The sequence below is a fragment of the Sardina pilchardus genome, chromosome 24, assembly GCF_963854185.1.
Source record: "Sardina pilchardus chromosome 24, fSarPil1.1, whole genome shotgun sequence".
Classification (NCBI taxonomy): Eukaryota; Metazoa; Chordata; class Actinopteri; order Clupeiformes; family Clupeidae; genus Sardina; species Sardina pilchardus.
This window is the reverse complement of record NC_085017.1, coordinates 25,091,158-25,233,724: the sequence shown is the minus strand read 5'-3', so window position 1 is coordinate 25,233,724 and position 142,567 is coordinate 25,091,158. Positions and strand designations below refer to the sequence as shown.

Below are 142,567 nucleotides of genomic sequence, written 5' to 3'. Positions count from 1 at the left end.
CCATCTCTTGTAACTTATGTGTACGCAAATGAGTGTGTGCATGTGTGCGTTTGCTTTTGTGTATATGTTTGCTTTTCTGTGTGTGTGTGTGTGTGTGTGTGTGTGTGTGTGTGTGTGTGTGTGTCTGTGTGTGTGTGTGCGTGCTTGTGAGTGTGTGTCAGGGAATAAGGGGGTGTATGTGTGTGTGTGTGTGTGTGTGTGTGCAAATTCTGGTTGGCCCTGTGTGTGTGTAAATACTGTGTGTGTGTGTGTGTGTGTGTGTGTGTGTGTGTGTGTGTGTGTGTGTGTGTGTGTGTGTGTGTGCGTGCTTGTGAGTGTGTGTCAGGGAATAAGGGGGTGTATGTGTGTGTGTGTGTGTGTGTGTGTGTATACGTATGTGCAAATTCTGGTTGGCCCTGTGTGTGTGTAAATACTGTGTGTGTGTGTGTGTGTGTGTGTGTGTGTGTGTGTGTGTGTGTGTGTGTGTGTGTGTGTGTGTGTGTGTGTGTGTGTGTGTGTGTGTGTGTGTGTGTGTGTGTGTGTGTGTGTGTGTGTGTGTGTGTTCTTTTGTGAGTGAAAAAACTTCCATTTGAGAATGACAAAGGCTATCGTGCTCTTGGCCTTTGTATCCTTCCCCAGATCTGTGTCTTCACACAACCCTGTCTCGCAGGTTTACGAACAATTTTCTTGAGTTGTGGCTGATACTACAACCTGATATCAGGTACACCGATGTGTTTGCTTCCCCTGATGCAAGGGGCAAAAGCAACGTGCATCAGAAATGTCTGGTTTTCCAACAGTTTTTCTAACTATGCAAATTCTTTCTGTCACAAGTTTTGTTAGTGTCTTGCTACAGTAACAAATGTAAATAAATTCATTCAGAATAAACTTTGGAACTTTGAACTTTGGGCTGAAAACATCAGAGCCCCCACTTCCTCCTTTTCTCACACGTCTGGTCTACATGTGATTGAGGAGTGTGTCCTTATCTGGAAATATACAAACAATGTTTTCTTATTGAAGGTGTTTTTCCTTGTTGTGCTTTCATCTTTATAGGACCTCATCAATAAAACAAACAACTCAAACAATTCAAAGGATTATAATAATATGTTCTCTGATCTATGAAATAATGTGGACAACAATTGAAATCTTTTTTCTGTCTTTTGGAGATCTGTTTGTAATCTGTTTTGAGCACTGACTGAATGTTTCCTGTAAGTTCTCTGACTATTAATTGTTCAGCTATTCATTCAAGCAATATAATCAAAATTCAAACATGATCTCTGTGAATTTAACTAAAAAATGAATAGTCAGAGAATTTACTCACCTGCTGCTTAATTGAATTCTGGACAGAAGGTTTTCCAATTACATACAGAGTGATGATTATGTGCCTCAACCATTTTCCATGTTTGTAGAAGATGAGATATAATAAGGCCAAAAGGTTCACACTGTTTGGTAGAAATTGTCATGGTTATTTGGTCTAAATCCAACACAGTTAGTTTTTTTTTTTTTTTTATCAGACACATGATTTGTTCCTTTCTTGATCCAAACCCTTAACTTTTACTTTACTGGTCTTGTTGTGGTTTAGGTGGCTGAATGAAACTGGTCTGTATGGGAATTTGCTTTAGGCCAATATGACCTTGATCAGAGCCGGTCAAAGGCCCAGACTAGATCATAGAAAACGGCATTATAAAGACTTCACCCGGACTAGATGAAGGCCAGTTTAATAATTCACCCGGACTATATAAAGGCCAGTTTACAACTTCACCTGGACTAGATGACTGCCAGTTTAAAACCAAACTTGAACTAGGTCAGAACCAGATGGACTGGGTCGGATCAGGGTCAAAACCAAACCCAACCATTCACTTCCAGTCAGCAGACATGGGTTATTTTTTTTATTATTTATTTGTTTGTCGTCTCTCTGTCTGTCTGTAAGAAAGATTAGCCTACACAAAAACCAGGGACTCATTTGTCATGACACTTGGTGGTAGTGCAGCATGGGTTAAGGAAGAATCCATCAAGATGGAACTCAGGGCCAGTTCAATGGATTTAGTTTCACTTTCACAATAGCATTGTGAGATATATTTAGCCTGCTGAGGACTGTGTTCTTAGCCCTCTGCTGTGTTCCCCATACTGCATGGCTGCACATGAACCCAACATGTGAACATGTCAAGTTTGCTGATGACACAACAGTGGTTTGACTCATTTCTCAACTGTGAACAGGCTTACCTGAATGAGGTGGGTAGACAAACACACTGGTGCCAGGGCAACAACCTCCTCCTTATGTCATTCAGACTAAGGAGACGACCATTTCAGGCATAATCAGCAGAGGGTTTACCATCCACTGAAAATCAATGGCCCTCAGGTGGAGAGAAAGTTTTAAATATCTTAGTTTCCATCAGTCTGACTATCACCATACTAAGCTCAATCTTTTAAGATTAAACATTAGTATACGGGGAGTCTGCGCCTTATTTCTACTGCACAAAAAGCGTGATTGTTTCTACTCTTCCCTATCTTCAGGACATTTACACCAAGAGATGTCAGTCCAGAGCCAAGAAAATAAGATCAGTCATCCCAACTTTAGCCCATTCTCTAGAATAGAATATATACTTTTTTGATCCCGTGAGGGAAATTCGTTTCAGCACACAGTGAGGTGAATCACACACTAACCCAGAGCAGTGAGCTGCCTGCCCAACCACCGGCGCTTGGGAAGCAGTGAGGGGTTAAGTGCCTTGCTCAAGGGCACTTCAGCCGTGGACTGGTCAGGGATCGAACCGGTAACACTCCGGTTACAAGCCCGAAGCCCTAACCAGTACACCACAGCTGCCCATTCTCTATACAGTCTGGGAAACATTACCTCTGCCTGAAAGCCAGTCCTGAGAGACTGAGGGAAAGCTTCTACAATCTCTCCGGATCTTGAATGAGGACTGTACTACTTACACTTTTCTTCTCTCATTTCACCTTTATTTATTTATTTTATATTGCACATTGTCATTTAATAGGACTAAGCATTTCACTGCATGTTATACCTTGTATAAATCTATGTGACAAATATCTTGAATGTAGACACAGATGAATAGACCTCAACTCATAACATACATGCATAATACTTACGTACACTTACTGTACATATAGGATGGACAATGACATGCAACACACCCTTAAAACAAATGTGTTGTCTTTTGGACACCGACGTGTCCAAAACGCAAGCTGTGTTATTTCCTACAGTACAATATTGTCCAAATATATTTTTATATTAAGAGGGTGTAACACAGTCTGCTCCAACACTGCTTTAATACAGACAGATACCATCATTTGCTCCCTGAAAAAAACAAATTCTGGACTTGAACTGCTTACATTTCAATTAAAACAGGATAAAATGGGGTGTGCTAAAACTGTTGACTGGCTGTGAAGGTACATCATTTTCACAGCACCAATATGCTTATAAGCAAAAATATTCATAGAACATGTCTAAGAGAAGGAAATAAAGATTTTGCAACATATCAATTACTGGAATCGCTACAGAACAGGCACTTTCTGGTGTGTAAAGATAGTATGAAAGGTTCCTCATGATGCTAAACTTCCTCATGATGCTAAAAGTCTACAGAGGTCATTTCTTACTCAGGGTCTGATCATCTTAGATGACTGTCAGTTGGTGGACGTGTTAACGGTGCCATTATGGATCATATCTATGTTGTCCCTGTAGTTGACAATGCCTCAGGGGAAGATACATCTGGTTATTATAGTAATATGCCTGGTAAGTAATGTCAAATTTGACCTGACTTGAGAAAAAGATTTTATTTCACAATCTGTATTATGGCTACGGTTACTTAGCAGACATCGGAATCCAAATCACCTACATGATAGTAACAGTAAACAATTACAGTACATTTATCATTTTCAGTATTTAATTTAGATTAAACCAGAAATATTCATAAGAGTATAGAGGAATGTTTACATACACTTACTGACTTAATTGACTAACTGATTGATTGATTGATTGATTGATTGATTGATTGGTTCATTTTATTTCACTAAGTGTCTGTTCCCAGGTTGTCTAAGACCACAGATTGTCGGCGCCCAGCAGCTCAACCCCATGGCAGTGGCGCTGAAGAGAAAGTGTCCACGTCTAGAGTGGTGCAGCTGCTTCCTCTGGCTCTTTGCCTTTCCCTGCTCCTCACCCTGCCTGCACTTATTGCAGTGGCGCACCTCTGTGAGTTTCAGTCATTAAATACAATAAACAAGAAATCAAAACATAGTTTACGAAGCATTATTTTCCCTATCTATTGTTTTACCTTAGTGGTTAGTAAGTGGTGAGTAATGTACTGAACAAAGTATACTCTAAAAAGTGATGTGTTAAAAATTACACATCTGCTAAGTCTGCTTTTTTGTGAATTCTATGTCAATTTCAACACAGTAATTTTGGGGGGGCTACCTGCAAAACGTTAACGTGGACTGTCTTTCACGAAGCCACAAAATTGCTGTGTTTAAATTGACACAAAAATGAATCCTGAATTTTTCGTTTTGCTATTGTATTTGGAATGGAAATGGATCTGTGAATTCCTCTATATCCCCTGAGTGCTTGTAGACCTCAGTGCTTTTACATTCTCCTTTCCATTCAGAGGAGCCTTTTGAAAGATCTTCTTGATCTGTTTTCTAAATATACGAACTGTCGTGGCCATGTCAGATTTCCTCTGCTACTTCTCAGTACCCATCTTTTTTCTTCTCTTGTCTCTTGTGTATCAAATCTCTAGTCGATCTTGTTGCAGCTATACTTGTATCTGTGTGTGATTGTGTGTTCATGTCTCTGTGTGTGTGTGTGTGTGTGTGTGTGTGTGTGTGTGTGTGTGTGTGTTTGTGTGTCTGTGCGGTTGGTTGCCTCTCTGTAAAACACTTGACATGTACCATAAATATTACAAAATGTCTGAATATTAGCAATGAACTTAAACCACTAAATGATTGCTCTGTGGCAGATGCCAATGGACAGGCAAAGCTTAATCTCATAGAAAACCTGCACAGGAATTTGTCTGCAACCTTGAATACCACTGGTGAGTTTGACTGGATCCTATGGGTAGAGTTTCAGACGAATTGAAAATGCAATATCTGTTTTGACCAATTACTTTGTTTGTTCGTTTGTTTTAGATTTAATTGCTGGTGTAGAGGAACTGCTTGTCAAGCATGAAGATTTTGTTAGGCCTACTCAAAACTCTTTTAATGGTACGTTTGACATACCACATATGCATTCAATCAAATGTGTAATCTGATAAATAAATTTACCCATTTAAATAAACATACTCACCCTCTGAAAAACAAGTCTAACAAATGGATGCTGATTATACAACCAATATCACATAGTTTTCTCGCAGAAAAATTAAATATGTAATCCAGCCATTTTAGCTGCTCCATTTTGTGTCTAAGTTTACTCAGAAACTTGTCCATGGGGCTGGGAACGAAACGACCAGCGCTGCTTCAAATTTATCAGCACAGCAAGGACATGGGCAGAGGCAGAGGTTGGTTCACAAGAATCAAACGATGAATACATTTAACTGTCTAGCTTGTTTACAAAGAGTGAAAACAGGTTAAGATTTTGTTGCTTCTATGACACAACATTTCTATGTCTTATTGACTTGTCTTCCTCAGCGCTTCTGTTTACTGCTGGGAGGTCATCTGGCATCTGTGCACAGTGTTGAGGAATATCACTTCATTCAAGGACTAATAGTGACACACACTCATGGTTCACCTGCCACTTGGATTGGAGGTTCAGACGCTCAGCAGGTCAGGCTTATTTTCATCCTTAAGCAGAGACATTACTTGACAATGTGCCAGAATCTCATTAATAATTTTAGATTCATGATAAATTAAATAGGAATCATAAAGCTTTATTCACAGTATACCTCATACTTTTATCTGCACAGGAAGGATTCTGGTTTTGGAGTGATGGGTCTAGATTTGCATTCACCTTTTGGCTCCCACGTGAACCTAATAACAGCGATGGTGTTGAGCACTGTCTTCAGATGAACTGGGGAGGTAAATTACACCAAGCTACAGTATATTGTTTGGTACATCAACACCATATGAGAATGATTGTTTCTAAAATAACTTTGTCATGTGTTTTATCATATTTCATGCCATTTCTGAAGGAGTACTGCGCTGGAACGATGAGCGCTGTTCACGTGTTTTTCCATCTGTTTGTGCAAGAGGTCTTATTTCATCATAATATTTTCATTGCATTTCTCATGGCAGTAGTCTTTGCCATTGATGGATGGACATTAACCAGCAGGATAAAGTGGTTGATTTTGTGGCATTAAATCCCATAAGAGCAGAGGGAATCCATAGCTACACTTACTGACTTTTCTGTGTCAACCCAAAACACATCCATACTGTACTGTACGTTTGTGTTTGTTCAAACAATTGACATCTGTATCTGTATCTGGACTGGGAGTATACTTTGTAACTTGTTTTTTTTAAAAGTGCTATGTAAATAAAGATTGTATAATATACAGATTCTTTCTGTCACCTCTTGTCAGTGTCTTTGAAAAATGAAACTTTTGAACTTTTAGCATTTGGCCTTCTACTCTCAAATGTCTACATGTAGGCTAAGTATTATTGTCTGATTTGTATCAGTTGGTTAAATATTACTTCAGAAATCTGAATAGTAGGCTATACAGTAACAGTATACAGTACAATCAATGTTTCCTTATTGCAGGTTTTTCCTTGTTGTGCTCATCTTTATAGGACCCTATCAATAGATGATAATGCTACATTCTGTGGACATGTGCATAGGGGCTCATGGATCTGCCCCCAGAGTATAGCGCTGTAGCTGCCTGGCTGCATTAGATGCTGGTTGTCACTCGAAGGGGACAATACTTATGTGTTCCAATACTCCAATAATATAGTATAGTATACTACATAAGTATTGGAACACATGCTAAAGTTGACTATGAAGAGAAATATAAAATCATCTTTGGGAAATTGATCTTAATACCTTAAATTTAAAAAAAGAGGAAATATCCAACTTTTAAGGGCATCAATTTTCTTTGTGAATGAATAATGTATCATAAATAAATAAATGTCTTCCTTAAAATACAGGTGTCTGGAACCTCTATGTTAACCCTAAGTGTTAAAATTCCCATAGAAGCAGGCACATTTTATTATTATCATTATTATTATTATTTTTAATGCCAGTGGATGGATCCAGGATGCACCCTGCTGGAGTTCCCTTTGCCTTTGGAAATAAGATAGCCCCACATCTTCTCCAGACCTTCACCAGAGACTGGCATGGTTTTATTTCAGTTAGCCTGGTTTCATTCTCATTGAGCTCAAAGCAAGTGAAACCAGCTAATAGGCTAACTGAAATGAAACCATGCCAGTCTCTAGGTATGGTGAAGGGTATGTGATTTTAATTCCACAGGTCGAAGGGAACTTTAGAGTGCGTATCAGCTTGACCGACTAGCCTACTTTCTTAGAGCGATTAGGGACAGGTGGGGCTCGATAACGCTTGCCCCTTGATCAAAGTGGAGAATGAAAGAAACTTTGAGAACTACAAGTCCAAAGCAGTCAGGCACTAGCGAGCTAGGCACCACTAAAAACAAATAAAGTCTGAACACCATATGCCTAATGTTACCCATACATCAGAAGACTTTGACAAGATTTGGGAAAGATTCTTGAAAGATTGGAGTTGTTAAACGAATGCCCTCCCACCCCATTCAAACTTTATTCAAAAGATCCAATCTTTCATAATCATTCCCAAATCTTGTCAATGTCTTCTGGTGTAAGGATGGCTTTATGCACCGATCTTAATTGTAAATAAAAGAAAATGGGGGAACCTGGCAGATTGAAAGCATCTTTAATATCATAAAAATCGAGCAATCCTTTCTCAATGAAAGTATCTTTTAAATAGTGAACACCCCTGTGTTCCCAATGAGGAGCTGTGATAGGCCTCCCAGACGTGCTGCTTTAATGAATTCTGGACAGAAGGTTTGCCAATTACAGAGAGATGACGATGTGCCTCAACCATTCTCCATGTTTGTAGAAGATGAGAAATAATAACTCCAAAAGGTAATTGACATTTTTTTGGTAGAAATGTTGACAAAAAAACAAAAAAGAGTTCAAGGATCTATAATGCCTGTGATATTGAACTGAAACTTGAAATGAATGTGGGCCAAAAAAGGAATTTGCAAATAATAGCATTCAGTTTACATTTCAAACAGAATTTGAACTCTGTTATGGAACTGGGGGCTATCATAATGTAATTTCAGAATCAGACTGGTTGTAAAACAGTCCTGAAAACAGAAATCTTGTTTTCTTGATTAGTTTACTTATTATACTAACTACAGTTGTAAAATTCTGCAATCAGTTCAGGAGCCGTTTTTAATGTAGACTATTTATGACCCTCCCACCACTGTATAAACACTGTCATACTCAAGCAGGCAACTCACTCCAAACTCTAAAACACCTGAGTCCTTTTCCAGCAGGTCGGCACCATGACGTCTGTGACCTCCATATTACTCCTCTCTGTGTGTGTCATGAGTTCTGCTTCAGGTAAAAACATCTCCACAAAGCATTTGTAAATGAGGGCTAATCATCGTTGTAATAGAATAATAAAGCATTTTCCCATCTCACTCGTTTCATTATACATCATGTTGAACAGGCTATAGGCTCTACCATACACTCGGTTTTAACCTGAATGTTGGTTGTAATTCCAGAGATATAGGCCTACAGTCTGTGAACAGCACTGATGATTCTCCCGCCATTCAAGGTATAAAAGAAACATAGAATATGTGTGTGTGTGTGTGTGTGTGTGTGTGTGTGAGAGAGAGAGAGAGAGAGAGAGAGAGAGAGAGAGAGAGAGAGAGAGAGAGAGAGAGAGAGAGAGAGACAAAGAGAGTGTGATTGGGAACTAAGCGATCAGCGCTGCTTCAGATTTATCAAAACAGCAAGGACATGGGCAGAGGCAGAGGTTTGTTCACTGTAAACAAAGACACATGCCAGCTTGTTAACCATAGTGAAAATAAATAATAAGTCAATAAAAATGTTATTTTTGTTTTTATCTACACAACATGTGTCTTCTTAATGTTTTTTCCATAGCATTTCTGTTTACTGCTGGGAGGTAGTCAGGCATCTGTGCACAGTCTTGAAGAATATCACTTCATTCAAGGGCTGATAATGGCACACACTCATGGTTCACCAGTCACTTGGATTGGGGGTTCTGACTCCCAACAGGTCAGCGTTATTTTTGTTCTCAATCAGTAACACGCACATGAGGATTGACCTTCTCTGTCATACAGAGTTTCACCAGCAGATGGCGATAAAGAGGTGGTCTGACTAGTTTTCTCCCCATCTGTGTGCAGGAAGGGATCTGGTTTTGGAGTGATGGCTCCAGACTTGCATTCAGCTACTGGAGAACAGGTGAACCCAATAACTACAACGGTCGTGAGCACTGTCTTCAGATGAATTATGGAGGTAAAGTACATCGAGTTATTTAAAGTTGCTCATTTCAACCCAGTATTTAAAGGGACACTTCACTCATTAGCATTAAGCTTTGTATCTTTAGAAAACCAATCAAGTTTTTGAATGGCCGTGCATCATTCCCTCAGTTTGCCTTGAGATGGGAGAAATACGGATTTCAATGAAACCCATGAATAGGACTTCCTGCTTTCAATGATGTGAAATTATGATTTTTATATCATTGAAAGCAGGAAGTCCAACATTGAAATCCATATTTCTCCCATCTCAAGGCAAACTGAGGGAATGATGCACGACCATTCAAAAACATGTACAAAGCTTAATGCTAATGGGTGAAGTGTCCCTTTAAGTAGGCCTACTTTTTTTAAAAGTCCCTTTGTCATGGTGTTTCATCATAGCCTATTTCATGCCATTTCTGAAGGTGCTCTGCACTGGAATGATGCGGTCTGTTCAGATGCGTCTCCATCCGTCTGTGGAAGAAGGCTTATGTGATCATAATACCTCCACTGTATTTCCCATAGCTGCTGTTGTCTTTGATGATGGGCATTGTCCAGCAGAAGTGGTTGATTTTGTGCCATTGAAGCCCCTTGTCTTTCCACACATCCATCTCACAAGTGACATACATGCCATGAAACAGCACGTCCTGCTGCAGCATATTGTATCACATTTCCAATGATTGGTTAGCCCATCACTAGGCTACTGCAGTCCTCTCATCTGTAGGACTGGGAGTGTGCTTTGAGAATCTCGCATACCGGTACTATGTCTGAGAACATGAGATTCAGGCTAATCTCCCAGATAGTGATCTTATCAAAATAACAAGCTAAAGGTCTGCTGTGCCCTCAGCAAGGGTCAGGGAGTAAACTGAGGAGAGAATGGCATCAATAAACTGTGGCATGCATGGGATAGGCCATGCAGACATTCCAAACCAACCTAGCTCACAAACCATTCATCCCTATAAACATTACACTGCTGAATTAGGGAACTAGCTAGCTAATGGAATAAAGATTGAACACTGCATCACAAAGCAACATCTTTTTTTTTTTTTTTTACAACAAACAGTTTTTCTGACTGCAAATTCTTTCTGTCACAAGTTTATTTAGTGTCTTGCTATAACAAATGTAGGCTAAATAAATGTATTCAGGATAAACTTTTGAACTTTGAACTTTGGGCTTAAAACATCAGTGCTCCCACTTCCTTATTCTCACATGTCTGCACGTGATTGACGAGTGTGTCATTGCCTGGAAATATACAAACAATGTTTCCTTATTGCAGGTGTTTTTCCTTGTTGTGCTTTCATCTTTATAGGACCTTATCAATAAATGATAACATCAAGGAAACTAAACAAGGTTGCTTTTTTCCCCATCAGGTCACATGACATTTTGCAAATAAACAACATTTCTAAGGATTATAATAATATATTCCCTGATCTATATAATAATGGGGACACCAATTGAAATAGTGTCTCTCTTTTGGAGATCTGTTTGTTCTTGTAGTGGAAGTTCTCTATTCATTTCTCAGCTAAATTCATCCAAATGTTTGAATATTGATTAGTATAGGTGACCCTACTAATCAATGTTCAAACATCTTGATGAATTGCTGAAAAATGAATAGTCAGAGAACTTACTCACCTGCTGCTTTATTGAATTCTGGACAGAAGGTTTGCCAATTACATACATGATTATGTGCCTCAACCATTCTCCTTGTTTGTAGATGAGACATAATAAGGCCAAACGGTCATTCAAAAGTCAAATGTTGACACAAATAATATCTAGAGTTCAAGGATCTACTGTATGCCTGTGACCTTGAACTGAAACTTGAAATAAACATGGATCAAAGAGGATTGGCAAATAATTGCATTCTGTTTACATTTTACACAGCACTTGAACTCTTGGGAATGGGGTTGTATCGTAATATAATTTCAAAATCAGACTGGTTGTAAAACTGGCCTGAACACAGACGTTTCCAGTAGTTTACTTATCGTGCATTATATTATGACTACTGTTGTAAACTTGCACCACTGTATAAATAACACTGCCACACCCCAGCAGGCAACTCACTCCAAACTTTAAGACACCTGAGTCCTTTTCCAGCAGATCGGCACCATGACGTCTTTGACCTCCATCGTACTCCTCTCTGTGTGTGTCTTGAGTTCTGCTTCAGGTAAAATCATCTACACAAATCATTTCAGCATTTGTAAATGAGGGCTAATGGTTGTAATTTCAACCATTTCAATCATCAATCAGTGTTTTTATATTATTATTGTTATTATACTGTATATCATGTTGCATGTAAAAAAAAAGAAAAACAAAGAATGATGCTATATAGACAGTCCCCTCCAAAATTATTGGAACACATAAGGTTGACTATATAAAATCATCTTTTGGAAATTGATCTTGATGCCTTAAATAAAAAAAATGAGGAAATATCCAACCTTTAAGGACACCAATTTTCTTTGTGAATGAATAATGTATCGTAATTAAATACATATTTTCCTTAAGATACAGGGGTCATAAGTATTAGCAGATTTTTATTTGTTTCATTTTCTAAATGCCAGTTATTATCCAGTCTGAGAAGAGCATTGATGATTCTCCTTCTGTTCAGGGTATGTACATTTACATTCACATGTATATACATATACAGTAGGTGTGTGTGTCCACGGCTGTACGACCAACGCCGGGGTGGCATTCCACGCAAGTCTGTTTACAGTCCATCGCGTATGGAACAGCCAGCGCATTCCCAATCAACTAGTGAACAATATACAAAATATATCCACAGTATAACATCAGTACACAGTATTAAAGCACAGTCCAGCATTGTCCATAGCCATTCATGACATATAACATTAGCACACAGTATTACAGTAAAGCACAGTCCAGCATTGTCCATAGCCATTCATGACGTGTGTGTGTGTGTGTGTGTGTGTGTGTGTGTGTGTGTGTGTGTGTGTGTGTGTGTGTGTGTGTTTACACTGTGTTTTTCACCTGAATTTGGGTTGTAATTCCAGAGATTGATGATTCTCCCTCTGTTCAGGGTAATGTACACTTACATTTACATTTACATGTATAGGCAGTAAACAGTATACAGTAGGTATGTGTGACTCTAACTAGGGCAAGGGAACCCCTAATGACTGATGATAACTTTGATTAAGTGTACGATACAATTTGTATTTCAGTTTGAGAGCTGCTGCTCTACCATACTGTCTCATTCCAGTGATGTGTGTTTTAACCTGCTGTGTCTAATTCCAGAACTCATTAGCCAGTCTGAGAACACAACTGATGACTCTCCAGACATTCAGGGTAAAATAAAATAAATAAAATAAAAACGCTTTGATTTTACCTTACTTTTTAGAGCTTGTGTGTGTGTGTGTGTGTGTGTGTGTGTGTGTGTGTGTGTGTGTGTGTGTGTGTGTGTGTGTGTGTGTGTGTGTGTGTGTGTGTGTGTGTGTGTGTGTGTGTGTACTATAACAAATGAACAAATGTGTTGCAAATTCCATTTCCTCTGAAAACCAAGTCTTTAACAAACAGCTGTTGATGATACAACCAATGTCACATAGTTTTCTCACAGAAAATTAAATATGTAATCCAGCCATTTCAGCGGCTCCATTTTGTGTCTAAGTTTACTCAGGAACTTGTCCAGGGGGCTGGGAACTAAACGGCCAGCGCTGCTTCACATTTATCAGCACTACAAGGACATGGGCAGAGGCAGAGGTTGGTTCACTATAAAGACAAAGACAAATGCATTCTTAACTTGATAACCATAGCGAAATAGAGTCAAGTAGATAAAACATGTATTTGATAATGGTTTTTCTCTACACACATTTATGTGTCTTCTTAATGTGTTTTCTTCAGCGCTTCTGTTTACTGCTGGGAGGTAGTCTGGCATCTGTGCACAGTGTTGAAGAATATCACTTCATTCAAGGGCTAATAGTGGCACACACTCATGGTACACCTGCCACTTGGATTGGAGGTTCGGATGCCCAGCAGGTCGGGGTCATTTTTGTTCTCAAACCTATACTGACTCTGAGCAGGCCTATGGTAACTTACAGCCTGTGCCATAAATGCTCTTACAAACTAATCTAGTCACATTTTTTGCCGATCAAAACGAATACGAAAGCCTACCAGCTGTTTTGAATTCGCGGAATCATTTTATGGAAGCAAACTGCACAGGGAGTCTTTATTGTTGAGATCAGACATGAATGATGATTATCATCCATCTTGACCCGTGCTGTCCACTGATTCAGTACTGCCAAAACGGCACTACCAATGTTTTTACTTAGAACAAACCGAAATCAAAATTATGTTTTCAGATCCTGATCTGCAGTTATTTTACGCATTTAACAATGCTGACAATTGCATGAATGGTCATGTGATCCACCCTTCAGGTGACCACCATGACAAGATTTGGAAACTTAAAACATAGGCCTACTGCATGGCTGGAGAATGCATCTAAAACTAAAACAATGTTTTAAAAAGAAAAACAGAATAGGCTATTGTGGATGTTGCCAAACTTGAATTCACAATGACATTAATGGAAATAAACACTGCAATAATAAAGTTTACCCTGGCCTGAACCATGTAAAGACAATCGTAGAATAGTGATGGATGAATGAATGAAGATGAATGATACGGTTTATTCACGGCTCTAGTCTGACTTCTGTATACTTTCATCTGTGCAGGAAGGAATCTGGTTTTGGAGTGATGCATCCAGATTCACATTCACCCTCTGGGCTGTACGTCAACCTGATAATGCTAATCATGCTGAGCACTGTCTTCATATGAATAATGGAGGTAAAGTATACAAACTTATTCAGAGTTATTTTGGATATCAGCACCAGATTAATGAAAATTATTATGTAAAAATCACTTTTGTCATGTGTCTTTTGTCATAATGTGCCCTTTTTGAAGGAAATCTGCTTTGGAACGACTATCGCTGTTCAGCTGCACTTCCATCCGTCTGTGCAAGAAGACCATCATAACATTTCCACGGTGTTTGCCATGGCAGTTGTGGTATCTGTCAGTGATACATGAACATTCCCCAGCAGCATGTATCTCAATATGTTGTACATCTAATCTTGTATCTACACTTTTTGTTGTAGTTCTGCTGTCTTTGTTAAAAAAATTGATTGTCTCTCCATTCATTTCTCCATTCATTTCAGTGCTTGCAATCAATAGTGTCCAATCGGAACATGTAGTTTCCAAGTCACGTTACAGAAAAAAAAACACAGCTATAGGCATGTTCAAAACGTGCATGGTGAGAGTGAGAGGTACAGTAGAGGTGGAGGAGGAAGATGAGAATGAGGAGGAGGAGGAGGGGGGGGGGGGGTCATTTGAGCATCTCTGGGCTGCATGAGGTTGCCATCTCAGGTTCCTACAATACTGCACACACAAACAGGACATTGTATTCTGAATGCGACTGTAAATGTATTGGGAGTTGTATTGGATAGTCCAGAGTGGTCCAGGTTTGCAGTCATTTGGGATAAATGTTGGTTTCCAGTCTAATCTGGTTCTGATTCATAAGACTTGTTGGCCTATAGTAAAATTCTAAAATCTTCTAAGATATCATTTTGTGATAGCTATCATCAGACTGCCCACCCACCACCTATGTCTATATGTCTAAAATCTATGTCTATTTTTATGTATTTTTGTCAACCATATTCATACGTGAATGGCTGTAATGCATTCCTATTGTGTATCTTACACTATATGGCAATACATCTAACCTTAACCTTGACCATATAAACGAGATATGACCGGCACTCAGTCCTGCACATTCTCTCATAATAAATCAGGCTTGTCAATTTGTCTCCATCTCTTGTAACTTATGTGTACGCAAATGAGTGTGTGCATGTGTGCGTTTGCTTTTGTGTATATGTTTGCTTTTCTGTGTGTGTGTGTGTGTGTGTGTGTGTGTGTGTGTCTGTGTGTGTGTGTGCGTGCTTGTGAGTGTGTGTCAGGGAATAAGGGGGTGTATGTGTGTGTGTGTGTGTGTGTGTGTGTGTGCAAATTCTGGTTGGCCCTGTGTGTGTGTAAATACTGTGTGTGTGTGTGTGTGTGTGTGTGTGTGTGTGTGTGTGTGTGTGTGTGTGTGTGTGTGTGTGTGTGTGTGCGTGCTTGTGAGTGTGTGTCAGGGAATAAGGGGGTGTGTGTGTGTGTGTGTGTGTGTGTGTGTGTATACGTATGTGCAAATTCTGGTTGGCCCTGTGTGTGTGTAAATACTGTGTGTGTGTGTGTGTGTGTGTGTGTGTGTGTGTGTGTGTGTGTGTGTGTGTGTGTGTGTGTGTGTGTGTGTGTGTGTGTGTGTGTGTGTTCTTTTGTGAGTGAAAAAACTTCCATTTGAGAATGACAAAGGCTATCGTGCTCTTGGCCTTTGTATCCTTCCCCAGATCTGTGTCTTCACACAACCCTGTCTCGCAGGTTTACGAACAATTTTCTTGAGTTGTGGCTGATACTACAACCTGATATCAGGTACACCGATGTGTTTGCTTCCCCTGATGCAAGGGGCAAAAGCAACGTGCATCAGAAATGTCTGGTTTTCCAACAGTTTTTCTAACTATGCAAATTCTTTCTGTCACAAGTTTTGTTAGTGTCTTGCTACAGTAACAAATGTAAATAAATTCATTCAGAATAAACTTTGGAACTTTGAACTTTGGGCTGAAAACATCAGAGCCCCCACTTCCTCCTTTTCTCACACGTCTGGTCTGCATGTGATTGAGGAGTGTGTCCTTATCTGGAAATATACAAACAATGTTTTCTTATTGAAGGTGTTTTTCCTTGTTGTGCTTTCATCTTTATAGGACCTCATCAATAAAACAAACAACTCAAACAATTCAAAGGATTATAATAATATATTCTCTGATCTATGAAATAATGTGGACAACAATTGAAATCTTTTTTCTGTCTTTTGGAGATCTGTTTGTAATCTGTTTTGAGCACTGACTGAATGATTCCTGTAAGTTCTCTGACTATTAATTGTTCAGCTATTCATTCAAGCAATATAATCAAAATTCAAACATGATCTCTGTGAATTTAACTAAAAAATGAATAGTCAGAGAATTTACTCACCTGCTGCTTAATTGAATTCTGGACAGAAGGTTTTCCAATTACATACAGAGTGATGATTATGTGCCTCAACCATTTTCCATGTTTGTAGAAGATGAGATATAATAAGGCCAAAAGGTTCACACTGTTTGGTAGAAATTGTCATGGTTATTTGGTCTAAATCCAACACAGTTAGTTTTTTTTTTTTTTTTATCAGACACATGATTTGTTCCTCTTCTTGATCCAAACCCTTAACTTTTACTTTACTGGTCTTGTTGTGGTTTAGGTGGCTGAATGAAACTGGTCTGTATGGGAATTTGCTTTAGGCCAATATGACCTTGATCAGAGCCGGTCAAAGGCCCAGACTAGATCATAGAAAACGGCATTATAAAGACTTCACCCGGAATATATAAAGGCCAGTTTACAACTTCACCTGGACTAGATGACTGCCAGTTTAAAACCAAACTTGAACTAGGTCAGAACCAGATTGACTGGGTCTGATCAGGGTCAAAACCAAACCCAACCATTCACTTCCAGTCAGCAAACATGGGTTATTTTTTATTATTATTTATTTGTTTGCTGTCTCTCTGTCTGTCTGTAAGAAAGATTAGCCTACACAAAAACCAGGGACTCATTTGTCATGACACTTGGTGGTAGTGCAGCATGGGTTGAGGAAGAATCCATCAAAAGATGGAACTCAGGGCCAGTTCAATGGATTTAGCTTCACTTTCACAATAGCATTGTGAGATATATTTAGCCTGCTGAGGACTGTGTTCTTCTTAGCCCTCTGCTGTATACCCCATACTGCATGGCTGCACATGAATCCAACATGTGAACATGTGTCAAGTTTGCTGATGACACAACAGTGGTTTGACTCATTTCTGACAACTGTGAACAGGCTTACCTGAATGAGGTGGGTAGACAAACACACTGGTGCCAGGGCTACTCGGTGACCTCAAGAAATCGAGATCTAGAGATCTTGCTGGATTTTCCCTTTAAGGAAACAATGCAGTGCCCTCCTTAAGTATTGGAACACATGCTAAAGTTGACTATGAAGAGGAATATACAATCATCTTTTGAAAATTCCTCTTGCCTTAAATAACAAAAAATAGGAAATAATTTAAGGACATACATTTTCTTTGTGAATGAATAATGTATCGTAAATAAATAAATGTTTTCCTTAAAATACAGGGGTCATAAGTATTGGAACCTCTATGTTAACCCTATGTGTTAAAATTCCCATTGAGGCAGGCATGAAATAGCTGGTATTTGAAAAATACATATTTTTAAAATCTGCCTGCCTCTATGGGAATAAATAGATAAATCCATGAAGAATCCATCTTGAATTCTCTGACTGTACATTTTCAGCTTAGTTCATCCAGATGTTTAGTAGAGTCACTTGAATTTACTGAAATTGTTCCTAATTGGCAAGTAACCTGAATTACAACCATTATTCCATGCAATAGTAAATCTTTTTGACCCATATTCAGTTCAATATGTTCACAGGCAAGACATTCAGTGTTCAAACTGAAATACCTTAGTTTTTTTGTGAATACCCTCATTCTGAACTTGAACCTGCACTGCAGTATATAGATCAGACATACATTAGACCACACATGGTGCCAATCACAATCTTGGCTGAACTCTGGACATTCTCATTGCCCAGACAGAAGTCCAAAGCAGTCAGGCACCACTAAAACCAAATAAAGTCTGAACACCATATGTCTAATGCTATACATCAGAAGACTTTGCAGTTTTGGGAAAAAGTCTTGAAAGATTGGAGTCGTTTAACTAATGCCCTCCCATCCCATTCCAACTTTATTCAGAAGATCCAAGAGTTCAGATGCAAAAGCCTCTAAATCCACTTTTGTCAAAAATGAGATAATGATGGTGGTGAGTGAATGCTCTTCACATATAGTGTAAGTTAATTCAATAAATTAGCTTCAAAACTCACTAAATATCATTCTCTTCCTGGTCTGAAATATTGATTTGTAGGCGAAACCCTATATGAGTCTGATACAAAATGCTCATTTAAAAGAAAAGTGGTCAGATGGATTTAGAGGTTTTTGCATATGAACCCTTCCAATCTTTCATGAATCTTTCCCAAATCTTGTCTATGTCTTCTGGTGTAAGGATGGCTTTAAGCACCAATCTTAATTGTAAATAAAAGAAAATGTGTGAAAGCATAACATCAGAAAAATCAAGCAATCCTTCCTTTTAAATAGCAAACACCCCTCTGTTCCCAATGAGGAGCTGTGATAGGCCTCACCAATCAGATGTGCTGCTTTAATGAATTCTGGACAGAAGGTTTTATTTGCCAATTACAGACAGAGAGATGATGATGCCTCAACCATCCTCCATGTTTGTTTAAGATCAAAAATAATACGGCCAAAAGGTAATTCACATTGTTTGTTAGAAATGTTGACAAAAAGAAAGTCTAAGGATCTATAATGTCTGTGATATTGAACTGAAACTTGAAATTAATATGGATTGAAAAAAAAAAAAGGATTAGCAAATAATTGCGTTCTGTTTACATTTTAAACAGCATTTGAACTCTGTCTTGGAACTGAGGTTGTGTCGTAATGTACTTTCAGAATTAGACTGGTTGTACAAAACAGAAATACTGCTTCCTTGATTAGCTTACTTATTACATTAACTACTGTTGTAAAATTCTGCAACCAACAATCAGTTTAGGAGCAGTTCATGATGTAGACTATTTATGACCCTCCACCACTGTATAAATAACACTCTCATTCTCCTGTAGAGTCACTCCATGCTCAAGACACCTGATTCCTTTTCCAAGCAGATCGGCACCATGACGTCTTTGACCTCCATCGTACTCCTCTCTGTGTGTGTCATGAGTTCTGCTTCAGGTAAAAACATCTCCACAAATCATTTCAGCATTTGTAAATGAGAGTTAATCATCATTGTAATAAACATCTCTACCACTCTTTTTTATTATACAACATGTTGCATAGGCTATGTAAAAAATTCAACTAAAGATCAAGAAGTAAATTCTATGATCACAACACTCTACCATGCACTCTGTTTTAACCTAAGCTTGGGTTTAACCTAAACTAATTCCAGAGATCATTGTAGGCCTACAGTCTGTGAACAGCACTGATGATTCTCCCTCTATTCAAGGTAACATTTTTTTTTTAAAACAGAATATACTGTATATGTGTGTGTTATTAGTCTCTCTAGATATACAGTAATTTCCTGTCTATTAGCCGCATTGTGTATAAGCCGTTTTATGCAAGTTAAAAGAAATAAAACCATGAATACCATATTAATTGCCCTGTGTATTATAGCTGGAGAATCTTTGCAAAAATCAATGTATAAGCTGCGGCTAATATTACGATATACACTACAGTATACCATAATACTTTACTATACTGTATACCATAATACTTTACCATATAGTATCATTTGTATTTCAGTTTGAGAACTGCTGCTCTGTGTGTTTTAACTTGAACTGCGTTTAATTCCAGAGCTCATTATCCAGTCTGAGAACAGGGCCGATGACTCCCCAGACTTTCGGGGTATTTATTTATTATTATCATAATTTTACCTTGCTGTAGGATCCTTGTGTGTGTGTGTGTGTGTGTGTGTGTGTGTGTGTGTGTGTGTGTGTGTGTGTGTGTGTGTGTGTGTGTGTGTGTGTGTGTGTGTGTTTGAATGTAAGAAGTTTTACATTTCAATTGTATCTGAAAAACAAGGCTTTAACAAACGGTTCTTGATGATACAACCAATGCCACATAGTTTTCTTACAGAAGATTGAAAATATAATCCAGTCATTCCAACTGTTCTATCTTTTCAACCAATTTACTCAGGAACTTGTCCAACGGGTTGGGAACTAAACAAAAAACGCTGCTTCAAATTTATCAGCACAGCGAGGACATGGGCAGAGGCAGAGGTTGGCTGACAAACAAAGACAAATGCAAGCTTGTTAATCATAGTGAAAATAATAAGTAAATAAAAAAAAATATATATATTTTTTTTTTTTTCTACACATTTATGTGACTTCTTAATGTGTTTTCCCTAGCGCTTCTGTTTACTGCTGGGAGGTAATCTGGCATCTGTGCACAGTGTTGAGGAATATCACTTCATTCAAGGGCTAATAGTGATGCACACTAATGGTTCACCTGCCACTTGGATCGGGGGTTCAGACGCCCAGCAGGTCAGCGTCATTTTTAATCTCAATCTTATACTGGCTCTGTGTACATGGCACGACAGCCTGTGCCATAAAACATCCTCATAAACTAAGGTTACATCCACATTTTTTACAGATCAAAATGGCATAGCCTAAGCCGAACAGCTGATTTGCGTTAAAGCTATGTTTATTAGAGTGCATGAAAATGCACTCTACTGTTATGCTGTTTATTCTTATTACCGATATTATAGTCTTCAGTCACTTTTTGTGCGTTCAATTCAGCTTCAACCGTTCGACGTAGAAACTTCATTCAAACTGTGCTGCGTAGGTCTTACTTAGGTGACTTCAGCTATGTAATTTTCAACTTTGAAAACTTTATCGTTTAATTTATATGAATTTTTTAAAAAAAAAATTCTCCCATAGACTTAACATTGGATTATGACATCACAATGAAGTCGTTAAGCAATTAGAATCTTAAGCCAGGTGTTCAAAGCCACCTGGCAGCAACTCTCTGTCTCAGGCTTTCTGACTCTCTTAAGACAACATATCCTGTTCAACTGTTTCCTCTGCCCACAACTGTTTCAAAATAAAAGTCCTCATCATTTTTGCATTTTCATGCACTCGTAATTTCCTTGGAATTACATCTCTAGTTATGTGTATTGTTATTAAATAACCTCATGATAGAGAAAACAAACCATTTTGTGGAATGATGCATAATCATGCATAATGAAATTTGCAAAAAACCTTACTGTAGCCCGTGAGTGACATCATGCTCCGTCTGCTACTTGTTTTCTGTGGCTGATCAAAACGAAAAACAATGGTTTCATGCTACAGTATCCTTGTGGGGCTACATTCCCACCAAGTTTTGTGCATGAAATGTGCTCACGCGGAAAAAACTAAACAATGGCTAAATCTACAAATATGGCCGCTGCTTTGAGGCTCCATAATATGATGAATGATAAGGATTTATTCACGACTTTGGTCTGACTTCTGCTTTTATCTGTGCAGGAAGGAATCTGGTTTTGGAGTGATGCATCCAGATTTACATTCACCCTCTGGGCTATAGGTGAACCTAATAACTATAAACGTCCTGAGAACTGCCTTAATATGAATCATGGAGGTAAATACGCCTATAGTTATTAGTAGCCTATAAGTTGTTTTGTATATCAGCACTATATTTATGAGTGTTATTATGTAAAATCACTTTTGTCATAATGTATGCCCTTTTTGAAGGAAATCTGGGTTGGAACGACAATCACTGTTCAGCTGCACTTCCATCAGTCTGTGCAAGAAGACCATCATAACATTTCCACGATGTTTGCCATGGCAGTTGTGGTCACTGATAGCTGGGCATTCCCCTGCAGCACTATATGTATCTCCATATTGTGTACATCTTTTATCTACACTTCACCCACTTATGTTACAGTTCTGCTGTCTTTGATAAGGATTTGATTGTCAAATCATTCATTTTATTTCTTTGCCTGCTTCAGTGCTTGCAATCAATGTGGGCAGCATGCATATCACCTTGTGTGCTTCCATTAGTCTGCAAATAGTTCTCTATGGCCATACAATACTGCATACACAGGTACAGGACATCACATTCTGGATGCTACATGTAATGCAGTTGCACTGGACAGTCCAGAGCAGTTCAGGTTTGTAGTCATCTGGGAAAAAGTTGGTTTCTACCAGTCTAATCTGGTACTGATTCACAGACCACATACTGTACTTTGATTGTTGAATACTTGCCCCTGAGAGCTGTTCCCCATTTTTCAATTTCATTTTTAAACAAAGGATTCCTCCTGCTCCTTACCAGGAGGTGATATAGATTATCAAGGGGGTGTTTTGACTCCCAGTAAATACCATAAGGTTGTACGGTGCCATATAATAAGATTCCAACTGGTTTAGGGGCTCTTTCGCACTGAATTATCAACTACATTTCTGAGTTGCGAGATTGTGTCTTGAACTCCGAACAGAGATTCTTGGCTCTAGTCTAAATGTATGCACAATACTAGAAATAGGGTTCATGTTTGAGGGTTAAGTGAATATAGTAGCTTTCATCATGTAAAAGACATTATAACTTAGTACAGATTGACAGACCATATAGATTGCTTGGTACAGTCCCCAAAACCAAGTGCAATGTTGTGTCTGAACCTAATGGAATAACTGAAGACAAAATAACTTGTAAATAACATGAAATAAATAAAATTAACTAATAAAGATATTTTGGTAATGTGTGCAATAATTCATTCTCTGGTTGTTTTTATCTGAATGCTTAAACGTTACAGTGATTCTTGGAACTAAACTTTACACAGTGCAGAGACAAGCATTTAGTTTTGCTAAAGTGTGAAGCAGCCGTAACACTTTTGTGAAGGAATGCCAAACTGATTGTGAGGGACGCACTAGTAGTTTGAAAAATATATTTCCACCTCAATAAAAATTAATTTGCACCTTGACCCTTTCACGGGCTCCATAATGTACCATGTTGCAGATGCTAAAAAACCCCAACCAAAATCCAAATCAACTAAATTCTATGATCACAACACTCTACAATACTGGTCTGTCTGTTGGGGCAGCCGTGGTGTACTGGTTAGCGCATCGGGCTTGTAACCGGAGGGTTGCCGGTTCGATCCCCGACCAGTCCACCACGGCTGAAGTGTCCTTGAGCAAGGCACCTAACCCCTCACTGCTCCCCGAGCGCCGCTGGTTGGGCAGGCAGCTCACTGCTCTGGGTTGTGTGATTCACCTCACTGTGTGTTCACTGTGTGCTGTGTGTTCACTAATTCGGTTAAATTGGGTTAAATGCAGAGAACTGAATTTCCCTCACGGGATCAAAAAAGTATATATTCTATTCTATTCTTCTTGTTCTACTGCTTTATCCTGAACGTCGGTTGTAATTCCAGAGATTATTGCACAGTCTGTGAACAGCACGGATGATTCTTCCTCCGTTCATGGCAAGATTGATTTATTTATTTCCTTCCCTCAGAACTTATGTCTCAAACTTAATGTGACCTTCTCTACATTTTTTGAATGTATGTCCAACATTCAATGTTTCTGTACTATCACCCGAAATATCTATAACTTTTTGTGAGTATCCATTAGTGCATCCATTTGAACAGTTGCAAATAGGTGAAATGTTTTGTATATAAAGAACTAAAGGTCAAGTCCTATGACCGACCAAATGTACCGAAATATCAGATGTATACCCCTTTAATCATGTACTTCTGAATAATATTTTTAAAAGCAAAATAGTTCTGTATACTTCAACTTAAGTAAAAATCTGACTCAGCAACTTTCACTTGTTGGAATAATTTGTCATATCTACACTTGCACTTTTTGTGGGCGTGAGTGTCTGTGTTGAGTGCAAGGTACTGCACGCATGCATGCTTTCTCAGATGTACTCAAACACTCTCCAGTGTTGTCACTGTGTGTGACATCACTGGAGTTTCCCCAACTGAGGAAGGAGTACCGAAAGCCAGTACTGAGAGACTGAGGGAAAGCTTCTACAATCTATCCACATCTTGAATGAGGACTGTACCACTTACACTTATCTTCTCTCATTTTACCTTTGCTTATTTATATAATGTTGCACATTGTCATTTAATACAAAGGACTACATTTTACTGCATGTTACATAAATCTATGTGACAAATATCTTGAATCTTGAATGTAGACACAGATGAATAGACCTAGACTCATAACATACTGTACATGCATAATACATACGTACACTTACACATAGGATGGACATACAATACACTCTTAAAATAAATTTGTTGTCTCTTTCTGGATACCGACGTGTTAAAAAAACGCATTGTTTTCAACGCAAGCTGTGTTAATTCCTGCAGTACAATATTGTCCAAATATTTGTAAGAGGGTTTAACACATGCTCCAACACTGCTTTAAAACAGACAGATGTACCATTACTTGCTGCTTGATTCTTTATTTTTTTTTTTTTATCATTCTGAAATGTACATTACTTTTCAGTTTGTGGAAACCTAAACATAATTTAAGCCTCTGACAGTTTATCACTTTGTAATATTCCAGGTTATTCACTGGACTTGAACTGCTTACATCAATTAAATCCAATTAAAACCGGATAAAATGGGGTGCACCAAAACTTTTGACTGGCTGTGCAGATGCAAAGTTACAAGTTACAAAGTTAGAAAAATAATTTTCACAGCAGCATTATGCTTGTAGGCAAAACTATTCATAGAACATGTCTAAGAGAAGGAAATAAGGGTCCAGATGGCCTTAGGGGGAGGGCCTTAGCTGGGTGCATTTTCCAACTTAAAGGTGTTTTCACTAGGCTATTTCAGACACTGCTTGACACACACACAGTTCCGCTTTCATGGAAGAAAACTACAATAATCCCAGTGCCGAAAAAGTCTCACCCTGTCTTACTCAACGACTTCAGACCAATTGCTCTCACCAGCATTCTATGCAAATGTATGGAAAGGGTAGTATTGGGTCGTCTAGCAAACTCTCATTTGCTAGACAATCTACAGTTTGCATATAAGGCACAAAGAGGTACTGAGGATGCCACTCTAACTCTCATTCACATGGTTAGCAAGCACATCCAACTCCCAAAGGCCTACGCTAGAATTTTGTTTATTGATTTTAGTTCAGCTTTTAATACGGTCAAGACTGACATCCTTTTAAAACGATTATCAAAACTGGAGACAAATGGGCATCTTGTATTATGGATTAAGGACTTTTTAACTGCTCGTCCTCAAAGGGTCTCTGTACAGGGTACCATGTCTGATGAGGTTGTTTTAAATACTGGTGTGCCTCAAGGCTGTGTTCTATCTCCTGTGTTATTCTCCATGTACATCAATGAAATGCAGATCTGTGATAGTAATTTTAGCCTATTCAAATATGCTGATGATATGGCAATGGTTGGTCTAATGGTCAGGGGGAATGTGGATTTGGAGCAGACCTACCTTAATCACATCCACCGCCTTGTGGCTTGGTGTGAGGAAAGTGCCCTTGTCCTAAACCCCACTAAGACCAAAGAACTTGTTGTCAACACAAGGGGTGGACAACCTACATGTCAACCAGTTACAATTGGGGGCCAACATGTTGAGGTTGTCTGCAGTTTTAAATATCTAGGTACTATATTAGACCATAACCTAAATTTTATTGAACACACTGATCATATTTTTAAGAAGGCATCCCAAAGATTGTTTCTCTTAAGGAAACTCAACAGCTTTGATGTGAGTAAAAAAGTCCTGGGGATGGTTTACACCAGTCTGCTGGAAAGTGTAATATCATACAACATTACATGCTGGTATGGGAACTTGGGGGTTAGGAGCAAGAGTAAGCTCACAAAAATTATAAATATGGCCAGTAAAATCATACTGAACCCCCAGAGACAGTTGGTGGAACTGTATACAACCCACACTAAGAGGAAAGCTCTACAGATAGTCCAGGACCCTCTACATCCACTATATCACACCTTTGAAAGACTCCCTTCAGGAAGAAGGTACAGAGTACCTACATCCAGTAGAAATATTTTTAAGAAATCTTTTATACCTTTATCTATTAACTTATTAAATCAACTCAACTTATGAGTTCTATAAATCATACTCCATGTCCCCACTGACCACTAATTAAGTAATTTATTATTCACTTTACTGTTTTTTATGATAATTTAACCCATTTGCACATGTCCATATCCCCATATCTGCTGTGCAGACTTGTTTGTGCCATATGTTGTACCTGCTGTGTAATCTTGGTTTGTGTTTGTTTTTTGTTGCACTTGCTGCTGAGTCTTTGTCTGTGTTTGCTCTATGTTGTACTTGCTGTGTAGTCTCTGTGTATGTCTGCCTTATGTTGTACCTGATGTGTAGTCTCTGTCTGTGTTTGCTTTATGTTGTACTTGTTGTGTAGTCTTGCCTGTGTGTGCTATACGTGTATGTTGTGGGGCCAAAGATGAATTTCCACAGTAGTGGACAATAAAGACTTCTAATCTAATCTAATCTAAATAACCCAGAAAACATCAAAATTGTGTGGCCATGAATAGTACTGTGTATCTCTACAGAACAGGCACTTGCTGGTGTGTGAAGATAGTGTGAAAAGTTCCTCATGATACTAAACTTCCTCATGATGCTAAAAGTCTACAGAGGTAATAGACATCTGAAATTCGCCTACAAAAAAAAGCCATATTTGCCCAAATAAGGAGATCTGGTATCTTGATATTTTTTCTATTGGGAAAATCACGTCGTCAAATCAGGGGGACGAAGAAATTGGAAATGCAGACGTTTTGCACTACAAAGTTTTGTCCTCTGCCTTCAAGTGGATACTGTGATCTTCGAGAGGTGAAGATGGCACACTTTGATCTTTGCTACCCCAGAGCTAACTTACAATGCAACTTGCCATAGGCAGTTACAGTAGCTTCAATTAACAACCGGAACTCCTTATATGGGCAAAGATGGCAGTTTTGGATCCTATTTAGGCGAACTTCAGAGGTCTATTTCTTACTCAGAGTTTGATCATCTTAGATGACTGTCAGTTGGTGAGTGTGTTAACGGTGCCATTATGAATGATATCTATGGGAATGTCGACGTTACATCTGGTAATAATATGCCTGGTAAGTAATGTCAGATTTGTCAGATTTGAGAGAAATATTTTATTTCACAATCTGTAGCAGACATCCGAATTCAAATCACCTACATGATAGTAACAGTAAACAATTACAGTACATTTATCATTTTCAGTATTTCATTTGGATTTAACCAGAAATATGAGGAGTGTTTACAGAGGAATGTTTACATACACTTACTGACTTAATTAACTGACTGATTGACTGATTGATTGATTGATTGATTGATTGATTGATTGATTGGTTCATTTTATTTCACTAAGTGTCTGGTCCCAGGTTGTCTAAGACCACAGATTGTCGGCGCCCAGCAGCTCAACCCCATGGCAGTGGCGCTGAAGAGAAAGTGTCCACGTCTAGAGTGGTGCAGCTGCTTCCTCTGGCTCTTGGCCTCTCCCTGCTCCTCACCCTGCCTGCCCTTATGGCAGTGGCGCACCTCTGTGAGTTTCAGTCATTAAATACACTAAACAAGAAATCAAAACATATGAATTTACAAAGCACATGAGTTTACAAAGCATTGTTTTTACTTTACCTACTTATCAAGTAGTTAGCGAGTAATGTACTGAACAAATTAACGTTATAGATGGCAAAGTATACTCTAAAAAGTGATGTATTCAAAATTACACTTATCTGCGAGTCTTTTTTTTTTGTCAATTTTTTTTTCAATTTCAACACAGAAATTGTGTGATTGACCGATGAAAGACAGACTTCAGTTAAAAAAAAAAAAAAAATTAAAATTGTGTACCTGCAAAAAATGAAAGTGGACTGTCTTTCACCCACAATGCTGTGTTTAAACTGACACCACAATTAATCCTGAATTTTTCATTTTGCTATTGTATCTGGAATGGAAATGAACATCTGTGAATTCCTCTACATCCCCTGAGAGCTTGTAGAGTGCTTTTAAATTCTCCTTTCCATTCAGAGGAGCCTTTTGAAAGATCTTCTTTTTGATCTGTTTTCTACACGTACTACTGTAGTGATCGTGTCAAACGACAGACAGTTCCTCTGCTATTTTCAAATATCTAGTCAATCTTGTTGCATCTATACTTGTGTCTGTGTGTGATTGTGTGTGCATGTGTGTGTGTGTGTGTGTGTCTATGTGTCTGTGCGGTCGGTTGCCTCTCTGTAAAACACTTGACATGTAGGCCTACCATAAATAGGCTACAAAATGTCTGAATATCAGCAATGAATTTAAACCACTAAATGATTGCTCTGTGGCAGATGCCAATGAACAGGCAAAGCTTAATCTCATAGAAACCCTGCACAAGAATTTATCTGCAACCTTGAATACCACTGGTGAGTTTGGCTGGATCCTATAGAGTTTCAGACGAATTGAAAATGTTGTCCACTTCTGCAATATCTTTTTGACCAATTATTTTGTTTGTTTTTTGTTTTAGATTTAATTGCTGGTGTAGAGGAACTGCTTGTCAAGCATGAAGATTTTCTTACTCAAAACTCTTTTAATGGTACGTTTGAAATAGCAGATATGCATTCAATCAAATGTGTAATCTGATGAATAAATTTACTCATTAAAATAAACATGCTCACCCTCTGAAAAACAAGTCTAACAAATGGTTGCTGATGATACAACCAATATCACATAGTTTTCTCGCAGAAAATTAAATATGTAATCCAGCCATTTCAGCTGCTCCAATTTGTATCTAGTTTACTCAGGAACTTGTCCTGAGGATTGGGAACTAAACGACCAGCGCTGCTTCAAATTTATCAGCACAGCAACGACATGGGCAGAGGCAGAGGTTGGTTCACAAGAATCAAACGATGAATACATTAAACTGTCTAGCTTGTTTACAAAGAGTGAAAACAAGTTTTAAGTTTTTGTTGCTTCTATGACACAACATTTCTATATCTTATTGACTTGTCTTCCTCAGCGCTTCTGTTTACTGCTGGGAGGTCATCTGGCATCTGTGCACAGTGTTGAGGAATATCACTTCATTCAAGGACTAATAGTAACACACACTCATGGTTCACCTGCCACTTGGATTGGAGGTTCGGACGCTCAGCAGGTCAGGGTTATTTTCATCCTTAAGCAGAGACATTACTTGACAATGTGCCAGAATCACATTAATAATTTTAGATTCATGATGAATTAAATAGGAATCATAAAGCTTTATTCACAGTATACCTCATACTTTTATCTGCACAGGAAGGAATCTGGTTTTGGAGTGATGGCTCTAGATTTGCATTCACCTTTTGGCTCCCACGTGAACCTAATAACAGCAATGGTGCTGCTGAGCACTGTCTTCAGATGAACTGGGGAGGTAAATTACACCAAGCTATATAGAGTTGTTTTGTACTTCAACACCATATGAGAATGATTGTTTCTAAGAATAACTTTGTCATGTGTTTTGTCATATTTCATGCCATTTCTGAAGGAGCTCTGCGCTGGAACGACGAGCGCTGTTCACTTGTTCTTCCATCTGTTTGTGCAAGAGGTCTTATTTCATCATAATATTTTCACTGTATTTCTCATGGCAGTTGTAGTCTTTGCCGTTGATGGATGGACATTACCCAGCAAAATAAAGTGGTTGATTTTGTGCCATTAAATCCCATAAGAGCATAGGGAATCCATAGCTACGCCTACTGACTTTTCTGTGTCAACCCAACACACATCCATATACTGTACGTTTGTGCTGACATTTGTAGGCCTGGGAGTGTACTTTGTATCTTGTTTTATGAAAAAGTGCTATGTAAATAAAGATTGCATAATTGGGGGCCACGCAGTGAAGCTGCAAAGGCACCCATTGTGTTTCTTAGTGTTATTATTATTCTGCAATGGGAGTCTATGGCAGCCCATAGAACTTTGGCACACTCATTGGGAACAGTCCAATGATTCATGTCACCAAGTCGGCACCTCAAACGCTCTAGCACCACCAACAGGTCAAAGTTGGACGTGCATTCAAGACCCGTTTGACCCATTGGTCCGATTTTCAAAAACCAGGTATCGTTGGAATCCTTGGATCAGCCTGAGTTCAAACCCCCTATTGTATCATTTTCCGCCATGATGGATTTTCCTTCATTTTGGATTTCATCAAAAACACCTAAAAGCCTACTCCTCTGACCAATTTTGTCCAATCGACACCAAACTTGACACGGAGCATCCACAGAGTATGTATTACCCACGCTTTTTGTCTTCAGAACTATTACCTTTCGCCCATAACAGCCAATCGAAATTTGTGGCGAAGCCGCCAAACAGGAAGTGAGCTCACATCTCAGCAACCTTTGAATCTATCAAAACCAAACCAAAGATCATTAAGGGCGGAGCAAGATACTTCATGAGAAGCCACTTCCTGGAACCCGAATCGCAAGAGGGAGGGGGGGGGGCAAAATCCCCCTTTATGCAGAGCTGTTCCATTGAAGTCTATGGACATGACACGCATGACACACCCCCTTTATGTAGAGGAAGTGATCCCCGTTTTGCACCCATAGACATGAACTACGACGACGTATGTTGCTCCGCCTTAAGGATCTTTGACCAAACTTGTACATGGACTCGAGACCCCATCGGGAGGATGGCCAATACATTTGGTGACCTTTGACCTCTGGAGTGTGAAGCCGCCAAATAGGAAGTGAGCTCATATCTCAGCAACCTTCACTTCATCTATCAAAACCAAACTTGGTATATGGACTCGTGACCCCATCGGGAGGATGGCCAATACATTTGGTGACATTTGACCTCTGGAGTGTGAAGCCGCCAAACAGAAAGTGAGCTTATATCTCAGCAACCTTTGCATCTATCAAAACTCGTGACCCCATTGGGAGGATGGCCAATGAATTTGGTGACCTTTGACCTTTAGGATAGCTCTAATTAGCAAAAATGCAAGTTGCCTTGTAACTTTTGACTTGTTAGACATGAAACTTGCTCTGACGCCTAACGGCTATATGTCCGATTGAAGCATTGAGCTAACAGCATTGAGTTGCCGTGGTTACTCCGGCCTACTGCTTGGCCCCCTCATTGCTGCTTGCAGCTATATTTATATATAGATTCTTTCTGTCACATCTTGTCAGTTTCTTTGAAAAATTAAACTTTCGAACTTTTAACATTTGGCCTACTCTCAAATGTCTACATGTGATTAAGTATCATTGTCTGATTTGTTTCAGTTGGTTAAATATTATTTCAGAAATCTGAAAAGTAAATATACAATCAATGTTTGAAGAGCTCTTTTCCGAAACGTTATGAATCCATTTTTGAAAAGTATGAAAACATGAATAAGTCATGTTATAATTCTGTATTTCAGGCAATATCAATAAAAATGCAGTTGTTTTGTTTTGACTGAGTAAAGATACATTAACTAAACATAACCCAATTGAAATTACTTACAAAAAAATTATTTTAAGAAAATTCATTAATATGGTGGATAGCGTTTTGCAAAAGAACTTTTTGTTTCCTCATTGCAGGTTTTTCCCTGTTGTGCTCATCTTTAGGACCTTATTAATAGATGATAAATTATGTTACATTCTGTGGACATGTGCATAGGGGCTCATGGACTTGCCCCAGAGTGTAACGCTGGTTGTAGCAACTCGAGCTACTGTAGGCAAAACCGATTGTTTTTGTTTTGTTTCGTACCGACGGTGACCTCAAGAAATCGAGATCTAGAGATCTTGCTAGATTTTCCCTTTAAGGAAACAATGCAGTGCCCTCCTTAAGTATTGGAACACATGCTAAAGTTGACTATGAAGAGGAATATACAATCATCTTTTGAAAATTCATCTTAATGCCTTAAATAAAACTATTAGGAAATATCCCACTTTTAAGGACATCAATTTTCTTTTTGAATAAATAATGTATCGTAAATAAATAAATGTTTTCCTTAAAATACAGGGGTCATAAGTATTGGAACCTCTATGTTAACACTATTTGTTAAAATTCCCATTGAGGCAAGCATGAAATAGCTGGTATTTAAAAAATACATATTTTTAAAATCTGCCTGCCTCTATATGGGAATAAATAGATAAATCCATGAAGAATCCATCTTGAATTCTCTGACTGTACATTTTTCAGCTTAGTTCATCCAGATGTTTAGTAGGGTCACCTGAATTTACTGAAATTGTTCCTAATCGGCAAGTAACCTGAATTACAACCATTATTCCAGAATGCAATAGTAAATCTTTTTGACCCATAAATGAAACCAGCTAATAGGCTAACTGAAATAAAACCATACCAGTCTCTAGGTATGGTGAAGGGTATGTGATTTTAATTCCACAGGCCGAAAGGAACTTTAGAGTGCGTATCAGCTTGACCTACTAGCCTACTTTCTTAGAGCGATGAGGGACAGGTGGGGCCTGATAACGCTTGCCCCTTGATCAAAGTGGAGAATGAAAGAAAAAGTTTGAGAACTACTGTACAAGTCCAAAGCAGTCAGGCACTAGCGAGCTAGGCACCACTAAAAACAAATAAAGTCTGAACACCATATGCCTATACCCATACATCAGAAGACTTTGACAAGATTTGGGAAAGATTCTTGAAAGATTGGAGTTGTTAAACGAATGCCCTCCCACCCCATTCAAACTTTATTCAAAAGATCCAATCTTTCACTAATCTTTCCCAAATCTTGTCAATGTCTTCTGGTGTAAGGATGGCTTTATGCACCGATCTTAATTGTAAATAAAAGAAAATGTGGGAACCTGGCAGATTGAAAGCATCTTTAACATCAGGAAAATCAAGCAATCCTTTCTCTATGAAATATTTTACAGTAAATAGCGAACACCCCTCTGTTCCCAATGAGGAGCTGTGATAGGCCTCACCAATCAGATGTGAATTCTGGACAGAAGGTTTGCCAATTACAGACCGAGATGATGATGTGCCTCAACCATCCTCCATGTTTGTTTAAGATAAAAAAAATAATACGGCCAAAAGGTAATTCACATTGTTTGTTTGTTAGAAATGTTGACAAAAATAACTGAAGTCTAGGATCTATAATGTCTGTGATATTGAACTGAAACTTGAAATGAATATGGATTTAAAAAAAAAAAAAAAAGGATTAGCAAATAATTGCGTTCTGTTACATTTTAAACAGCATTTGAACTCTGTCTTGGAACTGGGGTTGTGTCGTAATGTAATTTCAGAATTAGACTGGTTGTACAAAACAGAAGGACTGGTTCCTTGATTAGCTTACTTATTACTGTACATTAACTACTGTTGTAAACTTCTGCAACCAACAATCAGTTTAGGAGCAGTTTATGATGTAGACTATTTATGACCCTCCACCACTGTATAAATAACACTCTCATTCTCCTGTAGAGTCACTCCACACTCTAGACACCTGATTCCTTTTCCAAGCAGATCGGCACCATGACGTCTTTGACCTCCATCGTACTCCTCTCTGTGTGTGTCATGAGTTCTGCTTCAGGTAAAAACATCTCCACAAATCATTTCAGCATTTGTAAAGGAGAGTTAATCGTCATTGTAATACAATAATGACTCTCTATGACTCTCTCTCATAACATCTCTACCACTCTTTTTTTTTTATTATACATCATGTTGCATAGGCTATGTAAAAAAATCAACCAAAGATTAAGAAGTAAAGTCTATGATCACAACACTCTACCATACACTCTGTTTTAACCTAAGCTTGGGTTTAACCTAAACTAATTCCAGAGATCATTGTAGGCCTACAGTCTGTGAACAGCACTGATGATTCTCATGATCAAGGTAAAACATAAAAAAAAAAAAAAAAAAAACCCAGAATATACTGTATATGTGTGTGTTATTAGTCTCTCTATATATAGCCTACAGTAATTTCCTGTCTATTAGCCGCATTGTGTATAAGCCGTTTTATGCAAGTTAAAAGAAACAAAACCATGAATACCATATTAATTGCCCCTGTGTACAGTATTATAGCTGGAGAATCTTTGCAAAATCAATGTATAAGCTGCGGCTAATAGTAATTACGGTATACAGCATACCATAATACTTTACTATACTGTATACCATAATACTTTACCATATAGTATCATTTGTATTTCAGTTTGAGAACTGCTGCTCTGTGTGTTTTAACTTGAACTGCGTTTCATTCCAGAGCTCATTATCCAGTCTGAGAACAGGGCTGAAGACTCCCCAACATTTCGGGGTATTTATTTATCATTATCATTATTTTACCTTGCTGGACAGGTCTCAGTAGGATCCTTGTGTGTGTGTGTGTGTGTGTGTGTGTGTGTGTGTGTGTGTGTGTGTGTGTGTGTGTGTGTGTGTGTGTGTGTTTGAATGTAAGAAGTTTTACATTTCAATTGTATCTGAAAAACAAGGCTTTAACAAACGGCTCTTGATGATACAACCAATGCCACATAGTTTTCTTACAGAAGATTAAAACATATTATAGGTTGCCTAGTAACGGGAATGCTGGCGAGTTTGACGCCGCTCTGGCTGGCTTGTTTACTTTCAGTATTTTTACTATTTCTCATTATTATATTAATAATTTTATTTGATTTCCATACTCAGTTCAGTAGTTAAGTCCAATAGTTGTATATATCTACGCATTTCATAATATCTCCGCCGTAATTAGTTTATTTTTGCGGAGTTGGAGTCTGACATCCTACGCTTGACCGGAAAATGCAACTGAAGTTCCAGTAGACCTACAGTACAGCCCACTTCTTACACACTTCTTCATGCATAAGCAACAGCTGCTGGAGCAAGGATGAGGAAATATTCGATAAGTGAACTTTACCGGCTATGGGGGAATTATGCGCCTTCTGCGGAGCTTCTGTGTCAACGCGACATTCTCCGACGTCCGAAGTATGTCCACCGAGGATCTCGTCGCAACAAAATCTACACGGCTAAGGGAGGCAAATCAATCCCATGTCTCTGGACTGCTGATCGTGGTCGTTTGAAGCCTGATAGACGAGTTGACCATACTGTGCTTGCCCGTCTGCCCAGATCGGATGTGCACAGTCCGTCAAACCGACTGAAAGCTGGGCTATTCAACATACGATCGCTCACCAACAAAGCTTCTCTTGTCAGCGACTTCATTATGGATCATAAACTGGACTTTCTATGTCTCACGGAAACCTGGCAGCAGAGCAATGATTTCTTCCACCTGAACCAAGCAGTCCCGCATGGATTTGTTTACATCTGTAAATCCCGCTCATCCGGGAGGGGAGGTGGTCTCGCACTGCTCTATCGCGAGAATATGAAACTGACACCACTCTCTGTGCCTGATCACACCTCTTTTGAACTGCTGGCTGTTCAGATCAAAGGACCTACACCCACCATCATTGCGGTATTGTACAGACCTCCTAAACTATCAAACACATTTATTCCTGAACTTTCAACTGTTCTTACTGCTTTGAATGCAATGTCTCCTAATGTCATCCTGATGGGGGATTTTAATATACACATGGACAATTGTTCTAATGCATTCACAAAAGATTTTATGGATATGCTTGACTCCTTTGGCATCACACAACATGTTAACTGTCCAACCCACAGCAAAGGACATATTTTAGATCTGGTCTGTTGCTCTGGTATCAAGCCTGGCAATGTCAGTACTGCTGAACTACCCATCTCTGATCACAAAGCTGTACTGTTTGACATCTATCTTCCTGTCATGAAGTCCAAGGTTCAGCGTGTGATGTCATATCGCAACATTAAAAAGGTGGAACCTGAGGAACTCACTTCTCTAATTGCCACTTATCCCTCACCTGCTCTGAATAGTTCATTAGGGGATTTAGTTGACCACTATAATGAATGTTTGTATACAGCACTTGACAAAGTTGCTCCTATGAAGACGCGCACTGTTTCATTTGTGCACTCCGCTCCTTGGTTTACGCCAGAACTTCGGCATATGAAATCCTTGGGCCGACGCTTGGAGCGGCTGTCAAAAAAGACTGGTCTTACTGTGCATAAAGACATGTACTCTGAACACGTACATGAGTATAAAAATGCTCTCTGTGCTGCAAAAAGATCATACTATGCAAAGATAATCAGTCAAGGAAACACCAGGACCCTCTTTTCCACTGTTACTGGTCTTCTTAAGCCACCTGATAACATCACCCATCAAGAACTCTCTGATGAACGCTGCTCAGCCTTCTTGAACTTTTTTAATACCAAAATTGAGGCAATCCATCAGCAATTAGAATGTTCAATTAATCAGCTGAACCATCCATACTCACAGTGCACCCTGGGCTCATCTTACAACAATGAACTCTGTGAATTCAGTCTCCCTACTGAAAGTGCCATCTGTGGCCTCATCAAAAAGTGCAATTCCTCCACCTGTCAGCTGGACCCTCTTCCAACAAGCCTGGTTAAGAGTTGCCTGCCATCTATTGCTCCGATGATTACATCAATTCTGACCACCTCTCTTCTCTCTGGCACTGTACCATCTGCCTTTAAAACAGCTATTGTCAGACCAACGCTGAAAAAACCTGGATTGGATTCTAACAACTTCAACAACTACAGGCCTATATCTAACTTGCCCTTTCTCTCCAAAGTGCTTGAGAAAATAGTGGCGACTCAACTCCAGGATCACCTGAAGGACAATGATCTCTTTGAGCCATTCCAATCTGGATTTCGTCCTATGCACAGTACTGAAACGGCCATGGTTAAGATTACTAATGATCTCCTCTGTGCAGCTGATGATGGACTTATTTCCATTCTGATTCTCCTTGATCTCAGCGCAGCATTTGATACCATCTCTCACCATGTTCTACTGGAACGTTTAGCTAATATCGGAGTGCGTGGCAGTGCTCACCAGTGGTTCACCTCCTATCTCTCTGGTAGGACACAGTGCGTACAAATGATGAGCTGCAAGTCTGAGAGTACTGCTGTGACAAGAGGGGTGCCCCAGGGATCTGTGTTGGGCCCTCTGTTGTTCATTATCTACCTTCTTCCACTTGGCACTATCCTCAGGAAACATGATGTTCAATTTCACTGCTATGCTGATGACACCCAGCTTTACTTTTCAGTGAAACCTACTGCCACCCTTCCGCCAGCTGCACTTACTGCCTGCCTCCATGACATCAACGTGTGGATGACACAAAATTACCTGAAGCTGAATAGCAGTAAGACTGAGTTGCTACTGGTTGGCTCCAAATCAGCTCTTACTAAGATGGAACCTATCACCATCTGTGTAGATGGCAGCACCATCCCTTGTTCCAAACAGGTCAAGAGCCTTGGTGTCATACTGGACAATACCATCTCGTTCAATGCACACATTAACACCATATCAAGAAATGCCTTTTTCCATCTAAGGAACATTGCACGGCTCCGCCCAGCACTCACCCAGCAGAGTGCAGAAGTCCTAGTCAATGCGTATGTGACTTCCCGCCTGGACTACTGCAACTCAATCTTGTCTGGAATTCCAAATAAGCTACTTCACCGGCTCCAACTCATCCAGAACTCTGCAGCGCGGATTATAACATGCTCCAAATCCACCAGCCATATAACACCATCGCTCATGCAGCTGCACTGGCTTCCAGTTGCCTTCAGAATAAATTTCAAGGTCCTGCTCCTGGCATACAAGTCCCTAAACAACAGCGCCCCTACCTACCTCACTGACCTACTGGAAGTGTACACTCCTGCCCGCCCTCTGAGATCCTCCTCAGCAGGCCTGCTACGTGTCCCTGATGTGAACCTCTGCACTCTGGGAGAGAGGGCTTTCAGCTACATTGCCCCCAAGCTATGGAATTCATTGCCAGACTACATCAGACACTCTGACTCAATCACTGTCTTTAAAAGTAGACTGAAAACATTTTTCTTCAAAAAAGCTTATGGACTGGCTAACTGACTTTAACATTTAACATTTTTCTTTTCTTTTTATTTCTATGTGATGATTTTGCAACCCTGTAAAGTGACCTTGGGTGTCTTGAAAGGCGCTTTAAATAAAATGTATTATTATTATTATTATATAATCCAGTCATTCCAACTGTTCTATCTTTTCAACCAATTTACTCAGGAACTTGTCCAACGGGTTGGGAACTAAACAAAAAGCGCTGCTTCAAATTTATCAGCACAGCGAGGACATGGGCAGAGGCAGAGGTTGGCTGACTATAAACAAAGACAAATGCAAGCTTGTTAATCATAGTGAAAATAATAAGTAAAAAAAAATGTTTTTTTTATTTTTGTATTTTTTTCTACACATTTATGTGACTGCTTAATGTGTTTTCCCTAGCGCTTCTGTTTACTGCTGGGAGGTAATCTGGCATCTGTGCACAGTGTTGAGGAATATCACTTCATTCAAGGGCTAATAGTGATGCACACTAATGGTTCACCTGCCACTTGGATCGGGGGCTCAGACGCCCAGCAGGTCAGGCTCAGTTTTAATCTCAATCTTATACTGGCTCTGTGTACATGGCACGACAGCCTGTGCCATAAAATATCCTCATAAACTAAGGTTACATCCACATTTTTTACAGATCAAAATGGCATAGCCTAAGCCGAACAGCTGATTTGCGTTAAAGCTATGTTTATTATGTGTATTGTTATTAAATAACCTCATGATAGAGAAAACAAACCATTTTGTGGAATGATGCATAATCATGCATAATGAAATTTGCAACAAAAAAAAAAACCTTACTGTAGCCCGTGAGTGACATCATGCTCCGTCTGCTACTTGTTTTCTGTGGCTGATCAAAACGAAAAACAATGGTTTCATGCTACAGTATCCTTGTGGGGCTACATTCCCACCAAGTTTTGTGCATGAAATGTGCTCACGCGGAAAAAACTAAACAATGGCTAAATCTACAAATATGACCGCTGCTTTGAGGCTCCATAATATGATGAATGATAAGGATTTATTCACGACTTTGGTCTGACTTCTGCTTTTATCTGTGCAGGAAGGAATCTGGTTTTGGAGTGATGCATCCAGATTTACATTCACCCTCTGGGCTATAGGTGAACCTAATAACTATAATCGTCCTGAGAACTGCCTTAATATGAATCATGGAGGTAAATACGCCTATAGTTATTAGTAGCCTATAAGTTGTTTTGTATATCAGCACTATATTTATGAGTGTTATTATGTAAAATCACTTTTGTCATAATGTATGCCCTTTTTGAAGGAAATCTGGGTTGGAACGACAATCACTGTTCAGCTGCACTTCCATCAGTCTGTGCAAGAAGACCATCATAACATTTCCACGATGTTTGCCATGGCAGTTGTGGTCACTGATAGCTGGGCATTCCCCTGCAGCACTATATGTATCTCCATATTGTGTACATCTTTTATCTGCACTTCACCCACTTATGTTACAGTTCTGCTGTCTTTGATAAGGATTTGATTGTCAAATCATTCATTTTATTTCTTTGCCTGCTTCAGTGCTTGCAATCAATGTTCCAAACATGGAGAAAATGATGATGATGGGGGGGGGGGGGGGGGGGGGGGGTCATTTGAGCATCTCTGGGCAGCATGCATATCACCTTGTGTGCTTCCATTAGTCTGCAAATAGTTCTCTATGGCCATACAATACTGCATACACAGGTACAGGACATCACATTCTGGATGCTACATGTAATGCAGTTGCACTGGACAGTCCAGTTCAGGTTTGTAGTCATCTGGGAAAAAGTTGGTTTCTACCAGTCTAATCTGGTACTGATTCACAGACCACATACTGTACTTTGATTGTTGAATACTTGCCCCTGAGAGCTGTTCCCCATTTTTCAATTTCATTTTTAAACAAAGGATTCCTCCTGCTCCTTACCAGGAGGTGATATAGATTATCAAGGGGGTATTTTGACTCCCAGTAAATACCATAAGGTTGCACGGTGCCATATAATGAGATTCCAACTGGTTTAGGGGCTCTTTCGCACTGAATTATCAACTACATTTCTGAGTTGCGAGATTGTGTCTTGAACTCCGAACAGAGATTCTTGGCTCTAGTCTAAATGTATGCACAATACTAGAAATAGGGTTCATGTTTGAGGGTTAAGTGAATATAGTAGCTTTCATCATGTAAAAGACATTATAACTTAGTACAGATTGACAGACCATATAGATTGCTTGGTACAGTCCCCAAAACCAAGTGCAATGTTGTGTCTGAACCTAATGGAATAACTGAAGACAAAATAACTTGTAAATAACATGAAATAAATGAAATTAACTAATAAAGATATTTCGGTAATGTGTGCAATAATTCATTCTCTGGTTGTTTTTATCTGAATGCTTAAACGTTACAGTGATTCTTGGAACTAAACTTTACACAGTGCAGAGACAAGCATTTAGTTTTGCTAAAGTGTGAAGCAGCCGTAACACTTTTGTGAAGGAATGCCAAACTGATTGTGAGGGACGCACTAGAAGTTTGAAAAATATATTTCCACCTCAATAAAAATTAATTTGCACCTTGACCCTTTCACGGGCTCCATAATGTACCATGTTGCAGATGCTAAAAAACCCCAACCAAAATCCAAATCAACTAAATTCTATGATCACAACACTCTACAATACTGGTCTGTTCTACTGCTTTATCCTGAACGTCGGTTGTAATTCCAGAGATTATTGCACAGTCTGTGAACAGCACGGATGATTCTTCCTCCGTTCATGGCAAGATTTATTTATTTATTTCCTTCCCTCAGAACTTATGTCTCAAACTTAATGTAACCTTCTCTACATTTTTTGAATGTATGTCCAACATTCAATGTTTCTGTACTATCACCCGAAATATCTATAACTTTTTGTGAGTATCCATTAGTGCATCCATTTGAACAGTTGCAAATAGGTGAAATGTTTTGTATATAAAGAACTAAAGGTCAAGTCCTATGACCGACCAAATGTACCGAAATATCAGATGTATACCCCTTTAATCATGTACTTCTGAATAATATTTTTAAAAGCAAAATAGTTCTGTATACTTCAACTTAAGTAAAAATCTGACTCAGCAACTTTCACTTGTTGGAATAATTTGTCATATCTACACTTGCACTTTTTGTGGGCGTGAGTGTCTGTGTTGAGTGCAAGGCACTGCATGCATGCATGCTTTCTCAGATGTACTCAAACACTCTCCAGTGTTGTCACTGTGTGTGACATCACTGGAGTTTCCCCAACTGAGGAAGAAGTACCGAAAGCCAGTACTGAGAGACTGAGGGAAAGCTTCTACAATCTATCCACATCTTGAATGAGGACTGTACCACTTACACTTATCTTCTCTCATTTTACCTTTACTTATTTATATAATGTTGCACATTGTCATTTAATACAAAGGACTACATTTTACTGCATGTTACATAAATCTATGTGACAAATATCTTGAATCTTGAATGTAGACACAGATGAATAGACCTAGACTCATAACATACTGTACATGCATAATACATACGTACACTTACACATAGGACGGACATACAATACACTCTTAAAATCAATTTGTTGTCTCTTTCTGGATACCGACGTGTTAAAAAAACGCATTGTTTTCAACGCAAGCTGTGTTACTTCCAGCAGTACAATACTGTCCAAATATTTGTAAGAGGGTTTAACACAGTCTGCTCCAACACTGCTTTAAAACAGACAGATGTACCATTACTTGCTGCTTGATTCTTTATATTTTTTTTTATCATTCTGAAATGTACATTATTTTTCAGTTTGTGGAAACCTAAACATAATTTAAGCCTCTGACAGTTTATCACTTCCCTTTGTAATATTCCAGGTTATTCACTGGACTTGAACTGCTTACATCAATTAAATCCAATTAAAACCGGATAAAATGGGGTGCACCAAAACTTTTGACTGGCTGTGCAGATGCAAAGTTACAAGTTACAAAGTTAGAAAAATCATTTTCACAGCAGCATTATGCTTGTAGGCAAAACTATTCATAGAACATGTCTAAGAGAAGGAAATAACCCAGAAAACATCAAAATTGTGTGGCCATGAATAGTACTGTGTATATACAGAACAGGCACTTGCTGGTGTGTGAAGATAGTGTGAAAGGTTCCTCATGATACTAAACTTCCTCATGATGCTAAAAGTCTACAGAGGTAATAGACATCTGAAATTCGCCTACAAAAAAAAGCCATATTTGCCCAAATAAGGAGATCTGGTATCTTTTGATATTTTTTCTATTGGGAAAATCACGTTGTCAAATCAGGGGGACGAAGAAATTGGAAATGCAGACGTTTTGCACAACAAAGTTTTGTCCTCTGCCTTCAAGTGGATACTGTGATCTTCGAGAGGTGAAGATGGCACACTTTGATCTTTGCTACCCCAGAGCTAACTTACAATGCAACTTGCCATAGGCAGTTACAGTAGCTTCAATTAACAACCGGAACTCCTTATATGGGCAAAGATGGCAGTTTTGGATCCTATTTAGGCTAACTTCAGAGGTCTATTTCTTACTCAGAGTTTGATCATCTTAGATGACTGTCAGTTGGTGAGTGTGTTAACGGTGCCATTATGAATGATATCTATGGGAATGTCGACGTTACATCTGGTAATAATATGCCTGGTAAGTAATGTCAGATTTGTCAGATTTGAGAGAAATATTTTATTTCACAATCTGTAGCAGACATCCGAATCCAAATCACCTACATGATAGTAACAGCAAACAATTACAGTACATTTATCATTTTCAGTATTTCATTTGGATTTAACCAGAAATATGAGGAGTGTTTACAGAGGAATGTTTACATACACTTACTGACTTAATTAACTGACTGATTGATTGATTGATTGATTGATTGATTGATTGGTTCATTTTATTTCACTAAGTGTCTGGTCCCAGGTTGTCTAAGACCACAGATTGTCGGCGCCCAGCAGCTCAACCCCATGGCAGTGGCGCTGAAGAGAAAGTGTCCACGTCTAGAGTGGCGCAGCTGCTTCCTCTGGCTCTTTGCCTCTCCCTGCTCCTCACCCTGCCTGCCCTTATGGCAGTGGCGCACCTCTGTGAGTTTCAGTCATTAAATACAATAAACAAGAAATCAAAACATATGAATTTACAAAGCACATGAGTTTACAAAGCATTGTTTTTACTTTACCTACTTATCAAGTAGTTAGCGAGTAATGTACTGAACAAATTAACGTTATAGATGGCAAAGTATACTCTAAAAAGTGATGTATTCAAAATTACACTTATCTGCTGAGTCTTTTTTTTTTGTCAATTGGTGCTTTTTCCAGTTAGCCTATTAGCCTGTTTGATTTGGATTGAGCTCAATGAGCATCAAACAGGCTAATAGGCTAACTGGAAAAAGCACCATGCCAATCTCTATGGTGAAGGGTATGTGATGATGTGGGGCTATTTTAATTTCAAAGGCCAAGGGAACTTTATCAGGATGCATAATATCCTGGATCCATAAAATAGCTGGCCTTTAAAAATAAAAACATATAAAAAATCCTCCTGCTCCTATGGGAATTTAACATAGGGTTCAATTACTTATGCAACCTGTATTTAAGGAAGAACATTTATCTATTTACGATACATTCTTCAATCACAAAGAAAATTAGTGTCCTTAGCGGTTTGATTTTTACTCATTTTTTGAATTAAGGCATTACAATCAATTCTCAAAAGATGATTTTATATTCCTCTTTTTAGTCAACTTTAGCATGGGTGTGAATACTTACTATACCCACTGTATACTTGTGTCTGTGTGTGATTGTGTGTGCATGTGTGTGTGTGTGTGTGTCTATGTGTCTGTGCGGTCAGTTGCCTCTCTGTAAAACACTTGACATGTAGGCCTACCATAAATAGGCTACAAAATGTCTGAATATCAGCAATGAATTTAAACCACTAAATGATTGCTAAACCACTAAATGATTGCTCTGTGGCAGATGCCAATGGACAGGCAAAGCTTAATCTCATAGAAACCCTGCACAAGAATTTATCTGCAACCTTGAATACCACTGGTGAGTTTGGCTGGATCCTATAGAGTTTCAGACGAATTGAAAATGTTGTCCACTTCTGCAATATCTTTTTGACCAATTATTTTGTTTGTTTTTTGTTTTAGATTTAATTGCTGGTGTAGAGGAACTGCTTGTCAAGCATGAAGGTTTTATTACTCAAAACTCTTTTAATGGTACGTTTGAAATAGCAGATATGCATTCAATCAAATGTGTAATCTGATTAATAAATTTACTCATTAAAATAAACATACACCCTCTGAAAAACAAGTCTAGCAAATGGTTGCTGATGATACAACCAATATCACATAGTTTTCTCGCAGAAAATTAAATATGTAATCCAGCCATTTCAGCTGCTCCATTTTGTATCTAGTTTACTCAGGAACTTGTCCTGAGGATTGGGAACTAAACGACCAGCGCTGCTTCAAATTTATCAGCACAGCAAGAACATGGGCAGAGGCAGAGGTTGGTTCACAACAATCAAACGATGAATACACTTAACTGTCTAGCTTGTTTACAAAGAGTGAAAACAAGTTAACAATAAATATGCTGAAACTTTATGTTTGCCTTCTTCAAAAGTGTTGTTTTTGTTGCTTCTATGACACAACATGTCTTATTGACTTGTCTTCCTTAGCGCTTCTGTTTAGTGCTGGGAGGTCATCTGGCATCTGTGCACAGTGTTGAGGAATATCACTTCATTCAAGGACTAATAGTGACACACACTCATGGTTCACCTGCCACTTGGATTGGAGGTTCGGACGCTCAGCAGGTCAGGGTCATTTTCACCCTTAAGCAGAGACATTACTTGACAATGCGCCAGAATCACATTAATAATTTTAGATTCATGATAAATTAAATAGGAATCATAAAGCTTTATTCACGGTATACCTCAAACTTTTACCTGCACAGGAAGGATTCTGGTTTTGGAGTGATGGCTCTAGATTTGCATTCACCTTTTGGCTCCCAGGTGAACCTAATAACAGCAATGGTGCTGCTGAGCACTGTCTTCAGATGAACTGGGGAGGTAAATTACACCAAGCTAGTTGTTTTGTACCAACACCATATGGGAATGATTGTTTCTAAGAATAACTTTGTCATGTGTTTTGTCATATTTCATGCCATTTCTGAAGGAGCTCTGCGCTGGAACGACGAGCGCTGTTCACTTGTTCTTCCATCTGTTTGTGCAAGAGGTCTTATTTCAACATAATATTTTCACTTTATTTCTCATGGCAGTTGTAGTCTTTGCCGTTGATGGATGGACATTACCCAGCAGAATAAAGTGGTTGATTTTGTGGCATTAAATCCCATAAGAGCAGATGGAATCCATAGCTGGGCATTTCTCAGAATTTGGGACTATTTCTGTCCACAGGGTGTAATTCTATTAAAAACAAATTAAATCTAATACATTTTAGCATCAATAATTAGTATAAGCAAAACCAAGCATAGACTGTTTTTATGGTTGCTCATACTAATGATTTTAATACATTTTATTGGTGTTTTATGGTACAAAATCTGTGTTTTGGTGTTGTCCCAAACTAGAGTTTTCAGATGCCCTATCATACCTCAAACATTATTTATCACAAATTAATAAAAAAAAAGCATGCATATGAATTCATTGTTACCTGAACTAATAGACTATATGCACAGATTAAGCATATACATGTATGTGCATTCTATACTCTATTTTGCTCTATTTCTACCTGTCCCATGGTATTGCCGTCATTACCATCACACTCTACATAAAGGCACTTTCCTACTGTTTTTTCATCAAAAATGTATTTGGTAGCCATGGTAACCTAATATCATAGTGGAGCACATGGATTTCAAGCTGCAAGACAGATGCCCTAATGTCCAGAAAAGTAACTAAATCCACTCTTTATTCTTCGAGTTGGGCATGTACACTTATTATGTTGGACTGTTCAAGTAGCGCACCACGCTGTGTTGCTTGGCTATGCCAAGAAAGTCACCATTGTCCATGGACTTGACTTGTTTGTTGTGCTTGTCTACGTCTTGATGTCTGTGCCAACAGGATCACTGTACGAGTACGCTGCTCTGTCTGGCACCTATTGCCTATTTTGTGTTTATAATTGTCTGTATTTTTTATTTCATTTTGTGAAGTGACCTTGGGTGTCTTGAAAGGCGCTTTATACATGTATACAATGTATTATTATTATCATTATTATTATCATCTTAGAGAGCTTAACTAGGTTGTAATGTATCTCTGTCAAACACATGGACACACAAACATAAGCACGAACACACGTGCACGCACGCGCACCCACACACACACACCTGTAGTAAAAGACCCACAGGACAAAATAATGTAAATGGACTTTCACAACATTTAATACAGTCCCATTTAGGAAAATATATTCACATTAGCTGTTGGCATTGTTTCTTTCTTTATTTTTTATTTCTTCTTTTTAAAGGAAGCATAGATGTCCAGTATCACATAACTTTGATACAATGAAGAAGTACAAAATCAAACCGGTAACATTTTACACAGCTGCACATACAAAATGACAACACATAAGGTGCTCTATCCAATGAAACCAAATTCAGATTTTTTTTTGTATTCCATGTGCACATTGGCTATAAACATAAAGTGCAAGACATAAATAAGGGGCGTAAGAAAAGAGAAAACAAGAAGAAACCAAACACATCTGTAATAAATAGAGACCAGTGGCAGACATAAAACAACTGTTCTTATATGCACCACTACAAATCCAGCACCAGCCACCACACACTGTTGACCACATTAGTAGCAACACCAAGGACTTCCTCCCAACAGTCTCTGAAGATACCCTCCACTGGAGAATTTAACATTTGAATTTCTCAATATCTTATCACACAAATTAATTAATTTATTAATTCATATTTAATTATTTTTTACTGTTCCAATTAAAAAAAAATGTCCCGACGTTGGATGGAAGCATTGTGGGGGCAAGGAACTGCCTGCTTTCTACAAATCAATTCACCTTGAACTACAGTACAGTGACTGTTGGATCAGAACTGGAGAGATTCAAATTCACAAGATATCCACGGTTTTATGTCCACAACTGGTCAGTATTGAGCTCAAGCTCCACTCTTGAAAATAAACTATCTAAAACAATAAGCCATCCATAAAAATCATGCATGAATTTCGGGCATTACTCATCTGAGCGAAACTCTAAAAAAATATTTTAAAAGGACGTCAAATTTGATGCTGTAGAACAGTTTAAAAATTGGAAAACGTGAAAACCAGAGGTTGAATACACTTCATTGTGACTCTTGATGCATAGAGATGAAAATGATTTATTTTTTCTGAAGTATTATGATCCATGTTCTCTCCATGGCTACAGCATGGAAATACAACCACAACGCCAGTGCCAAGCTTGGAGGAATTAGCATCAGTCACAAAAATTAGCACCACTAACACAGACGAACATAAAAACAGACCTTGAATGCGGTTCAGATTGCCTGGGAATCAGGCTAGAGCACCGCTACCCGGATCACGATCATAATCTTTGATAATGCGACCCGTTTTTTGTTTTGTTTTATTTTTGTTTTTAATATTCATGCAAGCCAGAGGCTTCCACAGTGTAATTTCCGTCACTTTATTACCAGTCAGTCGTTCTCATCCACACACAGCCATCTCAAACACAATCCTTCACAGCCACACATGCTGCCTCTCCCAGTTCATCAACTACATCACCATTTCCGGAAGGAATACATAGCCTTACATTGCAAACAGCCCTACTTTGTATAAATACATTTATCAAAATGCATGTGGAGTCTTTCTCTATAATAATCACCTCTATTTTCCACTAGAATTTCCACCAGAATGATCATTGAGTGCATTAGCTTTTTAATTGATCTTTTGTAAAGCAATATCTGATCAAATTATGAATATTTTCTTATCCATTTAAATATTTGAATCTATTACGTTTTGTGCAAACTTGCATAACATTTTTTCTTTTTCACAGAAATATCAATTAACTTTGACTTTGAACTTTGTTCATTCACTTTAGAGAATGTCAAACATTTCCCTTTCATATTGAGTACAACATACAGTACAACTTAACTGTCATGAACTTTCCCAAAGATCCTTCCCAGATCCATCCTTCCACATCTATCCACATTTTTAAGCCCACAACTTCCCTCGAATCACTTGCTATATCCGTGTTCAACACCTTCCCTCGGATCACTTGCTATCTCCGTATTCAACACCTTCCTGAGGTCTTCAGACTTGCACCACCATTTTTTGGCCATGTGAATACACAACATTAAAGGACACAAAATCAAACAGTCAAATTAGCAAGAAATCAGCTGCTTAGTGCTAACTACAGTGTGCCTCGAGCCTTCGTTGCATGGACACACCTTGAAACTCTGTGGCATTTGGCAACAACTCTGAATTTAACTGTCCCTTTCATGGACTTTTGAGGCCACTTAAGAAGGCCGACAGGTCACCATGGTATAGTGCAGTTTACCAGGTTTCCTATTCTGGTTCTATGACCTTGGGCCTACAAGACAGGAAAAGGAGTATGGCTACTGCAGAACCTAGCAGACTATTGTTTGGCTAAGTTGTCATGATTACCCTGGTCATCAGATTTACAACATCATCAGGATGATCAGACACTTCAGGACACGTCATTTAGATCAGTGTGACTAAAAGACTGTTCTGTACTTATGTACGTATTCTCCTGGTGGGACAATTTACAGTAACCGGCCTAACAGATATTTGCCAGATTACATGGTCAATTTCATATTTCATTCATCCATATTGGACATGCAAAGTTCTTGGGTTAACTTCCAAAGAGGCATCCTTCCATCATGGAGGGCAGTTATCTTCTAAGAAAAATGGTGCCCTCCACAACCTACAAGGTTTTCTTGAACCCTTTAAGATAAATTAACTTTTAAGGGTTCAGCTTTGAACCCACTCATGAAGAGTACTTTGGACATTTTGCGATGAAACTTCCAGCCCTGAATAATTAAAAAGGTCTCTGTTAGTAAATGCCTGGGATGAGATATTAAGATTCTAAAAGATTTTTGTTCAACGCCATTACATTTTCCTCAGGAAGTGTGGTTTTCAAAGTGGGTGGGTGAAAGCTTCAGATGAGCAGCTGAACTGCATATAGTCGCTAACGCCTAGACCCTGATAACTGCAGGTTTATAAGGTAACATGCTCTTCTAGAAAAGGAGTGGCATGAAGAGGCTTAAGCATAGCATCCCACAAGCCAACCATTTTCTCTTTTACTGGTTGCGTATCAGTTTTTCACTTCTTTTTGAACTTGTCTTATTTTATATCTACTTTAGTCTAGGTCACTCAGGTTTTGTGCTTTGAATATTGTTTTCCTCCTAAGTGACAATCTACACACAGCTGAGCTAAAAAAAAAATAAAATAAAAAAAAAAACCTCAAACATTTTTAAGTAATCTCTCATTCGCAACATAATGACCTGACAGGTTGGAATTGCACATATTCGACAGACCCCAGTAAGTGCTGATGTTGGGTTCGGTTCACTGGTGACCAGGCGAGATTCTACCCAATCTGTCCAGAGCGCAACCAAATAGATGACAGAGAGGGACATGGGGATGTGCTAATATCAAAGCACCATATCAGATTATATGAAAGACTTCACTTCCCATAAGGCTTAGTGTACAACAACCAGGGACAGCTTCTGTCTTGATTTTTCAGACAATCTCCTTAACTACTGTAAGAAGATGTGAAGCGCAACCTTAATTATCAAATAACAATATAATCATAACAAAATAAAATTCCTAAAATTAAAAAAGAACTTGTTAAAAACAGATGTTAAGGGGGGGCAGAAGAAGCACTTGGCGCCCTGAGAGGTTCAGACCCGTAAATCCCTCATCCTCCACGTCTTGCCACCTCAGACAAGACACTCAAGCACAGGAACACAACCAGACCTAATATCCTTAGCCACGTGGACAAACATGCTGTCACAATCACGTCAATGCTAACCGCACGCACCCTCACACACTCTTCCACACACACGTTTACACACACACAGACATACAGTAACCTCATCCTTAGGTACTGAGTGCAAGCACTGATGGAGTTGATGAAAGTCTATTGGTTAGTTAAGTCAGTTGTTTTGGCTTCATTGATCCCATTGGCTGCCTTGTTTCTTTTTTTTTCCTTTTTTTTTTTCAAACACTAGAAAGGCACCATTTAGGGACTTCCACCATTTCTAAGTAAGGAAGTACAAAGGCGGTCAATGGAGAGAAGTGATGGGAGATCACAGTATAGCGATGGGGCACTGGAGCACTCCCTCAGGAGCATGTTCCAGTCATTCATGAAAAAAAAAAAAAAAAAAAACTCCAAACGACTAATTAATCATCGGTCTTGGTCCAAGACACGGTCTTAATTAGTGGCATGACAAGCTATCAAATGCAGATGGGTCTAACAGTCACGGGGAGCTGGCGATGTTGAGCTCCTATGATTCAGTGGGAGGCAGTGGGGGACCGGTCTCTGTGGCCTCCACACTGCACCTCCACACCCACTCACCTTTCCCTTGTCGGGACGGGGGGCCTGGGCTAGGGGTCATCACTTTGGGATCTCGCCCCTTGTGACTGATCACTGCTGCCTGCTGGGACAGAAGAAGGCTCGGGGGGTGCAAAGGTTTCGGACTCATCCACGGGGGTGAGGGTGATCTCCACTTCTCGCTCGTCCTCTTGACCAGTCGGAGGAAGAAAAGCCGGGGGGGCTAGGAGAGGGTTTGAAGCGGGCACTCGGTTTTCGGACGCAGGGGCAAGCTGCCCTCCAGGCGCCCTCTGGATCACCATGGATCGGCTCGGAGTATTCGGGGCACTCTGCAGGACCAGGACGGGTCGAGGATCGGCGTCGAGCAGGGGTGCAGAGACAGGCTGGCACTGGACCACGACGCCCGCCCTCTGGTCTTGGGCAGACGCCGCGGCGTCATGGAGGGTGGAGGGAATCGAGCCCAGCACCAGCTGGTGCTGATCCTGGATCACGATCTCCAGCAGCTGAGAGGAGGAAGAAGGCGCGGCGGAGAACGAGGACGAGGAGGCCAGAGCCTTCTGGATCACCCCTCCGGTCGTCTGTGCCAGCGGCAAGCTGGACGGAGCCGGAGGCTGCTGTTGCTGAGCGATGGCATCTTCTGGACGGGGCTTCCTGGGCCGACCCCTCTTGCGCTTGGGAGGCGCGTCCGCGGCGGCGCCCGGCGGTTCGGCCGCGGGACGTTTCGGGCCGGCGCCGCGCGCTCGCTGGACCACCGGCGTGGGCGCGGCCGCGGTGGCCACGGTGACGGCGGTGGCCTTGTCGCGCTCGCTGTAGGCCAGGCTCACGGTGGAGGGGAGGATCATCACGGGGAGCGGAGCTCCCTTCTGCTGGGGCAACGTCGTCACGGTGATGGGCAGGAGATGGGGCGATGCGGACGTGTCCTTGGGCGCCAGCAGCGTCGCGGAGGAGTGCACCGAGAGCGGCGACTTGTTGTCGGGGACCGACCCGCGCGGCAGCAGCTTGGGCAGGTGCTTGATCAGATTCTGCACCTGCTGGTTGCGACCCTCCACCTCTTTGGCCGGCTTCTCGCCGCCGGCAGGCGTCTTTCCGTGCATGGCCTGCTCTCCATCACTTTTGTCTTTCTGCTACAGTAACAGACAAACAGACCTGTCACAATAACTACTTTTTGTTGGATGATACATTTTTTAACATTGTTATTTTCCTTTTATTTTTATGCTACCATGTGCATATGAAATGATAATATAATAGTGTAATAATGTAAGTAGACCATTGTAGTGAATATATATATATATAAATGTATATTTAAATGTTCTGACATTGCCTCACAGCATGCCAGCGTAGCTCTAGACATGCACACAAACATAGCTACCCCCACTATTTGGCAGGAAAAGTAACGTGGAAGTTACCGATATTTAACAAAAAATAGTAAAAGTACAAAGCAAAAGTACGAATGGCAACAGTTTTTTTACTTATCTAATGAAAACATCCCTAATGCTTTGTTATTGCTACACATGTGAATTGTGGTACCATATGGGGATGAATAAAGTTTCAATTCGATTTGATGAAAGTACCATCAGACTTGACGTGTATCAAACCAGATAATTAACAGATGGTGTACTATACCAGTGTGCTGTACACTGTAAAAAATAACAATGCATCTTAATGCAATAACACAAGTATACATTACTTCCCCTCGGTTGACAGTGTGCTTACTACAGAAATAAAAGTAACATACCAAACTTGCATCGATGAGGTCTAAAACTAGTCTGGTTTTCACCATACTAAGCTCAATCTTTTAAGATTGAACATTAGTCTGGGGAGGCTGTGCTTTGTTTCTACTGCACTTCGCATCGCTTAAGTTTCGTTATCGTCACGTCACCGGCCAATAGCGTGCCAGGACTAGAGTATGGCAGTTTCTGATTGGAGCCAAAGGTTCTGGCAGTAAACAGCAGAGATAGATCGGCTGGTTTCTACCCTGAGCTGCCGGGCGAAATTCAAATTCCCCTGAAGTTCAGGCAGGGTTCACCCAGCCTAGTCCAAAACCATACACGAGTAACCTCCGCAACTTTTGGACATAGGACCTCAATTCCAGCCAGTGGAGCCATGTATCAGTGGAGACCGTTTTCAGCACATTTCATCCAGTCCTTCTAGTTGCAGAATTTGCTGGTGCTAGCCTAGCGAAAGTCAGTCTTAAAAAGTCTTAAAAACAGTCTTACCCACTCCACAGTACACCCAAGGCAAATAAATGATAATGTCAGACTATCGATGTAAACGTCTGTGTTGATAGAATAAAGTTAGTTTGTTTAATTTCATGTTTTGTGGGTTCGTAAATGTAAGAAACCGTCTCTTCCTTTTGAGTGAGTGATCCGCACAAGCATTCCAATGCATCTGTACCATTTACTTGAGCAAACGGCAAATAAATACTTGAACTTGAAATGTCAAATGAAACTCAGGCCTATTGCCCAATAATTGGACAAGGTTATTGTGACTGCCCGAAACTCAACAACAGGGAAATGAAACTGCAATATTTCAGTGATGAGCAAGTTTGCCTGTGTGAGTTCACAGAGCAAAAGGCACCAACAACAGAAACCAGTCCTATTGCCTCTATGCCAATGTCATATGCCAAATGACATACAACATTGCCAAAGTCAACCACAACTGTTTACCAGAAACCTAATTTGCATGTAACAATACGACCTTGACGCAAATATGCGGCAACTGCTCGTCAGACATTTCTGTAAGGGAATGAACCACAATGACGTCAACATTTTGGGTGTGTTTGAATTACTGTCCTTGTAGCATCCCTTTCCACATTCCACAGAGGGGAGAAGTTCACCTTGTCTAAATACAATTATATTTCCTTATTAGCTGTTTATACACAGGGCAAAACCCAGAACGATATGAATAAGGTCACTACCAAACTTTGTTCTCAATTGATTCTATAGTACGTTTTTTTGTGTAGAATCCATTTCTACTTGGGACATTTTACATTATGCATAGTTCATGAGATAATTCGCATATTTTCCACAAAAAACCTGCGCTGAATGGCTGAATCGCAGGAGGGTGGGCTGTACTTCTGGATGCTGGAAGGTGTAATCAATTAACTCATTAACTACTTACCAAGAGATTGGCTGTAAATAGTTCCAAAAGTCCCATAACGCGGAAATAGGCTGGAAAAGCGCTGCCATTTTTTCCTATGGAGGTCTATGGGAGTGTCGCCACTCTGTTGTATCTACCGCTCTGGGGTATGACAGTGGTTCTCAAACTTTTTATAATGAGTACCACCTCCGAGAACAATTTACTCTTGAAGTACCACCATTATGAGCAGCATTAAAATACAGTAGCGTAGGCCAATTTAAACATATTTTATATTGTCCATACTGTTTTGTTTTGTTTTTCAAGAAGATAAAAAACTAGTTTAAATTCAAAGATTTTTCAATATAAATATATATTATATATATATATATATATTATATCATTTTAATTATTTGAAGTGATTATTTTATGTTCACAAAATAAAACATCTTGGAGACTCCCAGAGTACCACGACATAGAGTGCGTGTACCACCAGCGGTACCTGCACCACAGTTTGAGGACTACAGGAGTAGGACATGGCCTGGCTGGAGCACATTACCTTGCCATCCCGACCACTGCCTTCTCCCTCCACGGCACCAGCTTTGGGCGGCGCGGGGTTCTTCTTGATCACTTTGTGAGGCTTTGCTGGCCCACCTGCGAGAAAAACAAGAGAGATGCCACAAATCGTCAATGGGTGAAATAAAGAAATAACAACTACGGCGATGACTTGGGAAACCAAGCTGTCTCAATCTCAGGAATCAACATACAGTAGTACATCAACAATTACTAGTAAAACTACACGACTCAGATATTCAGATGCACTGCTCTAGTAGTCACACCACAAACATACACTGTAAAATCAGAGTTCAGTCAACTCAATTAAAGTAAGGTAACTCACTGCCTTGAATGGAATGGTAAACTTACTTAAAGGAATGAGTAAATAACACTTTAATCATATGAGTCAAATATTGAGAATAAAATGAGTACACTGAACTGATTTCATTCACTGTGCCTATACTAACTGAATATCTTCACAATAATTTCTCTAATCTACACGTACCGGCTAGATCAGCAGAAGTGACCAGTTCAGCCTGGCTGCAGCGCGGGTTGACGATGTGCTCTTGCACCAGGAATTTGGCAATCTCCACCACCGTGTCAAAGGAGCGCTTCAGAATCTTCTGTGCCCAGTCACAAATCAGCTGACACGCTGCCTCCGTCACTTCCTGCTTATAGGTCTGGACCAGTTCCGTCAGCTCCGACTGCAAGCCATCGACATGTTAGTTTTCACTCAAGTTGTTCGTGGTTACAGTACACTATGCTCTGACAAGTTGACGGATAACTTTTTGTTTTCTGCCCCAAAATGTCAAATATCACGTGTTTCCAAAGTTAGTGGGCGGAGTATGTGGACTCGTATATCAATCACTATTACACAATGAGGACTGATTTTTTCAGAAACTTTACAATTTTGTCATTCAAGCTTTCTGCACAGTGTAGTAGCGTTTCTGTTGATGACTTTGTACAAAGAGGTACGGTGGCCTCAGCTAAATGCATATGAAAACATTAGTGACTTTTCACTCAAGACTTGAAGAGAAAGAAGAGAAATAAAGAAAGACTTGTGTGCTCTTACTGGGTCATTCTTCAGATCTAGGTTAGGCAACAGGGGCATGTTCAAGATTGTCTTCCTACGAATCCCACTATAGCAGTATGTGGAGCAGCCAGGTTAAAGAACAAATGAGCAAACAGGTGCATTGTGCTACTGTAAGTGCAGTATCATGTAATTACAACCAGGATTTGTGAATTGAAGATATACATGCATAATAATTATACGTAACATGACTATGACCTAAACATATGACAGTAATCAAACTTGGGCAGGTGGTGTTGTATTGGTGTTGAAATTATTGTGAATTCATATTTCCCAAAGAAGGTCTATCTATTTTGGGCAATAACACCATGCCCTTGGATGACGTGTAATAGTCACTGCAAGGAAGGATATTTTGACTGTCCTCTTCCTCCCAGTCTCCGGGCTTTGATGTTGGGGAAAATATCACGGATGATTTTGCCGAAGTTGGCTGCACTCAGTGGCCGCTGCTGCAAGTTATCACAGTACCGCCTGGGAGAAGGAAGAGGATTGTTTTAGATTTATATCTTTACTATTATTACAAAAGCAAATGCTTTCAACTACAATAAAACTACACCCGTTTTCTAAAAGTCAGTCAAGGGCCACCTTCACATATATACATGTAATTGACATGTGACATCTTCCACCACCAATCAAATATTCTAACCCTGGCCCTGACTATCAAAGATTTTCCTTTCAACGCCTGAGAACTTGGGGAAATGCCCTCCTTTAAGCAGAAGTAAGGCAACTTACTTTGCTAACAAAGTGAAAAGCATGCAAAAAAATGTGCAAACTCAAACAACAGAATAGGAACTTATAAAAAGGAACTTATACAGAACATTGGGAACAACAGGTCTGTTTCTGAACAATGGCAAAATAATGCCTTCAAAACAGTTTATACTGTAAACAATACAGTTACACAATTCACAACATGTTTGCGCAATATTATGCAACTGAGCATGCAACTTTTTTTACGGAGCATGCTAGCTCAAGAGCACTTGTCCCTTTGAAAGTCAAGAAATCTCACTTGTCAAGAAATCTCACAACTATCTCCCACTTACTTCCTGTCACCCTACACCCTTCACTGTCCTATACAAATAAAGGCAAACCCCCCCCCCCCCAAAAAAAAATATACTTAAAAAAAAAAGAAAAGGAATCTCACTTGTAGGTCTCATACACGTCCTGCTTGGGCAGACAGGTGTCAGCATGCTCCTCCAGGTGACTCCGTATCCAGTTGCAGGTGAGCAGCTGGTCAGCCATGTTCAGGGAGCTGGCATCACTATGGACAATTACAGATGATAGTTAACCGGAAGAGAACCATGGTGAAGTCACTGATCTATAAAGAGTTATTCTTTATAGATCAGTGGGTGAAGTGGAGTAGATTCAGTTAGCTCTGATGAGAATTTCAAAACGCCGGAATACTAAGATAATAACCTGAGAACGTTTGTATGAAAACACCTTTCCAGTTTGTTCAAAATTAGAAAGAATGCATGCTTGTCTGATTGTATACTGTGTGTGTGTGTGTGTGTGTGTGTGTGTGTGTGCATTATGAGCATCTCTGCTTAACTCTACAGTCACATTAGCAACAAGAAACAGCAGCAAAGCAACCAGCTGCCATTCATTTTCAATTGGAGTGGGCATTTTACAGCGGCAAGTGGTCGTTATGCTGCAAGCTAGGTGTTGAGTGACTGACACTGCAACTGCCAATCCAAGTGAAGGCAGCGTGACGTACATTGCTTGAAACTTACAAAGAAACTATGCAGTTTAGGCCATTTCTTCACTGTTTTCTCGTTTTTCGCTTACAGGTTTCTCTGCAGAGCTTCCCCTAAAGCTTTAGCGTGCATATTTTACAACTCCTCAATCGGTCAGTTTGCCGTTTCATGAGCATGATCGCAAGGCTGCGAGACTTTCTGTTTGTCAGTGCAGCAACCTGTCGGCCCAAAGTTGCAAAGGATGTTTTTTCCGCTCACAGGCGCTAGGTGGAAACAAGACGGCCACCACTCAACCCGAAAAGAGACATTCCGGTGACTCCAAAGCTGTTCAGCTAAGATAAATTAAGCTAAAAACTGCATAGTTCCCCAATAACTGAAAATAAAAATCAAGATAGAGGCTCACAGGCAGCAGTATTTATGTATACTGTGAAGCGGTAGCAACTACCTGCAAACCACAGCCTTGTTCATGAGCTCGTAATGCCCACTCAGCGGTATATTGCTGGATTTGCCGCTGTCTCGTGCAGCTAATGTGATTGTAGGGTTAAGCTGAGAACATGTGTGTGCTGTCTCAGTATGCTTAAATTGTGTGGGTGTGGGTGTGTTTCTGATTGTATTGAAAACCCTTTGTGTATATGGGTGTGTGTGGATGTGTGTGTGTGTGTGTCTGTATGTGCGTGTGCGTGCGTGTGTGTGTGTGTATGTATTTGGCTAACCTTTTTTCCCCTGCACTGGGTCCAGAGGGTAGCTGGAGGTACAGGTAGAGCTTGTCATTGTCAGAGAAGCGCTGAACATCTTGCTGCAGAAAAACAGGATTCAGGTCACAGTTGTGTAAACATTGCTAATAATATGTCAAGGTCAAAGCAAGCAACTCAATTAGTTCCAGAGAGTGGAATAATTCTGCACAGACTACAAAAAAATTATATGAGAGAGAAAACATCGCTTTGCATAATTTACACTGCTTACTTACCAAAATGGTGTCGACTTTGCCCTGAACAGTTTTACTGCAGAGAGGCAAAAAAAAAAAAAAAGCAACAACAACAACAACAACAACAAAAAAACAGAAAAGAGGTTCAGTTTGTGCAGAGAGGGGCATGTATTACATAATATGCATTCAAATGGTATCTTTTGTGTAACCAGCTCAGGAATGCTGTCTTACGAGATGTTGTTCTTGAGTTTCTGCAGGAGCATGCTGGGCTCCGTGTCGCCCTCTCCTGTGTCCAGCCGCCCGGGTTTGGGGGCCTCCCCGCCCCTCACTCGCTCGTCCGCCATGGGTTGCACTCACTGAGCTGGCCTCCCGCATCCAGAACCCTCGAAGAGAACCAGAGTCTAGAGGGACAGGGAGGAAAGGGGAGACAGTCAAAGACGTGTGGGTAGACATTTAAATCTGATGTGAGAATGATATCACATTACTGTACAGAACAAAACGGACATGAAAGATACACAACAACAAGTGCTGTCTGCAGCATCTCAAATGCAGAGTTTTGTCAAAAATCCGATTACAAGATCGTAATAATATAATAAGAAGAGAAAATCATTGCGTTCTAACATTTCACTCCTCCTGACTTTATTTCCACCTTAACTACAGCAAAAGCCACAAAGCTGTGCGTGTGCAGTACACAAATCAACCAAATTCCAGCAATATACTTTTTAAAGTCTTTTTACCACTATATGTGGAGTTAAAAGCCTCTCCCTATCCGCTTCGGTAGGAGCTTGATATTGTTTGCTTGAAATAATAGCTGCCTAGTGGTGTTGCCAAGATGTGTGCCAAGGGGCAACACATCCCTCTAAGTACTTTATTATAAAATACTACTCCATTGTTTTGAAAGGAGGCACTATGGTCAGTGCCACAGCCCAACACATACAGACATAAAATTAATTTAGCCTCAATGGCAAAGTTATCAATAGCATTTTGTTAAATACAATCTTCATTGTGAGATGTCAAAAACAAGCCTGTCTTTGTCACAATTTGTATCATGACATATTGTGCTTGAAAATTACAAGGAGGTCTAGGCTACATTAAAATACAATCCTGTCTATAAATGTAATAACCATACTGTAATTACTAACAAATAACTAACACATTACTACATTACAATTTATCAACAGACTCACAAAAACGTTGATGGACTGTTTATTAATTTCAATTCATAAAATGATGTGTCCATCAGTAAATAGTAAACAGTAACACACACAAATACAAACATAACTTTGACAGTCAGTTCTTGAAGACAGAACAGAAGCTCATTCTGTATCTAAAATAAAAGGATGATGATGATAAATTCATTCATGCAGTGAAATTAATGTTATCATGCTCCTGGAAACATTCTCATGTATGATAACATTTCACTAATTAATTAATGAACATGACAAAAGGGCCGAGATACACAAGGTTACAAATTGTGTTATGCATGTTAGGCTACATAAACGAAGTAACAGCTGTAGCCTACATAATGGTGCCCCGCATAGTGTTAGACTAATAGGATCTTAAACAACGGCAATGGGCTGAATTCAAGAGTATAGAAGCCCGAATCGCCAAATTATTAATTATAATTCGGTTTAAGATGTTATCCTCTTCCATGGGGCACCAAGGTCACCAAGAAAGGAAAGAGGTTCCAAAGCGGTTTGCTCCAAAATAATCAATGAAATAGTGACACTCCCACTACGGCAACCCGCTGTCACAGTCTGTGAATTAACGTTACAAGAGATTGTACCGGAGTAAGCAAGAAACACAAACCACCCTAATGTTTTGAAAACCAACCAACATATTTGTTTGCGACTGTAGTTACTGCCGATATCGATCAATGTCGACCAGAGGCAGTAGACCTCTGGCACAGCTGAGCCGCTGTCAGCCCTCATCTACCAGCTGTCAAAAGCTACCACATCGAAATACAACGGGGGAGAGCGAGCATGTTTTCGGAATGCAACTAGGAAGCTAACGTTAGCTTGCTAGCCACCAGCTTCTTCCTTATATTAACCTAGCTACGACCCTTCCTTGAATTTCGCGGATGTTTCAACGTCCAAATTAGACAGTTCGACAAATATGGCCGTAAAAAAACACCTGTTCTCGTCTTATTAACCTGTTACAAGTCCCATCTTGTTTGCCGCACTGTTTGCTACGGTCATGCGCTTACGAATCACATTCTTCCCGCTTTCTTCGTTTATGGACAAAACGAAGCCTTGACATACTTGCTGGCTAGCTGGTAGATATCTAGCTAGTTGGCTTTAGACATCGATTGTTGACCATCCAAGCCATGCTTTCACAGCGTTTTAACCACCTTTGACTAACCAATGCGAAACATTGACACTGTCACTTAACGTTACCCAGAACACACAAGTATTGTTATTAAATTAGTGAACATAGTAAGCTACATTAGTTATAGCCTGGCTAGCTATGCTGCTAAGGTTGGCAAGCTGTGAACACATTGAAATACATGAGGCATAGAGCAATGAAAACTTATAGAACTATTTTCATAATCAACGTTAAAAATGCGTAAAACATTCTTTCATATTTAAAGCAAAATAATAGAGGTATTTATTTTATAAAAAGAAAAAGAAAGTACCTGAGTCAAAGATACAGCAAAAATCCCCTGTCAGATTATTTTATGATTGGACAACTGTGTTATGTCTGCCTGACTACAAAGCAAACCCCTACGTGATTGGATGTTTTATAGCTTTCTGCACGGATACAGAGCATACCTTTAATTCTATTGGATAAATACCTTTATTTTCTCCAGGAAGATTATTTTGATAGGAGGGGAAATGTTGCTCTGCCCAGTGACAAATGTGATGGTGCAATTGTTTTAGTCCTCCTAGTAACAAGAATCTGATTGGTCCGTTTTTAACAGCTTTCGATTCTGCCATGGAAAGACCAGTTTATCAACTACCTGCAATAGGCCTAAGGCCTATCATAACATAATGCAAGCAGTATCTATTTACTGAATTTCCAAACAACTTTATAAATGCTTTCGATTCATGGAAAGACCTGTATCAACTACCTGTAGGCCTAAGGCCTATCATAACTTATGCAAGCATTATCTATTTACTGAATTTCCAAACAACTTTATATTACAGCCTATACTCACGAGTATATGTGACCCTATTACACACCCAATGCAGACCAATACCTTACATGAATGCTTGTATAAACAAAAACATCACCTCAAATGGACCACAAACATCCAGTACACTAAAGAAAACCAAGCAAGGACTGTACTTCCTATGTAACCACGAAAAAACTGTCAATATCTTACATATAGCATATAATAACAGGTAGCATCCTGACCTGGTATGGGAACTGTAGCCCGTGACTGCAGTGCCCTATAGAGAGTGGTGCATTCTGTCGGACACACCATCAGAGGAAATATCAAAAGAGTATGAACAAGGACCCAAAAAATGACATTACAAAAGGACATTTCACGCCCAGACCATGGACTGTTCAAACCACTATTCTGTTCTTGAATTTCCCCTTGGGGATCAATCAAGTATCTATCTATCTATATCTACAGTGCCGGTTCAGACCTCCATGGGGCCCTAGGCAAAATCCTGCTAAGGGGCCCTCCTTACTACCTGACTCTGAGGGCCAAAATATAACCATTTTTTTAAAATATATATATATATATATATATATATATATATATATATATATAATGTATAGCCTATTATGTGACATAACAGTGCTCCTAATACAATCATCCCAAAACAGAAATTACCAAATATAATGTTTTTCCCCATAAAGGACCTTCACAGCAAATGTAAATATAATGTATAAATAGGCAATAAAACTACGGTTTTGATACTCAGAAATTTGTGGTTTGACACGTGAAGTTATGCAGTTCTTTTTTGTAAGTGTCTAGACCGTTCTTCACCTGTGTGTCTGCAGTAGGCTACGAGCCAAAGACATACTGTAGCTACTGAACTGGCTCCCCTGATTCCCTTCAATATTTTTTCAAACATAGACTATTTTAAACAATTGTAATACTTCATATGTCTAATTTACGATATGTATCTATTGCCCATGCGGCACAGCGAATCAAAGTTAATAGGCCTAAAGGCTACTTTCCATTTTGCATACGTTCAGTTGTAGGGTATCTAAACCAACTAAAGCTCGACTAAAATATTGTAAACCCATTTATTTAAAATGTATAGTATGGGAAGAGTGAAATCACAGAAATCGCATGTGTATGCTGAAAAACTGTTTCATCCCGAGCTGCACGTAATTATGAGCGCATTTAAAGAAGCGGGTTTTTTTCTTCTTCTTTTAATGTAGCCAGTCGCCGCATTCAAAAACGGAACATGGGATTATACATTATCACAACTTTGCCATGACTGGGAAAGGCTGGCAAACAAGCCGCAGGCAGATTCACTTCAGATTCAGGGGATTCACTTCCTTGTGTGGTCGACCTAAGCTAGGTCAGCAACACGCGCTGGAGAGGTGTGGACATCAAACCATGAGACGAACGCAAGTTTACCCGACTGCTGTTCCTGCTTTTCATTCTCGTTAAGTTTCTTCTTTTTTCGGATTCACGTTCATCTTCTTGTAATGTAGCTTATGAAACACTGTCGCTGTGTCTGCATATGCCTACCTGTCTGTCACTAACTTGGCTCAAGGGAAGACAGAGGAGGAGGCCTTCATTTACTTGCGGGGCCCTACGCAACTTGCGTAGTGTGCGTATAGGGATATATATCTAAACCACTGAGGACAGAAGTCTCTGTTCCCATATGGCTTAAACATAGAGAGGACATAGGTATCCTGGACACACATAAAAGTTAAACTCTGCATTACATGGACTTGCCATTATTGCAGTTACACACACTGTACTTTTTACCCCCTTCTCAATCTATTTATTAAATTATTTCTAAAACTTTCTTTCTTCCTTACACATTACAATAGCAAAATTATTCATACCCCTGGCAAATATTGATTTAATGTTGATTTTCTCTTCACCATTATGTTTGTTCTGACTGAAAATAACACTGCCATATGTTTAAAGGTTGTATGTCAATGTTGTAGAAACATTCTAAAAAAATCTAAAACATGTTTAATGCTTGCATAAGGGATTATGTTATGATAGGCCTATGGCCTATTACAGGTAGTTGATAAACTTGTCTTTCCATGGCAGAATCAGAAGCATTTATAAAGTTGTTTGGAAATTCAGTAAATAGATACTGCTTGCATAAGAGATTATGTTATGATAGGCCAATCAGATTCTTGTTACTAGGAAGACTAAATAAAACATGTAAATTAGGGAGACCAGTTTCAGGGGACAGTCCCCGTTTTTGGTTGCCTGTCCCCGGGGGAAAAAACAGAAAAACTAGGTCTATGTCCCCGTTTTTTTTTTTTAAATTTTTTTTTTTAAGATAAAACTTGTTTCAATCAGATTAGTCAAACTGAAAATGTCCCCGTTTTCTTCCACATGTTTGTGATTATGTCCCCTGTTTTGGTCTCGGACATCTGGTCACCTTAATGTAAATAGATAATGCTTGCATAAGGCATTATGTTATGATAGAACTAAGGCCAAATACAGGTAGTTGATAAACTGGTCTTTCCATGGCAGAATCGAAAGCATTTATAAAGTTGTTTGGAAATTCAGTAAATAGATACTGCTTGCATAAGAGATTATGTTATGATAGACCAATCAGATTCTTGTTACTAGGAAGACTAAAACAATTGAACCATCAAACTTGTCACTGGGCAGAACAACATTCTAAAAAATTTGATGCATTTTTATGAAGACTGACATGTCCAAAATTATTCATAAACCGAATAATTAATGGAAATATTTATTTGCATTCACAGCTCTCAAAGTGGTTTTTATAATACCTACCAAGCCTCTTCATGTCTCCACAATGATTCTAGACCGCACCTTTTCAGCAGCAAGTTTTGAGGCAGGAACGACTCTTTGCCATCCCTCTGGCCTTGTGCTCACTTTTTTGGACAGATTGAGATCTGGACTCTGGCTGGGCCACCCTAAAATGTTGATTCTGTTCTCTGTTCACCATTTCTTGCCTCAGCTGGCTGTATGTTTTGAATCATTGTGTGGTTTAATAATGGTCCAATGCTGCCAATTATGGCAGGTCGCTGATCTTTTCCACCAAAAACCTATAGCCCCTTGTTTTAGTGATACCAATTTACTTTGAGATGGTCCCAGGTCCTACTGGCTGAAAAACATCCAAAACATATACAGTTCTCTAGCTATTCCTCACAGTGTCCTTGGTATTGTGTTTTGGTGGTAGAAATGACCCCATCCCAAAATAGCTCACTTAGTCATCATGGATGCATTCTGCCTCAAAACCCAGATTGCTGGGTTGCAAAAGGGTCAGGACACCACTGCACAGGATAGTTGAGCAGTTGAATGTAATTTCACTACATGCAACATAGTATAGTAGTAATATAGTATCTCTAATAAACACAGTATCTCTGTGTAACAAATACTAATCCTTCAATCTTTTGAAATGTGCGTCTATCAGTCTAATAGCAAAGCCATCGATATCGATGGCTTTGTCTAATAGCTCCTCCAATGTCCCACAATGCCGTTCGTCTTCCTTTGCTTAACAAATTATCGAACCAAACGTCATTTCCTCTAGTTTCAAAATGGATCCCAGCGGCTTGAAGCTCAGCTTTTGGGAAAATGGACCAAAACCCGGTCAATTTTATTCTTTTCCCGGGAACAACAGCACCACAACTCCTGGTTGTGGACCGGTTAGGCATACATTGTAAGTCTGAGTTGTATGTATAGTCTTTAAGTGTTCCTATTTCTTTTGTAAAGGCACTTTCGATTTCAGCATCTTCCTGCTGTATCATGGTGGGCTAACCCTGTAGCATGGTTTAGCCACCGATGTCAATATAACAAAAACAATCTGTTTACTTTTCATTGTTGTTCCGAATACTGTACCTGTAGTTGAACACCTGGGCCAAGCAAAGGGGAAAAACTTTAAGAAGTGTTGTTTCTCGCATAACTCTGCTAACCCAGCCGGCTAATCAAGTGACGTTGTTACTAGCTAACGTTATTTCAAGTAGCGCATAGAGCTAGCACTGCATGATGTCTACCTGAGAGAAGAAACTGTCGTTAGAAGAGTGTTATTCTTGTTAATTCATGCATTTCTTCTAATTGCTGTCTAAAAAAACTGGCTGTGTGTGTATTAAAAAGTTCAGTTATATGGTTCAGCGTCAGCTCTGTGCCCGCACGGAAAAGGTCTTAAACCTGTTTTTATATAAATTAATTGTCATTTATTGTTCATGTCACTTTTAATCTGGGTAATCCAAAATACCACATCAGCAAGATTTAATTTATTCTGATAACTAGGAGTTCAGTGTTCAAAGCTATTGTGATATTCTAGTTGATGAGTGTGGGCTAGAACATCAGACGCATCTTGATTACACCAGTGGGATGAAAATAAAATATTGAAAGAAATAAGCAGCCTATCATATGCGGTAATAGTGATCAAAACTCCATATCTATACCGACTTTATCACCAATGTATCTAGGGAATTGGAATTATATATAAATCCATAACTTACTGATGTAAGCTAACATTGAATTTACCAAGAAAGGTGGACCAGTGGAATTTTGGTTGATTTGGATTCTAAAGTTTTTCTTAGCTGTCTAGTTTTCATATTTCTGATCTTATAAATCTTTTATTGGTTGGTCATTTTTCCAACTCAGAATATGAAGGATGGAATGATATTTATCATTATTTTCTTCCTCTCCTAGAAACCCCATGGTGACGGGCACATCAGTGTTGGGTGTGAAGTTTACAGGTGGAGTCATCATTGCTGCAGACATGTTGGGCTCATACGGCTCCTTGGCCCGTTTCCGCAACATTTCCCGTCTCATGAAGGTCAACGACAACACTATCCTTGGTGCCTCTGGCGACTATGCAGATTACCAGTACCTCAAACAGATCATTGAGCAGATGGTGTAAGTGTGTAACTTGTTCAATTTCAAACATCAGGACCAGTTCCTGATTCTGTATGAATAGAGTGGAGTAATTTTAAAGCTCGGGGCTTGTACAGTATACGGTAGCTTTAATATACTTATTAATGGCAGCAGGTTGATGTTGTTGCTGAGGAAAGATGACTGATGTCGAATATTCAAAGGGAGCATCTATGATTAAGTCTCATACTCTGTTTTGTACTCAGAATTGATGAGGAGCTTTTAGGAGATGGCCACAGTTACAGCCCCAAGGCCATACACTCCTGGCTGACCCGTGTCATGTACAACCGCCGGAGTAGAATGAACCCACTCTGGAACACAGTGGTCATCGGGGGATTCTACAATGGTGAAAGGTAGGTGTCTATCAGATTCTGCACACTGCACAGCCTTGGCTGTAACCATGTCAAAGCTGCTCTTGTATCATACGCCTTTGGGTTTAGACTACATGTATCTTTTTCAGAACAAAGCACTAACTATAGTGAGGCTCCTTACTGTGTGTTCACACCGCCGGCGACTTGAGCTTCCAAAGATTCCGGAAGTCATTCATTTTCAATGGAAGCCGGCTTCTCTCAGCTGCCAGCAGCGACCAATCCTTCGGCGTCGCATTTTGGGCGTCTTGAGCGACCAGAGAAAGTTGAAAGTGGTTTAACTTTATGGTAATGAGCTATGATGCGGTTCAGCGACCAAACGACCAGCAACGAACATAGAATGCTACTACGTCAGAGCGGCCAGGAGCGGCCAAAGCATCCAAGCTTCCCACGGCGTCCTGTACAGGGCGTCCTGAGCGATTTTGGAAGCTCAAGTCGCTCTTGGTCTGAACACACAGTTAGTCTTTTGTCAGGGCTAGACAGATTTCTCTATGTGTTTACGAAGATTAATTTAATGGGCTTTTTAACTGTTTTTACTGCTGGAACGTGGAGGGTAGGCAGGAAGTGAGTGGGGGAGATGAGTGGGTGTGAGCGATGACCTGAGGCCAGAATTCAACCTGGGTCCTTGCGGCCACTGGACACATGTGATGTGGAGTTCTGCTACTTGTGCCTCAGGTGCCCTGTGTTTCTGAATTCGAATCCTTAATTGCTTTCTTTCCCTTTCAGCTTCCTTGGCTACGTTGATAAGCTGGGAGTTGCGTATGAGGCACCGACTGTGGCCACAGGCTTTGGTGCCTACCTAGCTCAGGTTGGTAGCCCACAAGTGCTTGTTACAGTTAATCATATAACGGTGATGTCTTAATGCAGTATAGCTTGATGTGTATAGCTGCTGGTGGTGATGTACAGTTCATGTCATATGTGGTCCTTGTTTGTCCGAGGCACTTTCTTCATTTCCCTGCCTCTATGTGTACAGCCTTTGATGAGAGAGGTGGTGGAAAACAAGGTGGAGATCACAAAGGATGAGGCACGGGAGCTGATCGAACGCTGCCTGAAGGTTCTCTACTACCGTGATGCCCGCTCCTACAACCGGGTGAGCACTTACTCTGCTCCTTTCAAACATACTCCACGACGAAATAAATACCCCCAAGATTTTTTGAGTGACAATCCATTTGTCGTTACCAAAATATGCATGAGCTTTATGAAGCCTTTTTTCATTTTTTTTAAAGGTGAAATCCATAATCTCATACAATTTTGGTTAGAGATTGTCACTCCTGCAGTCCTCTAGCTGTTTTTGCAAAAATTGCAGTTGGCCTCTTTTAAGAGCAACTAAAGCTTCATAGATTGTCCTCTAGTTGGCAATTGATGTATTCAGTTTGGCCCCTGTAGTGTGATTAATTTCCCCCCTCCATACCCACATTTAATCTATTCCAAATCCATAAGTTAATTGTTGCTAATGTTCTGTGTTTGGTTTGCAGTATGAGATTGCAATTGTGACACAGGAGGGAGTGGAAATTGTTGGACCCCTGTCATCTGAGACGAACTGGGATATTGCACACATGGTCAGGTGAGTTATAACAGGACAAGTTAAGTATGTCAGTGTGCTTCAGCTATCTGGCATCAACCACTGGATATCCTTACAAAATATAGTGTGCATTCCTTGGTTTGAAGAGTGACATGATGGTAATTTCTTCTCCATGTGATTTGTGTTCCAGTGGATTTGAATGAGAGCTGTTTGCATCTGCATTTGCCCTTCCACGTCTGAATGACATGTTTGTTCCAGCCTCACTGAGTAAATTACTGCTGATGTAGAATGGCTGTCCCTTTTTTTGCTTTCTCTTTTGTATAACAATAAATATGTAAGACATAAAAAAAAGGTTGCTGTCTTGTTCAATTGGGTAACTGCAAATAGCCCTGTCTCTTTGCCTTATCAGACATTTCTGCACTATTTGTACAGAGGACATACCTCATCTTACACCAATATTCATCCACTAACTCATGCAATACCCATGCTATCTCAGTAGCAATTTCCACAACATTTCCATACTAGTGTCCCTGACTAGCATTTGGTGCGAGTTCACTCTTTGGTGCTTGCCACAGAACGTGTAGCTTAGGGAGTAAGATAGAAGAGCAACAAGTCCATAGAGGAGTCTTCTATTCAGCTTAGCCAGGGAGATTCTTCCATATGTAACACACATGCAGACTCCTGAATTGATGGTAATGTGCGTATAAGACAAAGAAATCTTTATTATAGTTGTAATCAGATTTGACCAACTTGGGTCAACCAACACGTATAATAGTCATCAGAGCAGATCCTAGAAATAAAAAAACAAATGCATAGTTTAACATGAAACTACACACCTTATATAGAGTACTACAGGGAATCTTATTGAACCAGAGTATACATTAACCTCTTCAAAGTCCATATGATTTTATAAGGCATGTTCTTGGTTAGATGTTTTGTTCCACTGAAACACATCTTTAAAAGCAGCTTTCTGACTTGTTAAAGCTGGTTGCTTGATATTCTTATGGAAGGTGAGAAAGAATCTAAAGTTTGACTTGAGGGTCCTGAACAGTAGGTATGCAAAAAACATTCAGCTTAAATTCAGGAGTTGTGATTTGTAGATACAAAAATATATTTTACTTGAAATCTGTTAGGTCTCAGTTTACAGTCTACAGTGTTATTACAGTCTGGAAGAAAACAGCAGCACACACTGAATGGCAAAAGGACTTGAGGCAGTTTCTCCTTCAAGCCTTTTAATGCCCATTCTGTGTCAGGATATCTTTATATTGATCTAAATAACAAAATCTTCTGGACAGGAATAAAGACAAAGATGCATAAACTATGTGTCAGTACAAAAGAAACAGTGAACAAGTTCCAGATTTACAAATAAAGCATATGGTAAGAACTATTTACATTAGGTTGTGTATTCAGGTTCCGTCTTCCGGTTAATATGGAGGCTCCACCATAGAGAACTGCAGCAGTAGTTTCACAAGTCCAAAACATAAAAGGTGTAGTCCAACACCAATGTGAAGGAAGATGTATTGATCATCACATATGGCCCCATCTAGGCTCTTAGAATCAGAAAGGTCTGGCTAACCACGCAGTAAACTAGTGGTACCCACTAGTCTACATCTACAATGCATGGTGCCACTGTTCGCAGACCTTGTCTGGTGAGCGAACCTTTCTGCCTCAGTGTCCAATCTCTGCCTCCTCGAAGCCATGGAAAGATTCCAGGTCGCTGTCCTTCTCAAATACCTGTTTGAGCTTCTTGCGGTTGGTGGAAGGTGACGGCCAGGATGCAGGGGTGGCCGCTCGATCCGCCTCCCCATCCCCATCCCCCTCGCTCTCCGGCGGGTTGGACTGAAGGAGTGCCGCGGTGAGCTCATGCACCAGACCCGCGGGCCCTTCCCCAGCCTGCGTCTCCAAAGGCTCCGCTGCCATTTTGAAAGACCGCTGCAGCAGGTCTGGACGAGCCCCCAGCACCTGGAGCAACTCCGCCAGCCATCCGATCAGCAGCAGCGCCAGCTCGTCCGGCTGCGCCCCTATGAGGTTCTCGGGAGCGGACGCCACCTGCTGCGTCCAGCACGCCTGCAGGAACTCGCGGAGCACCGGGCCTGTGCAGGCCTCTAGGGGCTGCAGGCAGCAGGAGCAGGCCTTGGGAACCACCGCGGGCAGAGTGTTGGCGCTGTTTAGGGAAGCCAGGAAGTCATCGACCAGGTGCCCTCGGTAGGGATCCATCACCAGTAGGCCTTTCCCCCCGGCGCTGGGGTTGATAAACGGGCGCCAGACCTTGGCCAGCCACAGCTCCAGACGCTCCTCCTCCGAAAAACCCTCCGGTCGAGCCTCGAGGAAGACGGAGGCGGGAACAGCCGCCATGCAAGATGGCGGGACACCCTTCAGGAACACCATAGCAGGGAGCAGCGTTCCATCCGCCATCGCGGACAAGACCACGTCCATGATGGGCTCGCCGGGGTCGGACAGTCGGAACACCGAAGGAAGGGACGACACCTGGTCTAGCTTGTCCAGATCGATGAACACGGCCAGTTCGTCGACGGCTCCGACGCTGCCCAGCCCGAAGCCCTGGGCGCCGCCGACCTGCTTCTTCATGAAGCGGGTGAACGAGCGCACGCCCTCCTCCACGCTCTGGGGGAGCATGCGCCCCGCCGTGCCCACCGTCTGCACCCCGAGCTCGTGCTGGAGCAGGAAGTCCACGGCCCAGTCGTGCGACAAGCCCGGGTCGCTGCCGCCCACGCACTCCTTGGCCCTCTGGAACAGCTTCTCCTCGTTGACGGGCAGCTGCTGCTCGCGCTGCGCGAGGACCCACTCGGACAGCCGGTCGGCCGCTCGGGGCCCCAGGCCGCGGCGGCCCTTGCTCGGCCCCTGCTGCTTGCGTTCGATCAGCCACGCCTGAATGTGGGCCGGCGGGGTTTTAAAGTGGGCGGCAGCCTGGGGTATACCGCAGCACAGGGCGAATAACACGATCTGCAGCTGCTCCGTAGAGAGAGGCGTCTCTGGCTCTTTCTTGATAGTTATGGTCCCTGGTGTCAGCTTCTTATCCTTTCCAGCTTTTCCAACGTTTGTAGGATGTTTGATGATAAGAGAGCCACCTCCCTGTAGGAGTGCATTTGGTATGATGACAAACCTGTAAAACAACATATTATATTTAACATATAAATACTTCTAGTAGTCATTTTGAGTGATCGTGAAATTGGTTAAAAAGGTTATTAATGAATGTTTTCATACCTTTTGAATCCTAAGGAGAATCCATCTATATGAAAAAATAAAACAAAGAAACACACAAACATTGAAGTAAATGTAGCAATGTGTCTTCAGCTTTCTATTTCTGAGACCCTGTTACCGCACAACATTTTCAACAATAAAATGCAAGTTTACTGCTGTGTAGGACTACTACAGACAACATTTGTCATGCTTTTTTCCCAGAGCCCATCTTGGAACACTCTATAGCGGTTTGTCATTGTGATCTGACCTGCAGGTTTGAAGGAGCTTCCATAATGGTCTGGGTTCTCGTCCAGATGGTTGGCCATCATATCACCCACTTCAGTGTTGTAAACACATGACATACAGTACAACCGCACGTCCCTGCAACACAGCAGTTTTCAACTTAGCAAGTTTCAACTTACATGAATTGGTTCCGATTCCAACGGTGTACATTAGCTTGGAGAAAGGCCTTGGCCATAGCTGGAAATTACAGTATACAGAATTTTAAGGTACAGTAAGTTTTCAAAATGTTTGGATGGGACTGTTACCTTGGACATGGTCTAAACATGGACAAGTACTTGCTCAAGTTTCCAGTCTTGCGAGAAACATGGTTGCTGTAGTGAAAACAGAGGAGAGATGGATTAATTTCCTTTATCATGTAGTGTGCTGTCTGATGCCCACAGTAGCCCACAGTAGCACACCGTCTACAGCAAGAGAGAGAGAGAGAGACCATAACACCACGGCCTGTCTGTGAGCTGTGGCGGGCACTCACTTGATCATGTGATTGGCGTAGGAACGGGAGCAGCAGGTACTGTAGCGGCAGAGCGAGCAGTGCACGTAAGTGGGGTAATGGTGGGTGTAGTTGGGAACCTCAAAGGTGCACTCCACACAGCTTCCCTTTTCCAACGTGGACCTGAGAGAGTAGACGAGTGTTAACAATGTGTGAGTGGGTCAAATGAGATCCTGTTAAGCTGACGTGCATTTCGGGCCTGTTACATAACATGAAAATATTCTGCATCGGTCAATTATGAAGTCGAATTGTGAGGCCTTTCTTCAGACTTCCTATAGAATTAAGCAGGACACTGTTTTTAAAAGAACAAAGCCTTTCCCCTAAACCGGTGAGTGGGTGGAACAAGATCTCTTCACACAAAGCCTGAATAACAACTCACTTCTGTTCATCAAACTTGGTCATCAGGTCCAATAAGCTCGCGCTGGGGACCTTCCTGAATGGGACGGGCTGGGCAGAGGGAGGGGGGAGTGGAGACAGGCGGGCAATTGGGGAGGTTTTACTGGGAGGGGACTTTTGGGTGTTGGCGGTATGTGCTCTGACTGGGGTAAGTGGTTTGGGGAAGGCAGGGGTGGAGTTGGGGGTGATGGAGCGTGTGGGCGTAGGCTGTCTAGCGGGTCGTGGCTCTGGTTGATGGGGAATGGATGGCACCTCGATCACCCGAGGCGCCCCCCCAGCACTGCCGTAGGGCAACTGCTTGGGCGTCGGTGGTATGGCAGCATATGTGCGGATTGTCACCTGTTCGAGAAAGACACAAAAACAGATTTACTGCTTACATCCAAATCAAAATATCCTTACTATACAGGTATCTACACAAAAGAATAGCAAGTAACATTTGGTGTTGGACCTCTATCTTGACTCTTTTGGACAGGTGCATGACATACACGTATTTCCCGTTTACCGACAAAACTAGATGCGCGCGCAGAAGACGCCAGGTTACCGTCTATGGTGGCCGGTCAAAACGTTATAAAGTTAACCTAATAACCAGCTGCTGTAAGCTACAATCGGCATTTTTTGTATGCCACTGTTGTTTAAATGATGATAACATCTCATTTCAGAGTTTGGTGTTCGTTGTCGTTATTAATATAACATTGTTTTTTTGGCGGTTTTGGTGTTTTTTGGCAAAGAAATGCAGTACTTTACGTTCCTGAACATTCTCTAACCATCGTCATTTCGAATGGTGCTGTTTTTTGCACTAAAAGTCATTTTAATCTTTTCACGGAGAGCAGCTGCTTAATGCTGTTCATGGTGCTTTCTGCCCCTTGCTTGCGCACGCATGCGTTCATGACGTTGCATAGGAATTTATGTATCTACACACTGTAAATAAAGTAAATGTAGGCTACACTTAGCATTGCCCACACTCATTATGGACCTTGATGTTTTCTCCCTTTATCCCTTCAAAGGCCCAGAGGGTAATGTATGGCCTGTACAATACAACAGTGGACTGCACAAGGAGAAATGGTCCAGACAAATGGCCATTGTTCGCTCACCTTGGTGCCCGGCTTCAGTCCTTCAAGTTGGTACGGCTTGCGGTGTGTGTTGTGGTGCATGAGCTTGTGCTCAGCCCGATCTTTCACAAAGAGGAACTGCAACCGGCATTTGTCACAATGCAACACAGACTTTTTCTGTACCAATAAATAAAACAAAAACACACAACGGTCGTCAATCAGATTCCTTCTGACATTACAACTGAGATTCACCAATACATATCGGCACACGTCCTTGTATATGAAAGGTAATCCAAGCACTTGAAATGTAGCTAAAACTACAACTGTTACACCACAGAGTTTTAAACTACTGTGATTGGTTCAGCAGTTAAGTAGAATGGTGATATGAATGTACAGATCTCTATTAACTGGCTTAGTGATATCATTTAGAGACATTAGTCAAAGTTCTTAAAAATGTCTAAATGTTTGTTCAGTCTATCAATCCAACTAATCAAGTCTTTGTGTCTCTTGGAAAAATTATAAACACAATGACATGCAATTCTTATTTAAAAAAATTTCTCCTGCCATAAAGTAACACAAATAACTCCCCAGTCTTTTATTGTCTGTTTGTTGTAATGTATCGTTAGAGTAATAACATAATGACAATATCACATAAGAGCATGACATGTACATGGGTAAGATCTTAGAATGGCTCCCATCCAACTGAGCAGTGTGTGTACCTGGTGGCGGCTGTAGTGCAGTTGGTAGTTACTGCTGGAGCGGAACACCTTCAGGCAGTAGGGGCACAGCAGATGGGTAGTGTTGCTATGGACATCGCGGAAGTGGAAGATGACGTCCAGGTAGAAAGAGGAGCGAAATCCGCACACCTGAAAGTAGAGGCAAGGGAGTGATTGGAAGACAAAAAGGTCTACAATGTTAATCATGATTTCTATCTCTTTGCACAGAGGTTACAAAATGTTCCCACAGCATGAATGAGTAAGGTGATGGAAATATGAGATGAAAAGAGGAGTTGTTTACTTGGCAGATATATGGCATCTCTCCAGGTTTGTGGGAATTCTTCATGTGTTGCAGGAAAACAGGCTCATTCTCATAGGCCAGCTCACAGATCCTACACTTTGCTGTTATGAGAAGAGCATTACAGTTACGACTTACTCATGTAAAAAAATGCCACCTGTTTGCCGGAACTTCAGGCTACTGAGTGCCAGACACACAGTATCACCTGCAGTATACCAGCTTATTATATGGCTCTCTAGAATGTTGAGAGAGCTCCCATTCACTTTGAATGGGCCTCCCCAACGTTCTACCGGTGATTAATATGTATAATCACCGGTGAAAGTATATAATGACCGCTGTCAATGGCAACGGGTTTTGTGCTTCTAATTCACGTCTTTCATATCAATCCGCAACAAAGCCGTTCGCTGGTTGCAATGGAATTTCATTGAAAGTTACCAAGTATGTTGCCAGGCAACACCTAACAACTGTCAACTGTGGCGAACTATTTATTTTCTAGAAGTTAGCGGAAGCCACCAAACGGTAGCCAAGTCATTGCTAAAGACACATTGAGTTAAGTTTCATTTCTCTTTTTGGCAAGTAGCCATATAATAAGCGGGATAATGTATAGAACGCCGGTCATTATCGGAAAATAATTCCCTTCAGGACGAAGCAAAACCCCTCCGCTGCGCGTCGGGGTTCTGTTCATCCTGTCGGGAATTATTTTCCGATAATGACCGGCGTTCTATACATTATCCCTTACCTATTCTTCAGAGATGTTCCAATCATAGATTTGCAGAATTCAGCAATATTGCAGTACAATGCAGAAATACTTTTTGATTTGATTAATCTGTTGCACTTGTACAACAATACATAACCTTTGTACTGTCAAACGTGGCACATTGTTGTTGGGAAATACTTACTGGAGGACTCTGCTTGGCTATGCACACTCTCCACATGGTACTGCAAGCTCAGAGGTGAGGCAAAGTTTCGGAAACAGTGTTGGCAAGTGGTCTGGGTCTCTGCTTCATACTGCTGGTCCATCTCTACGTGATGCTTCGTGTGCACCATCATCCTGCAGGGAAGAAGAAATGTGTTCAATGTATACATGTCTGTGTAGTGCTGTGCGATACTACGGTACATATCGTTGTACGACAGAAAAATGTCTATCGTACGATACAGTCCTCTACTGTTTATATCGTAATGGCTGTGACTGCTCAGACAATTTAACTGCAGGTGCGTTGCCGCTTCTGGCAGCGGGCAACGTAAAATTAATTTACTGACTCGGGATGGGTGGCCAGGCAAATGAACGCAGGCAGCTAATAGTAAACAAATTACATTTTTTTGACGTTGGCATAAAGACTAGTGTTGCACGGTGCACCGATACAACAAAAGTATTGCAATACCCTGAAATTACAAATGTCACAACACCTAATGTTAGCCTACTTTACAATACGTTTAAGAATGACTGTGTTCTTCTGAAGAAGCGGTGCGTGCAAGGCAGGTCTCCCCTAAAAGCTAGCCTGTGGCTGTGCGTCTTTCCCCCCCTCACACACACTGGTATGCGCAGCAGTGCTATTAACAGCGAGACATGCTGCTAGTTTAAGTGATGCTATTGTAACACACAAGTATAGGCTAATATCAAGTTGATTTGCTCACTTGCATCTCTCAAATGTCTGTTGCTAACCAATCTAGGCTATGGCATTTAGATCATTTAGGCTTACTATTGGGTTTAACGTCATTATTTTCTCTCACGTATTTCTTAAAGTGACAGTCACTTAATTACACCTACTGTACACAACCACAACTGTTAAAACATTTTTTTTTAGAAATTATAAGAAAAAATTGCATTAATGTGTGGATGTAAATATATAATTTTAAGTAGAAATTCTATATCGGGATATATATCGTTATCGTGGTATAGAATTGCCTATATCGGGAAATAACTTTTTGTCCATATCGCACAGCACTATGTCTGTGTCATGCAATGCTTTCCCAGGCATAGGTTTGATTAAGAGAAAGAAAATCCATTTGAGAAATTGAAAAAAAACAAAAAAAAAAACTGCAGTGTCCCTTTTTAAAAGAAAAGTTGTGATGCACTTGCAAAAGTCATCCATGCTTAATGCAAGTTGTTACATCTAACAATGTTCTTACTTGAGATTATTCTTGAGCTTCTTATCGCATAAGTGGCACTTGAACATCAGAGCCTCCTCTGGAGGCGTCTTCTCCACTTCTACACCGCGATCCAAGCCATAGTAGAAATCCTCCACCAGCATGATCAGCTTGCCCGCGTCCTCTTCATGACGCCTGGATCCGCCCTCCTCTTCTTCGTAATCTTCCTCTTCCTCCTCTTCCTCCTCCTCCTCGGAGCTTGGTGCAAACCTGGGGGTGCGTACGGGGGGCGGAGGTTTGCTGGCGGCTTTGGAGGCTGCAGGCTTTTTCTTTGAGTTTGAGAGGATACTGAGGCGTTTCTCTTTCTTCTTTGTGGGCTCTAGCTTTTGAATGGCCCTCATGAGAAACTGGTTACATAGCTGTTGGTAGGAGGACAAGAGTTTTCACTTCACACACATCATTTGACACCCATCAAGTGTAACATAGAACGTTTCCTCCCTTTTTCAGTTGGCCACTGGCACAGCACAGTCAAACAGCAAATACTTACACACATGTACCCACGCAGAGAGGCAACCATCTTGTATGGAGATCTGCACCGTGGACAAGACTTGGCCGCTTTGGAGTGGCTTGAGGGTACTGCAATGACATAGGTACATTAAGCAAGTCACTCACTGGCATGTTGTTTCACACCAAAACAAAACATTCACGTTAACTTAAGGCGAGACACGGCAGTTGAAAACATTGTTTTTGTGACCTCCGGTCAATTTCGAGATTTTGTGCTAGTTTGTTACCTTAGCATGTATTCTACCACCCTACTACAACAACAAAGTCCGATTTGCACATTTAGGTGTTTATTTCACGAACCTTTGTGTGCTCGCGCCTATGTATTTCTCCACATTTTCTCAAAAGTTCCCATTCTAAAGTGTCATGTACTCCCGCGACCGTCATCCAAATCATATCGTGTCTCACACTGTTGGAAAGCCCTGCTTCTCCTGCATAACGCTGTGCAATCCAAATATGGACATTTCCTTTGTATTAGCAACCAATCGCGAAAGTTCAAAGACGAGTCTAAGCTGAGAACGAATCTCATTGGCTGTGTTTCAAGGCTGTTTTCTCAAAACTAGTTATTTGCGGTTTTGAGTCATTTTCCGGTAGATACTTCTCAGCCTCTGTAGCACCTATCTACACCAAACTTTCCAGTTATACACTTAACAGTATTCCGAAGACATTTACAGAGGGATTTGTTAATACATCATTCCTGGCCTGATTTATGTGACATGCTAATCAAAAAAGCATGGCAAAAATCGTTTTTTTAAGGCTATGGACAGTATATTTGGATTTCCTAGGCAATGAAAGCAGATATGCTGAAATCCTTCTGTAATTTTATTGTAATCTTGCTTGTAAACAACATGAAAGAATAATTTTGCACCTGGCTTTATCATATGCTCAGATCTATCTACCGGAAATATATGCAAAATCATGCATATTTAATGAGATAATGCCTAATTTGCATAATTAAACATACACATTTCAAAAACTTGTAATACATTTTTTTCTCATACTTGTGTAAGTAATCAACTGAGGAAGTTTCATGGTGATACCTATTATTTAAAATTTTTACCCTATTCAACTGTAGTGTCTCGCCTTAAGAGCTGATCGTCTACGCAAGCTACATGAACACAAACGTGAACACATCTAGCTATGCAAGGACGGTTTAGCGCATTTTTGCACACAATCTTTTTTTTAACGTTTCTAAATCACCAAAAACCCAGGAGCATGTGTTTTCTTTGGAATTGAGTAAACAACTGCATTTAAATCTTCATTTAGAAGAAAACAATATTTTCTGCACTTCCTGAAACGATTTGGTAAGAGTTTAAGGCACCAATTTAGGTTTAAGCAATTTCACTGCTGGTTACAGTGCTGGAAGTCGTGAAATGGGAAGTTCAGAAACAGGCATCAATGGGATCCTTTCCAGACAGGACCTGCAGAACAAATTCAGATCTGCAAACAGGTTGTTTACCAGCCCTTGTACCAGCCCGGTTTTTAGGGTTTCCCTATTCTCAGGGCTAAAACAGGTAGTGCATCCCAAAATTTTCAATGTTGACATTCAGATTCATATTCTACACACCCAGACCTTTCAAAAAAGTATGGTTTTGTTGGGAGGTGGGGGGGGGGGTGCACGGTAGGCCTATCTAGCTCGCGGCCTATTGTGAGATCAAAGAAAGGCTCTACTTAGTTGAAAACCGCTTTTCCACACCTCTTTTGTGGGGACAGGTGCGTTGGATAAGGTAAAGCTAATCAGTTAATACTTTATAGAGAAACTTCCGCACACTGTCCATTACGCATGCCAAACATTTATTCATTTCGGTCATGTAGACCAGGCATCACCAAATGGCGGACGGCGGTCTGGGTCCGGACCCAGTGACGGTTCTGTCCGGACCCGTTAAAATTGTCTGCCTAATATTATGAAAAAGCATCATCAGTAGCCAAGCCAATCAACTCGATTGTTTACGTTTCAGCAACAGAGAATAGGCCTAGCGGTAGAGAGGAGATGAGAGAAAATGGCTTGCTCAAAAATAGATGGTGAAAACCAAACTTTTAAAGATGAATTGACGGACCAATATGATCGTTCTGCTGTGAATATGTGCTGTGAAACTGTGGTGTTGATTTTAAAAAAATGGTAACGTTAGCGTCACTATGAGATCAAATACGGGTAATTTGAGGAAAGGTATCCTACGCGCAGAAGTCCGCAGTGAGGGCAAGTCAAACTTGAAAAGCACTCCCGAGTCCGATGTGCTGGCACAGCTTGATGCAGCTGTTCAGAAAGCAGTATTTGTCTTCTTAAAGATACACTTTTATTTTATTCAAAAGATTCTGAATGTTTTACATTAGGCCTACTTGAAATATAGGCCCATAGTTCAGGCTGCTCAAAGCTGTGTTTGCACTTTATATTTATTTTATTCAGAATAAATTCAGTGTCTGTTGTCTGTTAACTTTATTGAAATGTAGACAATTACAGTATTGTTTTGCATTCACGTAGGCTACCATTCAAGTTAAGACTTGTTGGTATGTTAAAAGCATATTACTTTGAAAACACTTGAAATTTAGCAATAAATTAAATAGGCCTAGAAATGTACATGCGTTATTGATTTTATTAACATCAGGGTAGTCTACACTATTTTGAGTGACAATATAAGATTCGGACCTTTGCTGGGAGGAAATTTTAGTAACTGGACCTCTTTGAATTGAATACCCTTGATTCACCTGAGGAAAGTCTACATGGCCGAAACGTTGAGATCAAAGAAAGTTCTTTGTCACTGGTACATGCTGACTCGTGCGCTTCAGTTCCTGCAGAAGTCTTACCTCTGAGCTGGAAGGTGCTGGAGCTCGGAGCTGCAAGTCGGGGCGGGGGTGGCGGCACAGCAGGGGTGGTGGTCAGCGCACTCACTGTGGTTGAGCTGTTTCCCCTGGCAACAGAAACTGTGCGTGGACTAGGACTCAGCACAGGAGCTATTGACTGCGGACTGGCAACGCGAAGTGGAGTTGCTGAGAGAGAAGAAAGGCATAGGTAGACCATAAGTCCAGTAAGTCACTACCATAATCAATCTCACATTTGACTGATATAGTGTTAATATTGCAGGTCATATTTAATTTCATAATTATCAAAAAACAATATTTGTTGAATGAAGTCAACCTTGATATTCACGATATTCCGCAGCCAACAATGGGGGTCGCCATGACACCGAAAACGGTTATCTATTTCCGCCGAAGCTGCATTGTATTTATTTTAAAGAGACCCTATGCAACTTTTTCATAGTCATAAAATCGCTTAGAAATCGTTGTTTTGCTGACTGACCAGTTTTATCGAAAACAGTAATATTTCCTCCCGCCCCCAGTGTCCCTATCCGCTATTGCAACCGTGCAGTTTTTTCAGGAGACGATCATTCCCTGTTTACATCTGGAAGGCTGAGATGCATAAAGAACAAGAAGAACCACGCTTGCAATTTATATATTTATATCCTATATATGTACAAATATACACGCTAAAGCTGTCGGGGAAGCTCTGCAGAGAAATATGCAAGCATAAAACGAGCGAAAATGAAAAACGAAACCGAAACTTAAGCTGAAATCGCCAATCCTGCATAGTTTCTCTTTAAAGGAATATTTCGGTATTTTACACTTTAAGTCTGTTTTCTGTATTGCCTAGCATGAAAACGAGTGTTTGACACCGAAATCTCGACGATTGAGCCCGTTTGTGGAATTTGGCAGATTTAGAATGGAGCTCTGTATGGCTTTAACATTGCTCGCTTTGTGCATGGACTATTCTGTCCTTAAAACACCCCTAAACGTTCGTTTTTAAAAATGTGCAGCTCACCGAGTGGTTACTGGTCTTCATCGATCCTCAAATTCTGTTGTGTTATATTAGGCACACACGGTTGTGAGGTATCTGAAAAAGTACTTCTGGGATTTCGAAAATCATGATAAAAGATGACAGAAGCTGTATTTCGCTGCTATACTTGCTATAGAAGATCGTTGAAGACCAGTAACCACTCAGTGAGCTGCACATTTTTAAAAACGAACGTTTAGGGGTGTTTGAAGGACAGAGTATACCATGCTAAGGGCAGAATTGTCAACATTTCGAAGAATGTACAAAGAAATGTAAGTTGAAGCATATTCTAGTTAGCTACCGAGAACGCACATGTAAACAGAATGAACAGAAGTTGAAAACAGTATCGGAACGATACATATTTCCGGGTTAAGGAATAAGGTGGATAGGTAGGAAAGCTTATCAGTGTCACATCGTATCATGCCATTCATTCAGCACTGTATACAGGTGATGATTGAGCATGGATCAACTAACACGTAGCTGTAATACATTCCCTGCTGATGCGCGGTCATATGTACACTACCTGACACAGTGGCCATACTGGTTGGCACGACAGCTGGGGGTGTCACAACAGTCGGGGGTGTCACAACCATCGGAGGTGAGGATATGGGTGCAATGCCTGAGGGGGCAAGGTTGAGTTGGGGACCAGCAGCTGAGGCCATGGCATTGACCGTTGCAGCTGAGGCCATGGCAGTGACCGTCTGCACCCCCGAAGGTCCTGTAATGGTCAAGGTCACTGGCACCTGCAGTGAGGGCTGTGCTGGCGCCATCATCTTGGGGGCAATCATTGGATGGCCTGTTCCTAAGAAAGACAAGATTTAGTGTAACACACAACATAACATAAACAGCTTTTTTTCCAGATACATTCACATTTTAAAATACAACACAGGACTGTTCTCAACTAATTTGTGAACACAACACTACTACCCGCAGTCTCCATGCGTTCATGATGGTGATGACAGATTTTTACAGATCTTGGCAGGGTACAGTGTGGTTTTTAAGTTGATAAAATACCACAGGTTTACTTAATCAAAGTATATACTTAACTAACATGTTATCTTTTACTTATGTTGTATTGGTATCATAGGGAAATATTGTGACAATATCATTAATTTTTAATCAGTTAATATGACTTCCATCCCTGTAATGGACAAGTGCATATAAACATAATTGTTGCTAGCAGCTTAAGCTATTCCCTGTGAATTTTTGACCTCGGTTCAAGACTTAAAATTTGATCTTGAGTTGCTTCAGATATGAATGATATGCTAGAATAAGATGTGTTCGGGCCAATCAAATTGTTTGGGCAGACTTTACACCATTATGGTCTGTTGAGCAGCAGTGTAGCACTCATCTACGTCATCTGAGCACACTTTAGTTGATTTTCTTCACTCGGAAGAAAAGAAACAAAAAAAACACTGTCAATAGAGAAGCGAGATTGATTGATTTCTGCTGTCACACAAGATATTCACTAGCCTAGAAATCTAGACGCCCCTAGCGGCAGCAAATGTAATTTGGCTGGCGGGGCAGTCTAGGCACGATCCATAGAGCCAGGGAGCTGAGAACTCGAAAAACCAGCGGGCCAATGTATAGAGTCGATGGGTGGGCTTAACATAATGGTGACTGACATGCGACCAGAAGTTGCGACGGTAACACATCCTGTTATTTGAAAACAAGAAGATGATTCGTTTAGCGTTATCCTATTGCGTGGAGAGGGAAGGTTACGCATCCTGCTACTTGAAAACAAGAAGATGATTCGTTTAGCGTTATCCTATTGCGGGGAGGGAATTTGAAAGACAACTGTTTATCCCACCCCTCCGATTGAGCCCTGTCTACGGTGAGTGTCCAGACCCTACATCTTGATGTGGGTTTGGCTCGTCAGACTAGATATTCACAGCACAGAACTTGGAAAAACAGGATAAATTCGGGCTGGCTTTCAGGCTTTTCAGTTTGAAACATGCACCATAATCAAATCCAAACGGCCAGGCTACCAAATCTGCACTAAGCAGCACAATGTTGCCAAATATCTATTTTGCTAGCATCATCTGTTCTGCTTCTGGTGAAAAGCTGGTTAGCTTGCCAGCACACCCAACTGCTATCAAGGATTCCCTGATTACTTCAACACTGTGAATACATGCTCATATGATGAACAACCACAAATATTTTGAAAAGCTGATCCCCAGTGAATTCATTACCTAAGCAATGAAACACCTATCCATACTTTATCTTTGACTCAGGCCTCCACCAAAAGACAAATCCAAGTACTCTTGCAATGTCTACGATAGCAACAAATAATTTATGGATCCAGTACAAAATATGATGGATTCCTAGGCCCATTCTACATCAATCCAAGTTTAATGAAAATCTGTTTGTTTTGTGTCATTCTACTGTCAAGAACGGCACCAGAAACATTAACTTCTTAGAGGAGCCATAACACAATTTTTCAGCCAGTTTTGTGAATCCAAATGTAAGACAATGATCAAATAGGAAGAAGTCAGTCTTCTTCCAAATCCAAATCTGCACAGGCTTACCAGCAGTCAAATAGGTTTGACCATTCAAGATGAATCCAATTGTCTTCCCCATAGCTGAACCAACTGGGCTTGCTACCGGAACAGACTGAAATAAATGTATCCATGCACACATACACACAATGATCACCTTACAGAAATAAAACAAAATCCGCAACACTCAATCATGAATTTGTGGCAACTAAAACTAATTAGGTTTAATGTATTTTCACAAACATACATACCTGTGGGGCAATGTAGATAGGCTTGCTTGGGGCACCAACACCTGGTGTGATGCTAGGTGCCCCTTGGAGCGGAAACTGAACCTGAGGTGTTAGCGTCTGACCCAGAGGAAGGGCTGAGAAGTAAACAAGACCAATACAGACGCTGTCACCCATCATACAACAACCATGTCATAATGGTGCCTACTGCAGCAAAATCAGGGGTATTCACCTGTGGCACTGACGATGGGCAAGGCAGCGTTCTTGCCCTCTGTTGGCACTTGTGCAGCTGAAGAGACAGCAGGGGATCCGGCAGACGGTGCTACATAGAAGAAGCGTAAATTAAAAATCATACAGTGACAAAGATTAACGTGTGACAATATGGCGCATTTGCAACAGAGGGACAACACAACTCACTTTTGCTTGTTTTACTACCATTTGATTTAGTTCCTTCGCTCTTAGCATCATCGTTGCCATTTTGCCATGGATCAAGGTCCTCCTCATCACATTGCATCAGAAGTTCTGAGGACTCAGACATGGTTTCTGGCAGACCAGTTCCTTAAAAATGAAAATCCTCAAACATATTAGACAATAACATTGAGCCAACTTAACTGAACACAATCAGATAGCCTATAGCCTCACTGTATATTTATGGTGCAAGACCAACACCCGCAAAAATGACTGACACTTTAAAATGTTATTTTATTATTTACATAATGGTAATTTAATGCAGTGGCAAACAACTTCAATAATTTTGTGTGTCACAAAATTGTTTTTGTTTTGTTTCCATATGTAACTAACACATTTGTCAATAAGTCGTCTTTTAAAATAGTGATTATAATTAGAAACAATGATTTTGACATTTCATTGTGTAACAACTGTCCTCTGATGATTTAGTAAGAATTATGTGAAGCTTAATAAAACAATCTCAGCATGCATTTGTAGTATTTCCCTATGCTAACTAGCTAAGCGGCTAACTTATGGCCAACTCGCGTTCTCTGAGGCAATCCCTCTGTGGAGCGTTGATACATGTGGATTCCAGGTTACAATGTAGCCAACCAGGGCTAGCTAAACATTGTAGCAATGCTGCAAAAAAGTGTTTTACGGGTGTTCTCATTCTGCAGAACCCTGACAGTTTGCATACTCAGTACATGACGAATACAAGATAACCTTACCGTGGACAATTTTTTGCAACAGGGCAATGGGGTTCCCTGGCTCCTCCATGTAGAAAGAAAAAAACAATGCTCTGAAACTCGAGGTGAACGATTTTCCTCCTCTGCTAACACTGGAGTGAGCGGGAAGGAGGGAGATTGGCAGTAGACGTCACTTCCCCGACTAGGCGTTGGACAATTTCATTGGTAACGATCTTCGACAGAGGGCGGGGTGTTGTCAAAGCTCCGCTTCAACTCTCTCTGGTGCTGTTGATTTTGCACTATAAGAATCATTAAAACGTTCGGTTTACTAAACGTGTAAATGAACTAACATGACATGATGAAAGTAATGTTTATATATGAATCGTCTCAAAGTGCTTCTATGTCTACTTAAAGCACGAACGTTTTTATAACAACAAATGTTAAGACATGGTTGTCCCCACTACAACACTGAGATGTGTCTGGCCATTTTGTGTTCTGAGGATCTAGTATTAATGGGAATGATCACTAAAATGATCTTTCCACAGTTATGTTACTGCCAGATACATTTTTATAAACTAATTGTATCAAATTAACTCATTACAAAGTACAAGTCTAATGAGTAACAACGTGAACTACTTGTGTCAGCCATGGCAAATAACCTATCATCTAGCTAGCATAACTAGCTGTAAACCACCGTTAGCATGTAGCAGCTATTTAGTTTATTAAGGAGACGAGAACGATTCTCGAGCGCCCTCCCCTTGCAGCTTTTTGACAATCAAAAGGTTAGCATTAAGCTATGTTTTGGGTTAATTAGCACCGTCAGCATATGGTAAAACAGCGATTGTGAACATTCTTAAACCTCTTACGACATTTTGATAAAGGTAATAAACATCGACTGCTGTATCATAAGCAATCAACTACCCAACTGTTAGTGATAAACAAAATTGCCTAGATAGCTAATTACACAACGCAGCTAAGAGTAAAGGGGCTTCCTGGTTGCAATTACCCTTGTTGACAGGTAAAACTATGTCCTAATTTCGTCAAATGTTCTGTTCTGGCCAGTAATTAGGGGAAATCGGTGAAATTAGTAGGTTCAACAGTTGCCGTTCAAGATCATCAGCCTGGCTATGAGGCTTATTAAATCTATCCCAATGGCTAGCTTGTTTTCACACTAGCTAGCTCGCTTTAGCTAGCCATGTTAGCTTCCATTATATCAAGACATGTCAATAACTAATCTCTACCATTCTCTAAACCGTGTTATTCCATGTAAAATAAATTAAAATAGAGTATGGACAAATCAGCTTTCAGCGAATTCACAGTTTTAACATGTTATTAGCACGTTTGATGGATAACGCATACACCCATGAAAATGTTTTCAAAGGGTTTTGCGATTTTCCGTTAGAATCGTTGAATATAAATCAACGTACTATAAGTAATGATAACAACTAGCTTGCTTTGAAGCCGTGACTTTTGGTTGAATTATGCAGTATTTCCTCATGTTGAGTTCATGTTGCAACTAAGGTCTAACTTTGAAGAAATGTCACCCCTCCCTTGAGTTGAAACACATGTTTTGCATCTCGGTCATGGTGGTGGTGTACGAGTGACTTCCTTGTAATGGTATGATGTGTTCAATGTATCCCAGTAAAATGAACGGACTGAGCCCACAGCCCAGACATATGACATACTGTATGTCATGAAGTAATGAAGACCAGTTAATTAAAGACTCGCAGTTGAAATATGTCGACAAAATGTAGCACTTCTTTGTGTCTAATAGCACTAAAATCATGTGGTACATAGAATTCTGAGCATCCATGCCCTTGAAATAGTTTGCTTAATTATTGATTTATGTATAGTATACAACTTCAATATCTGGCAACCATCTGATGATCACAATCTTTCCTGTTAGCTTAAGTTGCTGAACTGCCAACGTTCCCACCTCTGTTTAATCATATTGCCCAATTTATCAGTTAGCTAGCCATTTAATCAACCAGCTAACTAGCTAGCAGTAGCTAGTTAGCTGTATAATTATTTGAACCAATAATTAGTAGTATAATTGAATTTGGACCAGACGGTGATGATTACTGTATGCCATAAGTCAATTATGTAATTATGTATCAAATTATGTATCAATTATGTGCCTATTCTAGGTTGTCAGCGATTTATAGAAAAAGTCTGGACCTTGATAGCATAGCAAAGGGTAACTGAGGTTATTTGGTAACATCACCAGAAGTAGCCATTGTGGTCCAGTTCTTGAATGGAACATGCTGAGTGGAGTGTTCTACATGCTGGTGCTCACAAAGATTTACTTTATAAACACACTTCCCCAATTTCCTATTTTATTTGTAGAAACTTCTGAAGAATTCTGCATGAATAACTAGATAATGTATGCTACAAAATGTAAAATCCCTGTTGTGTAAGCTTCCATGGTGTAGTAGGCTAGCCTAGCTTCTGTCTAGATGGAACAAAGAGAGCAGCTACAAATGCCTCAGTAAAATACTGGACCATAGACTAGAGGGTAGAAGTGGAGTTATCAAGGATCTTTGACTGGGATATTGAGCCAGAGTAATGTTACATCAAGAGTATAACTTAGGGGGCAAATGTGCATGTCGATTCCTGAAAACTAGGCCTCTTCATGGGTTTCATCCATAGGTTTCATCAGGTCCCTCCACAGTATCATGCACCTCTAGATTGAATGCAGACTGGTGCTTGATTAAAACACCTGTGGAAAGGAACCTGATGAAACCCATGAATAGGCTACTGTATCTCTGGAGTATATTTCATGATAGCAAGTTAACTCCCAGTTAACACAAAACTAAACAGCCACGTTGTTGAAGTTGCCAGTTGGGCGATTTAACCTTCTGGCAACATGGGCACAATTCTATAAAATTGCCATTAGGTGACTTGAGCAACATTGCCATAATATGACAGCGGCCATAGGGTTTTTATTTTTGGTAGCGTTACTGTGTGGTGATGTGAATCATATGGCCTTAATGTCTTGCTATGATCATTTGGTAACGTTGCTGTCTGGTGGTGTAAATAACTTTGCCGACAGGTCAATTTGGTAACATGCCGTTTGATGGTGTACCTAATGCTGCTGTTACATGGCGCTATGGTCATTTGATAACAACAACATTGCTGTAACGTTGCCTTCACACATGGTGATAAGTTACCCAGAATGCATTGCAACACCACAAAATATACATTTCCATAAATATATGAATTTGCATATTGTGTACATTTTAAATCTTACTCTCCAATCATGACAATTAGATTTACAAACCATGGCTGTGAAAAATGTTGTAATGTCAGCTATACCTAAAGTTTGAAAAGTCAATGGCTGCGTTTCCTAGATTCGTTAAGAAGTTTTTAAGTGCTAGATCTTCTTTGGAGCGATCTTAAGAACGCTCCTAAGAAGATCTAATTAACGAATCTGGGAAACGCGGCCGATGAGTCCATCACTCGTGGCAGGACACTGAATTGATGAGCTTGGCAAGGTGTCTAGTATACATCTGACTGACCTATGTAACTGGTGCTGGCTGGACATAAAGTCTGGTTGAAAATAGAAAGTTCACAGTGCTATGCCATACAGCTATACACATGGATTAACATGGATGGGCTAACTAAAAAATACATCTGAAGTCATATACAAGCTATCTGTCAGCCATGAGCATGTTGGTAGCCATCAGTCACCTGCGAAACACAGGACCACTTTTTCTGCAAATCTAGCCAGCACCAGTTATAGCAGTCATGTAAAATAAAGATGTGACTGCGACCTCCAAGCACATGGGTTTCAATGTTGCTATAATCTTGCAGTTACATGGCAGTTATATTGCAAGAAGGTTGCCGGAAAGTTGTGTTGGTTCCTGCAAGGTTGCCATTAAGTTGCCGATACAGTGCGGTGAGATCGGAAAATAACAACATTACGCCGTCTTTCACTTTTTCGGTTTCCGCCATGTCGGAACCTAACGTGGCGGCAACGTAAACCATGTGACAGCCATGTTAGTGTGTTTGCTGGTACTTGGATGTGGTACCTAGAGATTTTACTGCCTCTTTGAATTTAATTCCATGAAAAATTAGTTTTTCTGGTTATGCGCCTGATTTTGTGTTATATCTCCAGAACACTTTGGTTGATCTTCATCACCATGAAGGCTCAAGAGCAAATTAAACGATAAGGCACTCAAGGTCACATGGTCAAAGATCAAGGTTGCACAGGGTCATTCATGAAATAAAAAATCAATGCATCCACACACAACATCTTCAGAAGATGCTGAAGGATTTCCATCAACCCTAGCACAGTTAATGAGGACGCTCATTCAAGGTATCATGGCTTGGACAGCAGTCCTCACCTCACTTCCTCTCCACAGGGGTCCCCCAGGGGTCAGTACTGGGCCCCTTTCTCTTTGCTATCTACACCACCTCCTTGGGACAGATCATCCGTTCACATGGCTTCTCATACCACTGCTATGCAGACGACACACAGCTTTATCTGTCCTTTCCACCTGACGACCCCTTGGTCTCGACACGAATCTCAGACTGCCTCTCAGACATATTAACATGGATAAAAGCACACCGCCTCCAACTAAACCTCTCAAAAACAGAACTGCTAGTCCACTCAGCCAAACCAACCATACATTATGACATCAACATCAAAATTGACTCCTTGTCTGTTGCACCTACCAGGACTGCAAGAAATGTAGGAGTCATTTTCGACAACCAACTAACCTTCTCTGATCATGTAGCCTCAGTAACCAGGTTGTGCCGTTACGCACTATACAACATACGAAAAAAATCAGGAACTACTTGACTCAAGATGCTACCCAACTCCTGGTACAGGCAGTAGTCATCTCACAACTTGACTACTGTAATGCCCGCCTGACAGGTCTCCCAGCCTGCACAGTGAAACCCCTTCAAATGATCCAGAATGCAGAGGCACGCTTGGTCTACAACCAACCCAAAAGGGCGTATGTCACCCCATTGCTCATCCAGCTACACTGGCTACCGTTGTTGCCAGATTGGGTTGACTGATTTCCGCCCAATTACCCCGCCGTCTTCAGCAAAAAAACGCCCGATGACGTTTTTCTCTTAGAGAACCATTGAACTCAAAATGTTATTTACCCGCCGACGGCTTATTTTCCCCCGCCGAACGATATAAAAGAAGCCCAATTTGGCGGGCACCCAATCTGGCAACATTGACCGTTGGCCAAATTCAAGACTCTAATGCTTGCCTACACAGTACTCTCTGGCTCTGCCCCCACCTATTTGAATGCCCTCATACAGGCATATGTTACCACACAACCATTGCGCTCCCCAGCCAAGCGGCGTCTAGCCCTTCCGCCAGCACGTTCAGGCCAATTCAAACTTTGTCATCTGTTGTTCCTTGCTGGTCGAGCACACTACCAGTTCCTACTAGAGTAGGAACATCCTTCTCCATCTTCAAAAAAGTCCAGCTCTTCAGAGAGCATCTCCTTAAGTGACCATTGCTAATGTAACCTCACTCCCCGACGCCTCAAGAGTGCTGCTGGCATGAAAGTTAGTGGCCTGGGCTTTTAGCTGGATTGTTAGCTCGACTCCCGATCTGAGGTGCTGCTGTGTCGCGGGTTCGAGTCCGGGCGTGTGCAGGGCTGAACCGCGGTGGTTCAATTCAACACAGGATACATTGGTGTCGTGACCCAGAATCGAACCAGGGTTGCTTCGGAACACTTCCTTTGTTGTATACTTGTCAGGGCCGGTTCTCCCTATACGCACACTACGCAAGTTGCGTAGGGCCCCGCGAGTTAACGAAGGCCCCGTCTCCCCTTGAGTCAAGCGACAGGTAGCCTACTGTACAGTTATTATAGCGACAGTCATCATGAAACCGAATTACCCTTCAGAGCATGACAAACAGAAGAAGAAACGTCAAGAGAATGAACAGCGGGAACAGAAGTCGGGTAAACTTGTGTTCGTTCCTCGGTTTTAATGTCAACAAATAATCTGAGTAGCCTAGCCAGTAACTGATCCATTTGTTTGCATCTCTCATGCCTGTTGCTGGCCTAACAGGGCAGATTAATCCCCTTATCTGTCTGTGGCTTGCTTGCCAGCCTTTCCCAGTAGAATACTGGGTAGAGTAGAATACTTTTCAAAAGTTGTGAAATATAACCACAAATTGCGTTTAAAAAAAAAAAAAAAAAAAAAAAAAATGGCTACATTTTAAAATAAATAAATAAATTAGATAAGCACTCCGAGAGCGCAGACCTCCGCCCAAGTGCGTATCACTCCCAACATGTAATCCTTCCTTACTTGAGTCATTTCAGACCTTTCCTGAATTCGAAATCCTTCCATAACTTTTGGAGTTATCTTGCTAACACACAAACAAACACCGATGAAGGCGGAGGTAGCCTAATAATAGGCTAATACTAACCGTATCTTTAAATACGTTCAATAGCCCTAACGTGTGTGCTCGAGATGAAAGTACAGTAGGCTACCCTAATCGGTGATTTCACTCTTCCCATACATTTTTAAAACAAGTAAATCGTTTTACAATATCAGTCAAGCTTTCTTTGGTTTAGATACTTAGGCCTACTTAACATGGAATGGAAAGTATAGCCTAATGGATTAACTTTGATTTTCTGTGCTGCATACTGGACAATAGATGCACATCGTGAATTAGGCCTATATGAAGTATTAACATGATTGTTTAAATAGTCTACGTTTGAAAAAAAATATTGAAGGGAATCAGGGGAAGCCAGTCCAGTAGCCTATGTCTTTGACAGACACAGGTCAGCCTCAGTGAGTATAGGCTACTAGCACAATCAAGCAGCCCAGACCCTAAAACTGCTTTTATAGCTGTTAAGGTGATTCAATCACATACAATTATTTTTCTTTCAATTATTTTTACAATTATTTTTTTTCTCCTAGTCCTTTATGGGGAAAACACTATATTTGGTAACTTTTGTAGACAAAATGGGGTGGGATGATTTGAATTGGGAACACTGAGGTATCAGGTGCGAACCTCCTAAAAAAATGGTTACCTTTTGGCCCATAGAGTACAGGAGGGCCCCTTAGCAGGATTTTGCTTAGGGCCCCATGGAGGGCTGAACCGGTACTGATACTTGTGGTCCAGCATCTGGGCAAAGAACAGGCCCGCCTCCTCTGCTCGAGCGCTCAGCTTCACTGGCTTACTAGGTGAGTATTCTGGTGGAGGGCTGAGGGCGCCTGGCAGGAGCTCTGAAGGCACGAGATGCCAGCCAGCTTAGCTGTGCATGTAGAACATAAGTAAACCTCACTCCCCGATGCTTCAAGAATGCTACTGGCATGAAAGCTAGTAGCCTGGGCTTCTATCTGGATTTTTAGCACGCTCGACTCTCGATCCAAGGTGCTGCTGTTTCGCAGGATCGAGTCCGGGCGTGTGCAGGTCTGAACCGCGGTGGTTCAACACAACACAGATGAGGAGTGAGGTTTAGGGGGGTGAATGTAACGGATGCCAGCTAGCTTAGCTGTGCTTGTGAAACATTAGTAAAACCTCACTCCCCTACGCCTCAAGAGTGCTGCTGGCATAAAAGCTAGCAGTCTGGGCTTTTAGCTGGATTGTTAGCATGCTCAGTTCCCGATCAGAGGTGCTGCTGCTTGGCGGGTTCGAGTCCAGGCCTGTGCAGGGCTAGACTGCGGTGGTTCAACACAACGCAGGTTACACTAATTTTCAGTGAAATACAACATTGGCTTGGCTTCACATTACCTCACTTTATGGCCATGTAATATATATATATATATATATATATATATATATATATATATATATATATATATATATATATATATATATATATTCTAAACTTTTAATTGAAGAGGATCAATAAAATTGATGAGGATCAATTGGATTTGCACTATGTTGAAATCATCTACCAGAAGCTGAACTACAGTGCCCTCCAAAAGTATTGGAACACATACTTAAAGTTAAATATAAAATCATCTTTGGAAATTGATCTTAATGCCTTAAATGAATTGCATTGAGCTCACTGAGAATGAAACCAGCTAACAGCTAATAGCTGACATAAAAGCATGCCAATCTCTTATGGTGAAGGGTATAGTGTTGATATGGGGTTATTTTAATTCCAAAGGCCAAGGGGACTTTATCAGGGTGCATAGTGTCCTGGATCCATGAAATAACTGGCCTTTAAAAATAAAAATAAAAATCCTCTATGGAAATTTTATTACCCCTGTATTTTAAGGAAAACATTTATATATTTACAATACATTATTCATTCACAAAGAAAACTGATGTCCTTAAAGGTTGAATATTTACTATTTTTTTCATTTAAGACATTAAGATCAATTTCCAAAAGATGATTTTATATTTAACTTTCAGCATGTGTTCCAATACTTTTGGAGGGCACTGTAACTAGAAGCACTCTGCACATTGTCAATGTTCTGGGTGCAGCTACCAGAAGAGTTACATGTTTCAGTATGTTGCTCAACGTTACATCTGACCAAACTGAGCTTGAGGCTGCGCAGTACAAATGATGCCCAACAGGAAACTGGTTCAGACCTCACTGCTCTCCATTTACAGTATGTCCTATGGAGTGGCAGTGTCCATAAGTGTCCGTAACGGCAGCAGAAAATCACTTCTTTGAGAGTTTAATGAAACAGATAATGGTCTATTTTCCTCCCTAACTTTTACTGTGATAAAAATGGATGTACAGGAATTGTGAGTTGTGGATGTATTTCTCAAGGATGACTTTAACATCAAGCCTGTAATAGCTAAACACCAGACTACTTAAAGGTGGGGTAGGAGATCTTTGGAGCATGCTCTCTGGAGCATTTTTATTCACATAATGCTTGAAATACTCTTCAAACCCCCATTGCACAATTAATTAGAAGTTTTGACACAAAAATGAAACGTTTTAGTGGCCTCTAGAACGAGCAATCCAGGAAAAACATCCAATCATACTGAGCGGACTGTTAACGATGATTGGATTCTGATGCATCTATCAAACTGCAATCTGCTCCTCCCTACTCTGGAGGCGTGGCTTTGGGAGGAAGTCTGAAAAAAGGGGTTGGGACTTTTGACCTGTGTATTTTCAAAATGCAGCTTTGCTAGAATCGTTTCCCAGGATCTTCTACCCTACCTTTAACTGACACAAATATTTTTAAAATAAATGCAAGCAATAAAATGTTTGTGAAAATGAAGGGGCCCGTTGACTCATATACGATTTTCTCATTGACTCATTTCTTGCCAGTTAGGATGAGGTGCAGGCGAGGCCTAAGAGGCCAAGAATATGTCGTGAGTAATTCATCTGGTCTGCGCATGAGAAGCAATCTCCATGATACGCTACAGAGTAGATCCAATGTCCAATTACATTTATCTGAGTACAGGAGGGCCGTTCCAATCTTTCTCTTTTCCACTTATATTGACATTTTGTTAAGATACTGATGAAAAGCATGTTGTTGTTTACCCATCCAGCCAACACATATTCATTAAAGACAACAATCATAGGACATTCATGTGACCACCCTGGTTAAATAATAGATTAAACTAGAAGATCACTCAGAGAGCGCAGACCTCCGGCTGTAGGCCTATTGTTTGGTTGTGATATTGATTGTGTATTGGTTGTCATACAGTACATTTGAACCTAAAGTTTAGGTCCTAAGTTTAGGTCCTAAATAGCGCCCTAGTCCTAAACTATTCAGATCTCCACCACGTGGCCATACCATGTCATAACACCGCCAAGCGAAATAACAGAAAAGTCTCCTGAAGTCATACGGATCTCTCCCAAAAATTAATAATTTCTTCCTTGGGTAATTTCAGACCTTCCCTAAAAATCCATCCATCACTTTTTTTTTTTTTTTGTTATCTTGCCAACAAATAGACAAACAAACCCAGATGAAAATATCACCTCCTTGGCGGAGGTGATAATAAATTAAAAAAAAAAAAAAAAAAAAAATCCCAACCCCTAGGATCTTGCAGGTTGGTAGCCTAATTGTTGTAAACTAGTTGTTTGTTATTGACTCAGATTAATTGTGTTTACAGTATTGCGAGGTGTTAAAATTTTTTTATTATTTTATTATTTTATTCTCTGTTGGCCATCATGCTTTCTCGCGATTGAGCGCCCTCTTGTGTCAGTGTAGGCCAACTGTAGTCATGCAGTAAGAGGTGGCCTACCAGATATTCTTGGAGCGCAAACACTGTGGCATGCAGCGAGCGCAGTACCTGTATGTAGTCCCATTTTTGCATTTTGCCATTTGTGCAAAAAAAAAAAAAGAATGCGTATGGACATCATAAGCCATACTGTGGTCAAGCTTTTGTCTTCTTGCACACACACACCACCGGTTAGTCTTTATCCAAGACTAATCTGATTATAAAACCTTGAATGCCAACAAGTTCCCAGAACACACCAGCCCGTTAGTCCGTTAATGTGTTAGCGTTAGTCAAAACCGAACAAACAAATCAAGACACTGGGGATATTAATTTCTGTTGGTGAGAAGAGGGGAACGGGGCAGTTCCGCCGAACGGACGGTATGAGTCTCTCTGTGCCAGCCCGGGAAGTATGGAAAGAGCTGAAAACAAACCCTATTGCCAAGTACGGTGTGGCTACTGCTGTGACAGCCATCAGTAAGTGTAGTGACAGCGCGATAACGCCACTGCTTAAAACTGTTCAAGTGTAGCACAGGTTAGAGCTGAAAATCCTACACAGAAACGAAGCATGATGATGTAATTTGTTAAATAGTCTATGTTCATCATGATCTCAGCATATATATTTCAGAAGAATGCTTGTGAATTTAACTTTTACTCTATGTGTAGAAGGCCTATGTATTTCTCTGTCTAATTCCGAACATGAAAACTGCCCACGTGTAGGCTAGGATAGGCCTACGTTTGCATTGCCATCAGAATGAAAATACTGGAATGTTTTTTATGTATTATTTCATTGTATGTCAATGACGTCGTGAACCATCAGAGCTCACAAGATTAAGGGGTCTTAATCTGGACAAAACCAGACTGTAAGTGATAAGGCAATCCGTTGTGTCTGTTCACCTTATGTGCCCAGTTGGTTGTCTGTGAAATATTTACCATGGTAAAAGTAAGGCAGCTATAGGCTATTTAATGCTTTATTTGACACTTCAGGAAATGCATATTTTATTTGAGTGGCTGACCAGGAGATAATAATAATAGCTTTATTGTCCACAACAGTGGAATAAATAAATACATAACAAATAGTACAATCACCCTTTAAAACAGCAATAAATACAATATGGATATCTTGACTATTGGGAATTGTGTAGTGATATTGTACTTGGTATAAATGACTTTTTGTAAATGTTTTTGGTTGCCATTGCAGCTGTGTAGGCTACCTCCTTCCTGATGGCAATTTTCTGAATTCTGTAAACAGAGGATGCACTGGGTCAGACACAATGTGCTTGGCCTTACGTCTCATATGTATGACATGTCTGTCAATTGTCTCTGCCCTTTAACAACAATCTTACTGCCCATCTTGCTGACCCCATAATGAGTTCAGCTTCCTAAATATAAAGCTCAACAATGTAGCTAATCACCTAGAAGGAATACATCACATCAGCGTTACAGTGAAATGTGGGGAGAAAGGAAATGATAAACAACAGACTCAGAACTAATAACCTCCACTGACAATGGCATCTACTGTCATTAGATGGGTCACATCTGTTTCACTCTTTTTGAAAATATGTGTCATAAATAATTAAATAAACTCAGTAACAGGTCTCTTCAAATTCTCAACGCTGTGAATCGGTACTCATAGCAATATTATGACTTTTGTCAAGATCAAATAAGGGAAACCTCGTCAAAGGTCTATGACCAATTAATAACATATTCAAATTCACTGATTTGACTGATCAGCAGTCTCCTGAGTTTTGGCTCTCATGGTTCTTTGGTAGATGTCTGGCTGATGTTGGGCATTATTTAACACAGGTCTGGTGCTCCTGAGGAAATGGATTGCAGGTGGAGTTTGCCGAAATCAAATACGCCTTGATGGAAAAACAGTGGTGATTACTGGAGCCAATACTGGAATTGGAAAGGAAACCGCCCGAGATTTAGCTCTAAGAGGTGAATGCTACACACTGCCCTATAATTTCACATACTGTAATAGACATGTTATGCTCCCGACATATGTATGTGTATGTAGATTTGCAACTATGTGCTTGACTTTTAGGAGCACGTGTGGTGCTGGCTTGTCGAGACATGAGGCGAGGTGAGAAAGCCGCATCAGAGATCCGATGGTCAACGGGAAATGGGAATGTGGTGGTCCGACAGCTGGACCTTTCATCGCTCAGATCTGTGAGGGAGTTTGCAAGCAAACTCAGTGCCACTGAGGATCGGCTCGACATCCTCATCAATAACGCTGGTGAGATGCACTCAGTTGAAAAACCTCTGTCAGCCACTGGCCAGTGTTCAAGGCCTGTAACAGTCTGGTGGTGGTTTAATTTTAAATCCTCCAAATATACTGCAAGTGTAGAGATAATTGAGAACTAGTGAACTTAGAATGATAAAGTTAGTTTGTCTTGAGTATGTATACAGTGAGCAGTCACAAATTCAGTGTGAGGAAAGGTGCCATATTTTTTGCCTTCATCCATATTCTTACTCACAGAATTTTACTTGATAGTTCAACATCTTTATTTAGTAAACCTTGTAAAATACAATCATGTAGGACATGCAAAATGCTAGAGATTTTTGGCATTCAGAACTTTGCTTTTTGTCACATGTGATATATTTTCTGATGTAATATGGTTTACTAACATCTTCTCTACTAAATCAAAACATGAATTGATCTCCTGGCTGTTTGGACCCCTAACAGGTGTAATGCTGTGTCCCAAGATGCTGACAGAGGACGGATTTGAGACTCAGCTGGGGGTCAACCATTTAGGACACTTCCTTCTTACAGTGCTGCTCCTGGACATGCTGAAAAGCTCTGCACCCAGTCGAGTTGTCAATGTATCCAGCATCGCTCATGTCGGGGGTAAGAGGAACACACACACACACACACACACACACACACACACACACACACACACACACACACATACACACACACACACACACGATGGAGTTGGAGTTTTTTGGACAAAATCATGAAATGAGTTTCCAACAGTCTTGAAGGAATTCCCATACATTTTGAGCACTTTTTGGCTGTTTTACGCACACACACACACACACACACACACACACACACACACACACACACACACACACACACACACACACACACACACACACACACACACACACACACACACACACACACAGCGAGAGAACTAGCAAGGCATGTCCTGTGTCAAGTGCCTAGCTTTCATCTGGACCTTTACTTGCCAGGGTTTGTCCTCATATTCCTCTGACTCCGCTCTTGCTGATCCAAATAAGAGACAAAAAAGAATATTAGTTTGTTTATCAACTGACTACTTTTGAGTACCACTGCAGAGGATAACTGCATATCTATTGTCCTTTTGCAACTATATTGTCCTTGAAATCTCCAAAACAACAAATGCCTATAATATAACGGTGACATCCCAAGTTCCACATGCAACCTGTTGTTTTCAGGGAAGATCAACTTTGAGGACCTCTTCTACAATAAAACCCCATACGACTCACTAGTGAGCTACAGACAGAGCAAGCTAGCCAACCTTTTATTCTCAAGAGAACTCTCACGTCGAACTCGAGGTAAGAGCTTCCTAATTCCATTTTCTAAAGTATGCTGATGCTCCCTATGACGCTAAAGTTTAGAGTTTCAGTGTATAATTCACAAAATGGTAGATCAGAAGGAAACATTTCTTGCATTGAGTTACATTACATTATGGGTTTCCCACATACGTAGATAAGGTCTGCTTCACCACAGCAACATTATGTTTTCCTCTGTCAGTCTTTGGGGTGTCTTCGTTTGCCCTGCACCCTGGGGTGATCAGGACAGAGCTGGGGCGCTACGTGGAGACACGGCACCCGTTTCTGAGTGCCCTTCTCCAGGCACCTGCCTGGCTCCTGATGAAGACGCCCAAACAAGGTGCACAGACCTCCATCTACTGTGCGGTCACCGAGGGGTTGGAGGTGCACACCGGCTGCTACTTCAGGTAACAGGATGTTAGAGGATGAGATGTATGAACGTAAGAATATGTAAGTGGGAATGCATATGTGGGGCATAATGTGTGTTAATGTCTAAGTGTACATTACATATTCATTACACTTACTGATTAAAATGTTTGTAGTTAGTCGTGAAAACCTCTGCATGATGCCTTGAAAATGCTCATTATCGTTTTATTTGATATTATTGCTTATATTATTACATCACAACAGTTGTTGAGTGCATGAGTGTACCTGCCCATGTATAACAAGTTTTCTCATGTTTTATACATCAACACTGTTTTCAGGATATGTATTAAGCTGTGTCATGTCTCTTTTTGTGTAGTGACTGTAAACTGAAGGAACCTGCTCCAGAGGGAAAAGATGACCTAGCTGCTATGAGGCTTTGGGACATCAGTGCCAAGTTGGTGGGCTACAATGAAGAAGACTGAGACCGTTTACACCACAGAGCTGTGCTCGTGAGCACCACAGAGAATCATGCCAAACTGTAATGGATCTAAACGACTGCTGTTCCTGACATACTCAACTCGTGCTCAGCTCACCCACTGTGCTGGTTATATCGCCTGAGTTAGCAGTGACTGGCATGCCTGCTTGGAAATGGTGTTATGAATGGAAATGTATGTGGTCGACTGCATACATTTCTACTCTTGATGTTAAAATTAACATCTAGGCATCAAAAAAGAATATGTTGTGCATACTTAGGATTTTAGATGTGATGTAATACTGTACAACTAAGGAGTTGAGACTGAGCCCACAATAGACCTACCCTGTGTTCTGCAATTAAATCGCTAAGAAATCGTAATCCTTTACTCTGGATCCCAGCCTTACTTGTTTAACCTCTTCAAGTACCGTGCTAGAGAGAACAAAAAGTATGTTCACAGAAAATTCAAAAATTGTGAATCATATTAAGGTTAACTTTTATTTCAAATATGATCTTGTGTATATTGAATAGATTCAGATACATTATTTCTGTAAAGTATTTTTTAGGAAAAATTGTATTCCTATATCAATTCATTTTGTGTAATAAAATATATGACATATGACACAGTGGGTGAACTGTTCATTCATTCATCCATCAACTATTGTGATTCTTTCCCATGTTATTTTTACTTCCCTCGGCCATATTAGCCTTTAGTAGAATCCGTGGGGCTCCCATGGTGCTGGAGATTTCAATTAGTTTTTGTCGAGCGACAATTGGATGAGAGGGAGTAGGCTAGTATGGAGCAGGCTATTAGGGCCAGTCATGAAGAAAAGAAAATATTTTTGCCGTGACGAGATTAAACTCAACACGTCGACTTTAAATTTGGGGATAAAGTTGAAATATTAGGTCAACTTTATTCTCAAAATGTTCATGTCGGCATTTTTTTTCCCTTCATGTGTGGCCCATAGGCCTACGGAAGAGAACACACACAGCCTATATTTTACTAGGTAGTAGCAAAAAGACTTCATAGATGCATCTTTATGAAAAATAAACAATTTAAGTAGATTCTATCAAATCTAGCTTTGTAGCCTGCACCTGTACTGTTCTAGAAACACTTTGCTAGTAGGCTATGTGGCTTGCTTGTAAATAAAAGGACCAAGTAGACCTTTCCAAGATGGCGCCAGGAAACATCCGGAAACATCACCCCGACACAAGTGGTGCATTATGGGCTGTTGACACCGGAAGTTTTCTATTTTCATATTGGACAGCCACAACTTCGCCTGTGTACCACCATTCAGGAGGAATTTGGCTAGCTACCAAGGACATTAAATATGAAAAGGGCGCCCAGGAAACCTCTGTTCGTTGAAAGGGACTGTCGGTAGTTATCACATTATACTAACGTTACGGTAAACCACTTTTTATTCATAAGATCCTAGAAAGCAAGAGCCTACTGATGCATTGCTAACGTTAGCTAGCAAGCTAAGTTGCTTGCCTGGCCAACTATATAAACCCGTTTCATAGCAGTTAAATTGAACATATTAGCCTACTGGTTATTAACGTAATATTGCTCAAAAGACCCCAACACTCCAAGACGAAATGCCGCTGGGGTTGAAACCATGCTGTGCGGTGTGCAAAACAAATTCGTCCTCTATGTGGAAGAAAGGAAATCAGGGGGAAATTCTGTGCAACAACTGCACAGTAAAGAGCTCAATCGGGGGACCCTCCGGCCCGTCAGCATCCTCCAACGTACAACAGAATAATGGTGGAGGAAAACAGGTATGCGATCTTCATAAGCAAACACTGATAAAGAGTTGTTAATCGATGATACACCCAGCACTCAAAGATTACATTGTTCCAATTCCCACCATTTTCTATCTTGCCTGCAGTCGAAACAGGAGATCCACAGAAGATCAGCACGATTGAGAAGCACGAAGTACAAGGCTCCAGCTTCTGAGAAGAAGGTCTCGACTAAAGGAAAAGGCAGAAGACACATTTTCAAACTGAAAAATGTAAGTAGTCTCAGAGACATGTTGTAACGCTCTGTCTGACAGTTTTACTGACCGGCTTATGTTGATATATGCATGTTTTTGTTTAGCCAATCAAAGCTCCGGAGTCCGTTTCAACAATCATAACATCAGAGTCTATCTTTTACAAGGTACGTTTAAGTCTGTCTGCAACCATGCCATTTAATTTTTCTTGAATTTCCCCTTGGGGATCAATAAACTATCTATCTATCTATCTATCTATCTATCTATCTATCAGTCTGTGTGTTCAATGAACTGAGTGTCATTCCTCTTTTTCTAGGGGGTGTACTTTCAAATAGGGGACGTCATCAAAGTTGTAGATGAAGATGATGGAAAGCCATACTTTGCACAGATCCGCGGGTTTATACAGGACCAGTATTGTGAGAAGAGCGCGGCATTGACATGGCTGATCCCCACACAGGCCAGTCCAAGAGATCACTTTGACCCGGGCACGTACATCATTGGTAAGTCCTTAAAGTATTGCCTCTGTCGACATGGCAAAAGCCTAAATAACTTCTGATACAAATTAACAAAAAAATTTTTTTCTCCTCTTTAGGACCAGAAGAAGATTTGCCAAGGAAGATGGAGTATCTTGAGTTTGTTTGCCATGCGCCTTCAGAGTACTTCAAGTCAAAGAGCAGTCCCTTTCCAACCATGCCCATACGGCCCGAGAAGGGCTACATTTGGACACACATTGGACCTACCCCTACTGTTGCAGTCAAGGAAACAATTGGTGGAGGCAACTAGTGTTTTTTTACTATAACAGAAAGGACACACATCTGCAGAAGAAGGTGCATCATTGGCCTGAACTAATGGAAGTACTGGACAACAAACACTGTGTCATGTGTGCTCACAGTATTATTTATACACTTTTTTACAGGGTGACATAAAATGACTTTTAACATTGGGATCAGTGTTTTGGAAGGTTGAAAGGTGCCATAAACCTGAAGACATGGTGCTGTACAGACTTCTCCATTGAGGTCTTTTAAAATACTGACTTTTGTAATGTTTTTTTAAAAATAAGTAGTACATATGGACAGCCAATATCAGATATTTTGTTTTGTGAAACAAAATAAATAGTATGTGTCTAGTCCTTAATGCAGATGGTTATTGCATTAGTGTTATCATTTTTTGTATACTAACTAATGTATGTTTTCTGCATTATCAGTTCTTAAAAGGAGGTGATCTGTTTGTTAGAAATTACTTGGAGAAGAAATGGTCACAATATGGAAGTTGCCATCTGAGTCTATAGTCACCAGGGGGCGCTGTTCGGCATTTGTATTCACAGCCATACGGCTCTGTTTGTACTGTAGTGATTCCGGTGCAGAGTAGTAGGCCTGTTGTAGCGTAGAGATTTGTCTGCTGCTGCCACCCTTCTCTGACCTTGTCCATGGGGTTATTGGGTTCACTGATTTATATCTATTCTCCGCCCATGTAAGACGTCAGTAACCCAACAACGGCCAAATGGCACAGGAGTCTGTAAGCAAATTATTTGCATGTCTCTTATCAACATTGTAGTGTTGCTTGCACAAGACCTATTCTGAGCACATTCAAATGCACCCAGACTTGTTTGGGCTCACCCAGGCTATAAAATTATGCCTTTAAGTGAAAGATTTATAGAGACGTCAAACTGGGAGCTCTATAAAGTTTCTACGCTCTATGCTGTTAGGCTATGACACCTGTATGTTGGTCTCTATAAATGAGCACGGAAGATGAAGCTGAATCCATGGTGGGCCCTCATTATGTGTGAGGAATATTTTTTTTTTTTGTATGCCATAACTTTAATGACCATAATTTTGCAATCAGGCCAAAAATATGGACATATTGTTTGAACACACCCCGTCTCTGCTGTATCCCTTAAGCATGTGCATTCGTTGCAGCATTCATAATTCCACGGGCATCAGCAAAGACAACAGAGCACCATGTGCTTCTGCTCTCGTCAGAGCATGAAAGGGGGCCAAGGAATAATAGATAGGGATAACAGCAGGACAAGTGGTGTGTGTTGTAGGAGGGTTGTAAAAACATTGTGGCTTGCGTGGGAGATTGTTGAGAAGAGACGGGAGAAAGGTTTTTCATGGATTTATTAGATATGGTCGATGTGGAATTGATGCTTAGTCACCGCATGCACTCTAATTTCATTGGGGAGAATCACATGAATCGGTCCTGCTGTCACTCTGTCGGTCACGCACATATCTGCACCACAGTGCTTTGCTTTTGCACAGGTGCAACAGACTGATTTCCCAAACATTGTTTTATTAATGATCATTTTATTATAACACTGGAGGCTGCATGTGTGTGTTAACAGAATGAGAGATTGTGTTCATTTGTGTGGTGAGAGATTTTTCATTTTTGTAACAATATTTTTTTCTCCTTCAATGCTCTTCTGTGTTCTCTCACCCACTCCCATGCTTGCAAACACACACACTCTCTCTCTCACACACACACACACTTAAGCCATTGCTAAGAGCCGTCCCTAACCTACACTTAGGCTACTTATTTTTGTACCCACCCAATCCCACAACATATCGGGTTGATGGGATTTATAGATATTTCTCATACACCTTTGCTTTGCAGATTCCCCATAATCAGAACCCAGTCCCAGTAGTGCCCTTGACGCGCCACACAGCCAGACAGGCATCTGTGGGTACAGCCTGTGCCAAAAGGATCTTGGCCATCATCCTGCAGCATGGAGTCAGGTGTCACAACAACAACAACAACAATAAGGACAACCTCCCTATAGCTACAGGGTAACATTAAAAGTGTCAAGTTATTTAAAGTGAAAATGATTGCAATGGTGGTTATTGCTGTAATATGTTTGGAATTTTACTGACTTTTAGGTGCTTCCTGTGGATAGAGGGGCTGTCCTTGGGTAGAAATGTTTTATGTCAGTGCAGTGTGAGAACAAGTATTTATAGCACCTAACAATACACTGAGTATGTATTAGCTGTTTCAAGTATTGGAAATTGGGGATGTGTGGGGTAGTTGTGTGGGGTTGCGTGTGGTATTAAGGGAAAGTGGAAAGGTTGTTGCGTTCTAACCTGTTGATGAAAGTCTCAAATAGACGAACTGTCAGAGGCCGAGAGGCCGAGACAGCTGCTTCTAAAAATAACAGACCCCCTCACGCACCCCGTAGGAGTATCTACACGGAGGCAAATGAACACAGACAAAGGCTAACCAGAAGTCTAGCACAGCGCACTGACTCGCCGGCTGACAAAAGCACTGACGTGCCCATGTGCCTGTCAACAAAGAAAACCAAAACAAAGTAGCGCTCTCTATCCCAACGCCCAACTGTCTTTGCTGGGCTGTTGACTCTTAGCCTAGCATTCACTCCTCGACCATGAGGTCCCTACGTTTTATTGCAGCGGAGAGCTTCGTGTGCAGCGGCCCAAACGCTCATGAGAACATCAGCTGCCTCTCCCACAACTTGTACCCCCTGCTCTTCAAAGCCGCCTACCTGCGAGAGGAGGCCGCGTTTCTCCACGACCTTGTCCAGACCTGGCCTCTTCCGCAACTAAACCTCAAGCGGTTGCTAGAACTTACAAGTGACTGTACAGAAGACCTCACCTCACGGACCTGTCGTATATGCCTTGAGGCGGTCCTCACGGGTCTTCGGGACTACGTATTGAGCCCACAAACCACTTACGTTAAATCTCTGCGACTTGTCGACTTGACGGGTTTACAGGACCTGGAGCAGCAACCGTGCAAATGTGGGAAAACACTAGGCCGATGGGCGCGTACAGAGCTTCTGACCCGAATGTGTTATGAGGTTATGGTGGCTATGCAAGCCGGTAATTCAGCTCCGTCAGCATTCGACACAGAGATAGACGTGCGCGTGGAGGCGTTCGTCACTGGCCGCAGTTTTGAAGTGGTGTCGCAAGCGCTAATTCTGCGGAATCACTGTCCACTGAGATTCCACTGCGTCTCCCTACGCGCCGACTCACTCTCCGTCAGGAATCTGGTTTATTTCGTGCGGCTCGCCGAGCCCGAAGCGCTTGAGAAGTTGGAGGTGGTCCACAACGTGCATCTTGAGGCTCCGCACCTGGAGGTCATCCTCTCTAAAATGGACTTTAAAGAACTGCGATCCCTCACGCTCCCCGCTCGAGCTTTGGACGTAAGGCGCCTCGGACCCGAGGACATGGACTTGTTCGGGGTCCTGGGAGATTTGTTGAGTAAGCTGAAACACCTGAGGGAACTATACCTGGGCTTCTCAACTTTAACAGGACACCTTCGAAGACTACTCAGGTATGTAATGAGTGATGATCTAAAATAGAGGATTTTCTACATGCCTGGATTTAATTCCCAGTGTTAGTGTGTTGCATTAGACTACAATAAAACCAGATATAGTTTAATTTCCACAACATTTATATTCGCACTATCCATTGTTCCATTGACTGACTGACTGCACAACTGAACTGAGTTGTTTTCATTTAGAGAATGTTGGCTGGCTGACCCAGACATAATCTGGCAACAACTAGTGGCCCGCATCAAGCTGAGTGCCAAACCAGTTATTTGCCCTTAGTATGTGTGCTACTTCTGTCTCTGACCTCCAACATTTGCTCGTTACTCTTCTCTCTCCAGCCCTTTGAACACACCTCTCCAGTGTTTAGAGCTTGCTAACTGCTCTTTAAACGGAATTGATATGGCCTACCTGGCAAACAGCCTCCACAGTGAGCACTTGGTTCGCCTGGACCTGAGTGGGCATGTGGTGGGCGATCTCTTCCCGAACACCTTTCGGAAACTCCTCCATCGCTGTGCCGACACGCTGTGCAGCCTTGGTCTGGAGGACTGTGGTTTGGAAGACGAGCACCTGGAGCTGCTCCTGGGGGCTCTGACTCCTTGTAACCACCTGCAGGAGCTCAAGATACTGGGCAACCCGCTGACCTGGGCTGCCCTTCGGAGGATTTTCAACATGCTCGCCCAACACTACCATGCCCTCAGGTACTGCTGGTGGACATGACAAATAAAAAAAGATCATTTTCACCACCACACTGTTTTACATATGGTCCCCCTCTCGCTATAACACTCATGTAATGCTTCACATATTATTACAGTCTTACTTTTACACTCTTGAAATGAATGTGTTGAAAACAAACACATCTCTGTATCCAGATAGGGACAACACAGTTTGTGTTGTTTCCAACACATTCGTTTTAAGAGTGTACCTACTGACAATGTAGTGCAGTTTAGGTGCTCAACACTTGATAAGCAGAACTACCGGTACGCATGTTGGTTTCGTCATTCATTGCGTTTTTTGGGGGGTTCATCTCAACACAGCTTTGTCTGTTCTCCTGTAGGTACATAGAGCTCCCAGTGCCACGAGATTGTTATTCTGAAAACGTCACCTATCCTCTAGACGACGGCGCACTGCTGCAGTACGACCGCGAGAAGTTCCGTGAGGCCCGGGCCGAGCTGGTGGGCATCCTGGAGCAGGCGGGGAAGGGCCACGTGGAGGTGTGCTCCCCGCTTTTAGGCGTGTACGACGCCGACATCAACGAGACGTCCAACGAGCTCGGGGTGTTCATGGTGAATTCTTTCAAAGACGTAGTGGGCAATTTCATCGGCACAGTCCAAGACGAGGTGGATGCGAGGAGGGAGCGCAGGATGACAGAGTAAATTTGGTGGAAGAGAGGAGGGTGGATGGGGTGTCAACTGACAAGAGATATGTGGGGATGGAGTGAATTTGGAAAGGTGAAGAAAAGCACTTGGATAGAGGGCAGATCCAAAAAGAATGGTATTCCTGAGAAAAGACCAGATTAATAAGCGTGCAAACAGATACATGCACTGCAACAAATGAGCAGATGGAGGGGGAAAAGGGCATAGACTTTTACAAGACCAAGATGGAGCAATAAAATGAACTGAGAGCTTTTGGTTCTGTGTGGCTACAACCTGCTGAGGAAGTGTATGCAGAATAGGTGGACCATCGTCAATGTTACGTAGCTGCAAGACTTTAAGAATGAAGATGCAATTGCAGTTAATTGACAGGGTGCAGAATTAAAGCATCCAAAATGTTCAATAATTGTAGATGGAAAATGTAGATAGATTTTGAAATTGTCTCAAATCTTGAGAAACTACAGGTCACAACAGCAATGTATCCTTTTGTATTTGAAATCAATATTTTAAGATATGTTATTGCTTTGGATTTTTTTCATATCTTTGTAAATGTAAATGTTTTGGATTATGATGCTAACTCAGAATAAAATTGTTCAGCGTGGTGTCTGTCTATACAACCCAGTTTATTAAAATAACTTTGGGACATGCCATAAATTACCTCCACTGAGTACTTCTGTTACTTGGACAAAAAAAATGCACAAGCCAGCTGGACTTTTCAGTTAAAAGAGGCTTTAATAATTACAGAGACCAGACAACATAATACACTTTCATTTTTAAATACATCACACCAGAGACCAGACCACAATCAGGTGTGCAACCCCCACAATCCCTTTACTTCTTACTCCACTCCTCTTTCTCCTTCCTCTCCCGAATCACCTCGATCAGGTAGGGTTCTAGGTAGTGCTTGTCCTGTAAGAATCACAAATACAAGCACACACAACTTAAAGGCATGCTGATGAAGACAGAAAAACAGACAAAACTAAATAGTCACATACTTTTAAATGTTCTAAATGGTAGTGCACAAAACACGTCCTTATGCTACTCTCTACTTGGTTTAGTCCTAATGGCTGTCCAGTGTATATGAACCACGGCACTTTGGATTGACAAGACATTATTTTTGGCAAAGAATGCGTTCTCATACACAAAAAAATTGAAAAAGTGAAAAGAAAGATGTTACAGAAAAATACCATAGAGGGGAAAATGAACGGGGACCTGTTATCTCATACAAATGCTATTCATTTTGATGTTACAATAGAAATAGCCACAATTTGATATGGCACACATACATAGTATGAACCACAAAATAATCCTTGCAACACTCATGTTTACTGAAATGAAAACCTGGAAGATTCATGGCCTGAGATGGCATAAGTTCAACATCAATGTTTTTAACCTGACGTGAGTGGTCTTACCTCTTCGTATTTAGTCCAATTCTCCTTGGGGAGAACAGCCTGTTTCATTGAGAGGTCAAGGGCCCTCTTGATGCGGAACATTCTGTCATTGTACTCGTTTTCTGGTAACCTACGGAGGGCTTCCTTTACGTCAGAATCCTCATGAATGGTGTCATCTCGCATAAGACCTGCAATGTGAAAACAGTTTAGAAACTGTTCACAAGCGCGCTCATATTTGATTCTCAAAATATCCCAGAGGAAACAAGTTTCACAACATGTCTATCAACTGCTATGCAGTTCGGTCACTGTTTCTTTTTTCTTACATGGGTGTTAAATACAGAGACGGACATTCCTGGTTCCAGAGAATAAAAGTCCTGCCATATATTCTTTCTACCTGTGCACTTAACACAAGTGATATCACTAATAGTATGATCTACCTAGCAGCTAATTAGGATGAGCTGGTTTACTAAATGGTTGGATCAAATACTTTGGCAGGACTTTTACTCTCTGAACCCGGGATGTCCGCCTCTGGTTAAATAAATAGGTTGTAATATTATTGATCCACAAGTGACTCGATGTGCGAGGGGCATGGATGATCAGAATTGTTCATTGTTGACATCAAAAGGTGAGGAATCACTTACCGAGCTTGTTGAAACCGCAAGCGTTGTAGTACCATTTACGGAATCCAAGCAGAAGCCTGCCGGTAGCAGCTGGGGAGAATCAACATCAGATGTTAAAGAAATTCACCACAGCTAAATTATGCTCAGTTGCAGCAACCCAATGCCGAACTTTCCTTATATAGAATAGGCATTATGGAGAACAACACAACCTGAATCAAAGCAAACCATACACAATCCAGTTATACCACTGCTGAACACCAGGTTAAAGTCGTTAAATGGTCAAATGAGATCCTGTGGTAGCTGCTACATCTTTTGGAAAGTCGTCACCACGAAATGTAAAAACCTTTAGAGGTTACAAAAACTTGCTAACCAACGATAGCCACTGAACCGTTATATAACTACGCCAACATCGTTAACCGCAATAGCTAGCTAATGTGAAAGCATAACACTTATTTAACTTTCAGACATTACTTCAGTGTCACTCCAGTGTCCTTTAGAGCGCTGAAAGGGGATGGTTGATTTCAACCATTATGAGTAACCTGGTTTTCCATCGAAAGCTAGCATGTTATATTTCTTCGGTAGCTAACGTCACATAACAGTTAGCTAACGCTAGGGGACATACAGTAAAGGACACTCCGGAAAGAAATATGCTTTACATTATTACGACAATACAACCACAGCCTGTTAATTGATCACAGTTAAAGTCACAATATCGACGATATAGTTCATCATGAAAATATAGATAAATAAACGACTTTAAAACCCTATCAGTTTACCTGGTGCCCTCGCCGCCATTTTCAACTCTAAGGAAGTACGTAAAGGATTGTGGGTAATATGACGTGCAGTTCCGTCCTAACCACGTGTTTGACTGATTTTCTTTTAGGTCTATGGATTTGACCTTTGACACTGATACGAGTCAAGAACAAGAAACATGGCTACTCAACGACTGTGGAATAGCTTGTCTGCACAAGGAATGCTACACAACAAACTAAGAAATCTTGTACAATTCACACAGAAACGGCATCGGGTAAAAACTAAATGGGCAGCGACTCAACCAAAGTTATCTGCCACTAATCTTGCCCTGCAGAACTTTGACGCAATATACAGCATGGAACTTGGAGAGCTGTGGCCTTCGGTACGTGTTAGCTTGCTCTCTGAGCGTAAATATGGTGCTTTGGTCAACAACTTCTCGTGTGCCGACACTGTCACAGATCTACAATCTCTTGGGTGTGTGGATTTTATTGCCTCAAGTTCTACAGGAGCCGATCAGCACACTGTTAACGAAGGGACCTGCCGTGATTTAACAATAGCCTCCATCAGCCCAAACGTGAAATGCTTGGTTTTTCCCAAAGGGGACATATCTCGCTTCAAGCCAGCAACATTAGATAGTTCTGGCTTTTTGAGATACTACCTTATGGATGCAGCCTCTGTCCTACCTGTCCTCGCTTTGAATGTTCAGAAAGAAGAGTCGGTATTGGATCTGTGTGCTGCTCCAGGTGGGAAGACTTTAGCTCTTTTCCAAACACAAGCTGCCAGGTTCATTTGGGCTAATGACTTGTCGGGGTCTCGTATGTCTCGTCTTCAAAGAACTCTCAATTCCTGTCTTCCACATGACCTCCTTTCAGAGGATAAGCTGTACATCACCTCTTTTGATGGACGTGAGTGGCATGAACTGGGAGAAAATGCCTTTGACAAAGTCCTGGTGGATGTTCCCTGTACTACTGACAGGCACTCTTTAGTAGAAGAGGACAATAACATATTTAGTCGTTCAAGGACAAAAGAGAAGCGAAATCTACCTTTATGTCAGACTCAGCTATTACTGGCTGGGCTCCAAGCTGTAAGGAAAGGAGGAGAGGTTGTGTATTCCACTTGTACTCTGTCACAGCTACAAAACCAATGTGTGGTAGAGCAGGCAGTGAGCCTTGCAAACCAGGAACTGGGAATAACTGCAGAGATAATTGATCTCCAGCCTTTCACCACTCTCTTTAAGGACACTTTCCATTTTGCTCCAGACCTAAATGTTGGTGTGATGGTGTTGCCTCACCTCGTTGCCAATTTTGGACCCATCTACTTTTGCAAACTGCGACGCCTCAGTTAATAATAAAAGCTGACAAAAGACAGTGAAACACATGCATGAGCAACTTCTTGATGTGCACATTATATCCCACAGGATATTTTGTTTCCCACGCCGGCCCATGAAAGCTTAGGCTACTGCGACATTGTAGCTAATTCAAGGATGATTTTTTAAAATAAAGATACCAGTGTGTGAATTCTGTCAAACGCTACATATCTGTATGAGAGGAGGTTGTTTTCATTAAACAGAAATGGCACCAATCTGAATTAAGTTGACCTTGTGGATCTTTGTGGATCTGGAAAACTATATAGCTATGCTGGATCAATTCACATGGTTGGACTTGGTTCACCAACAAACAGACATACAAACTCCTGTCTGTCAATTTAGAGCCCACTATACATTTAATTCCTTTTTATTCCTGTACAAGAAAGTGTAAAGATCAAACAGTCAGAAATATTATGGATAAAATAAAATTGTGTAAAGCTCAAAGAAAATTCTTCAGAAAACTATATCAAAGCAGTTTATTGAAGTGTTGGAAAATCATCAACTGCTTACAACTCCATCTGTTATTGATGCCTTGTTAACACAATGCAATGAAGAAAAATAAGCAGAATTCAAGACAAACATGTAAACAGACTACAAAGTTTTTTGAAAGCATTCAAAATCATCTACTGTGGCAAGTGCCACACTGGTGCAGAAGACATCATCTGGGAGTTTCACAAGGCGTTCTAGGGAAATATAGTTTGGTTCAGCAGGGTCATACTGTGCTCTTCCTAGATACTTCAGGAAAAGGTGCCTCTCTTTGATCCGCAAAAACTGGGTATTCAGTACCTTTGGGAGGAACAGTGATAAATTAGGAGGATGTACACTACCGTACAAGCCCAACAAATCCATACTTGTGGTTAACAGAGAAGATCATTATTCAAGATTATAGCAAAATGTATCCAATGTTTTATTTGTATTATAATGTCCACTATTATTCATTTTCATTCATGACAATGTGTTTATAGTAACACCGAAACAAACAACAGTTTACCTGTGGGAATTTGGCGATAAGAGAATGGGGAATGCCCATGGTGTTGTGAATGTAATTAAATATCTTGTTCAGTTTTGTCTTGTTTGCGGTCAATATTTTTGGCACTTCAGTGACCATGTGTTGTATTTCATTTGTACGAAATCCAAATTCCAGCTCGTATACCTGATTGAGAAACAGAAAGGCAAAAGTGTGAAATTGAGATGATGGGCATTTGAGTTTGTCTATGTGGTCTTCCTTATCAAATGATTATCTTTGTAATGAATGAAAAGTACAAAGTTGTCATGTGTTACCATTTCAATTTTTTTATATGAAAATACATTTCATGAGTATGTATGTTGAAGTGTTTCATACCTTCAGGTTCTCCTTCACTGGCTCTAGACTTCCACACAGGAGTCTGGGGAGACGAGTGATGATGTCCCTTGTCTGAAAATATACCACATATAAGGTCATGAACCACAATATCACTTTTGAGGATGGGAGGCCAGTTTTGTAATAACTACAAAGTATACTATTTAGTGAAATGCTTGATATAAAAACTACTGAGACATGTTTTAAAGGATGACCTTTACCTTTTCAGAGTTGAGACCCAAGGTGACTTGGTAAAAGCCTAGACGATTGTCCATCCTCTTTATATTGAAATTCAGCAAATAAGGGGCTTTAGAAACCATAGAGGCTATTGAACTTGAGCTGAATTTCTTTGCCTTGAGATAGGAGACTCTGTAAATGTAGAAATTGTTATAGAAATATGCACATGTGGCATCAGTGAGCTGTTACGTTTTCATTGACAATAATACATTGCAGTGAGCATAGAAGTAGGTCTCCAAAATAATTGTTTTCTTGTTGCATTGGTTTGATTGGATTTCACATTTAATATAACTAAGAAAAACACTTTCTGAGAAAATAAATAAAAAACTGATTTTACTGTCCAGGAGACACAACTCTCCCATCCCACACACACATACTTCAGTCATCTCAGACAGAAGTATCACCATTTGATGTGTGGTTAAGGGGGAGTGAGTTTTACCTGGCCTTCAGTTTGTCCAGTTCCTCTGTGAGGATGAAGGGGTTGGTGGTGATAATAGAGCCCAGTTGGCCATCCTGCACCCCCAGGTCCTTCAAGAAGAGCAGTCGAGGGGCCACATCGGACTGGAAGTCCAGCCTCACCAGCATGGAGCCTACGTTCGGTCGCTGCTCCAGCTTCCACAGGTCTACCCCTGAAGATCAGAGAATGAAGGTCAAAATTAGTGGAGCACTAATAATACAATAAGTGAGTACATACAATGTATCATTCAGCCACAGAAAACCTAAAAGCAAGGTGTGCAGTTTTGTGACATCTAACTGTATGTATACACCGCCGCCAACTTGAGCTTCCAAGAAGCTCTGGTCGCCCTGCGAAGGGACGCTTGGGGCAAGCTTTGGATGCTTCAGACGCTCAAGTGGCACAAGATGCCCAAAACGCGACGCCGCTTGAGAGAAGCCGGCTTCCATTGAAAATGAATGACTTCCTGTATCTTTGGAAGCTCAAGTCGGCGGCGGTGTGTACGTACAGTAAGGCCCCAAAAGACAGAATTGATACTGCCTTCAGAATTCACAAGAGGGATGCATTCAGCTGTATTCTTACAATCCTCTAATGTGAAAATGGCTTGTCTGTCTCGCAACTGAAGTAGGTGAGCCCACTGTTTGAGAAATAATCAGTTGGAACACTGGAAATATCTGCAGGTTGTACCTAGTTGTACTAGCTTGGTGAGTGTTTCTGATTGGTCAACGTAGTCTCTGAGAGAGAATGAGGTGGGAGGCAAAGCATGTGGCACCACAATCTGAATGGCCTCCTCATCACTGATTTCCTCAAGAGCTGAGAGTCGTGGGACATCCTCCAAATCTGCATCAGAAAATATAGAGATCCAAACGTCACTGGCTATTGACAGTACATTAAGACACTATGGACATTTGAAAAATGTGTGAAATAGTCAAAATGCACGTTTGCATACTTACCAACCAGAGCTGTCAAAGGGAGTTTAATGCTGGGTGCCTGTCCCTGCTTGTGGGGTATTATACTTCTTGCCTCTGGCTCTTCGCAGTCATGTTGTTTGAGCTGACAATGTTGTGCAGCTGATTCACACAAGCCTCGACGTGCTCCTACTCCAAACGTGCCTTTTGAGGTCAGTGAGGATCTCTGACCACTATGTAGGTTGCGGTGCAGTGTCAAACTGCTGCACATGCGTTTCATTGAGGTTGTGTGATCATCCAAAGGCTGCTGAAAGGCAGCAGCATAGTTGGTAGGGGGGTGTTTGATGGTGATGACCGATATCATGCCCCTTCTCAGCAGCCGGACACATCGTTGACAAAGCTGCATACTAGGGGGAAACATGGGGCAGCTTCTGAAAAATACACAAAACAGTTTGTTGATGGTACAGTGACAAGTCACCGACTCTGATTATCAAGTAGGCTATGCATTGATCAATTTCAGTGAATGTTGAGATGAACTTTCTATTCAACATATTGTTGGCTCCATGGTCGTGATGCTGGACTTGAATGCACATACAGCGCACACATCAATTGTATGGTTTTAGATCTCGTGAATACATATTTTGCTGATTAGACCATAGACAGTGAAAGGATTAGCCCCACGCAGCGTTTAACACTCCTGATAATATGCGGACTGCGACATTGACGGGTATTTCGTTGAATATACCAGAATTAAGACGTCAGTAAGACTACAGTAGCAACACAAACGACAACAAACCCTGCATGTCAATGTTAATCATGCATCATACAACACCATCTCTACATACTTAAGTTGATGGTCGACAGTCCGTTCCGTGAATTCAACAAACCCTTATCTCACGGAGTCCTCACATGTCCTCTCCGTTGTTGCGGAAGTCCTGAATGTACCATATCACAAGGGGTGTGGCTGGCTAAGATTAACCGAATGCATAGGCAAAAAATAACCTCATTTTTGCAACTTCATACAAAGTATAACTCATTTTTTGCCAACATCATAGGTTTATATCGTTCTGTAACATTACAGACCGAAATTCAATAGGACTTTCTAAATGGTGTCTACCTCCGGTTGAAAGTGTTGGTACATTCCGCTTGCTCAATGACAGCCTCTTGTCCTGCTCGCTAGTGGTTTGAAAGTTTGTTCTTGTCACCCTGACACTGAAGTGATGGCGCCCACCCTGGGATCCCGGACGCTGAGCAAAGATGACATTAATTATAAACTACATTTTCGAATGATAAACGAGCAACAAGTCGAGGATATCACCGTAGAGTTTTTCTATAAACCACATACCATCACCCTTTTGACGTTTACTGTGCTCAGCTTGATGTACTTCGCATTTACCAGGTAAATTATGTATGGTCGTACCATGCTGATGATGATGGATAGCCTACTTGCATGATGCTGAGATCAGTTTGGATAGATCAAAGCTGATTCCTATGCCATACACTATTTTATTAGTATAGTTTATAGTTTCAGATCCGGATATTTCTATAAATTAAATGCTACAACTTATCTGTTTTATATTGGCTGTGATTGAAGGATTATTTTAATGTCAAAACCAGCCCTGTTGCTGGTTTGCATTCTTGTCGTATATATACTAACTGCTAGATGTGGAGCTGGCCTCTTTGTAGGCCTAAAATGCTACATTGTTAATGATCCTCAAAATTATAAGATGGCTTCAAGTCAGTGTGCTAGTCTGACACTAGGCCTTCTAAAAAGGCATAGACTTAGACTTCTGTTTTTCTTTGGCAGAGATGATGCCAACCCAGATAATAATCTGCGAGTAGGACTAGTGTTGGTTGTCTCCTTCTTCCTGGTCATTAGTGTCCTGGCATTCCCTAACGGTAAGACACGCTTCACCAGCCTGATCTTGGTTGAGTCGACCTGCTCTGCGCTCTGCTCTCTGAGGGGATTGGAATGGATTAATGACTGGAAGTCTGTTACCGGGCTACTTGTAATGATTTAAGACCTTTGACAGGGTGGGCTGAACTGTGTTGTGTTCATACATTCACAGATTCAAATGAGCAAGCAGACTTTTTCAGGATAGACAGATGCCCCTACAATTTATTGTTGTGTGTTTGTAGCCTTTGTTACTCTGTCCCTAAAACAGTCTTGGATTATCCATGTCAAATCAACTTAAAGACTTTTGTAACATTGTGTGCTGCTGAGGGCATTAATGTTCTGGTGGGGGGGTTTTACTGCAGAGAGCATGGTTCACAGTTTGTTTTGTACTTTTGAATTCTATGCATTTAATCCTTTTAAGGTCCCTTTACAAGGCCACATCCTGTAATATGGAGAATGGTTTTTGGTGAGTACAGTGCCCAGAATTACATCCCCTCTGCTGTTAAGGGTTAATTGATTATTGATTTAAAAAACAAATCTGTTGTTTGACTACCTGATGCCTTCCTCTTCTTTAGGTCTTAGCGTTCTTTACTTCCTCTTCCTGGTTTTCCTCATCTTCTTGAACTGGGATCAAGTGAAGACGCTCATGTATTGGCTGGACCCTAACCTGCGGTATGCCACACGGGAGTCAGATGTTATGGTCAGTGATGCTAAACCATTCTGTGTCCATCACTACTTCCTAGGGTCCCACTGGATTCTAAGTGCACATTATGAGGGGGATACAATAACCACATTACCACTAAGTATAACATAATTATTTAGCCAGATTTTTATGGATATGTTTTAGATATTGGCTAGCATGTCTGTGTTGCATATATCCTTAATGATTTAACATTCTCTTATGTTTTGACAATAGGCTATGTGCACAAAAGGCTCTCTTCGGGCTTGTTTGTTTCTGGTAGAGCCAGGTGTGTCTGAACCTGGTGCTATTGTTAATGTAATTGGTGTCTACACAGACCCAGTTGGGTGTTGCACCTAGTGAATCAGCACATTGCGATAAATAAGGATTTATGCATAAAATTGTTATCATTGGGCGAACAAGATATTCAGTGTCAGTGTAAAGATGTAAGGAGCCGAATATACCAGAAGATGCCGTTACAACACAGTTAACGCTCCACCGGAAAGAAATAAGCGACTGGAATATTAATTAGCCTATTTAAACATAGTACGATCATAGAGAGATCTCTAGCCTAGTTTCGTGCGGTGTGGTGTGGGCGTGTGGCACACCTTTTACATTCTTATTGCACTTATTCACGGTTCCTTTCTTCTTTCTTGTGCAATCCTGTTTTCCTTATGCTGAGATGTAGAGTAATGGCTTTACAACATCACTGGATACTTCCTAGGAAATAGAGCCAGTTGCTCCACTGGAGGTCGGCATGCATTTTAATGAACCCATGTATGGAGACTGAGGGAGCAGAGAGGTTCTGGAGATTCAGTGTCACTGAGGGGGATCCACTGTTGACGGGCTCTCTCCTATACTCAGTTGCAGTTGAGATGGGGCGATGAGATGTAATCCAATGAAATATGATTAAACAGTGTAAAGAGATACCAGTAATACCAGATTTTACGTAGAACTTGCTCTTAGAACAGAGACAACAGTCCGCCAGTAGCAATCCACTCCCTAACACGAGTTAATAAAAGAAACAGAAAAGAGACAAAAATAAACAGTAGTTAGTTAGATAAAGAAGCTGTTTCTTTATCTAACTGGGTGCCTTGTCCTCTGCCCACTATTGAAATTGGTGCTATGTGTCCTGCTGTCAAATTAATTTATGATCTATTTGGCACTCATTTTCATACTAGTTACTACTTTATCATCGTAAAAGGCAGGAGAAATGTATTGAGATAGTCAGAAGATGTAAAAAAAAAATTCAAAATGTATCATTCTCTCTCTCTCGCTTTCTTTTTCTCTCTTTCTCTTCACCTCACTTTCCATCTCTTGCTTTTGCCTGACAGGAATATGCCGTGAACTGTCACGTGATCACCTGGGAGCGAATCATGAGCCACTTTGACATCTTTGCCTTTGGCCACTTCTGGGGCTGGGCCATGAAGGCCCTTCTCATCCGGAGCTACGGCCTCTGCTGGACCATCAGCATCACCTGGGAGCTCACGGAGGTAACACTAGGGTCATAGGTCAGAGCCCAACAGTGTACTAACGCATAGTTGCTAACTAAGTTAGCAACTTTGTTGCTTGCATTGCAATTTCCCATTGCCATCCAAGTTGCCAACAGGTTAGCAACTATGGTTTTGGGATATGCACCCTAGTAGGATTAGTGACGCCAAGTAGGTAGGGCTGGTTTAAGAGCACAAATCTTCTCTCCGCCTCTCATTCATCCTGAATGCCTTTATACACTCCTCACAGCTGTTCTTCATGCATCTGCTGCCTAATTTCGCTGAGTGCTGGTGGGACCAGGTGATCCTGGACATCCTGTTGTGTAATGGAGGCGGCATTTGGCTGGGTATGACTGTCTGCCGCTTCCTGGAGATGCGAACCTACCGCTGGGCCAGCATCAAGTGAGACACACACACACACACACACAGACACACACTAATGCGCCACACATGCAGAAGGCTGAATGTAGATAAGGCATAGTCTCTGATATGCATTGTTTCATACTAGTATCAAGACATACACATGGACAATGAGCATTTATCTGTGGTCCGCACACACACAACACTCATGCATTATGAGTTAAATTCTTCAGTAAAGTTTATGAACAAATTGTATGTCTATACAGTTAATTTATGTGGTAGCTCCTATTTTTATCAATTACTGTTTGCCTGTGTGTTTGCAGAGACATCCATACTACCTCTGGGAAGCTAAAGCGGGCCGTTATGCAGTTTACTCCAGCCAGCTGGACATATGTGCGCTGGTTCGACCCCAAGTCCTCCTTTCAGAGAGTTGCAGGCATCTACCTCTTCATGATCATATGGCAGGTGTGGTATTGCCATTTTTTCATGTTATGTTAGTGTTGTTGTGTAGTAATAGCAGCATTTCCGAACTTCAGAACTACGTACCCATTCATTGTATGTATTTTGGATAATCTCAATACCACTTTATTTTACTTTACTTTATTTATTGAGCACAATAAATATGGCCAGGCCCAAATAATATCCCTCTCTCTATCTCTCCTCTCTCTCTTTTTCCCTCTGTCTCTCTGACCCTCTTGCTCATGTCTGACTTCTTCTCCTCTCTCCCAGCTCACAGAACTGAACACGTTCTTCCTGAAGCACATATTTGTGTTCCAGGCATCTCACGCCCTAAGCTGGTGTCGCATCCTGCTCATCGGCATCATCACTGCCCCCACAGTACGGTACGAGTCTAACTACAAATTAGTGCTGCCACTAACGACTAATTTTCTAACGATTAATCTTTCGACTAATTTTTCGATTAGTCGACTAATCTAAACGACTATTTTTCTTTAAAAAAATCAAGTTTTCGTTATTTTGTTGTGTCCATTTTATTTTTAACTCAACTGAAGGGCCAAAACATGACATATAGCCATAGATATAGATATGCTCATATCAATATCAGCCTACTTTTGCAGAGTTAATAACAGAGAGACCAAAAATAAATAGGGGGTCAATAGCAAAACGATTAGTCGACTAAAAAAAATGGCATCGACTAATTTTCATAATCGATTAGTTCGATTATGTCGATTAATCGCGGCAGCACTACTACAAATGCGGCCTCATGGCATGCAATGCAAAATGTAAACATGCAATAACACTGTGCTGTGTGGTTTCTGTCCTGTCCTGTCCTTTCTCTCAACCGTTCAGCCAGTACTATGCCTACCTCACAGACACACAGTGCAAACGAGTGGGGACACAGTGCTGGGTGTTTGGGTGAGTATCACTCTGTGTAATTGAGAATGCTGTGTGTGTGTGTGTGTGTGTGTGTGTGTGTGTGTGTGTGTGTGTGTGTGTGTGTGTGTGTGTGTGTGTGGGAGTAAGTATTGGTGACTGATGAGTGATTTGGGAGAGACTCTGCGTTAGACATGCACTTACAGAATCAGATCGCTATATTCACTTAGCGGTGCTTTGCAATATGATTTGATTTAAGAGTCATTGCATGAGAAAACCAGGCAGAGGTGGGAAGAAGGGGGTCGGCCAAATCGGCTCATACTTTGTATATGTGATTAGTATGTGGAACTATGACCAGCCATACACTTAAAACCCTCCAGCTGTTTTTTGTTATGGAGTTCTGGGACCCCTCTCAGAGACCCTCAAAAATCCAACAATTCATGGATGAAAATGACTGAAATTGCCATTTCTACCCTGATTATCCTGATAAAGATATGAACATAAGCTTTATATTTCCATAGAGCCTAGGTAGCATAGTTTTAAAGACCAAAAGGTGCACCAAGGGGTTATCTACACCACTGAAAGCAGAATGTCCCCCCCTCTAAATTTCGGTAATTTTTAAGAAGCATTATCTCGTATTCGCAGTGGCTTTGGTGGATGGTTTTACTGTTGCTGGAGAAAGGAACATCTACTGATTCAAAAACAATTGTCGTCTAATTGGGCCACACATGATGTGTGCTGTGCCAGGAGGGTCTTTAGCAGAATTTGTCGTGTTTTGGCCTATGATAAACCATATTCAGATCGCCATCACATGGCCATACCATGGCATTACATCACAAACAGATTTAATGCCAGATGTTTGCGATGTAATGGCATGGTATGGCCACTCGGTGACGATCTGAATAGTCTAGTTTCAAATGTATGACAACCAAGAGCATCAATGCATGCAGAGGTCTGCACTCTTTGAGTGCTTTTCTAGTTAATTAAAGCTTTCTTTAACAATTTGTCATACAGTGACACAAAAATTGACCATAAATTACCCTATAGTGAGATATTATTACCTGGTTTATTATACTCCAAAATCCGAAAAAATACCGGAAAGACCCTCCTGGCTCGGCGCACATTATGTGTGGCCCAATTAGACGACCATTGTTTTTGAATCAGAAGATGTTCCTCTGTCCAGCAACAGTAAAACCATCCACCAAAGCCACTGCGAATGTGAGATAATGCCTCCTAAAAATGACCAATTTTAGAGGGATGAAAATTCTGCTTTCAGTGGTGCAGATAACCCCCTAGTGCACCTTTTGGTCTTTAAAACTATTCTACCTAAGCTCTATGGAAACATAAAGCTCGTGTTCATATCTTTATCAGGATAATTAGGGTAGAAATGGCAATTTCAGTCATTTTCATCCATGAATTGTTGGATTTTTGAGGGTCTCTGAGACGGGTCCCAGAACTCCATAACAAAAAAGAGCTGGAGGGTTTTAAGTATATGGCTGTTCATAGTTCCACATACTTATCACATATACAAAGTATGAGCCGATTTGGCCGACCCCCTTCTTCCCACCTCCTGCTTGTTCTGCCTGGTTTTCTCGTGCAATGACTCTTAACTCTGTGTGTGTTGTGTGTGTGTGTGTGTGTTTCACTACAGAGAGTTGTGCTGCAGTGTAGCTCCTCTGTGCCACCTGGCATACTGGGCCAATGATCATCTTGAACTTGAAAATACAATTGCTGAGTGTGTGTGTGTGTGTGTGCACGTGTGGTAGCTGGTTACACAGTCCAGTACCGGCTGTCTAGGAGCCCTTTGGGAAACTGCTGATGGAGGCATTCTCTTAAAGCCATGGCTGCCAGTGCTAGTGTCTGTGGGTGCCCAGTTTAGGGGATGGCGGGGGGACTTGCTGGCAGTACTTATTTAATCAGCTGGCTTCCTGTAAACGCCAAACAACGGCCCGCCTCTCTCCCCATCCTCTCTCTCACTGTGGACCTACAGACAGTCTAGTCTGCTGACCAGAATTAACATGCCTGTGTGTGTGTGTGTTTGATGAGGGATTGGGTATTTGGCAAAAGAAAAATCCCATTGTGTGAAAATGCATAATCGGCTTGCTCTTGTTTGGTAGTTTTTGTGTCTTAGAGTTGATCAGGGAAAAAACATTACCTTTTCTTTCATTTGTTCCGTCCCTGACAATTTTCCAGAATTGTAGCACAGAATTCATTCATAATCAATCTGTCGTACTCAAATTACTTATAGTTAATAAGAGTTCATAAGTTCATCTACATCATGTAAATAAGTGAACCATGTTTTAAAATCTGAGTGTATTGACAGTCAAAGGAGACCACTGAAAGCATCACTCTCTCTCTCCTTACCCAGAGCCATAGCCTTTCTGGAAGCACTCGCATGTATTAAGTTTGGCCAAGACCTCTTCTCCAAAACACAGGCCCTGTACGTGGTGTGGTGGCTTCTATGTGTGGTAAGGATCTCTCTCTCTCTCTCTCTCTCTCTGTCTCCTTTTCTATCTTCTCTTTTGTTCTTTTATTCTCTATGTCTCACAGACGTACTTTCTTGGTGGATAAATATATCATTTTTACAAGTGATGTTGAAGTCTATAAATGTTCAAAGACTGGAACAGTGGCAGTGGAGACATTGCTATGTTTGGCCATGCTTTCATATATACTCTTCTGTTCTCCTCTCTGATGCTCTCTAAAATTGTGAGTGCTTTATTGGCCTGGAGTGCTTAGAGTGGCAGCCAAAGCGAACACAAGCCACCTACAAAGCAGTAGTGTTTTTATATCTTTCCGCTCTCTACCCCAAAGGCCTTCATAACGTCTCTGTGCTTGTATGGAATGGTGTGGTATGAGCAGAGCCCTGGATCTAGTATGAAGGTGGGTTCACTGACTTACACAATCCCAAAGAAGCACAAACAACTTGCTAGTTTGAAACAACAATATGCATTATATTACTATTACCAAGTGATATTTTTATAGACAGCTGGTGTCATCATCAAACCTATTTTGATAGCACACGGTCAAGTGTATGGTGTGGTGTGTCTGTTGCATCATGACATGGACTCTTGACTGAAGCGTATGTTTCTTTTTTCAACAGAGCCTATCGGAATGTGAAGACAACAGTTTCAATGAGTCAAGTGGAGGCATCTTGGATGAGCTGAAAGGTAGGCTTTTGTGATTCTTGAAGTCTGCCCTCTTGTGGTTGTAATTCTTTCTGCACCCTGTGCAAATTTCACATTTTGGTCAACTTAAAGACCTGTCTGGATATCTGGGCACCTGTATGGGTCTTAAAAAAAATATCCCATTATTACTGGTACTTGACAGGTGAAAGGTGCTCTGGGAGTAGCAGTCATTCATCCAGGCGTAGAAGAGGAGGACCTGCAAAGAGTAAAACCGTGAATGGGACAAATGGGAAAAACTAACGGCTTAGTGAGGCACTGAAATGAACTCACATTCCCTAGAGTGAGTGAAGAAAGGAATAACGAAAGACGAAAAGTACAAATACTGTTGAAGAGCTTAAAGGAGGAGCTGTAGAGACACCAGCATCTTTCATCTTGGGCCCAGAGGAGGGATCTCGTGTCATGTGAGAAGTAGCGCCTCTCCTTATCCCTCATGTTATCGATATATCCTTTGCAATGGGTTGAGATGAAGCCACTAAATATTTTCAGTGTGGTCTTTGTTGTAGTTCTCTGTGTGAGTGTGTTGGACGGAGGGTAGATGCATAGGACTGTTTTGGTGGCTAGTGTTGGCACAGAAAAGCACATGCCTCAAGGTTTTATTTATTTATTTATTTATTTATTTTTCTTTATTCCCCCTATGCTTCTTCAGTTCTGAACAGTCTTAACTTGAGTCATCCTACATCAGTGTTGTACGTCATTCCACCCTTGACCTACTGTAGAGTTCACAGCTAAGTGCAAATCAAGGTCTTTTTAAACTGATGAAAAGACCTTCTCTTGTTTTGATGAATGCATTCTTGTATTTCATGCACTGCTAGGTAATTCAAATGTATTTAATTAACCTATTTTACTGCGGTTTATGGTTTATGGCAAGCATAGTAATGTTAATACATTAGTATTAAAGGAACACTTCACCGTTTTTTTTAAATAAACTACGTTATTCCCTTAACTAAGACGAGTTGATACATACCTCTCACGTTTCAATGCGTGCACTCACTGGCTCTGGCGCGCGGCGCAACTTTAATAGCACTTGCGCTACACACTATATTGTGTGGTGCAGTAATATCCTCACTCTTGCACTCTCAGTTTCACTTTGGAGTGAGGATATTACTTACTATTATAAGTGCTCCCAATGTTATTCCGCCACACAATATAGTTACCTGCTTAGAAATGCACCACGTTTTACTTTGTCTCACCATACTTGGTCGTGTGACTACTGGTGTAACTGTATTTTAATAGGGAAAACATGGAGGTGTTTGGTCGCTTCTAACTTCATCTCTGTTTGGATCCTAATGAATTAACTGGGCTAGCTAAGTGCTATCAAAGTTGCGCCGCGCGCTAGAGCCAGTGAGTGCACGCATCGAAATGTGAGGTATGTATCAACTCGTCTTAATTAAATATGAAAAACTGTGAAGTGTTCCTTTAATGGTTTCTATAGCCCCCTTCAGAAAGCCTAATCTGCAGTGTGCTCTATAAGTGTACAGTATGTGTGTGTGTGTGTGTGTGTGTGTGTGTGTGTGTGTGTGTGTGTGAATAAGAAGAGAGAGAGAATGCAAGTGTCCTTCTCACTGCCATTTGATGTCAAGCAGCTTATTTTTGTCTCCTGTCTTACTATACATGTTGTTTGCACTGTGAAGTACTTTGTCTGTTGTGTTTGAGTCTCTTGTTGGATTGGCCTGTAAAGCCCTCAACCTTTCTCACAGTGAAGCCTTAAAGTTATGAACGTTATGATGGACTCCTGCCTCGCGGTTAGAGCCACTCTTGGTATCTGTGCACAGCAGACCAAGGGAAGCAAGTAAGGTTCTAGTGGCTGACACAATTTATATAACTGTTCATTCTGTGTTGAAACATTGACTAAAAGGCACAAATCCTGGAAGAGTAGGTTGGGTTTGGACGGTTTGAAATGGAAATCTTAATCTTTGTCAAAATCAATTCCTAGCTGAGGTATGGCATTCCGGATGTTTGTTTCTTATTAATAAGGATGACCCACTGTTGTAAAACTGTGATTTAACCACTTTCCACTGTGTGAATACCATGTGTTTGAGGGGTAATTGGATCAAACAAGGAGCTTCTGATGTTTTCTTTATGAGGACTTTTATGGACCAGCTAAATTCTCACTTGTTTGTTTTAGAAGTGGCAGGAAAACAGAAAATATAATTACCTCCTTCAAAACACTCATGAAATCAGCATCTAATAGTGACGTAGGTGTTTCTATGCAGCTTCGAAGTTTCTCAGCTTTGAGCATTTCTCCAATGATAAGCTGCTGGGTTGGTACAAGTACCAGTGAGTTATTTAACAGTGGACTGGGCCCAATTAGAGGGGAGTCTGATTCAACAATAGACCCATCAGTGTTGGAAGTTAAATGAATAATGGGGGGCAGACTCGGCAGAGTTAGATTAATGGAGGTTCCAGTGGCCTATATGTTACCTGATTAAATTCCAAAATGTGTCTGATGTTGCACTGAAGTCACTGGATAGCCCACCAGTGAAATTAGGTACAGGATATGATTCACTTTGCCTTATGCTGAATTGTGTGTGTGCGTGCGTGCGGGCGTGCGGGCGTGCGTGCGGGCGTGTGTCCTGATCAACTCTGTTAACAAGAGTATTATCTCAAAGACTGTGATAAGTGCCCAAAGGTGGTAGTTACTGTTTTATATGCAAGTTGAAACACCAGTGGTACCGTGTTTGATACTGAATTACTTACTGAATACTTACGTTGAGACATTTCAGGTCCTCATTCTGTTGCACTAAATAATTGTACTACTGAGGTCTAAAGACTGATTTTTTTTTTGTCTTGGAAGGTGAATAAGGAAGAACCGTCACTGAAACAATATTGATGTTCTATGCATAACTGAAATACTAAACTGAGATTTCCTGTAACCATTTAAGTCTTTTGCAAATTGTTTCTTTAAATAACTCTTTGAAATAAAGGACTTGTGAATGACAGTCACTGACTCTTGTTAGTTTTGACATTTTTGTAAAGTTTTTTGTATCCAAAACAGATTGAGTTGAAGATGTGTGAACAGCTGTCACATTTTGATTACCTTCTGATTTCTGTCTCATGAATAAACCATTCATAATAGCCTATTAATAAGTAATTAGGCCTACACTTTCTGGCTAGGAATATGAATTAACATTTATTCAGCTCAGAATAGACCACTGCAAACTAAATCTCATCTTAAACTTGGATAGATAAAGTTATTACAACATTATGCTCAATAACAGACAAAAGTACATTTAAAAAATGTCAAACATTACAAGAAAATCATGACCTAGAAAAGCAGGGCTTTATATCTACAGTTGCGCCATTATTTTGACCAAGAGGTCGAAAATAATAGCAATGCAGCTATAATGATCCAGTGATAAGGGTTTTATATCTGTACAAGGGCTTTATGACAAAAACAAACCTCCCACAGAATGGTTTGAATTTCAGTGGAATTAACTTGCATACATGGAGAGAATTTGGATGGAAATGTCTGTTTTTTATCACTCCAATGCATAAGCCTGCATTTTAATGGGTTCAGTTCCAAATGTGGGAGACTGGAGTCAGGATGCCAATCACTGGCATGCATTCTGGGAATGTCCAATGATAATACATTTCAGAGATACACAACATAATGGAAGACATATTTCATATTAACATACCCTTCCAGTTTAACACCTTTATTTTAGGAAATACCTTCATTCAAATGTTGATACATACGTCAACGAATAGGCTATATATGGTGTTTTGGTATGGAAACTATTATCTGAACATTGGTTGCTATCTGACCCTTCCCCAGAGGAATGGATATAATAATTATTGTAATTAATAAGTAATGAAATATATTTAATGGACCTACAAATTAACAGACTTGCTCCACTATGGGCTGAATGGGTCTCCTATGTGCGACAGTCGTAACCATCATTTGTGGGGTTAGCACATTAATAAAACATTAATTTTGTGGGGTAGCTGCAACTTTGATGTTTTACTCTTTCACCCCACTGTGTAAGGGGAATACTATCTGGTCTACTAATTATTGATGATTGATATGCTTCGATTGATATTATTAAAAAGTGAATTTCATTTACATGAAAGCAGTGTAGACTCATTCTAAAAGCAGGCCTACCAATAGGCCTAGTTGTCACGATCCCTTCAAGTTATCCTCTCAGATGAGACCATCTCTGAATTTCCAGATTTTTTTTCTGTTGGACACTGTAGGTCAGGTTTTTCTCACTTTTGATGTCACCTACAGTATAGGCATTTCCAATTTTTTTAAATATATTTTAGGACCTTTAGATAAATTCCAGGACCAGTAGCATGGCCTTGCCTATGTGACAGGAATGGTGAGGGATAAGAGCAAGAATATCAACCAGTTTATGGTCTTTGTGTGGATTATCCTATCCAATGACTGAGATTATCCAACGACTGTCAATGAGATTATCAGATGACAATGTAAAACGTGACCGGTTTTTTAAAAAAAAATATTATTACTTCAAAAACCTTCTCGATAAAATAAAAAAATAATGGGAAAGGTTGGCTGCATGGCCGGGTCCCTGTTAAAATGAGTTGTTCAGGCTACAACCTGTTAAATAGCAAACTAACGTTTTCCACCTATTGTTAGGCTACTATTCTTTAAAGTGGCATTTTAACAAGTGAAGAAGGATCCTAAATCATGTTGTTAAAAGTTATATTAATGTTAAACTCAATTTCCCACAACTGCGTCACGTTTATTCCAACGAAGTGTCTGACGGTATATTGGTGGGCTGAGCAAGTTTGAGTTCTTTGACAGGCAAGCTCCATCCGGCGCCGAGGCACCGATTAGTGATTCAATAGTTAGCCATGGCGGCCACCGGAGGAGGGAAAATTAGATCAAGAAGATATCATATCGCCTCTAAACCGTATGCTAAAGGAAAACAGGTAATTCGGGCAGTTTGACGTTATTGTTGTGAAGTGTTTAAAACGTAGATGTTTCTTCCAGCTGTGTAGCAGTGGTATTATTGTTTAATTGAAGACAATTTTCGAGGCCTGTTAACTACTTGACTTGCTAGCAGGCCCGTAGCGTTTGCTTTACATTATGGCCTGCCGTGTATGGTTAATGAGACGGCGCGTAGCTATTAGCTAAGAATGCCGGGTACAACAGTGTTATTCTTTCATGGCAGCTATATTCTGACGCGAGTAAACAATAATAACATTTAGCTGCGAGGGTAAAAACGTCCTCGTAGTTATCAATATGTCGTTTTTTCCTCTCAAACTGGCATTAAAAAGTTAGCAGCTAGCCGTGTTGAGTAGCTGTAAAGCTAACTGTGTCTCTCGCTTAGCAGCTAACGGTTTGGCTAAAATGTCATCGAACGTATGACTGCTAGCTAACTGCGCTAGCAAGCAATTTTTAAACTAGCTTGTATGTTGGATAGCTAGCAAGTTCACCGGCATGATAACGTTCCGTTACTGGGTCTTTATTTTGAAATAATAATACGATCATTTGTGTCATCGGGCGTCTTGCATTTAGCATTATAATTCATAATGTTTGTCTTCGTTTAGAGATTTGCAACTCGTCTTCGTATAGAGGTATATATCAATAGCTACGAAGCTAAAAGGTGCTGCGCAGTGCGCCTAACGTTGTTTGGATGAATGCCAGGGCCCACATGGGTAACCAAGTTATCGCTAGCTAGCTATAATGTTAGCAATTTGGCTAACGGTAGCGTTAGTTATAGTTAAGTAGCGAGCTAACTCGGCAGTAGCGAGCTAGCAACCACGCTACCATCAATGTCAGTTAAAGTTCCGCGCGTCTTCACTGTGTCGAAGAGAATAGCTGAAGGCAGGTAGCCTGCATGATTCATATGAATTGTATGTAGCTTATTTTCCCATTTAAATTGAACGGTCTTTCGAGGACATTGAAACGTCGGCTTCGGCTGGTGTCGAGTTGACAAAGAAATCCACGCTAGCAAAATGTTTGGACGGCACATTAATTGACGTTTCCTACACGTGTGGTTTCCCTCGCAGTTAGCTTATTAGCTCACATTGATTTAACGGTCTCACTACGCTGCCGGCGGGGTTCTATGGGAGAGGAAAACGTGTTCAATCAATGTCTATTAAACTCTCATATTGACCTAATATCATGTCTTCTAGCATTTATGTATACATTTTCTTAACTGAGATCTCCTCGTCAGTTCACTGTCTAGAAAGGAATCGGCAGCTAGCCAGCCAGCGTTAACTAGATACGTCACCATTGGATAACAAAGCAGGTGGTTTCATACCCTTTCTGAGGCCACCTTATGTGCACAGGCCTGTTATTTCCCTTTCTGAAACGGATGGATCACCGATCATTCCCTGTGATGTTTTGTGGTCTGCCGAATAGACTAGTTTGGCTAGCGAAAGTCAGCTGACTCTGTTCGTTAACGTTAGCTCTATTGGGACCCAAGTCAGTAATGTTGGTTTGTTAGCATAGTTAGGGTAACATTAGCTGTGTTTATGCAGTTTATATATCGGAGCTCATGGCTATAGATCTTTTGGCACGCTTCCATGTGTTCCTGTCTGATATTTACATTTTATGGCATATTTGTTTTGCACCAAAGTCAAAGAGCTTGTCATGTTACGATGCAATTTAGTAAACTCTCAGCTAAATAGGTCCGTTTTTCTTCCTAGTGAGGTCAGACTGACCTCCGATCATTGAACTTTTGTTTGTGAAAGCAAGAACTAGCCCTTGTATACCACCTCCCCGCCAAAATACTTGATAATGTTCGCCTGGCCTCCAAAGTTTTAGGTAAAAATGTCCATTGAATGGAAACGATTAATGCACGTTATGAATGATATCTGCTCCTTTTCAGTGTCTGCTGGCGTCACACACACACTATCTGTAGAATATTCTAGAGTGTGCAGGAGAGGGCATGAGAGGAAATTAAATAATGGTGTCCTCAGGGGATTTCCACTGTTTTTCACTTTGAATTTCGCTCGTTTGAATTTCCTCCCATCAAAAGGAATTAAACAAGAACGGTTATAGAGATCCTTTGCAGGTGTTTAAAACTATGTGCATTCAGAGTGTTCTGCCAAATGTGAAGCATTTTTAGTGTGTTCTAATATGGAAGGTGATGATGCCTGCTGCAACCCTGTGGAAATGGATGCACACAGATTCCATCAGTTGATGATGCACTCTCCTTTGTTCGATGCTTTAGTGTGTAGGTTGAAAATGCTTTTAAATTGAAAAAGACCTTAACCGAAGTGCCTTCTGGGAAAATGCAAGTAGCAATTGTCCCTACTGAAAAAGCACCTTATGCCAGGTGCTGCCTTTTGGAAATTTATGAGGATGCATTGATATGTTTTGAGACCGTAGCCAGTCTCTAACCAGTTTTCCTCTTTTTTCAAGAAAGTCTGCTGGCTACCAGGTCTGTTAAAAATACACAAAGGCTCGCGAGTCTGTGACACCGGTGCTGCCCAGTGTCTCCGTGCCTGCCATCCCTTTGCGAGGTCAAAGTTGAATCCTCAGGTCTTAAAAAGGGAAGCTGCCTGTGGTTTGGTCAGCTCTGTCCAGCATGTAGCTAATTGGACAATTACATGCTTGAGCTCCATAGTTGGCAGCAGGTCCCTCCCACAGTTGTGATGATAAAGCTGTGTAAGGGAATGATTCCTTCTAACGTCAGTGTCACTGTTGGAGTAGACTACAGAAAAAGAGCTACACTCTCCTGGAATGTGGGAAGGTGCCGTGTGTGTGTGTTTTTTATTTCTTTTTTTTATGGTCATAGACACAAGTTCACAGGAGGTGTGCATCAACTGGTGCCATAGCTGGCTGAATACTGTGCTGCCTGTGTGTTGCTGTACAGCAGTGTTTTCCAAACCTTTTTCCTGGAGACCCACTTTTTGAAATTGAGACCCTATTCACCAGCAGCAATTGCTGCTAAGAATATAATTATCCTATGTGTGTGTTCGCGTAATGAACCAGATTTTAGCGTGCAAAATCGCATATGTTTCATGTTTATAATAATGTAGTTAAAATGGACAAAAATTCTATTAATTCATGAAACAAGACATTGCCTGAATAGCTTGCAATTCTATTCATCTTAGGCCTATATGGTAAAAGCAGAGTAAGGAACATGTGGTTTAGCCTATACTTCGTCAAAATTAAAGCCTTTATTATAGTCACCTTGCTAAAACAAGTTTTTTTTTTTTTTTCAGAAAACACAAACAATTGTTGCCTAAATGTGCCATTATTTTAAGAAATTGATGTTATTCAAGCCTACACATTTCCTCACTATACTCAACCTCTTTCTCATCTTCAAACATATTCCTCAGTGACACCCCAAAACACTATGGAGGCAGTACACACAGTGAGGCACTCACAAGTAGCAAAGCACAGGCATGACTGATCTGCTGAGTAGCCTAAGCCTATGTCCATACACCATGCAACAAACATGAAAACATTGATATTATTTATGTCTGTGTGGTATGTCATCTGCTGGGTGGATTGAGATGGAAAAGAGAGGAAAATGGTGTTTAAAATGTCCATTTTAATTGTCGCCTAATTAAATCTAATGCAATGCAATGTTGTGCATTTTAAATCCGAAATAAGAAGGAATGTGAGGAGGCTGCCATTCATTTAGAGTGCATCTACAATCGAAACTATGAAGCAAATTTAATTGCATTTTGTCTTAACAGTGTGTCTGGTGTCTGCTTTAGTTGTTGACATCATGGTCTTTGGGATTTAAAATGATGATTTTTAGATTTGAATGGCCAAGTTGAAGAACTGGTGTCCTTTTATTGTTTGTGCAATATAGGCTGATTCATGTCACTTGCATTTGCAACTGCAAGGTCCGTGGCAGGTGTCCCACAGAAATATTGCTTCATTTTGTGGATGAGATCCACACTCTGGCTCTTTCCTTAATCCTAAATGTAAAAATGTATAGCGGGAGTTATGGCAAAACTGTGACTGGTAGTTGGCAAGCAAGATCCTAATAGAAAGCTGCTGCTACCTTTCCTTGCTTAATGGTGTAAGTTAGGCCCATTACTCGACATAAGTTGTCACTATGCTGGGGCCCTGTGGGTCGTGACCCAGTATTTGGGAGCCAGTGCTGGCAGGGTAGCGCTGGACACCATACAAAAGAGAGGGAGGAAGTGGTGTGCAAAGGGAGAGAGTTGACAGATGAAGTCTGTAGGGGTGGCACGTTTTTTGAAAAATGCTCCGAACCGTGCGGTTCGCATGTCACGGTTCGGAGTGTGTGTTCGTCGTACGGTCCTACGGTTCAGGCTAGTTATGGCATGCGCAATTGATTCCCATATGTGACGACGTGTTTCCCTTACGTGCGAGAGTAGGAGTATGGAGTTTTGAGTGCTGCGCGCAAGGTTTTAGAAATGGCAAGTGCGAGAGATCATCCCTAGCGTGGTCAAACTGATGCACCTGACCCTGCTCGGGTGGAAGCCTGTTCTTCCGCAACTGTAGACTATGCGTGCAACTTTACCAAACAGTAGAAGTAAACTCATTCTCCTTGGCCCGCTCTCGTGCGCGCTCAATGGACATAGCCCTCGACATGCACATTAATCCAAATAGAACATTCACAATCCTGAAAACGATTAGCTAAATTACTGTTAAAAACGGTTAGCATCAGACATTTGATAAAATCTCTTGCATTCAAGTTGACTGACCATCTCAATACCAATGTTTTCAACTCCAAGGCTTAAAAGGCCCTGTCCCAAGGAGAAAAAGTATTAGCTTACCTTGAAACTAAAACACATGTGGGGAAACTGAACAGTCCAACCAGTAGAGTATGATGAGCTTAGCCTGCTACTTTGTTTACAATATTTTGAGGCTTCAGCCAGACAGCTGAATTTAAGAGGTGGAGTTATAATGAATAGTAGGCTATAATCTGCATAAAGTTTGCTGTAATGAATATCAGACATGTCAGTATATAGAATGAATAAATAATTACATAATGTGTGTGTGTTTCAAATAAAGACAAGCTTTACATCTTGTTAAAAAATCATTCACACTATATGAAAGGAGAGCGATAAAAAGGCGATGCAATGAAAAATATGGGTGGACGACCTACATTTTGTGCTGGTGCACCATCCCTGCCAAATAAATGAAAAGATTGTTGAAATCATCAATGTCTTCCCTCTTGCTTTATCAAAATCTCAACTGAAGCTTAAAGTTTCCTCAGACAATAATGTGCTTTATGTGAAGTCAAATTCAGTTTGTGCATTATTACATGATAACTATTCTCTAAATACTCTAGCCTAAGTGTGGATGATTAAGCTGAAATATGTTTCTGGAGTGTTAAAGAGTATAAGAAAAAATAACAAGAACCGCACCGAACCGAAAACCGTGACCCTAAACCGTGATACGAACCGAACCGTAGATTTTGTGAACCGTGCCACCCCTAGAAGTCTGTCATTAGGGCACTCAGAGGCCACACTAGGTGGAGATTAGCAGATGCATGTACAGCATCGGGGGTTATCTGGAGATGAAGGCCTCTTGCAGATCTCCTCTCAACTGCAGGCACACTCCTGCTGCAGCTCACACACATTAACACTACTCCTGGTTACAGTGGGATGGGGGTACTTAGGGGAAACTTGACACAAAGGCCTCTTGTGCCATTAGTTTCCGTTTGATTCTGGGAAAAAACAAGCTGTCTATTCTTTCAATCAGGCTCTTCCATGTCATTTAAACCGTAGCATTCTTCAGTCAGCTGTTGAATTTCATGTTGTGCTCTAGGAAATTCTGCCAGTCACACTACCCTAACAAACGGTATGAATGTGTTGAATTGCATTCTTAAGCCTTTGTAGGTGAAAGCTAAAGCTATAGTGTGAAGTGCACTGTTGAAATTGCCTCTTTGTTTTCACCTTCTGAACATGTCTGTCCTTAGTAATGTTGTGTAATTCATTGTTCACGTTGGCATCACAAATATGCATCTAATCCAGCAATGGGTTGTCTGCTAATAATGCACAAGTAGAGGTGAGGGTTAGTGAGCACTCACGCTGATGCTGATTGGGTAGCCATTGCACAACACAAGAAGCTTCAGACAGAGTTGTTGTTCCGACACATTAATGTTTGCATGTCATGAATGATATTTGACATCAAACCCCTTGTCATTCACATGAATGGTTCCTCTTTAAACTGATGCTATTTATGATCTTTTAGTTTTATTGTTGTTGATTCCTAACTTGACAGTTGGCTACACACTGAGCAGAGCTAAATCCTTAGAAAGTACTGTTTTTAATCTTGTTTGTCCAGTAAATACACCCCTGACCGCTCAGTGATCCAACAAACCTGCAAATGGTTGGTAGTTGCCGTTTGTTGAGGCGGTGTGAATTGCCTCTCTGGAATTTCAGCGTCTGTCACAGTGGTGCAAGCAGGTTGGTTTGTTCAGTGCTAGCAGAAATGGTGTGCCCTGTGAATGCATTGGCCTACCCGGGTGCCTTTTGTGTGCTGCTGTGTTTATGTAACTGAGGCTCGGTGAAGCTGCAGTGCAGAGCGGTTCCCTGTGCTGGGATTACTCACCCTGTACAAATCGGTAGTTCTGCAAACATCAGAGCTTGTTGTCGTTAGAATTTGTGTATCGGATTCGGGATAGAGGGTAGTAGAGCATGCACAGCTTGTCATGCATAGCTACACAGCTTTAGGAAGCTCAAGGGGACTAATATTCCTCTCTCATATGCTTTGTGACGCCACTGTTGACTGAATTATGACTTAACTACTATGACTGGACCCTCTTTACTCCCAGCATCATAGAATTGGTGACAAAGGCAGCAGCACAACCCTAAGGTCCTCTGGCATGATGGCCTAATATGTTCTTGAGCAAGACCCTGAAGCCACCCTCTCCACAAATGAATGAGGCAGTGTGACTACTAGGAAGAGGAAGTCTGAGTCTGACCCTTGGATCATTATGGTTTAGTGAAGCCCATAAACACGGGAGTTTGTGCAGCGCGGCACAGCACAGTGCAGTTACAATGCAGTTCAGTGAGAAGAGAATTCAGAGCACAGCAGCAGCTGCTGCTGTTGCTCCTAATGAGAGCTGTGTGGTGTAGACACAGACGCTGGCAAGCTGACCCAGATACACCACTGCCGTGGCAAAAGCTTTGCAGCCTGTGTGCATGCGTGAAACACACACCTGTCCTGACATGACCTTAAATGGAACATGGTTTAAGGTTAATTCTATTCTACCCTGCGTCTTGTGTGATTCTGGCTTGTGTAATTAGCTTTCCTAATGAGGAACTTTTGGTTTTTGTGGCAGGCTGAGCTCACATTAGATCAAGCTTGCATGAAGGACTAGAAGGTCTGTGCCGTAAATATGGACCGAGAAATGTCGATGCCATATTTGGTCAGACGTAATCTATGCAGTACAGATTTATAAACAGTAGCAACGTATGTTTACTTACCAAAACGTTGTGAACAGCATAGCAATGGTTGCTAAGCTGACGTTGGGATGTCTCATGTTGTGGCAGGCCCAACTGAACCCTGCAGCGCGAGCGAGATCTCTCCAGATGGTGGTCTGACTGCTCTGCTCTGCTCTGTCTGTGTGCTCCTTCCTCAGCAGGCTGGCATCATCAGCAGGGTGACCGACACAGTGAAGAGCATCGTTCCCACTTGGCTCACGAAGTACTTCAGGAACGGAGAGGTGGCTGAGGGCAGCGCCGCCGCCACACGACTTGCCCCAGAGCTCAACAGCCAAGACCCTCCTGCTAATGGCAACGAGGAGGGCTCCGCTCTACCAGACGGCCGCGACTCGCCCGAGCCCAGCACCAGTAACACAGGTACGACACATGCTGTCCCAGACACGCTCCTCAGTCCTCACACTGACTCTCTTGGAGTTGAATGCAAGAATGCAGTTGTGTCTCTGACTGAAATATGATGGTGATGCTGAGCTCCCTGTTCAGTTTTGAACTGTGAACACGTGAAGGAGATTTGATGATTAAAGCAAAGGTAATTGATTTAAGACTTTTCTGACTTCCAGAACCTTCTACAAGCCGTGCGTCGCTGAACTTCCAGGATGTGCTGTCACGGCCTCCTCTCAACCGCTCCCACCTACACTTTGCCTCGCTGGACGGCTCCCCGGCTTTGGGTGGCTCCAGCTCACTGTTCCCCCAGCCCTCCACCTCCACCGCTGCCCCCTTTGGCAGCCCCTTTGCCTCCACCTCGAACTTCTCCCTGGTGAAGGAGATCAAGGACTCCAGCTCTCAGCACGAGGATGACAACATCTCCACCACGAGTGGCTTCTCATCGCGTGCCTCTGACAAAGGTACTGCTGCCGTTTTCTCTCATGTATGCTTTGTTATTCTCATGGCTGCTTATATTGGTTTAAATGGAGAATACAGGCTAATGGGGAGGCCCACGATGGAACAGAAGAGTAGCTTGACTAGGTGTAATACACATTAAGATTTTATGATTAAAAGTACTTTATGCATTCATACAGATACAGATAGATACTGGTATCTGAAGTCTCAACTCCTGTCTTAATGGTCTCTGAGTTGCAATTTTAATGGATTGCAAGAAGTCGATCATTTAATCTAAAAGTCCAAGCGTAGTTCTAGTGTGTATTGCTGCAGTACAGTACAGGACAGCACAGTGAGTGGCACGTGATAGCCAGATATCCAGCCTAGGCCTGAATTCTTGTTGCAGACGTGCCCACCTCAAAGCCTGCCCCGCTGCTTTGGTCCCCAGAGACGGACCGCACTCACTCAGGCACACAGCCCTCCCAGGCCGGCCTCAAGAAGCCCTCCTTTAACCTGTCGGTGTTCGGCACCTCTGCTCTGGTGAGTGATGGCATGCGTTTCTAGGAAGCTTAAGGAATCAATGGGGTGGTGGGTTTGGTGCCAAATGGACCAATCCGTCTATCCGAAATTTGAAGCAGCGTTACATGGTTGGGTGTTTGTAAATGTTGGGTATGTTATGGATCGTGTTTTTCATATTGGCTGTGTTTGTGTGTGAGGGATAGTTTTTTGCATGTAGCATCATTCCAAGTAAAGTGAGTTTGCATTTAAAAGCTAGTCCCACCCTGTATGTTATATGGACGTGTGTTCATCTATCTGTTCTGATTTGCTAGCCTTGCTTGTCCTGAATACTTACGTGTGTGTGTGTGTGTGTGTGTGTTTGCCTTTGTTCCTTTTTGAAACTGTGCCTTTTGTGTGATGTGGAACAGTCTTCAATGAACAGCTCCATGCTGAACTCCAGTCAGCTGGGTGACTCACCCTACTACCCTGGCAAAACCACTTACGGAGGCGCCGCGGCAAACCGCAGTGCCCGCTCTCGCCCAAGCACCCCTTATCAGGTCAGTAATGAGCCACTGCTGACATGAGCAAGCAATGTAGTCTGACGAACAAGTAGTACTCGTATAGAGTATAACAGGGGAGCTTCACCAGGCGCGTAACTGAACCGTTCTGTGCGCGACGCGTATGCTGCAGCAGTTAATAATCGCTATAATCAATGGAAGTTTCCACTCCAGATGCGACAGTGGTGCGTACGTTTGAAAAAAATAGACCAGTCTTCTAAAATGGATTTTACGCGTCGTGAACGAAACGCTTCAGTTACGCGACTGTTGTAGCTCCCCTGTAATTTTTATTATCATCAGATCCAGCGCAGACAGAGAAAAGAGCAACGTGTTGTAGTCTCTCTCTCCTCCTCACATACTCATGTTGTCGTCTCTGCCCTTGGCCTTCCTCCTGTTCTCCCCCGCAGGTCCCAGTGAGGAGACAGATAAAGGCGAAGCCGGCCGGCACTCAGCCCTGCGGGGTGACCAGTGCCACAGCCCGCCGCATCTTACAGTCCCTAGAGCGCATGTCCAGTCCTTTGGCCGTGAGTTGCCTTTCACTTCTCGTCCTTTTCTACTTTAAAAGCCCCACTCTGGCGTTAACCCACAGCAGAGTTTATTAGTCAGGGGGAGGAAAGTTTCTGTCACTCATTGGGAATGTTCATCATAGACTTGGCAAACACCAGAGCAAGATTGCATGTTATCTAGGGAAACTCCACCATCTTCAGACCATGTTGTAGTAGTTTGGCCTATTGTTGAGTAGATGCAGCTGGTAGGTAAAGTAAGCCAGTAGAATGCTGTTTGTGGAATGTTTCAAATGAGCCATCTACCTTACTCATAACACAAGTGTATTCAGTTAGTTAGATATTTAGAGTTTGTGGTGGAGGGACTATGTGCAGACATTGAAAGAATGTTTTTACAGTTTGAGACTACTGCTTTGGTTCTTTATGGATTCATAAATGAATGAAGAAATTTCAACAATAATCCTCAAGCTTGTTGTTTCATATTCAAGAGCTTAGTGGGACATTGTTAGCACAATCATTAAAACTAAAAATGAGAAAATTGCCCATTAGTTAGTAATTGGCTCCCAAGCTGGAAGGCTTTGTTTCTAGTTCAAAAACTGTTCTTAATTTGTATTGGCTACAGCTCACATTCCCCTCATTTTCGGTACTTATTGACAGTTTTCACTACAGTTCCATCCATGTATGCCATAGAACGAGGTCATGGAAAAATTGTTTGCTGGTGGTTTCGAGCCCTGAAGCAAGAACCACTCATTTACATGAACTTTTTCCCCCTTTCATAGGATGCAAAAAGAATCCCCTCAACCATATCGTCACCTTTGTCAAGAGTGAGTATCTTCTCCCCGTTTCCCTCTGCCTTCGTTCCATCAGTTGGATTTTAATGGGCATCAGAACTAGGTTCAGTTCTAAACAAATTGGTTCAGGTCCAGCTTGAAACTTGTTGTTGATTGCGACTCATTACAATCAACATAACAGGATTGTTGGAGTGACTTGAAGCTCATTCTTGTCTTTTTTCTGCAGTCACTGGATCGCACAGACTTGGACGCTTCACCTTTCCAGGTCAAGAAGAAAAGGGTATGTTAGTCCTCCGGTCACACCACCCCCACCCTCAGTGTTGTTTTTGTTATTGCGCTACTGCAGTATGGTCGGTATGGATTGTGTTTTGTTTTTGGCTTTGGCTTGCTGTCTGTCCGTGTGTGTGTGTGTGTGTGTGTGTGTGTGTGTCTGTCGGTTGTTCGGCTGTCAGCCTCTGACTGCTGTCCTGTCACTTCCATAGACAGCTGTTGTCCTTCGCCTTGTGGCAAAAGTGTGCCTAAAAGGTGCCTGTATTAAAACCATTATCCTCCGACAGCTGTAACAGCTGAGTCTCAACAGTGATCTTTTTCAAAGCCAGTCAAATGGTCCCCAGCTCACCAACTTCACACTTCATATTGCTCTGTTAAATAAGTGTAGTATGCTTTTGCATGTGTTATCCTGTGCATTGTGATTTATGTTAAATGAGTGGTGGAGAGATGCATATGTTGTGTTACAGCAGTAGAACACCAACTTTGGCTTTGTGAATTACGTTGATAATGTGTATGGCTAGTTGAAGTGGGGAGCAAACTCCTATCCAACTTGGTATTGTTTGTCCTCTTCGAAACAGCAGTGGTGTTTGGTTGTATAGATATAGATAGAACAGTAGTGTGATCAGCGTGTGTGTGTGTGTCCTTGTGTAGATGGACATGGCGCTGCCGCCAGTGCAGAAGCTGGTGGTGCCGTCAGCTGCCACCGCCTCTGGGAACCGTTCCATGGCGTTCCGTCCCTCTCTCACACCTGGTGGAGTCAATCGGGCACTGGAGAGGACGGCCTCCAGGGACACGGTGAGGACCCTTTTCCGTTATTGCTGTTGTCTCTGGCTACGGGAGATTGAATTTATGAATGAATGAATGAATGAATGTTTGCAGCCCTACCCAGAGGCTGCTTTCTGCCTGAACATTTTTTTGAAACCACTTCATTTGTGGTGAACATGTTTTCTTTGAGCAGTTAAATTTGAACGATTTGGTGTTAACATTCCTTTTATAACACTAGTTGCATTGTTGCCTTCGTCAAACTCATGTCCAGTTCTACTGTAAGTTCACGGAGAACTAACTTCTGACTGTTTACGATTGTTCGCAAACGTTCACCGAAAACTCAAGGCTAGCGGAAAATTGTTTGCAAACATAGGGTTTGCGAATTTGAATGCACCAATGGAGTAGCGATATCCAATGTGACGTCCTCGTCTTTGGAAGTTAAATTGACTTCCATGTTTAAATGAGTAAATGTGTAAATTAATAGGAGTAACTGCAATTATATTTTGAATGCATTTCACTTCATTTGCGCCACCTTATTTGATTTGTTCTGCATCTGTTGGAGTTTTACTGATGTGATGGGAGCTCTGCAAATGTATAGTAAAATGATCCTCTAAGATGGGCCTCGCTCTTCAAAAGGGGGTTTCCAATGTTGCGCTTTTGCCAGCTCCACTACAAGTATGAGCATGATATTGATGGTCGTTTTGTTTCACTCTTTAGCAGTTGCTGTTTCAGCTAGAGGTTATTTCATCCATCCAGTAGTCTCAGTTCTGTATTCTAGACAAACAAGTTTTTAAAAAATTCAAACGTGTTAAAAAAAAATTATATTTTGGCTCTCCAACTCCCTTATCTAATCAAGGTCATGTGTGCATGTGCGTGCATGAAGGCTCCAGCATACTAATCTCTGATCATGTTCTGTTTCTGTGTCTGCAGCCTGTGAGAAGATCTCCCTTAATACCGGAAGCTACACCAACCACGTCTCAAAGGTAAAACATCCTGTGGAAGAGAATATTGCTTACCACAACAAAAATGATGCTGTGGGGAGATATATATATATATATATAGCGCCAGATAACAGGTCATTGATTTGATCTCGGCAGCTCAGGATGTAACTGAAGTTGAGATACGGGAATGATGCCTGTGCCATGTTTTGTCACTAGTGTATCACCCCCATGCCATTGTACATTTTAACATAACATTCATATTATAATGATCATGATGACATGTCATGTATCATGTATTTGTGCTGTTGAAGCACTGGCATTTAATAATTGACTGGATCTCTGCATGTCTGCTGCACACAAGTCCTTGTTGCTTTTTAGTGCGTGTGCAGGAATGGTGGTTTTTATCCTTTTATTCCAACTCCATTGCAGCACAAGCTCTCCGGCCTTCCCCCTGTCCAGCACGCCTGTGGTCAGCAGTGCCGGCTCCGGAGGAGGCAAGATGAAGCGGGAGAGAGCGGTCAGGCCTTCCTCCAAACGCCCAGAGGATGAGGTCAGTGTGTGTTGCTCGCTACACGTGTAGAGTCGTGCTCTAAATTGTGTTTCATTTCTTTGCATTTAATTTCCAATACTTACAGGTGAACGAACGTCTCCATTTCACACATCCTGAATATCGGTAATGTGCCAGCATTGCCAACAGGTTATTGATGACCTTTGACCTCTTGTTTTTTTTTCTTCTGGCGTTTCAGATAGCAGAGATCCCGGATCTGCCTGCCATCTCCCTCCCAATCAGCACACGTGCACTGCCCACTTTCAGCTTCTCCTCCCCATCCACTACCACCTCCACACCCACACCTGCCCCTGCCAAAACGGCCCCTGCCGAGACAGTCACTAAAAAGGTGAGTAGGCTTTTGGGTCATTGTTTTAAGGCACAGATTCAGGTTTCCATAGGGCCGTTTCCACTGCAAGAATTGGAACTTTAGTTTGAAAGGGCCTGAAATGCAACGTTTTGGGAACTTCTACAGGGCTGAATCAAGTCCCTGCCTCGGGGTAGGTACTGCAGTGAGGACCCAAAAAAACGAGGTGTGAACGGAAGATGACTGAATAGTTTTAGGGTTTCCAGGCGAAGGAACAAAAGGCTTTAGCTGGTTAGTTTCGATTGTAGGCTTCTTCATGTTCATCATCAGTGGACCTCTAATGTTTACCCATCATTTAAATGACGATGACGAGGTCATTTTGTTTTAGAATATTAAATGTTTGGAAGAAACATTGCTAATTTGATGCTGTTTAACTCCATTTTAAATGGTCCACTGTCACTTTATAAGCTTTGTGTCTACACTTATAGTTCTTGATCTTTTGCCAGCTCCACTCAAATATAGCCTATGGCTAGTGCTGTACATATGTCAGCTCACAGTTAAATCATGGTCAGTAGTGGGAACTGTTGTTGCCTTCATGATTTCTTTTTAAAGTTTCTTATAAAAAGGGAGATCAGTCATCAACAATGACATATCAGCTGGAATTTGCTGCTCTCTTTCTCTCGTAGCATAATGTTCAAGTTGGATCTGCTGCATGGAGATTGCAAAGAGTATAATTTCTATGTGACCTTCGGTTTTGACATTGACATTGTAAACGTTCTCCAAGAAGAGTTTGCAGTAAAGCTAACTAGCACAACGTCGTCTATCGCAGGAAAAAAGAGTGTGCAGCCTATGATAACCCAAGTAAATGCTCGCTGGCCCTCGGGCTGTAGTGTAGCTGTGTTGATTTGGCCCTCGGGCTGTAGTTTGCCCATTTATGGTTTACATGAATGCTATAGAACTCAATTCAGTATGCGTTTACATGATGGAACAAACATTTAATGATTGAGACTAGAGGCTCCTAGGTGTATTGTAGTCATGAACTCATTTGTTTACGTCACTGCATTACGACTGCGTAAACGCCTACACATGGCCGGCGACACAATGGCTACCAGCAAAATGGAGAAGAATCTATTGAAGCGAATGGGGCAACGCATACGGCAAGTCGACGACGGCCGTTGTATCGGTATAGCAGGCCCCTTTCTATTTTTCAGGCCAATTGTAATGCGTCAGAATGGAAAACAGCTGTATGGTCATTGCATCTCCACTGAATCGATGGGTGATCGTGTTGCCAGCAGTGTGTGTAGTAAAGCGATTCCACTGTTGCGTTTGACCGTCACATCGCCAGTCTTGTGTCGTGGCCTTAAGGAACTGCACAGACCGAAGAAACGTACTCCCAACAATCGGAGTACCTGTTTACGTGGGTGGATTTTTCAATCGTTTTTGATTATCAAAACGGTGTACACCACCTCTCTTAATCCGCAGGAAGATTAGGTTGAAATGGGCTGAAGCCGAGCAGTTGAGGTGTTTACTTGGGGCATTTTTATACCGATTGAGCCATTATTCAGCTAGTGTGGGGAGAGTATTTGC

The 142,567-nt window shown here is 41.1% G+C and overlaps 12 protein-coding genes and 1 long non-coding RNA gene across 16 annotated transcripts in view; 9 read left to right on the top strand and 4 right to left on the bottom strand.

Moving 5' to 3' along the window:
- Positions 1-38,159: 38,159 nt before the first annotated feature.
- Positions 38,160-45,264, top strand: LOC134072342 (ladderlectin-like; the record flags this gene model as incomplete). Its single annotated transcript, XM_062528976.1, has 5 exons — positions 38,160-38,213; positions 38,347-38,481; positions 44,630-44,764; positions 44,905-45,019; positions 45,126-45,264. Coding segments are annotated over 5 exons (516 nt in total), but the record flags the coding sequence as incomplete, so codon positions are not given.
- On the top strand, positions 42,876-44,146 carry LOC134072527 (uncharacterized). Its single transcript, XR_009937177.1, has 3 exons — positions 42,876-43,044; positions 43,927-44,001; positions 44,103-44,146. It is a non-coding gene; the product is annotated as an uncharacterized LOC134072527 (long non-coding RNA).
- A 1,053-nt stretch (positions 45,265-46,317) lies between the features above and the next one.
- Positions 46,318-60,489, bottom strand: rfx5 (regulatory factor X, 5). Of its 2 annotated transcripts, none has more exons than XM_062529258.1 (10): positions 60,449-60,489; positions 58,045-58,214; positions 57,856-57,889; positions 57,602-57,684; positions 56,339-56,455; positions 55,552-55,668; positions 55,183-55,261; positions 54,616-54,814; positions 54,115-54,209; positions 46,318-51,604 (listed from the first exon to the last, which is right to left on the bottom strand). In XM_062529258.1, exons 2-10 carry the CDS (start codon positions 58,155-58,157, stop codon positions 50,534-50,536), a joined length of 1,908 nt encoding a protein of 635 aa, XP_062385242.1. In that variant the 5' UTR covers positions 58,158-58,214; positions 60,449-60,489; the 3' UTR covers positions 46,318-50,533. The 2 variants fall into 2 exon arrangements, with proteins under 2 accessions (XP_062385242.1, XP_062385243.1); XM_062529259.1 differs by having other exon boundaries at positions 46,318-51,601.
- A 3,953-nt stretch (positions 60,490-64,442) lies between these two features.
- On the top strand, positions 64,443-68,062 carry psmb4 (proteasome 20S subunit beta 4). Its single transcript, XM_062529094.1, has 7 exons — positions 64,443-64,601; positions 65,600-65,806; positions 66,028-66,174; positions 66,916-66,997; positions 67,163-67,279; positions 67,665-67,753; positions 67,902-68,062. Exons 1-7 carry the CDS (start codon positions 64,480-64,482, stop codon positions 67,912-67,914), a joined length of 777 nt encoding a protein of 258 aa, XP_062385078.1. The 5' UTR covers positions 64,443-64,479; the 3' UTR covers positions 67,915-68,062.
- A 351-nt stretch (positions 68,063-68,413) lies between these two features.
- pogza (pogo transposable element derived with ZNF domain a) lies at positions 68,414-84,634 on the bottom strand. The gene is made up of 19 exons (XM_062529093.1): positions 84,534-84,634; positions 83,776-83,916; positions 83,591-83,680; positions 83,383-83,495; positions 83,162-83,246; positions 81,157-81,435; positions 79,610-79,792; positions 76,794-76,882; positions 76,289-76,665; positions 75,058-75,209; positions 74,162-74,262; positions 73,864-74,010; positions 73,187-73,321; positions 72,079-72,434; positions 71,682-71,822; positions 71,458-71,523; positions 71,178-71,290; positions 70,934-70,958; positions 68,414-70,832 (listed from the first exon to the last, which is right to left on the bottom strand). Exons 1-19 carry the CDS (start codon positions 84,580-84,582, stop codon positions 69,380-69,382), a joined length of 4,095 nt encoding a protein of 1,364 aa, XP_062385077.1. The 5' UTR covers positions 84,583-84,634; the 3' UTR covers positions 68,414-69,379.
- A 10,348-nt stretch (positions 84,635-94,982) lies between these two features.
- Positions 94,983-98,993, top strand: zgc:153441 (retinol-DH_like_SDR_c domain-containing protein). The gene is made up of 7 exons (XM_062528975.1): positions 94,983-95,076; positions 96,406-96,540; positions 96,647-96,838; positions 97,289-97,450; positions 98,029-98,148; positions 98,348-98,552; positions 98,888-98,993. The coding sequence occupies exons 1-7, from the start codon at positions 94,983-94,985 to the stop codon at positions 98,991-98,993; spliced, it is 1,014 nt and encodes a 337-aa protein (XP_062384959.1).
- A 1,250-nt stretch (positions 98,994-100,243) lies between these two features.
- Positions 100,244-102,104, top strand: gatad1 (GATA zinc finger domain containing 1). Its single transcript, XM_062529320.1, has 5 exons — positions 100,244-100,759; positions 100,870-100,992; positions 101,079-101,138; positions 101,288-101,471; positions 101,564-102,104. The coding sequence occupies exons 1-5, from the start codon at positions 100,580-100,582 to the stop codon at positions 101,752-101,754; spliced, it is 738 nt and encodes a 245-aa protein (XP_062385304.1). The 5' UTR covers positions 100,244-100,579; the 3' UTR covers positions 101,755-102,104.
- Positions 102,105-104,179: 2,075 nt separating this feature from the next.
- lrrc14b (leucine rich repeat containing 14B) lies at positions 104,180-107,218 on the top strand. Its single transcript, XM_062528964.1, has 3 exons — positions 104,180-105,249; positions 105,586-105,945; positions 106,302-107,218. Exons 1-3 carry the CDS (start codon positions 104,345-104,347, stop codon positions 106,618-106,620), a joined length of 1,584 nt encoding a protein of 527 aa, XP_062384948.1. The 5' UTR covers positions 104,180-104,344; the 3' UTR covers positions 106,621-107,218.
- Positions 107,219-107,329: 111 nt separating this feature from the next.
- LOC134072333 (cytochrome b-c1 complex subunit 7) lies at positions 107,330-109,495 on the bottom strand. The gene is made up of 4 exons (XM_062528966.1): positions 109,405-109,495; positions 108,650-108,718; positions 108,030-108,196; positions 107,330-107,526 (listed from the first exon to the last, which is right to left on the bottom strand). The coding sequence occupies exons 1-4, from the start codon at positions 109,421-109,423 to the stop codon at positions 107,449-107,451; spliced, it is 333 nt and encodes a 110-aa protein (XP_062384950.1). The 5' UTR covers positions 109,424-109,495; the 3' UTR covers positions 107,330-107,448.
- Positions 109,496-109,557: 62 nt separating this feature from the next.
- nsun4 (NOP2/Sun RNA methyltransferase 4) lies at positions 109,558-112,071 on the top strand. The gene has a single exon (XM_062528963.1). It carries the CDS (start codon positions 109,560-109,562, stop codon positions 110,724-110,726), a length of 1,167 nt encoding a protein of 388 aa, XP_062384947.1. The 5' UTR covers positions 109,558-109,559; the 3' UTR covers positions 110,727-112,071.
- Positions 111,210-114,615, bottom strand: mterf3 (mitochondrial transcription termination factor 3). The gene is made up of 8 exons (XM_062528962.1): positions 114,531-114,615; positions 113,731-114,116; positions 113,465-113,617; positions 112,763-112,952; positions 112,308-112,455; positions 112,090-112,161; positions 111,739-111,900; positions 111,210-111,533 (listed from the first exon to the last, which is right to left on the bottom strand). The coding sequence occupies exons 2-8, from the start codon at positions 114,104-114,106 to the stop codon at positions 111,339-111,341; spliced, it is 1,296 nt and encodes a 431-aa protein (XP_062384946.1). The 5' UTR covers positions 114,107-114,116; positions 114,531-114,615; the 3' UTR covers positions 111,210-111,338.
- A 290-nt stretch (positions 114,616-114,905) lies between these two features.
- On the top strand, positions 114,906-123,533 carry ptdss1b (phosphatidylserine synthase 1b). The gene is made up of 13 exons (XM_062529540.1): positions 114,906-115,084; positions 115,493-115,584; positions 116,004-116,048; positions 116,158-116,282; positions 117,596-117,754; positions 118,002-118,153; positions 118,435-118,576; positions 118,841-118,953; positions 119,420-119,485; positions 121,812-121,911; positions 122,255-122,323; positions 122,544-122,610; positions 122,771-123,533. The coding sequence occupies exons 1-13, from the start codon at positions 114,906-114,908 to the stop codon at positions 122,866-122,868; spliced, it is 1,407 nt and encodes a 468-aa protein (XP_062385524.1). The 3' UTR covers positions 122,869-123,533.
- Positions 123,534-127,397: 3,864 nt separating this feature from the next.
- Positions 127,398-142,567, top strand: part of nup153 (nucleoporin 153) — a 22,126-nt gene continuing 6,956 nt past the window's right edge. Inside the window, exons 1-12 of one of the 3 annotated variants that reach the window (XM_062528762.1) lie at positions 127,398-127,521; positions 135,123-135,342; positions 135,543-135,827; positions 136,250-136,341; positions 136,728-136,856; positions 137,264-137,380; positions 138,139-138,183; positions 138,377-138,430; positions 139,072-139,215; positions 140,116-140,168; positions 140,556-140,676; positions 140,873-141,022. In XM_062528762.1, the coding sequence (XP_062384746.1) occupies positions 127,444-127,521; positions 135,123-135,342; positions 135,543-135,827; positions 136,250-136,341; positions 136,728-136,856; positions 137,264-137,380; positions 138,139-138,183; positions 138,377-138,430; positions 139,072-139,215; positions 140,116-140,168; positions 140,556-140,676; positions 140,873-141,022 (1,488 nt within the window). In that variant the 5' untranslated portion in view covers positions 127,398-127,443. Of the gene's footprint in view, positions 127,522-135,122; positions 135,343-135,542; positions 135,828-136,207; positions 136,342-136,727; positions 136,857-137,263; positions 137,381-138,138; positions 138,184-138,376; positions 138,431-139,071; positions 139,216-140,115; positions 140,169-140,555; positions 140,677-140,872; positions 141,023-142,567 lie in introns of all 3 variants that reach the window. The other 2 variants (XM_062528760.1, XM_062528761.1) reach the window with 2 other exon arrangements.

Coding starts and splice junctions, on each gene's coding strand:
- lrrc14b (XM_062528964.1), top strand. CDS start 104,345: ATGAGGTCCCTACGTTTTATTGCAGCGGAGAGCTTCGTGTGCAGCGGC. Junction 105,250..105,585: donor CACCTTCGAAGACTACTCAG/GTATGTAATGAG, acceptor TTCTCTCTCCAG/CCCTTTGAACACACCTCTCC. Junction 105,946..106,301: donor CAACACTACCATGCCCTCAG/GTACTGCTGGTG, acceptor GTTCTCCTGTAG/GTACATAGAGCTCCCAGTGC.
- psmb4 (XM_062529094.1), top strand. CDS start 64,480: ATGGATCCCAGCGGCTTGAAGCTCAGCTTTTGGGAAAATGGACCAAAA. Junction 65,807..66,027: donor CAGATCATTGAGCAGATGGT/GTAAGTGTGTAA, acceptor TTTTGTACTCAG/AATTGATGAGGAGCTTTTAG. Junction 67,280..67,664: donor ATGCCCGCTCCTACAACCGG/GTGAGCACTTAC, acceptor TTTGGTTTGCAG/TATGAGATTGCAATTGTGAC.
- pogza (XM_062529093.1), bottom strand. CDS start 84,582: ATGGAGGAGCCAGGGAACCCCATTGCCCTGTTGCAAAAAATTGTCCAC. Junction 74,011..74,161: donor AGATGCCATATATCTGCCAA/GTAAACAACTCC, acceptor CTCTACTTTCAG/GTGTGCGGATTTCGCTCCTC. Junction 71,823..72,078: donor ACCAAGTTTGATGAACAGAA/GTGAGTTGTTAT, acceptor CTACTCTCTCAG/GTCCACGTTGGAAAAGGGAA.
- LOC134072333 (XM_062528966.1), bottom strand. Junction 108,197..108,649: donor TTGCGGTTTCAACAAGCTCG/GTAAGTGATTCC, acceptor TTCACATTGCAG/GTCTTATGCGAGATGACACC. Junction 107,527..108,029: donor ATTGGACTAAATACGAAGAG/GTAAGACCACTC, acceptor TGATTCTTACAG/GACAAGCACTACCTAGAACC.
- ptdss1b (XM_062529540.1), top strand. CDS start 114,906: ATGGCGCCCACCCTGGGATCCCGGACGCTGAGCAAAGATGACATTAAT. Junction 115,085..115,492: donor ATGTACTTCGCATTTACCAG/GTAAATTATGTA, acceptor TTTCTTTGGCAG/AGATGATGCCAACCCAGATA. Junction 119,486..121,811: donor ACACAGTGCTGGGTGTTTGG/GTGAGTATCACT, acceptor CTCCTTACCCAG/AGCCATAGCCTTTCTGGAAG.
- rfx5 (XM_062529258.1), bottom strand. CDS start 58,157: ATGGCGGACGAGCGAGTGAGGGGCGGGGAGGCCCCCAAACCCGGGCGG. Junction 57,890..58,044: donor AAACTCAAGAACAACATCTC/GTAAGACAGCAT, acceptor GCCTCTCTGCAG/TAAAACTGTTCAGGGCAAAG. Junction 51,605..54,114: donor GCAGTGGTCGGGATGGCAAG/GTAATGTGCTCC, acceptor CTGTTACTGTAG/CAGAAAGACAAAAGTGATGG.
- gatad1 (XM_062529320.1), top strand. CDS start 100,580: ATGCCGCTGGGGTTGAAACCATGCTGTGCGGTGTGCAAAACAAATTCG. Junction 100,993..101,078: donor ACATTTTCAAACTGAAAAAT/GTAAGTAGTCTC, acceptor GTTTTTGTTTAG/CCAATCAAAGCTCCGGAGTC. Junction 101,139..101,287: donor CAGAGTCTATCTTTTACAAG/GTACGTTTAAGT, acceptor CTCTTTTTCTAG/GGGGTGTACTTTCAAATAGG.
- nsun4 (XM_062528963.1), top strand. CDS start 109,560: ATGGCTACTCAACGACTGTGGAATAGCTTGTCTGCACAAGGAATGCTA.
- zgc:153441 (XM_062528975.1), top strand. CDS start 94,983: ATGAGTCTCTCTGTGCCAGCCCGGGAAGTATGGAAAGAGCTGAAAACA. Junction 98,149..98,347: donor ACTCTCACGTCGAACTCGAG/GTAAGAGCTTCC, acceptor TTCCTCTGTCAG/TCTTTGGGGTGTCTTCGTTT. Junction 98,553..98,887: donor CACACCGGCTGCTACTTCAG/GTAACAGGATGT, acceptor CTTTTTGTGTAG/TGACTGTAAACTGAAGGAAC.
- mterf3 (XM_062528962.1), bottom strand. CDS start 114,106: ATGTTTCCCCCTAGTATGCAGCTTTGTCAACGATGTGTCCGGCTGCTG. Junction 112,953..113,464: donor CACCAAGCTAGTACAACTAG/GTACAACCTGCA, acceptor TCTGATCTTCAG/GGGTAGACCTGTGGAAGCTG. Junction 112,162..112,307: donor TGGGTCTCAACTCTGAAAAG/GTAAAGGTCATC, acceptor GTATATTTTCAG/ACAAGGGACATCATCACTCG.